The sequence below is a fragment of the Perissodus microlepis genome, chromosome 14, assembly GCF_051167445.1.
Source record: "Perissodus microlepis isolate ML-2025 ecotype Zambia chromosome 14, ASM5116744v1, whole genome shotgun sequence".
In the NCBI taxonomy this organism is placed as follows: domain Eukaryota; kingdom Metazoa; phylum Chordata; class Actinopteri; order Cichliformes; family Cichlidae; genus Perissodus; species Perissodus microlepis.
This window is the reverse complement of record NC_140474.1, coordinates 23,595,121-23,739,299: the sequence shown is the minus strand read 5'-3', so window position 1 is coordinate 23,739,299 and position 144,179 is coordinate 23,595,121. Positions and strand designations below refer to the sequence as shown.

The following is a 144,179-nucleotide window of genomic DNA, read 5'->3' as shown; positions in this document are numbered from 1 at the left end:
GACATCTGTTTTAGTCTGGAGGAGGCTGTGAAACCTCAGACAAGTTGATGAGTCAGTGAAACTCACTTCCACTGATGTTGCAGCATACAAGCTGCTCCGTCCGTCCACCCATCCAGGGCCTGAGACGCTGTTTGGTTTTTGAGTTATCACCTCCAGCTCCTTGAACATAACCAGGTAGATACTGGGCTGGGCCTCATCTCTGAGCACACTAACAATGACAAAAAGGGACCAGAGAGGAAAGGCTCATTTTAATTCAACCCAAAATATTTTACTCTTCATGGTAGAAAATGTTTATAATACAGTAAAAAAAAAATTGATGTAGCCAAAGTCAACGTTTTATATACAGTGTAAGTGAACAACATTGCCACACTGCTGGTGTTTTGGTTTTAAAGGCTTTATAAGAACTATGGTATAATTTCTTTTGGTGATTAACATTTTTTATATCATTTTTATATCATATATAGCTTTCAAGAAGCCAGGGATCACCGGACTAAATGACTACAGACCTGTGGTCATGACTTGTTTTGAGTGCCTGGTTCTCTACTATCTCAAGACCCTCACGGCCCGCCTCCTGGACCCCCTGCAGTTTGCATACAGAGCCAGGTCTGTAGACGATGCTATCAACATGGCTCTACACTTCATCCTGCAGCATCTGGACTCCCTGGGAATATACGCCAGGATCCTGTTTGTGGACTTCAGCTCTGCCTTAAACACCATCTTTCCAGACCTTCTCCAAAGCAAGCTTTCCCAGATGAATGTGCCTGAACCCATCGGCTGATGGATCACTGACTTCCTGACGGATGGAGTCAGGAAGTGTAAAGCTATTTTACCAATGCACTTCTCTATAAGCTAATATATTGTTAGTTAGTTTTATTTTGGAGCGACTGTCAGCTTCTCCGCTGAAACCCTTGTAAGTCAGTATGTGGAGCACTCCAAAATAACAAGGTTATTTTGGAGTGCTCCACATACTGACAAATGAACACAATATCTTGTGTTCATTTGTCCATTGATATTGCTGAGTTTTTAATCATTTGATTGTTTCATTGTAAGGTGTCCGATATCTAAACCCCACACCCTAAAATGCAGAGTACATGGGTCATAAGCTCCATTTGGATCCAAATGAGAAACTTGTTATGTTTGGAGTGACCTATGTTATGGCTTTTGATGGTTTTAGCAAGACCATTGTCAGTCATTCCACTATGCCAGTTAAAGACAACATCATTATTTATGAGGGAGTATACAGGTAAAATAACCTGACTCATGCTATTTGTATGAACTTATTTCCAGTCTGTTATTACCCAGTCTAGGTTTAACTAAATGTTTTATGGTTACTTTAGGGATGGCTTGGATGCTTCTTGTGTTTAAAGGTGCTGCTTTATGTTTGTCTGCGTTTTATCTTCTGTCTGTGGGATCAGGTAAGAATTGATTGTGGGAAGGAGTTTTACTTGGCACCGTTCATCCAGGAAAGGCTGGCAGAATACAGCTACAATTGGCAGAGGCAGCCCTCCATTCAGACACCTTCTACAAGGGTAACAATGTGGTGTTAAAATGTGTGTGTGGGTTTTTTGTTTTTTTAAATAAGCCCTCTTTCAATTGGAGTGTATTTCAAATTAGAACAAGCACAATAATGCTGTTTTAAAATGTGCACAGAACCATGTGATAGGGAGAATGTGGTCAGACAGTTTTGGTAAAGGTGATGGACAGATAGGAAGTTAACATGGCAGACAGCAAATCCAAGAACTGTGTCAAATTTGAAATGCCAGATAGCTAGGATAGATATCACAAATGTGATGGAGGTATGGAGTGCACACAGAATCCCAGGTGTGATTCATTTCATTTTACTGGCTCTGTTATAAACATGGGTTGGTAACTAAGCAATTTAAATTTAGTGTGGCGGTCTATTGTAGATTTCAGTATGAACATTTACATTTGTAACTGATTGCATATCTGCATGCCCAATACTTGCAGCAAATTGGGCAGCTTTAATTTCTAAAACACCTAACTAATTGGTTTGGCCTGAATTATTTGGAAATGTTGGATATGCAAATATTTGGATAGTTGTTGGATATCTGTTGTGTAGACATTTCCTTTTATTTTTGAGCTTTTACAACAAGGGCTAATCAATTGATACACAATTAGTAAAAAAGTAAATATATTTGCAAATTTGTCGCAGTTATGTCCACGTCATTATATCAAGTAAAGTTGTTTCAATTTAGAAAAGTTAAAATATTTTGTACTTGGAATCTTCTGATCTGATTTTTATTTTTTTTGCAATAAACTGAGAAAACTTGCAATTCTCTAGTTCTTGTCTAAAAGTCAGTCCTTTAACAAGTTCTTTGTAACAAATTCAGATTTTGTGTAAACAGCCAAGTTGATCAGATATGGGGCAAATGTGCAACTTTTTATTTGAATAATTCTATAATTAAGTGTTAAATTGCAGTTAGCAGCTACTGTAAACCAAACCTTGTAATAAAGATCAAAAGGGAATAAAACCTTAGGACAACCAAGTATACAAGATGATGTGATTAGAAGAAAACCACCCATCAAATAGAACGGGCAAATGCGTTCTTAAAAAGTTGCAGAGGTCGTGGGTTAGCATTTCAATGTAAGACTATCCAGCTGATTTCACTAAAAGTTCCTCTTCCTTTGTAGAATAACCCAGTCAATTAAATCAACTGCTGTGGAGCTGATATGAAATGCAGCCTCTGCTGCTTTCTAGTAACATTTTTTTAAGAGTGTCAGAGCAGCATGGAGATCCTTAACCTGGTGAACCTTAGAATCAAATTCTTCTGCTCTGCATGCCAGACAGTGATCTGCAGTTAACAGCCATTCTTCCACACATGCTCGAGCAGGAATCTTGTGCAATTGTGTCTGCGTGGGGTGGGGTGAGATTATGAAGCAGACCAGCTCTAACACTCTACAACTTCCTCTTAGTAGTGACAGAGCAAAACAAGCAGGGGCTAAACAATCGGTGAGTAATACTAAAGTCGCATTTTAAATTTTGATGAAAAAAAAGAAAATGTTTTAGATAAAAAAATCTGTTTTAAGATGCTAACGTATATCCTGTATTGTGCACTTGTAAGGAATTATGGTGATTATAATAACACATATTCTGATGATAATTACACATTTCCTGACATTATTGAGTCTGTGACTCCTGAGATTAAGCCGATCCAGATAGTGGCTCTGGTCATGTACAGCCTTGTGGTCCTGCTGGGTGTGCCTGGAAATGCTGTGGTGGTGTGGGTGACGGGGTTCTGCATGTCCCGCTCTGTCACCTCCCTCTGGTTCCTCAACCTCGCTCTAGCTGATCTTCTGTGCTGCCTCTCCATCCCCTTGCTTATGGTCCCTCTGGTTCACGACGATCACTGGCACTTCGGTCCGCTGGCCTGCATGCTCATCAGAGGCCTGTTTTACCTGGTGATGTACTGCAGCATCCTGCAGCTGGTTGTGATCAGCGTGGATCGTTTGTTGCTGGTCATCAGACCCATCTGGTGTCAGAACCACAGGCGACCCAAACAGGGTGCTTATGGATGTGTTGCTGTGTGGGTCCTGGCCCTGATAGGCAGTATCCCACAGTTTGTGTACGCCAAGGAGATTGAGGCAGGTGACGAGAAGAGAGAGTGTAGGATGCAGTACACTGTAGACAGTGCCTGGCCTGTCTCTGCTTTTCGCTTCCTGATTGGATTCATTATTCCTTTCATGGTTATTCTAGTTTGTCTCTTGGTGGTTTTCAGCAAGACACAGAGGACAATGACACGAGGTCAGACTGGATCCAAGAAAACCCTGAGGGTCGTCATCGCTGTGGTGCTGAGCTTCTTCTTGTGCTGGATACCTCTGCACATCGTGGATTTCCTCATACTGACCACCCCTCGGGTTTCCTCTGCGAGCCCCAAACTTCACCTGGCACACGTTATAGCGCTCTTCCTGGCTTACTTCAACAGCTGCCTCAACCCTCTGCTCTATGTGTGTCTGGGTCAAAGCTTCAAAGACAGCATGAACCGCTCCCTGCGTAACATCCTCCACTTTATCGGCGAGGATCCGACTACCAAGAAGAGTGTCACTAATGTGGACACCAAGAGCACCAGTAATGGCAACGAGATGACAACAATATGACTGTGCACTGACTGTAATACTTTTGCAATAGAATAATCATTTCGCAAAAGAATAAGTAATTTCTGCTGACCTTGGCTTGGATATGAGCCCTTATATTTGACAGTAAAATAAATCACTTGGTGTGTATAAGTAAAAAAGGTCTGTGGATGCAAATACTCTGCATTTACTTTTTGAGTCAATAAGATTTTTTTTTTCTGGTTAAGTTGGGTGGTAAGTAAATATGTTTTCAAGAATGTTTTAAGGTTTAAACTTATTTCAAATAATTACAAAACAATGCAGTAACGTCCAGTTGTGTAAGTGTTCTTTTCATTAACCACAAGAGGGCGAAACACTCTTCTGATGCTCAGTTGCTTAACTCTTTCCCCTTTCAAAGCCTACTTGGTTCCCTCTTGAGGATATTTTATATTTCAGGCCTGTTACCCTTGGAAAGATTTTCTGATGGTTGTATGTTGTGACAATGAGACTGGAGTAGAGGCAAGACTGAAATGGTCTGGACATGTGCAGAGGAGGGACAGTGGATACACTGGACAAAGGATGTGGAATATGGAGTGCCTGGCAGGAAGAGAAGAGGAAGGCCTAGCAGATTCATGGATATCATAAAGGAGGACAAGAGGGCTTGTGTGACAGAAGCAGATGCTTGGAATATGGTGAGATGGTGGTAGACCTCTGCTCCGGTGACCTCTAAAGCAAGCAGCTGAAAGAAGTTGTGGAAAAGACCTAAACAGTGTTGTCAAATGATCAGACAAAGAGTTCGCAGACTGTGCTAGAAAGACTTTTCTGGGGACCTGTCAGGCATTTAGCAATATGTGAAGTTAATATACACAGGTTTTTTTTCTTCATGGTATAATTTAATACACTTCCAGGTTAAATTTACTTTGTGGAACCACCTACTTTGACTTTTACGAGTAAAGCCACAAATGTAATTCACTCAAGTACATCCACAGGGTCTTGACAATTTAGGTGTCACAGTTTAGGTTTTCTTTTGTCGTTTTACAGCAGGGGTGTCATGATCAGGCTGTGTGCAGGCAGGAGAGGACCCAAACGCAAACTCACGGGAAAACAGGACTGAACTCAAAATACAGCTTTATTGCTGACAGAGGATAAAGGCGATACAAAATAACATGAAACTAAACTGGGAAGTACTAAGGAACTGACTCACGAGGAAACACACGGAGGGGCACACAGTCATGAGGGAGAACGCGACACCGAACTGAGGGAGACGCAGACATAAATACACAGAGGGTTAACTTTCTTGTTCACTCACGTTTTCCACTCGTTCCTAAATAGAGTATGCCAATAATCTGACTTCTTCAGCCACTGGTCTGTGTTCATTGGTACCTGAGCAAGGAATACGATCTGCATTCCTGCCAGTGATAGAAGGTGAGCACTATGTTGCCTCTATCAAGCATCACCTTCACAATTGCCGCCATGTATGGAGGTCCACACGTGCCACTCTGCTCCAAATCGAGGGACAGAATAAACGCCTTGGCGACTGTCACAGGATCTCAGCTACACCTTATCAAACAGGTCAGATTTATCAGCAGAAAATATCCCACTGCGAACTGAATCTAAGAAACGTGCATCTAATTATACTGGCTCTTTCACGATTCAATCAATGATTAACCCTTTGTTTGCTCATCTACTCTTGCTCTGTAATATGAAGATCCATAACCCTTTTCATTTCTCCCAGCTCAAGCATCTGTGGACAAGCCTGTTGTAGCAAGACTGTAGTTGTTGCACATTTTCATTGTAAATAAATTCCCTGTATTGGAGGAACCCTGCGCTTAAGTCCTGTTTTGCCTCCAAGTAAAACTGACAAAAACAGAAATTTCTCATACATTAAGTAATGCTATGGCTGTATTGACTCATTGACAGGATCTGAGAAAACGGCCATGAGACTATTGCATGGGGTACAGTTAAGCTTGAAATTTTCTTTAACTTGATGAATACTTTGATTCATTTATGACATTTGCAAAACATTCCCATCACCGTCATCCATTAACCTGCATGCTAACACTAAATTAAGAAGATCAACTGGGAAACCTTCAGCTATAGCAGACTGGATCATTGTTATAATGTTAAAATGCTGGCTTTATTTATTTATTAGAATAGTAATGTGTGAAAAGAGAATGTGAATAACAGGAAGCAGCTCAGTGATGCTGGGAGATCTCGGTCAGTGGCTCTAATAGGGTTTCAACTTTTTTGTCCTGAAGACTTAGTGTAGTCATAATGCAAGCACCCACAACCCCCTCAACCAAAATACTTCTACTTTTCTCTCTACTAGGGTCTTATTGTATTGCAAAAAGTATTTGGGCGTTTTTCAACGTATTGTTTTTCTGCTGACCTTTATTCAGTTGAGTTCAGAGATGACCTCCTTCACTTCCACCCAGCAGTGCTCCACCCTTCAAATGGCATTACTTCTGAGCACTCAGTGCTGTGAGAATGTTGAGCAAAAACACATTTTCACAAAGCCAGCTTCCTGATATTGCTATATTATGCAATGTGAGTCTTATTTTAACTTTTTTGGAATTTTTTGATGACTTTGTGTTTCATTTCCTGATTTTTATTTATTTATTTTTTAATCTTGGTGATGTCACCAGGCTAAACTGGGAAATCATGCCAAAGCTATTTTTCTCCTCCTTGTTTATGGACAACTGTTTTTCTCTTTTCTTCCACCATTGAGAAACTGATCTCTCAGTTGTGGAAGTGAAAGATGCTGACTAACTACGGGGTCTTAATGGCAGCAGTTACCACAAGGTTGCGGTTCACTTTTGAGAGGCACTGTGAAGCATGGCACAAAGGGAGGCAGCAATAGTGGCTTTTTATTACAAGAGCTAGATATCACTAAAAAACACTTTAACTGTGCTGTAGCTTCCGAGTAGGTTAATTTGTGAATAACATTCTAATATGAGAAACATGTTATGTTACTGTCAAATTATTGTTATGAGTTTAAGAATAAACTCTTTTGCCCTATAAATGCAGGACTGCATTCATTTTCAGGTGTTGAGGTATTTTGTTAAAATATTAACAAAGGCAGAAATAAGCCATTTTAGCTGGCCTGACACATCCTCATACACAAACTCCTGACATACACCCCAATAAAATAACAATTAAATAACAATTATTACTAAAATATCTTAAACCATTTAACTGAAATCAAAGGAAGTTTTATTTCTGGACTTAAGAGACACTGAATACAAAGAACTTGGCAATTTTAACTACAAAACTCCAAATTGACAGGACACACCAATCACAACAAAGAACAGATGAAAACTAGGGGCTTAAATACACACAGGAGGTAAACGGAGCACATACTTGGGAACACAGGCAAACTAATTCTGACGAATGAGCCAAGGAAGCAAAGCCAAACACAAAGCCCATGGCACAAGAGACCATCAAAATAAGATCAGAAACAAACAGAGACAGAGACTCAACTTTTACAAACTCGAAGAGTAAACAAACACAGACACGTGATCAGGGCCACAGACGAAGATAACTACATATTACAAACTAAGAAGAAAAATGAAAATATAAACAGATTACGAACTTGGAATGAAACCATAAACTAGACACAGACTAGGTAAACTAACACAAAGATCAAGACTGATTGACTACAGGAGACACTATAGGAAGGAGACAGAGACATGAGACCAAGACAGACTGGAAACGAAAGTGGAATTAACTAGACCAAGGAACTAAGAACTAGAAACATAAATAAATAAGCTTGGAAGCACATGGGAAAATACTGAACACCAAAGGACTAGGCAATGAAGAGCTAAAGCATAATCACATTATAAATCTAGAAACAAATCAAAAACCCACAAAACTGAAGAACTGGGTTCAAAGCCAGGGATCCTAATAGGTATATTTACAAAACTAGGAAAGGAAGTTTGCTTTATTAAGAAAGAGACACTTTTGTGCATGTGGAAGTGAAAGAGAGAAGCAAGTAAAATGATGACTGGTGCCTAAAACATCAGGTTTAACATAAAGTAACTTTATTGAACCTTATAATAAGTATACAAGACAAATTTTGAGCTACTGATCAATTAGGAATTGTTTCAATTTTACATTCTACGAATGCAGATAAGCCTGGTTAAACAAATCTATTACAAATAAGGTTCTAGGTATCAATTGGTATAATATATAAAGGACTGATCAACCTATTATCGACCTATAAAAGTGGTGGGGCATTGCAATTTTTACATGTGCTGCTCTCGGATTCAGTGAGTACATAATCTGAGTTTTTGGAATTTGATCTTGAGGTGTCCAAAACACTCTACATCACATTTTTTTGGTTACTATAGAACAAATCTAGCCATTAGTAAAGCGCTACTCTCTTTAATGACGCTTTTAATTAAACTGTAGCTCTCCGTATCTCTTTCAGAATGTTTAGAGTCCCACTAGACCCAATTCAAATGCCCAGAAATTTTTTTAAATCTAATTATTGCAAATGTTCTAAATAAATATACAGCTGCTTCCCTGTTGGACAGGAAATATTTCTCTTTTTTTGTTTCAAAGCTGATCATTTTTCCTACAGAAGTATTTTCAATAACCACTTTAAATTTTGGAAGGCCCTTATCTGGTTAGAAATCTGGCATAGAGTTTGCCTCAAGTATTGTCACATTGTTACATTTATGACAAGGTTAATATGTTTGGTTGCTTATTAAGCATTTTTAAATGTCTGGTAGACTCCTTGAAACTTTAAATATGTCTTATGAGCACTTCTCTGCAGCATTCTCTACTAACTCAGTGCCCAGACACTAACTTTTAGCTTTAAGCCAGTGATAGTATCAGATGTGCATAAATCCCTCAAATGTTTGGAAAATCAAGAGGCCAAGGCAACTTATAGTCTTTCCTTTTGATTTTTTAGTTACTTTAAAAACATTTTTCTTTTGATGCAAATCAAATTCCCACACTATGGACCTCTGCTTTTTGTTCTCCCTTTGTTTAAAGCTAGGGATCTGATGATTTCATTGTTTCAGTGGATAACAAGCAACACTATGTAGCCTTTTTTTTTTTTTATCAATCAAGCCAAGACATTTGATCATAAATGCCTAAGCCAAAGACTTGTCAATGCAGGGTTGTCTGAAAAAACAACAACAAAACAGTTGGAGCGATTAAAAATTATTTATTAGGCTGGTCTCAGTGTGTACAGGTAGAAGGAAACACTTCTAGCTTCCTTAATGAAACAAAGGAGTGCCCCTGGATTCTGTTCTAAGGCCACTGTTATTTATTTTATATATGAATAATCATAATATCACTACAGCAAAGTTTAATTTTTATGCTGATGACATGTTCATATACTCCCCTGCACCCACACTTAATCAGGTTCTCTGTCATCTCCAGCCAGCATTCAGTGCAGTACAGCATTAACTGTGATTTAAAACGTTGACAAAAATGTTGACAAAACTAAACAGATCACGATGTTCTCAAATTCAAAATCTAAACCACTGAACCTTTCAGGTATTACAACAGTTCAGGGCTTGTAACTCAGTCAGTACAAGTACGTAGGAATTAAAATTGATGACTCACTCTCTTTTATAACCCACATTAAGCAACCAGTGAAAAGAAATGAAATTGAAACTGTTCTTTTTTGTAACTTAGAACAAAGTTAAATCTGTTTGGTGAAAAACATCTACTATCAAACTCAATCAAATTTAATTCAATATTAATAACACGAGAACACAAAAGTTTATTATTGCAAACTAGTCTTTGCATTCAAATAAGTGGGAGGTTATCATGTTTGTGGGATTTGCACATTTCCCACATTAACTGAAATGGCAGCTAGAGTGCCGCCATGATCTTTTGACCACATCCTTCAAACACATCTGTTGATCTATATTTTAACCTCAGGCAGATTCATTTCAGGTCTCAGCTCAAAATAACTGAATTCCAATTTGTATATTTTTATATTCTTTTCTTACATTGTGCATACTTGCAGGTGCAAAACACACGAATAAAGTAAATATTACCAAATAGTCACATCACTTCTGTGACCTAGGTCATTAGGCCTGTGACCTAATTATTTCTTGTGAAATAGATTCACCAATTTTGTGACTGCAGTTTCACGCCTACAATGAGGACTCTCAACAGAGATCATGTGCAACTGTGTCTGTGTGGGGTGGGGTGAGAGTATAAAGCTGAGAAGCAAACCAGCTCAACAACTTCCTCTCAGTGGTGACAGAGCAACATAATGAGAGGCTGAACATCGGTGAGTTAATACTAAAGTCTAAAATTGATCATTGGTACTACTAAAATTAATTAAAAAGTCAATAAATATTTTTTCTTGATTGAATTGTATTAATTCAGTGAGTTATGAAAATGTTTCTTATACTTCACAGTTGTAAGGAATCATGGATTACGGTGACTATAATTACACACATCCTGACGGTTATTACACATTTCCTGACATTATTGAGTCTGTGACTCCTGAGATTCAGCCGATCCAGATAGTGGCTCTGGTCATGTACAGCCTTGTGGTCCTGCTGGGTGTGCCTGGAAATGCTGTGGTGGTGTGGGTGACGGGGTTCTGCATGTCCCGCTCTGTCACCTCCCTCTGGTTCCTCAACCTCGCTCTGGCTGATCTTCTGTGCTGCCTCTCCATCCCCTTGCTTATGGTCCCTCTGGTCCACGACGATCACTGGCACTTCGGTCCGCTGGCCTGCATGCTCATCAGAGGCCTGTTTTACCTGGTGATGTACTGCAGCATCCTGCAGCTGGTTGTGATCAGCGTGGATCGTTTGTTGCTGGTCATCAGACCCATCTGGTGTCAGAACCACAGGCGACCCAAACAGGGTGCTTATGGATGTGTTGCTGTGTGGGTCCTGGCCCTGATAGGCAGTATCCCACAGTTTGTGTACGCCAAGCAGATTGAGGCAGGTGACGAGAAGAGAGAGTGTAGGATGGAGTACACTGTAGACAGTGCCTGGCCTGTCTCTGCTTTTCGCTTCCTGATTGGATTCATTATTCCTTTCCTGGTTATTCTAGTTTGTCACTTGGTGGTTTTCAGCAACACACAGAGGAGAATGACACGTAGTCGGACTGGATCCAAGAAAACCCTGAGGGTCGTCATCTCTGTGGTGCTGAGCTTCTTCTTGTGCTGGATACCTCTGCACATCGTGGATTTCCTCATACTGACCACCCCTCGGGGTACTTATGTGAGTCCCAAACTTCACCTGGCACACGTTATAGCGCTCTGCCTGGCTTACTTCAACAGCTGCCTCAACCCTCTGCTCTATGTGTGTCTGGGTCAAAGCTTCAAAGACAGCATGAACCGCTCCCTGCGTAACATCTTCCACTTCATGGGCGAGGAACCGACCACCAAGAAGAGTGTCACTAATGTGGACACCAAGAGCACCAGCAGTGGCAAAGAAATGACAACAATATAACTCTCTTGCATATGGAGGACTGCTGTAACATAAACATTTCTGTCATGAAGTTTAGCAAAAGACTTTGGCTTGGATTTAAGTCTGTGAACACAAATACACAAAAGTGCATTCATTTTTACAAGTTATGAAGATTTTTTTCCAGTGAATTTGGGTGGTGTCAAGTCAAATTTCAAGATTTCAAAAGCAGAACTGATAGTTACACTGTAAGGTTTCTGTAAAAATCCATGTCTTACGCAACAAAACACATGAAAGTTCTATTTTTGGCTGTCACAGAAGAATTACTTCAGAGCATTATGTATATGATGCATTTTCTGACTTTTTGTCATGTTTTAGTCTAGTTAGGTAGCAGAAATAAAATACATAGAGATTTGATTACTTTTTCGCAGTGATTATAGAAAAATGCTGATTACATCTTCTTGTATACATGCTGTTTTCATAGACCACAAGAGGGAGACACACTCTAAATGGCTGACACTCAATTTGCTGTAGAACTCTTTGAAAATAAATCAAAACTATTAATACCAGTTATAACTGCTATTAACAGTTATGATTTTCAGTTATATATCTCTTTTAAGCCCCAGTATGTTTCAGAGCCATAGATCCTGCATAGGTGCTTAGATTCTATTAATAGCTGGTGGTTGGTCCTTTGCTACATTTTGCTAAATCTAAAATCAGGAATCTTGGAGTAGTTTTTGACTTTTGTTTACACTTTGAATGTTCATCTCAAATGTCTGCTTAAGAAACAAGTGAAGTCCCATTGTGTGACGCTCTGAACTAAATGTGTTTTTCATGCATTTATTTCATTATGTGTGGATTATTAAAATCCATTGTTCACTTCTGAACACTCCAGGTTGTTCTGAACACTGCTGCAAGGCTTCTGACTAAATCTTCCAGGTACTCTCATGTCCCACTGTTGCTGACCCAGCTGCACTGGGTCGTCATTAAATTCAGTCTCCACTTTAAGATTCAAATTCATAATTATAATAAAGGTCAATCAAATGGACCAATATGGCAAGGCCATGATGATCCACTTGGTAAAATAAATCCACTTGGCATCTTTCTTGGCCTTAAGACAACAATTCTGATGGCTAAAGATCCAAACGGGACACAAAAAAAAAAAAAAAAAAAAAGATTCAAATTTTGACCACGGACAAGCACGAGCATACATTAGTGAACTTTTACATCCATACGTCCCCAGCAGGTCGTGTGATCACCTCCTGATCACCTGGAGATACTGGTTGTGCATTACATGAGGCACTAAATGGAATGAGAGCTATTTCTAACAGTGGCCCCCAGACTCTATAACTCTGTAACTCTCTACCTCTTGGTCATCACAATGACTTGGTGGTCTCTTTCAAACAACAGCTGATAAAACATTATCTTTTTAAAGCTTGAGTTTGTGATGTTTATCTTGAAAGTTGATGTAAAAAAAAATGTACATATATGTACTTATATTTCTATCTATATGATGTTGGTATTTTGAGGCAAAGAGACTAGAAAGAGACAAGAGCTACGATAAATAGTAAAATCTGGGGTTTGACCATCATTACATAACTATTAATATTGTTTACCATTACATATAGTTTGCTATTACATATCAAGGCTCAATACACACTATTGCCTGTATAGATACTTTGATACTATACTCAACAGAGAGAGTTGGTCATGAGCTGCAAATCCATCCATCCATCCTCTCATCCTACAGTGGATTACCAGTCCTTCACAAGGTTAAAGCAGAGAGCTTAACATCACATGGGGGGGAATGTATTCTTGAAAGTTTTCAATGAGGATTTCTGCCTTTCTAACTTTTAACATATAAAACAGAACCTTAATTTTTGCATTATATGAAATATTAAGAATATATTAACCTTCATTTTGCTCGTTAACACATTGTCTTTTTTGATTTAAGAATAAACAAAAAAGTGCTAAAATATCAAAACTGAGTGAAATGCTTTCTTTATTTACAAACTACAGTTGTTCCAAACAAGGCCACATATTTATTTACAGTGTCTAGGTCCCAGTGTTTCAGGGAATCTGTGAGTTTAAACATGCATGCATGAATGTACACAGGCCCCTTAGTATGGCCTCTAATAAATCCATCCCTGACACATGGATGTCTGGTTCTTTATGCTCACTGGCTGCAGAGGAGAGGTAGTAAGAAGTTCACTGCAGTGAATCCAGGACATACTAAGAGGAGCTCAGTAACAGCTGGATATGCAGAGGTGTGCCCTGCTGAGAGACTCACAGTTGGTGCAGGATTTTTGAGTCTGCAGGAAACCAAATTTAAACATGGTTATTCAGTTAACTTTTAGCACTCATACCACATTCAGAAAAGTATCCTAACCCTTTTCTAAATCGTTCCCTTGACTTTCTTACAAAGGATTGTGAATTTGTAGGAATAGGGAGATATTCATTAGCACAATTCTAGTGGATTAACTCCAACATTTTAAGTGCATTACAAAGTTTAGTTGTAGATTTTCTGCTAATATGTCGATTTTTGCTTGCGTTTGAATGCAGTTTAGCACAAAGAATTAAAAGAAATTCCTGTTTACTTTATGACTTTCAGGAAAAAGCATAATCTTTAAAAAAGACCATCAGAGGTTATTATGAAATCTGAACACAGCAAATTTACCTAGTATGTTTTAAGGCCCGTATCACAAAGATTTGATATAGTTTTTAGACTAATAATGTGACTTGGTGAAAATATCAGTAATACATTAATTAACCACAATTGTCTGATGAGAGCAAATGAAACAGAGGAAAAACTGCCAGCATATTCAGTCACTCCGCTTCTAGGTGGTACATGTCATTTGGTATCAGTTGTCATCCATTAGAGCAGTATACTGCCCATTAGTCTTGTGTCTGATGGTTGTCAACTGGAAGATAAATTTAACCAGATAGTACAAATGAAAGATCTTTGAATAGATCATTATTCATGCCAATACATGTAAAGGAATCTCACTATGACATACTGTAGATTGAATATAAAGATGGGATGTGATATTTGACATAGGATTTGGTGCCAAGTATGTTACTGACGAGTATGTGTTTCAAACTAGTTTGATGATTTCCTCATACAGTAGTCATGACTTTAAGCGACCCTGAACGGAATCTGAGAATCTTCTTCTTCAGAGCGTGGGAAGCTTTTATCTTGACAAAGGCTTTTGGTTGAGATGGGGTATTGGCAGTGGCTTGTGGTGAAGGAGAGGATGAAGAAGAGGTAGAAGCGAGGCGGGGTGGCAGCTGCTGGGGCCACACCAGCCCCCCGCTCTCATCTGAGTCGCTGGATAGCGAGCTGGAGGCTGGAGAATATACCTCGCTCATGCTAGACTCGGACTCTGCGGGGGCAGCACCACCATAGCTCTCCTCCCCCTGACAGAGAGGTGCGCTTTCCTGAAAGTCCTGCTGCCAGTGCTTGGCGTGCTGCTGTTGGTGGTAGTTCTGGGGTTGGGAATGGGAACAAGAAGGGCCGTGGCGAACTTTTCGAGGAGGTCGTCTGTGTACCTGCCCTGCTTGGACTTCCCCCTCATCTTGGCTGAGCTCCAGGTTAGATCGCCAGCGTCGGCTCTCGTTGTGGCCGTTGTTGACCACCTGGTGTCCTACAACCTGGTTTTGATTCTGAGGCAGTGTATGAGGATCACCTCTGCCTTGGGGCCTCTCTGTGGTGCTGTACCTCCTCTCTGGAAGCACCCGCTGACCCAGGAGGCTGTTTTCAGACTGGGATCTATTGGTTTTACTGCTTGACTTCTTGGATCTCTGTCTCTCGCTGTGATTTTTCTTAGATGCTCTGTACTTGAGGTGATCAGGAGATGTGAAAACTTGGTTGGACTCTTGCTCTTGGTTGTAATGTCTTGGGGAGCACAGAGGGGCATGACAGGCTTGTCCAGGAATATACTGAGCACTTACTAAACTGTGCATGTGAAGAATAGGGGGCTGTGGATGTAGATAATGATGGGGGGATGGGGGTTCACAACAAAGGTCAAGAGCCCCAACTCCACAGTTATGGTCCAGTGAGGGCGGAGGGGATGGTAGCCTTCCAGCCAGGGAAATTAGATTGGGCTGGGGGTAGGGCAGCGCTAAATAACAGTCCTCCTCCAAAGATGGGGCCTCCCCACCACAGGCCTCTCGCTCCAGGTCACAACCCCATCCCTTGCCATTAGGATTTGTAGAAAGGTCACCATAGGGCTGAAGATGATGATCAGAAGGGCGGTGCTCTGTGGTTAAAGAAGGAGTTATCCTGTGTAGGGAGCTGTGTCCAGAGCCACTGCAGTATGGGGGGTCAGGGCTAAGAGTGGTGCGAGGCTGACAAGGTCTTGGTGTGAGGGTATGGCGTTGGATGAGACTCAGGATGTAACCCTCTACCTTCAAAGCCAGCTGATAGTCCTCTTCGGTGACCTGATCCTCTTCAGGTTGCTGCTCCCAGCTACCATTGTCTCCGCTGGGGTCCCACTGCCAGGAGTCCATGGCAGTGCCCTCCTCAGCAATACCCTCAAGAGGTGGGTAGGGGGCAGAGAAAGAGCGGGGTAGCGTGGTGCGTAGAAGTGGTGCATCAAATTCTCCATCCAGCATAAGGGGGTCTCCTGATTGCAGAGAGAAATATTGAGAAATAAGTGAAGTAGTAAGTAAAATCATCCTGAATGCATAACTACGAGGTAGTCAGTAAAAGTTCTAATAGTTAAACAGTAATAAATAATCTCAAAACTAAGAGTCTGCAGCCATGCCACTCTCAGTCTGTTCCCATACATTTGCAATATTAGCATTTAACAAAAAGACAAATAACAGAATTGCACTTGTTATTAGGCTGGGTCTGACGCATCCTCATCTTTGACCTAAAAAGATGGTAATCAGAACAGAGCCAAACTCCAGTCTACAGAAAACCCTAAAATAAAAAGGCAGACCTCTGTGTTTTTGACTAGGGTAGAATAAGTCTTCCAATGTTTATTAAGCCTCTTTCACATAAAGACAGTTGACTAAGAGTCTGCTGTTTTCTCATGCTAATATGCAAAGAGTATGTGCTAATATGTTAATCATTTTACTTCAACAAGAGCACATATGCAGGTTTCACAATATCTCAAATCTTCCACGTCTGATAGTCTTGCTTACCCACAGACTTTGGCCTGTCACTGGTGTAAGCCCAGGAGGAGACACTCTCTGTGGGCTCAGTGGTACAAGATTTTCCTTTTGGTGACTGACCTTCACTTGATTCATAGAAACCTAGGACACAGTGTAATTAGTGTAATTAATTCATCGCAATGTTAATGATTTCTTTGAACTGTTTTTTTTTTCCAGGGTGGAATGATTGCACAGCATCTTTAATGACTCGGTTTGGGATTTTCTTGAATGTACACAGGGTCAAAAGGATACATACAGGCTCATATATGCACAGTCACTTAAATCTTTTAATAAGTGATGCTGAAGGTTCTGCAATGTCTTTTAATTGAACAACAACAAAGCCTATTAACTTCTAATTAGTGAGAGGTTAACAGGCCTTATATTGTACATTTTACTCTGGAAAAAGAAGGGTTCAAAGAAATCTTTAAAATCCTCAAATTACCATAACATTCACACAGATTATGAGTCTATGTAAACTTCTGATCATAACTTAACAGAATTAACCACATCCCATGCATATCTTTGGACGGTGGGAGGAGAACCCACACACAAAGGCCTCAAACCCAGGACCTTCTTGCTGTGAGGCAAAGGCACCAATAAAAAAAGAAAGGCTAATCTCATCTCTTATAACTCATTCCACTCCTCAAAAAATATAAAGTTTCTCACTGCATTTCACAAATAGGCCACAGATTAAAATCACAAACAACTGGAGCATAAAGGAACAATAAGAGCAGAGACTCAAACATGAAATACAAAGAACCCAAGTTTCGTTCAGCTGAGCAACACTCTGGAAAAAAACAACTTCATTTACTGAAAAAAGGGAATTATATAGTGTGTTTGCACTTTGATTTAACTGCCTTGCAGAAATAAGTACCAGAACTCGGTCGACTGTTGCCAGTTTCTCCTTGGGCTCTGTCACAACAGTCATCAGCAGCGTCGATCCTCAGCTCTCCCACCTGCTGTTCCAGCGTTTGCATTAGACCCCACGGGGAGCTCTGAAGAGCACTCTGAAAAACAGACAAACATGCATTCAGACTATTTTCTTGTGGTCTGCAACTGGTTGAACTGATGGGAAAATAAATGTTAAGTAGACAGTACGAAGCAAAAATGATTGATTTTAGGAACAAAGCAAAAAAACAAAAAAAATTCCAGCAGTGTTTGTAGTTTAATGAGTGCTTTCTGGATATGCTAATGGCAGAAGCACAGCTGTGAATCGTTCGCAGCTTGTTTCTCCAGCTGCAACATTGCTCCTAATTTATAATGCCTGAAAATATTAAAACCAATAAATCAAAATAACAAAGCCAAAACTCTGATGCAGAAGTGTGTAAAATCGAAACGTGGCCATCACATGACCATCATTTATAAAAGCAGGCTTGCTGAAGAGGTTGAAACATGAATAATTCATAGCACTGTGAAGGAGGGGGAAGAGGGAGGGTGGGGTGTTATTTCATGTGGGTGGACACACACACACCCACACGTGCTTGCAGACACTCGCGAGCCAGATATACAAATAATTGCTCATTTAGCTCAAACCAGCAACAAATGAGACTGGGTATATGTTAAACATATGTTAAAGTCCCCCCAAAACAAATAAATAAATAACGCTGTCGTTCTTACACTTGTGTGTTTACCATTTGGAAGCCCACCCCGCTACCTCACACAGCCTTCCTCAAACCACTACAATCCCCACCCTCCCATTTACCCATCTGTTTGTGGTAAAACCGAGTAATTAAACATGCTGGTTCATCCAGCCTGATCATTTTTTGCTGGTGTCATGTTGACAGCATGTGACGCACACACTAAACATGGGCACGCATTTCCATGCCCGCCTACCTGAATGGGTTAACACAAATGCACAGACAGCTCTGTTTGCAAGACTTTAGAGGACATTAAATGGACTTTGATTCACTGCCTGCAGGCTATCTTTCATTATGACAGCTAGCTGTCACAACCTAACCCTTCCTTGTTGCACTTGTAAGGAAGACAAGTACCCAGAATCTGAGTCTATAAACAAACTGTCTCAGCAACGTGAGTAATACCTTCTCTGATACACGCAGACCTAATACAGGCATTTTAGATGGCTGGATTTAATATGGCTGACACGCAACGCTCGTTAAGAGACTTCATTACCAGACGATTGAGCGTGCCCTCATAACAAGGTGACACTTTTCACATTACACACTTCTCACGACAGACAACTCCTCCCTGAGCTCTGTCATTGTCGACACATGTAGCTGGATGACATGCAGAGAAGCTCGTTAGAAATCCTCTAAGAATGCACTTTATTATTAACAGACAACAGATAAAGATAATGCAGAATACTGAATAAATAAATACGTAAATAAATAAATACATAAATAAATAATATCAGAGAATCAACACAGCATCAAAGCAGGGATTTGTTTATTTGGGTGGTGCTGGAACAAAGTGGCTTTTAAGCTGTGCTGTGCACCACTTTGGGACTTGAAGCCTTCATCCATAAGGAAGAAGCGCACACTCACTATGCAAAGGTGTAAGTCATCAAGTACAACTGAACCAGCCAACCACTGTAAATGCCTGGCTATACAGGGATGGTAGGTTCAGCTGCTGCTCATCAATCAGCCACAGATGAATTGCTCTAAAAGACTTCTGATTAAAATGTAATGAATTGTAGCTGACGAAAAGTCACCCAACGTAATCGAACATAAGAACTTTAAAAGTGTTTAAGTATTGTGGCATTTTCTACTCCTCTATGTGGTCTATAAACAAACTGCATTAGGGTCAAATACATGCTCATTTAATCTTAAAATCTCAGGCCGCTTTTACAAATGTTTTCACCACAACTGATCTAACGGTAGTCATTCATTTGCAAAACATTCCCTGTAACATTTTGTGCAAGCGACATAGTGGCATGCTAACATCAAATTAAAAAGATCAACAAACAGACATGATAATTCTTTTTGTGTTACAGTGCTGTTATTATCTATTCAGAACAGTAATGTGTGAAAAGACAATGTTTATAACAGGAAGTGGCTCAATGTTTCTGAGAGATCTCTGTCAGTGCCTTTAGGCTCTAACTCCCCTGTCCTGCAGACTTAATGCAATCATAATGGAAGCACAGACAACCTCTTCACCCCAAATACTGTCACCTCTTTTGTCTCTGCTAGCGGCCTTATTGTCTTACTATAAACAAAGCGCTAGCATCACTATATCAATACTGTTTTGTATGGCAGAAACGTTGGGGGCTGGTTTGTGGCAAAGAAACGCTGAGAGGAGGGGAGGCTATTGGAAATCAATAAATCAATGATGCTATTTCAGAGTGGCAACTGACTGCCATCTAATTGTGGACATATGCACAAACACTGTAGAAGCCACAGGGCTGGATATTAATTTATAACAAAAAACAAACAAATCTCTGTGGATGAACAAACCATTTGGTTTATACTGTGACATTTTGCTTTGACTGCACTCTGTTATTACAGGTCTCACACTGGTTCCCAGACATGCTGCACACTGTATTATTGCTTTTTTTTTTTTTACTGCATCCTGCAGGCTGCTGGGGGATGGGGGAGATGAAGAACACTGTGCAGCCAGTCTCACTTATAGCCATTAAGCTGCTGTAGCTGTACAACACATCAGGACCACCTGTTCTCTCAGTGAAAAACACTGAGCAGCAGGTGAGGCCAGGTGAAACCAGGAACATGAACAGTGACTGGGCAAATTTTCCTGTCATTACCTACTGCGCTTTAGTGTGTATGCAGAACGTGATGCTGCAGAGTTTAATAAGAGTGGATTGTCTCTGTTGAGAAAGATACATTCAAATTCAGTCACACATTGGGTTTTGCTGCAAGACAACACAGAAGCAGGCAAAAGTGTCTCTGTATTTTTTTTTTAGAAAGGACCAATGACCAGTGAAGGCTGGTGGGTCTTTGAAACAATATTGCCAAGATAAAGAAATCTATTGAACAGAGAGCACAAAGCATGCAGCCTCACTGCTGGACTCTCTATAATTAAAGCTATGTTGTGACTGTATCCACAGTGGGAGGCCGGAAACACACACACACGCACAGCACATGCACAAACACAGGGCACCCTGCCCCCCCTGTTTGCTCAGCTACTGATCTCTTATTTCTTCAGAGCACGTGGACACATTTTAAATTATTTGGTTTAGTTTGGTAAAATATATTCAGTGATTTTGGGAGGAAGTTCTTCACACGCACACAAAGAGTTTATCCATTGCATTGTGAATAGTATTAATTAGTTTCCTCTGAATCTGTTCAGTGTGCGCAGTGGCTCGTAGGCACAGCAGCAGGGTGCATGGCCTGCAAAGGGAATCCTTAAAGAAAGACTTGAAACAGGCTGTGCTCATGTGACTGAAAATTGCATAACTAAATGAGAGTTGATCTCAAAGTGTGCTTGTATCATAATGTTTGCACGTGTGTATCGTCTGTGTGCATATAATTTGTATATTTTCTGAAGCTTGAACGGCTGCGTACACAAAGAAACCAAAGAGCACAAACAAAAACCGGTTGAGGTTTTTGTTTGTGTGCCAGAACAAAGCGCAGTAAACCATCATGCGAGTGATCAGTCACTGCTGAGCAGACTATACGTTCACTAATGATGCGCTGCTGTCTTAACACAAGGACACACACAGCCTGATTGACGATGAGCCAGCAGTTCAGCAAAGACACAAAACAATAGCAAAATCCACTGTAGATACAAACACACAATCCTGTAGAATGCAAAGATTTTTTTCTATGTGCCCAAACATGCAATAATTAAAAATTTGGTTTAAATCCCCTAGGCCAATTAATATTCTTCAGAGGAGATTAAATAACATTTCAGAGCACATTTTCTCCCCTAAAATCAAACACTTCTCCGCTGATGGATGTATGTTTGCCACATTCATACAAAATTCATATAATCCCTTCCACTCTCTCCAAAAACACACAGCAGGGAAGCTGAGAGGGAGGTCAGAGATTCGTGCTTTCCCAGCTGCTGTCTGGCGTCCCACAGCTGTCAACACCTTCAACACCACATACTGTATGAAGAAGGGGGAAAAGAAGAAAAAAAAATTGCATCTCTCAGCCTGTTTGGGGACACATTCATGTTTAAGGCGCACACGCTGTCAGTCTCATGGGTCAGTTGTTTCTATGTCACACCGTGAACTATACATTTTGCAGACTTTAACCTACACGCGAAATGAGATTGGGGATTTGGCTCCGACGCAGATGGTGACCTGATATCACGAAGACTCAATTTGAGGCTTCAATTAGAGTCCTGTCGGGTCCAAATATTCTCCCAGGACTTTCCCGTGTAATTACTCACACGCTTGGATGAGCGCAACAGTTAATAAACATCGATCCAAAGGCGGATTGTGCAGAAATGAAAACGGGGAAATTATGCGCCCTTGTGAGGAAACTCGTGTCACTCCTTCACTCGCCTTCACTCGTCACTCTCCAGCTGATGTGGAGACGGGATGAAACACGCTGGCAGCTCCTACAGCACCGGTGGATGTGAACGTAACTGCGCGTGGCACTCTCGAAAAACTCACTTTATTTTGATCGTTAATTTATTTTTATTTTTTTAACAGAAAATCATATCATGTCATATTTCTAAAGCCAGTGCGGAGAGCCACCTATATGCGCCTTTTCCTCTCACTGGGGCCTCGATCGCCATCATTAGTATTCTGCTCCATATGCGCCTATTGTTAGGGCCCCGGCGGAGGAGGAGGAGAAGAAGGAAGGGGGGAGAGGGAGGGAGGGAGGAGATGTGAAGAGGAGGAAGCTGATTTAATTTCTCCCTTTTTTCCACCCTCTTTAATAATGCCATGCTTTTGTAGTAATGTTGAGACAGCACCAGAAGTCAAAACAGAATTAAACCTCACCGAGACATAAAAACTTGGGCAAAAAAAGAGAGAAAGTGAAGAAGAACCGTTTTCAGCGCAGATAAGTGCTCAGTGGTGCGTGAAACTCCCCGTGTGAACCGCTGATGTAATGCTGTTAGTGAAACTTCTATTTGCCGTTATAGAACCAGTTTACCCCCCCCCCCCCTCTCCCCGCCCGTTTTACTCTGGCAACATATCGGTCTTATTTTGCTTGAGCGTCACGTAAATAAAAAAACAAAACAACATTCCATCAATTACACGGATGCTAATGTTCACATAAAAACGTTAGCTCCACCAGCAACAGAAAAGCAAGAGGAATAATTCATCCATTTATGATGTGCGGAGAGCACAAATGAGAGCTTGTTAAGTGGAATATAAAAGTCTAGGCGGAGGGAACAATGGGCCATTAAATAGTCGGTCTGTGGCACAAACGGCGGCTGCTCCACCCCCTGATTTCGTTCCCCAGGGGCATAAATCTCAGCCAAAAAGCAGAGTAACGCATTACACCCTTTCAAACAGAGACCCTATTAATCAAGTTGAGTAACTTTTTTTTCTTTGCAGCTAGATTTCACAGCAGCACAAAAGGCGCTGCCCAAACTAGAAGACCATCCAGCGGTCAAGCGGGTTTCAATGAGTCCACGCTGAAGGCTATTAGATATTCAAAAGTATGTAGAGTTGTGATACATGAGAGGGGTATAAGGTGGAGTTCTTTTTATCACAGGGTGGGGTAATGCGGGAGGGCTGGAATGCAAACATACAGTGCAGTAAAAGGCTCAACACAAACTTCTTACCAGCTGACGTCTCAGTGTCAAGTTTTCCTGGCCCCAGCTGCTGAAACATCTCAGCTCTCCTCTGGAGCTTTCCTGGGCAAGCGGGTCTCCCAGAGCCAGCGCCCCCAGAACCAGACACTCCTGCCGCTGTCTGCGGAGCTCCAGCTCGCATAGCCCGGCCAAACACGCCTCCAAGCGCTCTTTGGTTCGACTGCGTTCCACAGTTACGGGATACGAGAAGGCACGATGCATGCCTCTCAGATCCAGGAATTATGTGCAATGAAAGCTACTTATTTCCCTTGTATTGTAGTTTGCGCTCTCCAGTTGACCCAAATTTACGAGGGCAAGCGCAGGCTATAAAGGGCCATGCTGTATCCCATTCCTGGTGATAGTATGGTTGCCTTGGAGCTGCATGGTTCTCCAGACTGTCTATCCGCTATACATTTTCTATTTCGCAGCTGTCAAACGGCAGGAACAGAGCTCCGCCCTCTGCGACCAGCCACGGCGAAAAAGTGGGGCTCGAGCCTTCCGCCCCTTTGTAAATCCACTCTCAGCCTTCATTGGACACGAGGGGCTGGCGGGGTGATGCGCGTAAACGATGTCCCATCCCCCTTGATTCATGACAGCGAGGCGTCGACCTCACCCATCTTCCCATCATGGACCTACACTAATGTAATTCTTCAGGAGGCAGTAAAACGCATGAAGCAATTTAACGTCGCCAACGGAGAAATGAATTAAACAACGACAAGACAGAAAAAAAGGGCATCAAGTGAAGAGGATCCAATAATCTGATCGTCACATATCTTTTCACCAACATCTAGTTTGTATTGATCTGCCTCATCTCCATGTGTCTTCTATAGAAAATGATTAACTCATGATTTATTGAGGGAAACAAGTTTTCCTCCTTCTTCATTTCACCCCCCGCTGCTCGCGGTGCTGCATGTCTTCTGGATGCTGAGGAATGCAGAACACGTCTGAATGTTTTATAAAGTGCACGATTTTGTTTAGTCTGTGCAAGAAAGTAAAAAAAAAAGAAAAGAAAAGAAAAGAAAAAGAAAAGAAAGCGGAAGCCGAAAGACACCAAATATTGAACAATACACAGGATAAGCAATTCATTCACTACCATTATTTAGCATTTTTTTGAGGCTTTTACTTCGCACATGCACATTTCTGCGGTTTTTATGGCGTTATAATTAAATAATTAACAGGCAATTTATGAAACATAAAATGAGACAACAGGGAGCTGTAAGAATCACGTGAGCAGTCTCTTCTGACTGCGGAAGGTTATGACAGAGTTGTTCTGTAGGTACAAATCCTAAAAATAACAACACTTTTAAACATGACATCAATATTTAAAAGTCTTATGATTTTATTTTTTTGAGTGCAGTAACAGATGAATATTTCATCCATGCGTCACACACTATTTTCCTCAATACTACTCTCTCTGTTAAGTCTTCTGAGGTCAACCATATTGTGTCTGTAGCAACCGCAGACAAAAGAAAGTATATGCTCTTTAAATTCTAAGGTTTTAGATATCAGAATATAATAAAAATCATTCGGTCCTTAGCAAGTTATACAACAACAAGAAGACATGACATATTAAAACGCGTCATTATTTATTCAACAGACATTAAAGCATGATGCAGAAGCAGTGTGCAAAATATTAAGTACATGATTATTTCTTAACAGTATTAAGAGTGTGGGCTGGGTGCTGCCAATGAAATGCACTGAATTAGCTGAATTAGTGTGAACATCTCCATTAAAGCAGAAGTTTTGGCACTTTGTTTGTCTGGAGAATTCAGGTGTGTGTTAACGTGATGCCACAGAGGAAAGACATCAGCAACAATCTTAGAATCTTAGAAACCCAAAACAAGAAAATCCCAAGACTCTAAAGGTCTCAGTTAACATGCTAAATGTTAAAGTTCATCATAGTACAAATAAAAAACACTGATCAAATATGCCTTTTTTGTAACTGTTGCTGGTACAAAGCCCATTCTCTCTATAAGGAACAGGGCAGCTCCATTTAGGTTTCCAAAGTTGCATCTGAACAAATTCTTCTGGAACAATGTGCTTTGCACAGACAAAACTAAAGTGGAGATGCTTGGCAATAATGCACAGCACCATGTCTGGAGAACAAGACAGAAAATCAGCACAAGCACCTCATACCAACCAGCCACAGGGCCTGGGCAGCTGGCGAGTCGACTATGAGCTCCTGTGGATGCCAAAGTATTCTAGAGTCAAATATGAGGCCATCTGTTTGACAACTAAAGCTTCCTAAACTGGGTTATGCAGCAGTGACTTCAAGCACAGAAGCAAATCTACAAAACAATGGCCAAAAAAAAGGGATCAATCAAAGTGTTTCAGTGGCAACAAAGTTCAAACCTCAACCTGATTGAAATGCTGTGGTGGAAGATCTGTGCTTAAACTTAGAAGAATGAAACCTCACTGAACTGAGTCAACAAAAACTATAGAGAAGAATCGGAAACTACTGAATCATGAGGTGTACTTTGCTTTTTTTTTTATGTGCTGCTTCTGCACTTCTTAAAAGCAACATGGTGCTAGGTTCTTAGACTGTCAGAGTCACTGATTGATTTTTTTCCATTTATTTTTGGGTTTGTGAAGTAAATTCTAATTCTATGCTATTTACTCTTTCGAGTTTTGTGGGTTTTTTTTTCAGAGTTTTCTTATTTATATTAGTAGTCGTCAGTTCTTCTTTAAATAGTATCAGTTCCCTTTTCTGTCCACTCGCTCCTTGTTTCATCTCAGTGTGTTGTCAGCTTCCGCCTCCATGTTTGTTTACCTTTAATGTGTGTCTAGTTTATATGTTCATGTCAGGTTCACATTCCATAGTCCCTGACTCTCTATTTATGTTTCCTGTTTTAGTTTGCTAATCCTTAGCCTCGTGGGCATTGTGTTCAGTTTTCCTCCCTCTCATCAGTTACTTCCTGTCCACCTGTGTTTTGGTACTGTGTCCCAGGTGTTTCTTCTCTGCTCTAATCTCCCCGCTGTGTATTTATACACTTTCTTTCTGTTGTCAGAGCGTAGTTCAGTTCTCTAGCGTCATTCTGATCTCTGGTCCCTCGTGAATTGAAATAGTTTGCACTTGTTTTGCATAGTTTTGTGTTTGGCCTTATGTAGATTTCCATCAATCCAATAATGCCTTTTGTTAACCTCTCCATCTTGGGTCCTAACACAACATATCCTGACAGTAAGAGCTCACGTGTTGCTGTTTGTCTTAGAATGAGGTTGTATTTACCTCATTCTCAAATCTGCTAAGGATCCGTTTTTGTGATTCAATTCCAGATTTTCATGAATATTAATTTTCTTCTCACGCATTGCTGCATTTGTGAAACTCAAAAGTAACCACACCAAAAACAGCAGCAGCATTTGTTTTAGTATTTTTTCTTTATTCAAACTTCCAACCTCTACTTCACATGAACCAGAAAGCCACTTTTATCTCCCGTCTCTATGAGGCAAAAGTCATCAGCAAGTCAAAACCTACGCGCAGCGCAGGTCGGATTTTTTTGACAGTGTGTGTGTGTGCACACTGCAGATATACACAACATATACATACAGCATATTCATCTCATGTAGAAATTTCACTAAAAGTCTAGAGATCAAAACCTTTAAAAAAACATACAGCAGAATTCTCTTTGAACAGAACTACACAGTACATGTTTTATCAAGACACACTCGAAGAAGAGTTTTAATCAGTGGTCGTTTTCAGGAGGTTGCGTGTGATTCCTACTGTGTGTTAACCAAGGCTGTTAGTCAGCACTGTGTTGCAAGGGTAGCTCTGTTGCCTCTAGGCGAATGCCCAATGGATACAGTTAACAAAGCACGTACAGAAACTCCATCTGCTGTCAGTGACAAAATCTCCCAGATCACCTTGGTTCCACAGTTGTGCAGCGATAGCAACCATACAATCATTCGATTAACACAGATTAACTGCGTGAGTGCATGCTAGGAGAGAAAGAGTGAAAGCAAATGGACAGAAAAAAAAGAAGTGTTGATTGCTATAGAATGAAACTTAATTTGTTTAATTTGCTGGTAAAAATGAGAAACAGAGTTCTGAAGAAAAAGAAAAACAAGAAGCAAATTTGCATAACTGCTCAGATTTGCGAAATAAAACTTAAGTTTGCTGTCGCAACAGCTTCCTCAAAAGCCCGATCGAGCGTCTGACTTGGACTGAGGTGACATTAACTGCTTCACTCAGCCGCGACGGTGAAAACGTGTCAGTAAAACCATCTCAATCAAGCATTTACTACAGAAGCATCTGAAAACGAAGAAGAAAAAATCTACTCACTACACTTGAAAACAAACTCTTAAAGCATTTCAGTTACATTTCCATGTATTCGCACCGTCATACACACAAAGCATAACTTCACTATAATCTTTCAGTGCCTTCGGGATTGTGAAGGTGATTTCTATAAAACAGAAAACATCTCAAAACCACTCACATTCACGTCTTAAGGTTTCTGTGCGTTATCGTCACTGTGCCTTCTTCAAATGGAACGCGCTCAATATGTCGGTCGAGAACACGCCACAGTAAAGTTATCTGCTTGCCCTCATACTGATCGCTCGTCCCATCTTTGCTCCGGAAAACGGACGAGAAGGTGTGCCAGGCTAAGTTCGGGGCGAGGCCTCAGCAAACGTAACACTGCTTTTTATATAGCTGCTTTTAGCTGCTCCCTTATTCACAAGGGGTTGCCATAGCGGGCAGCTCCGTGTGTTTGATTCAGCAGATAAAATTATTATTATTATTTTTTTTTTACACCGGGTGCCGTTCCTGATGCAACCCCAAATAGGGATTTGTGCATCATTCTGGGATCAAACCTGGGGATGTTGTTAGGTGAATGAGTAAACCACCATACTAACACCTGTGTGTGTGTGTATATATATATATATATATATATATATATATATATATGTATATGACATACATGATAAATACTTAATTTAAAACAATACGTCCTCTGTGAAAGTACATTTCTACTTTCTTTTGGTTCAATTTAGTTGCATAAAGTTAATTCTCGTGCTTTCACTGCATCCAAGACAGACACTTGAAACGGGGAAAGGTAGAGTACATTTTGAGTTAACGCAGGTATTTTTAAAGGAAGAGGTTTCGATTTTGAGGAATGTGCTTATGCTCTCACTTTTTATTTTTTTTTTACTGAGAGTAAGATGAAAAGATCCTACCAAGATGCCAAATATGAAGGTAGATCTAAACTTACAAAGAATGAACAAAAACTGTCAGGCTTAGTTTCTTTTTGTTTCTTATTTACTTACTTAGTTTACACACGTGACAGTAGCATCCGATCATATCATCCAACCTTACAGCAAATGTGCAGATTTCCTAAAATGCCAAAACCTCTTCCTGTTTAGCAAACAGCGGCAGCTAATGTGGTGAAATGAACAGAAGAGTTGCTCACAGGGGGCACGAAGGGTTCATTTCCAAAATAGCATGTATCCATTTCATTTTTGCAATCTGCAAAAAATATATATTTGAAGTTTTTTTTCCTGCCCTTATTTAGAAAGGGTTGTCACAGCAGGTAACTCCGGTTATTTTTGATTTTAAGCGAGATGCTCTTACTGACACAACCTCAAAGGGGTTTGTGTTTCCTCCTGCGGTCGAGCCAGGCATCGTTTAGCTTCTTAGCCAAATGTGAATGTGACACTACCTAACCAATCGATCGCGGCTGTTTCCAGCTGTCTGATACATCATTTTGGAACAAAACTCTTCAAATGTGCAGCTGCACCCTGGTGGGACTAATGCAAGGCAGCATCCAAACACATCAGCATTAAAAAAAAGAAAAAAAGGCAGTCCAGCTGGAAGAGCCAGAAAAGAAACATAAACATGTGGAATGGTAAAAATTCCTGCACACATAATCACACACACACACACACACACGTACACATATACACGCTCACGTGCGCGAACATAATCGCGCGAATGAAGAATCATACTTGCACACTGGACATGTCACAGACATATCTGGCATGCATCTTTAGAAGAAAACACTTTTTGTTAGAAATTCTTTAACTGGTCTAGAGCTCTGATCATTTCTGTATGTACATAAATTAACAATAAATATAGGTAATGTTTTTTTATATATTTTGAAATATATATATATATATATATTATTAAATAATGAAATATTCTTATATATTTCAAATATATTCATGACCTCTTTCCAATCTGAAACATTTTTAAAGAGATATAATCACAGTTTAGTAATAAAACATGTAAGAACACAGGACTCCCTACTGGTCGGTCTAGCTGCAGCGTCCCCGTTTCAAAGTTTATCAAGTTGTGATCAAAGTCCAGCCTTTTTTTTTTCTTTTTTTCCCCAGACTAATACATTCGACTTCATCAGAAGGATGAGAAATAATGCGACATAAGGTAGGTAACACTGTGACGGGAGAAACAGAGCCTGCGAATCGCATCTTATCAATCTTACGCTCTACTCATCGGTATGTCAGGGAACCAGCCCGGACAGAAACCACACAGTCCAGGCTCAAACAAGGCAATAAGGGCTGATCAGTGAAGCTGATCTCCCAGCTACAATACGTCTTTTCTCGTGGAGTGAACCTGTCCTCTGATCACCTGGAGGTTTACTGAAGGGACGCTGCAGCGAGGACCTCTAGGGTACGATTGATTTGGAACAGTCGGAGAGTGTAGAAAGCCGTTAAGACTCAAAAGGATCCCCCTCCCCTTTTCTTTGACTCAATCTCTCCTCTTCTTCTGTTCTTTTTCAGACACACATAGACTGGAACTGGACCACATTAACACTGACTGAGGGGAGATAGGTTGTCTAAATGCATGCAGTAGTTTTCCTTCGCTCTCTCCGCCATGCTCCTGGCTCACATGGCTTACAGTAGGATGCACTTGGAAATAAAGAGAGTAGAAGGAAACGGTTATCCCCAAGGTGTTTAGAGGAAGCAAGTCTTGCACCTCCTCTTGTTGGGGATACCTCGATTCCTGTGTGTGATCGGGACCCTTTCTGTCCGTGGTTTCGTCCTCTGGGGGTGGTTTTAACTTCCATACGCTAGAGATGACTGTTCCTCTCTTTATGTCCATGGATCCGCTCACTATTGGTCCCACCACCCCCCTCTGTTCTCTCTCTGTCTTGCCACTGACGGCATACTGGTTCAAAAAGAAAACAGGTCCCGTATTGCACAGCATGCCCTCATGGCCTGATGGTAGTGTGTCAGTGATAGCGACTGCGCTTCTCCTCAGTCTCAGAGGGGTAGTCCCTTAAACCAATGCCTCTCTGGAGGTTCAATAAAGAGTCTTTCATCTGAAGAAGCAAAACAACAGGAACACATGTTAAATAGTATTTTCTCCATTTTAATAACAGGCGAAAAAGTTATTTAAAGTGAATTTAATCATTTTATCATTGGTGACATTTGAAAAATTGCATTGATGGTGATTGATGATTAGTGGAAATGTTACAACTTCACAATCAGTGTCTAGAAAATTCCTCAACTTAGAAAAGCTGCTATTAAATGTGGTATGAATGCATAGTAGAGAGGCCTTTTTTTCTTTTAATTAAGTATTTTCTGATTCTTGAATATCCATTATCCAAGTGGGCAGTGTGAAATCCAGTTTAAATATCAGGAGGAGGAGTTGGCACTGACTCTCGTGACAGCGCTCTAGGAGTTGAATTTGTGGAATTTGTAAGGTGGGGGCAATTCATTTCACTTTTTATACATTTTAATAAATCTACTGACATTCTTATTTAGTTCTAATATAGATAAACACCCTCCAGCCACTTCATTAGCTTCTCAAAGTTCTCACAAACATGGTCGCCAATAGCATAAATGAAAATCAAGCTAGTTAGCAAATGTAAGCTTTGGTCAGAGTTGAATGTATTTATGAGAACACGTACAATCTCTTCTGGCAGAAATAATATTAAAATTACACTAATATTAAAAATGAAACTTAAAAATATTGAAACACATAAATAAAATTAAAACTACATTTTCAGAATTATTATTCATCTTATTTAATTTAAATAATGTTAATTATATTATTATTTACTATCTGCTGTAAAAAAATAAACTTTTTCTATACCTGGTCCAGCAGCACTACGGATGACTTGATAATCTCCCTCCACTTTTGCAGCTCAGCATCGTGGTACCGCTGCTGTGCCTCCAGGAGTTGGGCCCACTCCATCTGTGTCTGAGGCAGTTTACTTGGAAAAACACACACACAGATAAACACACACAGCAACCTAAGGGTGCAGGCACTGAAGCATTATTTCCATTTTAAGGGACTGATAACAAGCAGTTTTTAAAAAAAACTTTTCAGTAAGCAAGCGCAGAGATTTCCTGTTCGAGGCCATATGGATGCAGTTTACTTTACAGATGTGTGTGCCTGTTTACGTCTGGAATTGTATTACAGTGTTTGGGTATCTTTAATGTGTTTAACAGAAAGGTCTGTGTAAAGAGTAATGAAAAAAACAGTGCAAAAAAACGTGTGTACACATGGATCTGTTGGGGTGTGTTTACCTTTCATGAAACCGCAGACCTTGCCAGGTTGTTAAGGACTGCGCAGAGTACTCCAGCATCCATAGTTTGTAGAAAAGCATCATGTTGAGGAACACAAGCAGGACCAGGCTGGAGGAGGGCAAAGAGACAGAAATGAAGAAAGAGTCAAAAACGAGGGCTCAGCTTCACTTTGAAATCATTCATAATGCCTCTAATGAGCTGGTATGAGCACTCTGATGTATACTGAAAGTACACTTTGACTGTGGGATGATTTTCAATAAATACTGAATACAGACGGATGACAAATGTAATGATTAAATGAATCTCTGTTATGCTTTGGGGGCATTTTGCTCACATAGTTTGGGTCTACTTGCAAACTTTATCCACCCTGACAGGATAAAGGACACAAGGGCGTCGCTAAATCGTTTGATATGTACACACATGTGGGAACAAAGCTTTTTTTTAGAGTAATGAGAGTTCAACATCACTGAACGCCTACAGGAAACTTTGGACTGTGCATCAGTCAGTCAGTCACTCTCCACCGACATTGAAACATTAAATAAAAGAGCAAACTTGCTAAGGAAGGCTAAAGCCAATTGGCCGACATAGAGTGGCCCAGTACCTTACTAAGACAGTTTGTTAGTTTTTCTATAATTTGTAATCTGTCTATATATCAGAGAACATATATGTGTACCTGAGACAGATCCTATGGATGGCAATGAAAGAAGAGGAGAAAGGAGTTACACTCAAAAGAACAATAATGACATATTTCTACGGAAATTAAAATAAGTCATGTCAGCATGTGTCAAATGTACATTTACATCCTGATGGACAACTGTGCAGCCATCCTCACAGGAATGACGTGTGCACGTGTGTGCTCTGATGAGCTGCTTACACAAAGCTGATGATGAGCAGCAGTTTGGAGACGCTGTACAGAGCGAAGCCTCCGGGCAGGTGTTCTGGACTCTGGTGTCTCGTTTGCGTGGAGCCGGCCACGTGTTTGATCCTCTGGATCACTTCCTCATCTGTCGGCGTGGTAACGGGGCTGAGGGCCTCATCCAGATGCTGGCTGCGCATGTGGGGAAGCGGCCTCTTCTTGCGCCTCACCGTGGAGTTCTTCACCACTTTTGCCTTTGGAGACAGCTGGTGAGTCTCCATGAGTATCTCCTCCAGCTTGGACAGCTCCAACTCTGAGAGAGAAAAAACACACCTGTTACATATAAATATATATAACACCCATGCACTTTCAGTTTGTTGAAAACATCCACGTGCTCTTGTTCTTTCTTTAAGCACTAAGCAATGATTAGATTAAGTCTATCTTTGCCATTATTTCTCCCCTTGAATGGGGGGGAGTATGTAATCGGTTCCATTTCTTTGTCTGTCTGTTTGTCTGTTTGCTGCAGTCCAGTGTCCAAAGATATCATTGTGAAAGTTTTGTGTGATGGTAGATACCAATAACAGCTTCAGCTGATTTAATTAAGGTATCACTAGGGTCAAGATCACATCAAATGTTAAAATCAGTAAAAAAAAAACTATATTACCCACAATTTTTATGGATCATCTTCACGAGTTCACAACAATATACCAGGCCTTGGAGGACGGGTACCATGTTGGCTGAGCATTTGAGTTTGACCTTCATTGTTAGCGCCCAAGATCATATCGAGCATAACACCCCCTTTTTTGAAAAAATACGATGCTCTACGAGCTCACAGTGACGCCATAACAGGCTGATGTCATCATATTCTAATAAAAACAAGCTGACGTCAGCATGTTGTAATAAAAGCATCATAAATAAAGGTTTTAGTTTAGCCCTTGCTCTTCGAGTTGCGCTCTCTGAGTCTTCTTGTTAAGAAAACCACATGACTGATGTGACCAATCGAAACAGCCAACCAAACAACCATGGAGTTTACCAAGATGGCGGAAGTTTTCTTCAAGCCCACTCCAGAAGTTCTTCTCTATGAAGCCTTTTACCAGCCCCCATGGCTGTTTCCTGTAACGCAGCTCTGTTGATATCCTAGGAGAAGAGGATGACTGTATTTATACACAGGCTTTGTCTTTGCAATAAAATGCTAAATCAATTGAGATAAACCATGAAAAGAAACACTTAAAAATAATTTAAACACGGGGAAAGATGGTCCAAAAAAATTAAATAATTATGTCACGAAGTCTTATGACTCACCGTAACCGACACTTGTTCTTGGCCACCCTCGTGAGCATGTAGCGGTTGAGAGTGTAGAAGTAGTCATGATAGGGGACGTCGTGTGTGATGACCTCAGCATCAATGATGTAACACTCACTCTCCTGACTGGCTTTGTATAGAGTCTGATAAAATCAACAAAATGTAGTTTAAGTGTCTCATAAAGCACAGCAGAGCTTAAATAATTAAACATGTTTCTACTTGATATGACTCTACCTGTGTCTCAGTGACTGTGGCTGTTTTGGGAGCCAGGGGGTTGGACAGAGAGATGGTGTACATGATTTCTCTGGTCTGGTTCCCATCTTCCTCCTTCTTCCATGGATGGTACACTATATCTGAAAAGCAAATGTTCGAATTGAATAAAGCCTGTCTTTTTAGCTTGCACTCTTTCCAAGGAGCTCAGACGTGACTCGACTGAATCACGTGCAGGAACATCAGGCGTACCGACCTGAGAATCGCCTCTGCTCCATGAAATCACTCATGAACTGAGACTCTGTGAAAAGGATGTCATACAGCTTGTCCACACTGAACTTGTAGATCTCATTGATATGCTGCCTGCCATTGAGATCCTCATGGAAGGCTTGTACCTCTCCTACACGGCAAAGAAACACACATAACAAATAAAGAAAATACATTTCTTATGTTCTGGTTTTAAATTATATGAATAGTCGTCCTGTTATAGCTTCTGAAATCTGTGCGAGCAAAGACCGTCCGCTCTCTGCAATTACCCTCGTCGTGTGTTTCTGAGGAATCACTGAGCTCAGTGGGGATGTCTTCATTGTCATTGAAGTCCAATGACGGTGATGGGACAGGACCAGCAGGCCCACTGGTCTCATTCTTTTCCTCCACCACCAGAGGGACAGCCAGCAGATCACCATCTGGCAGGCAGTCTGCATATTCCTCAGCTGGGAGGTCAAACTGCGGAAAAATAATATGGTGAAGTTATTCAGAGATTCTGAGGTTTGCATGTGATTTGATTTCAATTTTTGTGATTTTTTTTTTAAATACTGAAAAAAATTGCACAAAAATACTGAATGGAGCAATAATGATACCAATTAAAACTTATATGCAAACTAAAATGTTATTTCCTTTTTAAAAACATGAAAAAAATGTCAAAAGGTAGAATAAACACTGAAATAAAAAAAAAATAGAAGAGAATTGTCTGCCAATGAGTGGTTAAAAACAGAGTATAGAGCATAACTGCAACAACTTACTGTGATGGTATCGTGGTTGCCAGGGGTGGGGATGGTGCTGTTTGGGATGAGCTTCTTTTGTACAGGAGGAGGGCTCCCTTCAGGCTTGGCTTCGACGTTGTTCTTGGACAAGTTATCATTGTTGATCTCGTTCTCCTCATTGGGAATCTCCTCACTGAACCTGAAGGCAATGGAGAAACGTGACAGCCCAAGACTTTACTGCAGCTGTAGAGACGTCTGCGATAATAGAATAGCTAAGTAACAAATATATGAGTTTCTGCCTGTAGTCTGGATGTAAGCAGTAAATGTGAATTTCTCTGATTGTAGACAGCAATGGATTTACAACAGATGGCAAGAGATTTCTAATTTCTGCTTATCTGTCACAGGTAATTCCCGTGTTATCAGAGACTGCTGACTTGACCCTGTTCAATCACAAACTGATAGCAGAGTGAGTCCTTTTTATTGACATTTTATTGTCAACTTGACACACCCAGATGGCTACTGATTGCGAGCATGACCTTGTCACTGTCTACGAATCAACCACTGCAAAGGCAGCATGGTTCGTGGTTTTATGTAGGAATGTTTTTCACGCTGGCCAACCAAAGGAACTAGCTAACATTACCGCTCCATGAGGGGAGTGCTATTGTTTCTGTATGTTTATATTATGTCACACGTTTGTGTCATGTCACACCCTCACGGGTTCATGTGCTTCTATGTTGCAGAGGTAGGTCACGAGTTCTCGAATGAACGAGTTGTTCAAATACATTTTTTGGCTCTTCTGAGCACAGTGAGCCAAGTGCCATTTATTTACATTATGTCATAAGGAACACAGACACCTCCACAGCCAATTTCTCCAAAACTGATGAGCTCAACACAAAAAGGTCGAGATCGATAACTAGCACTAGGGGAGAAACATGTAAACTTGATTTTGAGGCAAACTGTCTCTTATGTGTATGTAGACATGTTCGTAACAAAGCCTTTAGCCTTCACTGTGAGTGCATTGTAGAATAAAAGCATTCAAACCGTGACTGTATTAATAGTACATCGGCACAGAAAATACTCAGTATTTACTAACTGGCTCTGGCTCATGTTGGCCGGAATAATTATTTTCTAATTTGGGAAATTAGGCAACCAAATGACAATATTTATAGTGGTAGCCATAGTAACTGATGCAGCACCATAACCAGACATACCCCATGGTGTTAAAGTCATCATCGGGAGGAACGTAGTCCTCGTCGTCACTGGTCAGGCCGAGCTCGTTGCCATAGCACTGATGAACAAAGTGCCAGAGCTCTTTGGGGCACAGAGGCTGCAGAAGATCAACAAACCAGTTATAAGGAACGAAGAGAGTGAGGAGGGAACCACGCAGCAATTTTTTGTTGTCATCCCATGTGTGGCAAAAGAAAAAAAAAAATAGACCAAAGCACAAAGTCACAAATTGGATTTGCTGACCTTGTCGAGCAGCGCATTCTGCCACAGTCTAAACATCATCATGTACGTCCTGTCCCTGGCTCCGAACGAGGTGAAGAAGTGCTGCAGAGAATAAAACGCGATCTCGTGTTAGCCGACATGGAACTAAAATAACACCATAAATAAAGGAATTTGCATCATGTACAAAGACATGCAAATAGAAAAAAAGGGAAGAGAGTCAGTTCTGGGAGATTAAATAAGTGGAAACTAAAAAGTAACAAAATACAAAATGAAATAGAGAAATGATTTTGTAAATTAGTTGAAATAAATGAAAATAAAAACTAAAGCACATATTTATGACACATTTACGGGTGCCCTCCATAATGTTTGAGGAAAAAGACGCAATTTTGTAGTTTTGCTTCTGCACACCACCACCCCACAGTGGGCTGTAAATCAAACATTTAATGTGTGATTCTAATGCAGACTTTCAGCTTTAATTCAGATTTTTTTTCCCAAGAAAGTACAGGGACTAGAAAGTTACTGAAACCTCTTTAATTTGCAGCTTCTTTGCTTGTGTCAGTTGCTTGCAGTTTTGCATTTAATAACTAAAAAAGCGCCTCTGTTTCACTGAGATCAGATGACTGACTGGGCCATAGAAGAATATCCTGTTGTTTGTCCTTAAGAAACTCTTGGTTTGCACTCCCGGGGTGCTTTATCTCATCATCCATTTGTAGCTGTCTGATCAGTTTGGCAGTATTTGGCTGAATCTGAGCAGAGAGCACAGCTCTGTAAACTTCACACTTCATCTTTGTGCTTCTATCAGCAGCCACATCATCAATAAACACTGACATGTACACACTGAAAACAAAGTCTTGCGTATCCCTTACCTTCTCAGTGTCCGTGCAGACCTGGATGGCATTGGGAATGAGCCGGGCGGTCTTCTCCTTTGTCATTGAGCAGATGTCCTTTAGCCGCACTGTCAGCTTTAAACAAACACACAAATGTACATCATTACTTACACACACACACACCCAATACTGCCAGTAAGAATGCATAGAAGTGCAGCAATACCAGCGTTTCCCAGCGGAAGATGTTGCTATAGAAACAGATCCAGTTCTCAGAGAGGTAGAGTCGTCCCTGGAGGAGGATGTCCCGCTGAAGAGCACAGGAGTAGTCTGCAACATGGATGAGTCATGAAATCAGATCATGATGGAAAATGAGAAAAAAGACGGCACAGGAACTGCACCATGTAGCACAGAAAAAACAACAACAAATAGGACACAAAACTGACCATTTCAGCAAGTTCGAGTCAAGTTCACATGCAGTTTGATTTAGTCGGAAGCATTTACAACAATGACTGTACTCATAGGAAGACTGAGAAACTCTCAACAACAAATGAGCGAAACTTGTGTTCACATTACGTGTTCACATGAGTGCCCGAAAAGGAAAAGGTCTCCTCAAACAATGACACTAAGGCCTCTGAAGACCGTGGGATTTATTTTACTCAGTGATAAAAATCGACACATATTTACAGTCATGCCATGATGTCAGCCGGTGGGAATATCCCGTACTTGTCTGCTCCGGAAGGATTAATCATTTTCTAATTACTACCAAGCTGGCTGCACCCTGCCAGTACTCAGATGGCCTCAGTGTGTACACTCACCCACAATGAGTCTCTCTGTGTCAGGGAGCTGCTTGAAGAGTTTCCTAAAGTCCTCATTGCGCTGCTTGTATGTCGGGCTCAGCACCTGCAGTGACAGGCAGAGTCAGAAACCACACACACACACACACACACAAACAAACACACACACTCGCATCCTCATGCTCTCTTCACAAGTGTTGCCTCTGTCACACAGCCTGGGTTACTTGTTTCCACGAGCATGTGAGATAACCTTGTTAAAACCACCCACAGGTTTGATCGGTATGTCCGCTTTACTTTAATCATGCCGTGACTTTCATCCTGTGGGGGATTTTCACAGTTACTGCAAATGGAAATACAGAGTACGGCAAGCAGAGGTACGTAGCCCGAGATATCTGAAAGGACGCATCATAACCGATTTAAAGCGCAATACAAGGAAAGAATCAGCCCAGTGCACATCATTCAAAACACATGCTGCCATGACTGGTATTTATGAGTCAGGATATCCTATTTGCATTACAGGGCGACATATTTCTGACAGTGAGGCTTTTGTTGGATCATCGATGAAATCTCAAGTGTAAACAAGCAGACAGTGTTGGCTTATTAGGATCAAACGGGAAGCATATTCTGTTTCATATGACCAGTATTTTTCTTTATGCTTGGCTTCAGCTGACTAGATTAGCCTGTGATATATCTCCAAATGTGTACCAGAGGGAAGGCTCTCGCTGTCCGTGCCAGATGCTTTCCTTCAACAGGAAAACTTCAGGAAAACATAACAGCAACAAGAGTTAAGCAGAAAGAAAAGAAAATACATATTCCTTTTGATCGAGATTCAAGGGAGAAGTCTAAAGCCAAAAAACTGAAAGTGTTCTTAAAAAAAAAAATCATGCTGTTCTCTGCAGACATCATCATGTTTCCATTTTTTAAAACAACCCTAGAAACAACCTCCGCTGTTGACAAATGAAGTCACTCACATAGTAACTGGACAATCATGCCAAACAACAGGCCTATGTGAGCTCAAGAAGATTTCAAATAGCAATGACTCACAGCCAAACCACTTGTTTGAATTATTGGTGGGGATTTACCACAGAACTACGCTTACAGCAGCATGCACAGCACACAAAGTTCCCTAAAAAACCCTCTGGGCGATCCTCTGTTTTGCCACTACAAGGTTACATTTTCATTTTTCATCGCTTCTCCCCGTGATGTTTTCGGCTTACGAGCTGGGGTCGACTTACAGCAGGAATCTCCTCACTGTCCCACTCGGGGTCTTGAAGGTCTGAGGCAGCCCAGCCCCACTCCCAACCCCATTCCCCTCTAGCTGGACCCTGCAGAACCCACAATGCCAACGCCTCATCCAGCTCCAGCATGGCCTCCCAGTCAGACAGCGTACAGTCCTCATCCAGTTCCATATTCAGGGCGCCAGATCCTTTTTGCTGCCTGGATGGAAACAAGTTTTCCAAAAATGCGCCCCAGTGGGCTTGTCTCACAGCCGACTTAACTTGTCAGTTCGAGAAAAGTTGGGAAAATAAGAGAAGCCAGACAATGTGTGCAGCAGTTTGAAGCTGTAGTATCCGCGCTCCCCTCCTCCTCTTGGGTGCTGCTCCCTTTCAACACTGAGCAGTGGACACAACGCACTCCAGCCACATGATTCCTGTCTCACTCTGTCTTTCTGTGCCTCTCTCTCGCTTCCTTTCACGCAGACAGGGAGAGGAGTTACGGCCGTTGCCCTCTAGTAACCCCAGCCAACAAGTCCTTTATTATCACGCCAGTAGCCTTTTCCTTTTTTCTGCTTACTCCTCCTCGTAAGTGTGCAAGCAGAGCATGAGTGTGTGTGTGTGTGTGTGTGTGTGTGTGTATTGCTGTCCAGGTCTGAGTGCCTGATAATTACTCTGTTTATGACCAGCAAAGAATGAGGCGAGTTTACTCTGCAGACTGGAGGATTAATATAAACAAAGATGTAGCTGGAGGGAAAAAAAGTAGGACTGAATAAAGGGAAAAAAAGCCAAAGTATGTGTTGAGTCCGTCTTACAGTCTGAGCGAGTGATTGAGTTATAGAGAACAGATGTGAGCATAACCTCCAGTTACCTCTGGCTGCAAAACAACACCATCAATCTTGAAAGGGACTGCACCGGGTCGCAAGCCAGGGTTTAAATAGCAGAGCGAGGAGAATGAATAAATACGCGCTCGATAATTCTTTGCTCTTGGGCTTTTAACGTTTATTTTATGAATGAAAGGCTGCTGGAATCCAAAGTATGAGTACTGAACTTGCTGAACGCCGGCGATTTCAAGGAACTGCAGGTATGGAGTGGTTCCTTCCTGCCTTGGTATTGAGGTCATTCATGCACTCCTGACACCTGATCCCCCTCTGCTACTTTCAGTGGGCGAGAAGGATGGAGAGCTTCTACTTCAGCAGCACTTAAAATCGATAGATTTTCTTAACAAAAAAAATGCTTCAGCGCTCAAAAACGTGGGCGCAGTTATGGAGGTCTGACTGGTGAGCAAAACAAAAAACAAACAGAGAGAAAAAAAACACAAAACAAGTGTAACTGTGGCTTGGATTTTCATTGCTCTAAGCAAATTTATAAGTCATATTTGGGCACTGGAATCCAGCCACGAGTCCCATCTTTGCATAAGTTGAGGAGGAAGCAGAAAGAAAAATATCACAGGCTTCTTGGAAAACATGCCTTTACATCATGAGCATGAAACTTAATGAAGGTTCATCCCGTACTTGTGGTATTTCCGTGTAGTCGTGTCGATTTTTTAGCTTTATAGCTTAAGGAAAGAAAGAGTTCATTGACTTGACTGTGACTTTGCATGCAGAGTTCAGGCGGCACAGTGACGCCTAGGACGAACGGGGTATAAAGTGGAACTACCAACACACAGCGTGTATCGATCTGGTTAACTATTAACATGCTGGACAAACAGTAGGGGATGGAGGAGACTGGTACTGCAAACCTGGGTGGGGTTTTATGCTGTGTACCGGAGGAGTGTGTTTATCCTATTAACAATAAACTCTCTATTTTACTACCGCTGTTGTTCATTTTATGGAAAGTTGGTCTCCATGCACTAAACTCATGCACTGTCTACTGTCCAGATATCTCTTATCTTGCTGTTTGTTGCTTGTTTTCTCTTTTCCTGCCAACTTCCTGGAGGCCACACATTTGTGTAGATGCAAAGCGAATAAGAAAACGCAATTATGCTGCTCCTAAGAAAGTGAGGTGACTGTGCCTACCTCGTACGGGCTCGCGTTAGGAAAGGTGGATGTTTAGTCACTGTAGTTTCGAAGTCGTGGCCGATCGCTACTGCCACGTAGACGTGCACACACACACATGCACACAGTGTCTGACAAGCAGGCGCATGAATGCTACAACACCTACGTGTCAGAACCAAGTGAATTGAAAAAGGATCTGTTAGACACACGTTTCTCCGGCTGATTGAGCTTTAGTAAAAACACATGTGTGTGAAGATTAGTGTACAAGATGTCAGGAAGGTAGCCCCGATGCTGAGCAGTTAATTCAATTCACCATTATGAATCAGCTGTGATGGTGAATTTCACCCCGATTCACATTGTCAGCGGGGTTTGAAGAGAACATTGTAATGCCAATTCTGAATATTCATATTAAGGGATTACTCCATAAATGTGATATCAACATTTCTTATTTTCAGGCTTTTCCTCCCTGTTTGTGGCTCGGAGACCTGAGGCCAGCTATCCTGTTGAAGTTGTCTCACATACACACTCTATGTAGTTTTAGTCTTGAGCCAACGCAACTTCAAAATAACAACAATGTGAACTTCTTACTCTTAAGAAGTTCACGAAGCTACAAAGACTGACTGGCTTGTTTGGGTGCAACTCTTAGCTTGGTGTGCTTAATGTGAGTTAATGCTGGAAAGCTTCATCCCTGCATCACATGTGCTGATTTAAATTTGATGGCTCAAGTCTTCTCTGTATGTCAAAACAAAATACTATTTTTAACTTGTAAGCCACAGTAGATTTGTCTTTTGTGTCCATAGCATTTACTCATCACCAAACGTTTCAGTCTTATTTAAAGACTAAATAATTCCTTTCAACATCTGGGTGCTGTAAGCTAATGCATATATGTATATGCAGTATATGTGTGGACTGTTTTCAGCTGCAGAACTGATACAGACGGCAGGCTTGTAGTACAAAGGGACTCGAAGGAGCATGCATCTAAACAGTTGTGACCGTGTTCAGGGTAAAAACACGGCACGCAGTGCTTCCGCTGACAAAAATGCAGATCTGCAAGACAAAGGAACAAGAAAACGTGGCAATTAATGAGCAGGGTGGCTTCACTGTTAAGTTTGGCCTTTTACAGAGATTTGTTGACAGCAACATAATCTGGAGGTAAGGGCAGATCATCCTGCCATCTTGTACACGACAAGTTCACTGTGCTGGTAGCCGGCAGTGTATCATCTGTAAGTATGACAGTGACATCTGTGAGAGATTATCAGTGCAGTCCAGTGGTTTGCAAACTATAATGTCTATTTTCTGGTAATTTTATTGAAATAAAACTAATAATAATAGCATCAGGAAACTCTCATGTGTCTGCCTCCTCTGCTTAAACTGTAATAATTTAAGTTAATGTGGCTCCTTCCCCTGTGGTGCCTCTATTCTCCACCAGGGGGCCCACCCCACAGTTTGAGAACCACAGGACGGCACTTACAGCAGTGATTATCACTTGTTACGGTCTGTTCCAGATAGTAGGTCAGTAGAGGAAATGAAATGGGTTTATTACAGCTGAGTGCATTAGCGAAGTATTGAAAAGCTTTCAGAATCCTTTTTCATGTTTCAGCTATGTTTAGTTAGGGTTTTGTGTTGTCTCCTTGATTTAATGCCAGACCAAGTGTCCGTGCTTATCAGGACACAGGAAAGAGAGCTGTGCAGGAGGAAAACGTGCCACAACCTAAAGCACCATGCTTCATTCCCATGGCGCATTCAGAAGCCCTTGTGATGGTTTACTGAGCTGCTTAGTACAGTGAGGAACTCAGTGTGCTACCACCTGTTGCACGCCAGAAATAGAAATTCACTTGTGCTCACAGGTCCACGTGTAAAATGCAAACCCTTTGAACACTGTTACCGCTACGAAAGAATAATTGTGCTGTACGATTCTTCTACACCGTGTTGAAAACACAATATGGGAGATCTTGTTTTGAGGTTTATCATGACAGCACAGTGCTTTCTATTTCAGCGTGTCACTTGCTGGCGGTAGCAACACTGAGTGCTGAGGGAAGGCAATGGAATGAGAAACAGGCAGGAGGGATATCAAAAAATCCCACCAGTCTGAGAGCAAGAGAGACAAGTCAAAGATAATCAGGGCTGGACAAAAATACAAGTCATGCTTACTCTCAGGATGTGTTGTCTTTCATGCTGGGGAGAGAGGGGAAGAGTGTACACACAGGGAATAAAAGAAAGGAAATAAACCAACAGAAGAAATAAAAAGAGCACAAAATGGGGGGAAAAATCCAATAAAGACCCTTCTGTAGAAACTGTGTTCTCACTTATTAGTGGTTAAATCCACTTAAACCCACACAGCTGGCAACCTTTTTGTTTAAAAAAAAAAAAAAGGTTTAAAATATTTGTTAAGTGGATGTTCAGTGGCTATCTACAAAGAGAACCATGGTTAGGAAAACAGTGTTAGCACACCACCTTGTGGTGAAAACACAAAACTGCAATAATCTGCGTCAATTCTATACTGTGTGATACCAGTGAAATATGTGGGCACATTAGTCAAATCTTGCACTGCAAGTTGTTGTCTTGCTTTGCTGCATCAAAGGCCCACTTGCTGCTATTTTAAGCCTCCTGCTAATCCCTTCCTGCAGGACCAGTAACGCACACTGGTGGTTCAGTGCTCCAGTAAACAAGGTCAAGGACAACAGACCTTTCAGCTCCTAAGCAGTGTTAGCAACTAAACCAACACTTTCAGGAGTCACAAACATGACATGAAGACACCCCAGCACACACACACACACACACACACACACACACACACACACACACACACACAGAAGGAGATAAAGAAGGCATGACTTACGTTGTACCAGCTTTGGCTCTTCTGTGGAAAGAGAAAAAGAGGAAAAGCATTTAACTCCGTGGAACTAGTGAACAGTGCAGCAGGCTTGAAGGCTTATGCAGATACACACGATCACCTTTTTAATAACCAGATCCATCAGATGTAAAACAATAATTTGTTAACAGCAGAATTCCCCACACTATTTAAATAATGTACTCTATCCTGAACATGGAAACAATGGAGGGTTAAATTATCTTCCAGTCCACTTACATATGCACCCAGACAGACATGTCTACTTATCAATCAAATATAGGACTTTTCCCCAAATCTTCCAAGGAAGACCTGCTTCCTGTGTTAGTGGATCTGAAAGTAATTTAATTCTAAAGCATGTTGCGTGCTGCATTCGCTGACTGGATATACTATGTTTGTATTTCAAAATACCTTTACAACAAGACGTACATCAATATGTCTTCAAAAATCATCACATTGCCTGCGTGGAGTTTATTTTTTAAAGAAAATGTGAAAATTAATTCACCTTAGTAGTTTAGTGAGAGCTGTGATGATATTTAAATGACCTGTAATGGGTGTGAAATGTGTCACTGGTGATTTTCTATAATTTGTTCATTTGAGGTCTCTTCTCAGACAAACAATCACGTCTGTTGCGGTTTTACAGCAGCAGAGGGCAGCAGAGGTGCGGCCTAATAAGATTCACAATTCCATTCACACAAACACACTTTCAACTCTAACAGTCTAAATGCAAAAAGTCCCACAGAGGGAACATGCAGGTGATCATTCAAAGGGGAGAACAAAGAAGAGGGAAGAAGACGGGGACTAAAGAGGAGAAAGTGCATCATACAGCATGTGTCTGGCAGCAGAGGGATGATTGACAAAGAAATATTATATTAATAAAAGAACAAAAAAAAACCCCAAACTGGCACAGTAAGTTAAATCTGATGTGAATAACAGACTTTGCGGATAATCCAGAATGAGTTTTGGCAAGAACACAGAAAAAAAAGTCAATGATGTTGATTGTGACAGTGTAGCTGAAGAGTGAGTCATATGTTTCGTATTACACTTTGACTTGGCAGCTTTAGAAATTGCCACAAAACACAAATCATGGACTGAATGAAGCCCTAAATATTGCAATACTGTAATTTTAAAACACAGAAATATTTAGTTTGTTTGTTTTCTGTTCAACAGGGTTTGCTGCTTTTCTGGTGTGCGCAGCGTCAGCTAGCATTTAGCTGCAGAAGCATGCTCAAGGCCTGGCTGTGATGATAGCTGGGCCAATGTGGGCTACTCTGATCTGAAGGTGACAGAGAGAAATGACTCAGAGTCCACTGTCTGGACAAGGCGTGCATGTATGCATGTGCCACTGTGTTTGACTTCCTGTGACTACATAAGAGGAGGGGCAGATTTCTTGGTTTAAATTTCAGGACATATTGTTTTAAAGAAATAGTTTTGTGTCGGGGCAAAAGAATTGGCTCGAATAATAATATTTTGTCATTTACAGTGCTGACAGTCACTACAGTGGAATCAGTCTTCTGATTAAGCCGGGCTGATTATTTAACATTTCAGAATGAAATCAGGATCCTTTCGCATTGAGTCAGAGGGTGGGGGCGCACTGGAAAGGACAAAAGGGACGGGAACTAGAAATCCATCTCTATATGATGGGTAAGTGGAGGCCTAAGGGACTCAATGGGAGGCAGCAGGGATTGTGAATGGGTCAAATGAAAACAAGAAGAAATGCTTACTTTAATCAGGTTTAGCCTGTCATACTGAAAGAAAATTAAAGAGAAAACAAAAATGTCAACTAAAGCAATGAGCAACGTAAACACTGACAGGAATGGAAACGCGACACACTGATATCGTAAGCGCCTGTGGCTCAACTACAACTCTGAAATAACACTGCCAATACCGATGTAACAGCGTCAGAGGGCTGACTGAGTGGTTAGGTTAGCCTCTCCATCTAGCTGGATATGTTACATTAGATGCCTGATTGATTATTATTACATCAGGACTGCCATTTATGCCGTTTTGCATAGAGGCACGGCGCATACGTTTCTTCTACCAAATGCATCTTTGATTTGTGCATCATTAGGGTTGGGGCGATCGAGCTCACGTTGCTTGGACCTAATGCCATTGCTGAGGTCATGTGACCACTGCAGGCCACAGAGGCTTATATATATATATATATATATATATATATATATATATATATTTACGTATATATGTATACATATGTATATATATATGTATATATATATATATATATATATATATATGTATACATATATAATTGCAAAAGAGTTAGGGTGGGGGTGGAGAGGGTTCGAACTGTGGCACATAAAAGGAGAGTCATATGATCAATTAGGATCTATGTGTGTGCACTAAACTGATTGTGTGACTGCGCAGCAGCAAACAGAGCATCAGGAGGGCTCTCTTCACACCGACCTCCAATTTACTGACTCACTCTACATTTTTGCGTCTTTCTATTCATTTATGGTAAAAAAAAAAAAGAAGCTTTTTAATCGCACCCTATAGCCTGAGTCACTGTATAGCCGAGCCATAAATTGAATGACTGACATGAAAAACACTGCGACAAGTAGCAAATTAGATGATGGGGCTACAGTATAGCTGATGCACCAAAACGTGACCGCAGTCTGGAGAATTTTGGGGCCTGTGGTGCAAGAATTTTTTTTTAAATTAAATATAAAAAAAAAAAGATAAGATGAATTTCTTTCATGTGATGACAGAGAGGCTGCTTAAATAAAGATCCGGTCCTGCTGCTCTGGACTAGGATGCTGGCAGTATTTTAAAGAGTTCATCCTTCTACAGCAAGGGAATTACAGTACACAGCATAACAGATATAAAGCACTCATTACCGCAGTGTAATAGCGAGATAAGTTTGTAAAGAGAGTTACAGGACGAAGGCCCAAGCAGGGAACAGGAAGAGGAGGTGAGGAAGGAATTTGGACAATTATTTGCAATATTTATTTATCTATTTAGTGAATTTCTCTACATCTGAATAGGAAAAAAAACAACAAATAATCCTGATGTGACATTTCTGTGGAAATTCATGTCATATAAAACCACCAGAAAGGGAAAGGAAGGAAAGAGGAAAAGGAAAGGAAGTGAGTGAGGTTGCGTAGGGTTATTGGTATTGCAAAAAACGTCCATCTGCTGTGATGAAGGGTGCAGATGGGGATCACAACGGCTGCAGTGTGCACAAGGGGGCAAGCCGGGTTTCAGGGGAAAGCATTCGAAAAACAGGAAAGTTGTTTTTTGGGGTTTTTTTTCACAGCGCAGCTCACAAGACAAGAGGTGTTGCAGAGGGGAAGTGGGCACGGAAATATTAGAAGAACAGAAAAAAAGAGTAATGCTTACTTTGGAAAGACGCTTGTGAGACTAGCATGCAATCAGGAGAAGAACAAAGAACAAAAAAATCAGATAGAAAAATGAAACCCCAAAAACGAAACAAACTGCAAGAAGAAACAGCTGACAGTACCAACAGAAGAGCTGAACAGTCTTTATCAGATGGTATGTATTATCATTATGGCATGTAGCAGCAGCAGCAGCAGCAGCAGCGAAGAGAGAGACGGCGTGCACAGTGTGACTTGGAGAAATGAAAACGATCTCAAAAACCCAACGGAGATCAGCGGAGATGGATGAGGCAAAGGCAAAAAAGGAGATGGAGTGTGATGGCTTGTATCTTCTGTGAGAATACCTGACTTTCAAAGATTTAAATTCGCTTGTGACGAGAAATGCTGATGAGAACTCAAATAGATCCAAAAAACACTTGAAAGCTACACAGAGAACATGCTCAGTGCAAGAAATCCTAATCTCTGATTTGAAACCATTGTTTACATTTTACATTTGTCAATGTAAGTCATTTCCTGGATTAATTTTGTTGTTTAGCAAGCTAAAACAGGTACAATATAAAACTTTACTGATTGGCTTCTTTAATCTTTTATTGTAAAATTAGTGAAAAAATGTGTGTTCAGGAGGAACAGAGAGAATAGTATTATCTGTTCAGATTGGTTTTGGAGGGGTGGAGTGATAGTTACAGATCATCAGTCACCTACCAAGTCAATAACCGATCCTAACACGTGCGTCACTACACTAGAGAATAACTAAAGCCGGGCCAACACTGACGTGTTAGTGCAGCCACAGTTACACAGCTGGATCACAAGAGTTAAAATATCATCACGACTGTCAGAGAGTCAGGAGGACTAATTTAGAAGATGAAAAAATGTAATGCAACATAGCAGGACTAAAATCACAGAGGAAATCCAAAGCATGGCAGGTAGTTGCTAACCTCATTTCAGTGCCCTCCTATTGATTTATGTCTGTTTCCTACACAATTATATTCTTGCTGAGTGTAAGCGTTCAAGTTATAAAACTAAATCTTCTCCAGAGTCCTGAAATTCGTCTCCACCATCTTACTGTATTTGAGCCAAAGTGGAAACAACAACGTAAAAATTACACTCAACTGTAATAATGTGTATGCTTAGGTTTGAGGTTAAAGACAACGTATGGTCAAAGCAGGTAACACTTTATACTAAAGATCATTGTTAAATGGTGAATAGACAGCTAATAAACAGCTTACTTATTTTGAACAAACAGTTTTTGACGTTATATTACATTATAATTAATAATGTTTAATAATTGGTTAAAATAAACAGCGTCCCTGATAATGATTGATGCCCAGTCAAATCAGTTAGTGTACAAACTAATAATAACTATAATTATCAAACATAATCAATGATAATTCCTTCACACTGAAATGATTTTTTACTACAGTTTAATTAATTCTCAATGAATAATTTATTACTGAGGATTATTACTAAGTGTTCCACTTAGGCCTTATCCTGCCCGTCTCACCTTTATCTTTGTCTGTGATATTGACACCTGGTGTCCCACTGTGAAGCAGCTCTGTGTGACGCAAAGTGTTGTCGAGGTGTATGGGGGCCTCTCTTTCTGCAGTTCTGAGTGTTTTGGGTGGAAAGGACACACAGCTCAAAAAGGGCTGAGAGATGCTGAGAGCTGGATCCTCTGTTTTTTCCGTTTAAAAAAAAAAAAAAAATGCCAGTGAAAGTGCACCGTGTTTCAGTCCGTATTGTATTTCCATCTGATCAGATTCCAGATGATGCATCGAGAGGATAAAAAGGCGAATCTCCCGTGTACTCACCTTTGAGTTCTTTCCCCCGCTTCGTGCCGACTGCACGGAGTACGTTCTCTGGACAACCTGCTCAGGCGTGGAGGGGGACTTGTCAGAGGAGTGGTCTGAACCCTTCTCCACCATGTTCTCACCCTCCTGGCTCTGTGGTGTGGGAGAGCGCGAGCGTTTACGCAGGACTGGTGAGCAGGCGGGCGTGCTCTTGTTTGAGTTACTGGCAGTGCTAAAAAAACAAACAAACAAACAAACAAACAAACAAACAAACAAACGAGAGAAAAGAGAGAAAAAGAAGAGAATTCATTCCAATGTGATTTACCCTCACAACAAATATTAAGACAAACTGCTCTGCATGACAGCGCTGACCTACAGGTCAGTGTGGACAGCAGCACAGCACATACACTGTTTGCTCAGCCTTACATCACTTGAGGCTTAATAGGCTTGAAGCACCATGTGCTAACCTGGCTAATAATGGCCAAGCTAATACGGGAACTCAAAAACAACAACAACAACAAAAGCAGCAATGACGAAACGAAATGGCGTAAGCTACATCCACATAGTTATTAAGAAATCTTTAGAAAAAATATCAAATTTGAATGATCCTCACTGTGATATTTCACTATTTCTGTTTTGCATGCAGTCCCTACCTTAACTGTGCACAAGGTTTCTATCTGCTAGGCTCTGTGATCCAGAACTAGACTATCTCAAACATCTCTGGCTGAGTAAGGAGCCTTCTTCTCCTAATGACAGAAGCTAACAAAAGGCCCTGTAAGTGATCTGTGTGACAGTGTGCCTGCCAGGCCTGGTTACTTGACATGGCGTTATGCAAGCCATTACGTCAGTCGATGGCTGCTGTTAGTGGTCATGAATTACTGATCTACCGTTACATTTGGGACTTCACTGCAGCTTGGAGCCTTGAATCATAGAGAGCGGTGATGACAGCTTCTGTCTGACTGTCAGATGCTGATGTACCAATGGCTGCTTGATTTTAAAAGACAAGGACATCACAGAGCCTTCACATCTGTTGACTCACTAAGATAAATAATGCACGCCTCTGACATCAATACATATGATTACCTAAAGTTCAGTTCTTTCAGTCGATGATCATTTTAAGTATAGTGTACATTGTGTATTCCTTAGTGACGCCATTAAGAATACATTTAAGGGAAAGCTCTCCTTAAAAGACATTAATTGTTAAACATTTAGAATTTTAAGTATAGATTAATTTCTGCCAACGGTAAAGGACCACCACATGAGATTTTAGTGCAGAGCTACAGTTTAGCTTTCTAATGAGTATTTTTATTGCCTCTCACGCTCCCTCTTGTGCTTTTTGGCGTTTCATATTAACTTCTGGCGTTGTACATGCCAAGATGCATGCTATTAAATTTTGCAGCTTGCTGATCTGATATGCACCGTGCAGTACGATCTCTGTCTCAGCCAGAAGATTTGTAGTTAAGCGCATATACGACACACCTGGAAGTTGGGGGACAATCAAGCAAATACTTTGATTTTAGCACAGGCAACACCCAACCCATAACCTGCTGAATTTCCAAATAAAGGATGACATACTAGATTAAAATCAGAACAGACAATGAAATTATGACATTGGTTATTCAGAACGACACCTGTGATGCTTTTCTTTAAAGGTGAATGGGTGGTTTTGTAAGGTTATACATTTTTTATGATGTAAGCAGATTCTTGTCTGGGCTACAAAACACTGTGGGAAACCCTGTGGGCAACTGCACATGATGATAGGAGGATGGAGAATGGCACAAACTGTGGCACATGCCCGTAAGTGGTGGGGGCGGCTGTTGTGTTCCGTGCTGCTGGTGGACGTGTAAACCAACATGAAGCACAAAGGTGTTCAATGAACGTCTTTTATGTTTGGTCAGATAGAACATTTGTGTTTTGGGGACTTTTGGGAAGACATGATGGGCAGATTTAAATTTTTTATTACTGGGTTGGACGCAAACCCTGTTACTCCAAGGCGATTGGGCCCTTAAAACTGTACTATGTGCTGGGTCTTCTTCAGTGCGTTTGAATTCCAGAACAAAAATATAGATATAATAAATACAAGACCCTATATACTAGTTCCTCACTAATGTATCATATTTGATCCATGACAAATTTAAGACAGATTACCATCATACTTTTTATTGTAATAGGCTGTGACACATGGTGAATTCCCAACCAGTTCACCCTATTCTAGTATTTTCTCAACAATTCATGTGAAAGCATAAATAAATCATGACTGAAACCACGTATGTAAGACCAAGTGATGCACAAAAATACAATTTAAGATGAGCATCCTGTGCACCACGTGCCCCTTGACTGGGACAGGTGACTTATAATCAGAACAGCTGTCACCAATTTCACAAATATTAACCAGAAAAGGTGCAAGTAGCGCACTGTACCAAACCTTAGAAGAGCACAGGTACATCAAATAGATATATTAACAATATATATCAAAATACAATAGCTACAGAACTGGAATCTCATGGCAAACCAAACCTGCACCAAGACAGTCCACACTCAGTCATGTGTCTGTGTTCTCAATGATCTCATAACTGCAGACACAAACACATTTTTGTGCAAATAATACAGATAAAACATACTGTTTTCGTGACTTTGCATCCAAACAGAGCATTTTACTGTAAGACATAAAATCTCAGTCTGCACATTTGTTTGTTTCTTCATCCGCCAACTCCAACACCTACATTGCCAGGAGCTGAGCGATAAAACTTGGCGCACGGGTGCATCTTAGGCTCCTTTAAGTTCTTTTCCATATCAGATATTATGATATCACCATGTTGCCTAGGAACCACCTAGCAATGGGCAACTTATATGAGCTGCTTTCAGTATTGATGCACCTGCATCCTTTTATTTCATTATAATGACATTTTATTTATGTCCACAAAACTTAATTTATACACCATCAGACACCTGATGGCTTCATTTAAAAATCTGCCAAATCCAACATTGGGAGCTACCCACTATGACGACCCCTTGTGAATAATTTGTATTACCCCATAAGGTTGCCTGGCAACCACCTAGCAATATGTAAAAATGACCCGTTTTTAGCATTTATGTGCCTGCGACATCTTATGCAAGCATCCTGTTGCCTTAATTAAACAATAAATAGCACAAATAGGCCAACAATACTATAGCATGGGCATGTACTGGGTTCATAAATGTGCCTGTCGTGTTATTTTGCATGTCACATCCTAGGCTGGTCACTCTCACTCTCACACTAGCAGGTCTGGACTAGAGCTGCAAGACTGGATGGAGTTCCCATCTGGTCCTATGAAGGTTAATTATACTAAAAGTCAAAATGCTTGGATACTACAATGTAGCTACAATGTAGCTTGGTAGCATCACCAAACAAAAATAGACAATACATAAAGATAATGGCTTCCATAAGGGTTACCTGAAGAGCATAATTCATGTGAATCCATGTTATGTTTGAGAGATGCGGTTGGGTAACCAAAACTAGCAAATAGAAGAGATAACAAAAAAAAGACACGGCTCATCTCTTATAATGTCCCCGCATGCAAAACATGTACAGCGACCCCCACTTGTTGTTTTCAGTAAAAGGAATGCACGGATCACCTCTCCCTTCCAGATACACGGCAGTAAACAATGGAAACACTGAATCCGTCATCAGCATATGAATGACTGAACCCAATCGGTCATTCACACAAGAGTTTGCTCTTTGAACCAGCGGGCTAAGTGTGGACAGAGTGAACATGCAGCCTTTGCTAGCCTGAAGAAGAGTGGACAAAAGCATCAGTCGCAACTGCTTTGTTCTTAACTCCCTCATGAAACACAACACTGAGACACAAAGCGAGGACCTGTCACAGCATTATCTCTGGACGCTAGTATGTGGGGAGATGTGATTAATGTCAAACACAGAGTTCGGCAGTAGATTAATAGACAAGGCTCTTACAGTTATCACGTCATATGAAAATGCCGTATGTAACAGACATGACAAACACTGCAAACGTATATGCACTATTGGTTGTATTGGAGCTAAAATAGGGCAAGAGTCCCTACTGGGTCATAGGGTGGCAATGATAAAGTGGCCTGAAGGCTGCTGTGTACACTTATATTCAGTGACATATATACAGTATACACACAGAGAGAACTTCAAGAAATTTATCAGTTTAAAAAAAACCCCAAAAACATATCACTTGGAGCATTGCCTACTACAAAGCTCAAACACAGCTCTACTTTGAATGAAGATCGCTATAGCAACAGTGGACAGGATGGCTTAAATATTCAATGTGTGTGGCTAAATATACTCAAGCTCTGCAGTCAGAGAAGCCGTCTGAGCCGAAAATACAGCAGGATGGTGATGTGACAGACAATACCACACGTGACAGACAATACCTCACAACCCATCTGGGCACCGTCATTGTACATTTCATGATTAAGCAAGTGTTTGTGTCTTCAAACAAACAGCTGTCATTTAAACATTGATTATTCACATTGCATCTGAGAAAACTTGAAGGTACAAACACAACTTGGCTCCGGAAATGTTTGGATTTCGCCTCTGTATCCCAGCAAATGGAGTTGAAATGAACTGAGATCCAAGGGAAGCGCAGAGGCTCGGCTTTAATTCAAGAGACCTGATAAACTGTTACATTAATTGTTGAATAATTGCAGACTTTTTTAATGCTCAGACTCTTTTAAATGCAAGTGAAAAACTCAAAACCTATTTTGTGGACACCTATGGGGCTATTTCTTTATTTCATTAAGCAGATAAGAGATCTGAAGATGTCTTATCTGCAGTTGCAGTTGTCAATGCAATGTTTCAATGCAATGTACATGAAGTAAATGAAGACTAGGATGACTTATTCCTGTGCTTTTGTTGGTTCTGAGCAGTAGCTTGGACTGAGTCGAGCTAAGACTTGATGATACAACGAGATGAGTAACAAGATTTTTGTTGTCCAGTTTTAAAGTTTTGCCTAGTTACATAAAAAACCCAGACAACTGACTTCAAGGTGTTAATCACACAGGATCTTGATGTGCCAGCCATTCACAATAGGTCAAGTTCTTGTGCTCATAGTGAAAGAAAAAAGAAAAGAAAAGAAAAGAAAGAGAAACAAGCTCGCTGTTTGCACCACTTTGTTACAGTCTTTTCTTTAAATAAGCTCTAAAGCCCTAAATCCAACCGGCTCAAGCTGTCCAAACGCTCAACTTCACAATAGAGCAGAGTTCCGGGCCTTTCCATGGGCCCCACTTGTTTTCACAGTTTTGCTGACCCTGGAAAATACCCATCTGGCATTGGTCCTTCAGCTCTGCTTGCTCCCAAAGGACCATGAGGAGCACCACGCTTGCTAGCAACCACTGCACATGCGCTCCCAGGAATGCGCGCATTGAGCACACAGGAGCAGAAGTAAACATGGGCATGCGCGTGGACGCACAGTATGTATGCCCACTAATCACACCAGGCACGTCACAGCTCGCTTTGTCTTGCCGAACTGATAAAAATAGTGACATCGCACACACAATCTACAAAATAATACAGAATAAACCACTTTGGTATTTAAATGCGCCTGTGAACCGCACAGATTACATAACCAAAACCATTCTACCCCACCCATCCCTTGTTTTCCCCTGCATATGCACAGTGGCACTAACGCATGCATCACAGAATCCACCATACCCCTGATGAAAGACACGGCCCCTCAGCACCTCCTCACAGCAGCCCTCAAGGCAGCGACAGCCCTCGCTGGCCACCGTCACACACTCAAACACCACCATGTCCTCGCAGGCAGCTCCCAGTGATGAGCTGTTCACCCAGTGGATCATCCCACAAACTGCACACTGCACTTCTTTTCTCTCTCCGTGCAAAAGAAAAGGTAGCTGGAGAAAAACATGGTGAGAGTGAGAGAGACAGAGAAAAAAAAATGGGAGAAGGAGGCTGGGTGATTTCCTTCAGCAGGCTTACAGCCACTGATCTTCCCCAGCCAGCTCTGATCTCCTAATAACCAGCTTACGTTGCCCTTAACACCACCTGCCAAAGAAGAAGCATTGGTGGTCTGAGGTGCAGCTCTCATCCTCCTAGGATTTTCCTTCTAAATAGAACGTGTTGATCCAAGCAGGGAAACTCATCATTATGCCGGCTCCGTGTCAGTCTGTCTGAATGCAGGCAGGTATGCAGGCAGTTGTTCCCAGAACTAACCTGCTTGTAGCCATGTAGGGAGCCACTCCGCAGCGCTCAGCCCCTTTCAATCAGCTTCATTCACGCAGCGGGAGCCTTAGATGAGGAACAGGAAGAAGGAGAGAGGAGGTGGATGAAGGGTGGGGGGGAGAGGAAAGAGGGATGAGGGATAAAGGGGAGGAGGGCGGACGAGTTCCGGAGCATGCCAGGAGGATGAGAGGTAAAGAAGGAGGAAGCAGACGCAGCAGAGCGAGCTAAAGGGAACATATTTTGTTCCCAGCAGATGGAGAGAAGCCACCGAAGCCAGGATATCAGACCTCGTTCTTCTCTTTCTATCATGCGCTCGCCTCTCCTTTGTCAGATACGGGCTGATAAGCTCCCGTTCTCTCTTAGCAACCTGCACTTTTCCGTTCCCCCTTTTTCTTCCTCTGCTCTCTCAGCCATTGGATCATCTGTCTGCTTATTGCCTCTCCTAGTATCCAAGCGAGGCTCTTCCTCTCGCGATCGCTGCTGCTGGGTCACAGAATTTCAGGGCTGCAGGCTGACAATAGATAGAAGAGACTGAAAGAGAATGTGCGAGCCAGGCTAGAGCGAGAGCGGGTGAGAGACAGAGACGGAGCTAATGAGGAAAGAGATGGCTTTCACTTTGCATTCCATCTCTGCCCAGCGCCGGTGCACTGAGCCTGCTTCTTCCTCAATTATTCATGTGTTTCATGAATCGGAGGGGCTGACATCACCGGCATTCAGGTCACTTTACACTGGAAGCTCCTTCGAAATCGCATAATGAGCCACCCATTTCTCAGTGGTAAACACATTTCATGTTTCACACCCACACACATGCACAAAGCCACAGTGTTTTTTTTCTAATAACTAGAAGAAACCCAAATTCATATATTTAAAAAAAAATCATAGCTGCTGATGCTCCCTGTATGTGTCCAACAAATATTTAGGATTAACCTGCGATTCATCTGTGGAACTGTCACTCCATAGCTCCTAAAGCATTCTGTGTTTCCACTTTGTCTCATGGTCAAATGAATAAATAAAGATTAAAATATGAAGCCGTATCATTGCTATCCATTTTAATGCAGATATACAAGCAGTTCACTTTGCATTGTAACACATGTGTGCGACGCCTGTCATTAGTCATTCCTGCTGTAGTGGAGAGTGCTTCCTGAACTTGATCTCACCTCTGATTGTTTAAAGCAAAGAGTGCAGCAATAATCAAACATGCCCCTGAATATAAAAGGCATCGCTGATTTAAACTTCACATGAACCTACAGTACTTTCCCCCGAAGCAGTGAAAACACATTATTTTTACAGACAGTTACATTATACTTTAATGATGTTTCATTAATGCATGCTCAAGCTCTAATTACAGAATATAAAGGTGCATAGTTTTACAAATTTGGTATTTTATACATGGATGTTTGAGTCATAAAGGTAAAAAAAGAGAAAACACAAGATTACAAAAACAGACTGGCCTCTTGTGGATTTCACATGGCACAGTAGGAGAAGTGGATGTGTAAATAACAAAATAAACCATCCCTAAATCCCATTAAACTGTTCACAGTGATGACTCATAATCACACTAGTTCCATTTTCATACGGCCATTTTGCTACAGGGTGCTGCAGCATTCCTGTTTATTTCATGTGTTCGTGTGTAGAAGGGCTCAGTCCCCTCCCTTCACCCAAGTCTGATGCTTCCAGGATCTCAGCTCACAAACTAGTCACAGGTTTCATAGACGTCACGACCTGCTCGAAATTTTAAAGCCTGTTTCTGTTATTTTTGTTGCATTTAGTTTTTATAGCAATGTTAAACTACTTTTGGTGCTTCCTACCTCTGCTTAGCATTAAATACTATCAATACTGGACTTTCTTTTCCAGTTTCTAGTTTTTTTCAATGTACATACAGTATAACTGTATTTACGCTGGTGGGTTTGAGATTAGCGAACCATATACCAATTAACCTAACCCCACTAACTGTGGGAGGAAGCCGGCCACGCAGCCAGGTGTCGGAATCGAATTCAGGACCTTCTTGGTGTGAGGCAACAGTGCGAACAATAATTACCTGGATTACATTATTTTAAATAAACTGAAAATGGAAAAAAATCTGAACACAAAATCACACAATCATTCACATGCCAGCTTTGTGAGCCATTAAAATTCTGTTGTTATCTATAACTTATCGAATTAGACATATTTACACCTTCATGTAAGTCAAACAGATGCAAGGTTTTGGCTATAGGACTGGAATGAAACCCCTAATGAGGTACAACTGGTTTCTAATTATTATGGGTGAACCTGTTCTATGTGAAACCTAAAATGTTTGTTTATATTTACTACTTTATTAATTATTACTATGATTTACTTCTAACTGCACATTGTTGTGAGACTATAATAAGCTTGCAACAGCGGAAACCTGTCACATGTACATGCCAGGAAAAGTCATTTTAAGGTAATGAATTCACATTCACAGCCATTTACACATGCAGGCTATCGCAGTCAGTAATCACCTCTGTGTCTGTAAAAAGAAGCAAACGGAACCTTTAGCTGTGCTGCTGGAAAGACTTGACCCTGGGGCTGCAGCATTGCTGGCTGCCTCTGTGGGAGCGCTCAGCGGAGCTGTGCTGTGGAACAAAGGGAGCTGGTCCACTGAGCTGGACTACTGTGTGCCGTGATAAGCCCGCCCAGACTCACACCAACAAGTGACCTACTTAGAGAACCTCTGTTCTCATTGTTGTTGAACCCGGGGGATACACAGATGGTCAAATTGACCACACACTCACAGACATGGTATGAAATGAACAGCCGTGTTTACGTAGCTGCTCCTTTGCAGCTACGTAATGATGATTGACAGGTTTAAAAAACAATTCATTTGATTTCATACAGTTCATTTTGCTGATGATGTACGCAAAACACACCACAAACATTAGAGGCGCCTATGATTTTTGAGAGGAAGGCGTGCTGTTTACAGAGTTGTCATGACGACACCAATGTGACGATGCCTCGCTGGGTCGGAAATGTCTGTCAGCCTGACTGTGTCGGCCGTGCAGCTACCATGGCAGCCTGTCAAGCCATTCATGTGCACCGCTACTTGAAATGTTCCCAAATCAAGGGAGAAGTAGAGAGCTGGAGGGTGGTGTGTTCGTGAGGGGGGGTGGGGGGGTGGGGGGGTGCTGATGCAGTATTTAAACACACTATTAGCAATCAAAAAAATCCCAAGAGTTCAAGCTGATGATCGGTGTTTCCATTTGTTTTGGGGTTTTTTTTTTTTTTTTAACCAAATAAAGGAGACTGAAAGACTGACATAACACTTTCTGCATCAATGTACAGTGTGTCCACACAGTAAAAAAACACAACATGCGGGGCATTATATAGGTTACCTTTCCTAAAACTATTTAAATCTATTCCCACAAGCATGACTTTAGTCCCAGGCTTAATTAAAATGCTTAATTATCCTCTCTGTGAGACAACCTAACATAGGCAGGCCTGTAACAATTTTTGGGTTCTTATTGAAGCTGTCACCTCTGGGTACAGGAAGCTGTTTTAAACGCTGATATAATTAAACATGCCGAATTAAATTCCAAACCACAGCTTGATGAGGTAATTTGAGAACTCAAGGTGTCAGAGAGGGACAGGAAGGGACGGGAAAGTGCCAACCGGATTAGGCCCCTGTAGGACACTTTGTCCCAGTGGGACGTGGCACAGCCGCTGCCATCTGCAAGGGATACACAGGCGGAAGCAGGCTGGGTGACAAAGCTCTGGGCAGGAGGTAGGGCGAGGGAAACAAAGTGAAGTATTTTTAAAGTTTGAAAGTCAAATAAGTAAGTAGTGTTACTACTAATGTTTGAAATATGTAATTAAATATTTTGACGAGAAACACAGGAACACCCTGGTGTTCTCATGCTGTTATGCTGCACTTCTATCCTAAAGTTAAGCCGATACGAGCAATTGATTCGTTTTACAGAAACAAAGATGATAATCAATGAATACCAGTTCTTCAAGCAACAGTTTCCAACACCCAGTAATCATATGATCTCGAATGTGATCTTTACATTGAAAAAAATAAAATGTTAATTCATACTGTCAGAACTTGATTTGTTAGACAAACGTCTTCTGTGTGTACATTTTCATCCTTTTCTGGGCTATAAGTGAACCACAAGTTCTTACTTACTGACAGTTAGTATTAAACAAAAGCTTTTTTACACTAGTTCCCTAAAACCTGTTTGAATTTAACCTTGTGCATATGGACGCATACATTCATAACTACTCCACCTGACTGAGGTAATGCTGTAAAATACAGCATCTCCATTGTATCAATGTTAACTTTACTTCACTGGTCAATCTGGATATTTCACCTCTCTAATATATGCCAAACCTTTCAAGTCCTTCATGGTTACAAAGTTCTGCCCATGTCAGAGACACAAATATGCATCATCTCCACATTACTGCGGATTATGCATCTATAGCTACCACTGTGTGTGCCCTGAAGACTTTCATGACCCAGTCTAATAAAATATATAGTCTCTTTGTTTAGAGGGGCTTTGTGAGAGATGCATATGTAAAGGTACTGTTTTTAGGCTGATGGCGAAAGAGGAAAGTATATGTTATATATGTGTATATGAACCAGTTTTCTGGTTCCTGAAATATTCATAGTCTACTGACTGTGAGGCCTTTAAGATCGCAGAAATATATATAAAAATATATAGAAATATATATAAAAAAGTCTTTTAAAATGTTATTCCTTATTTATTCACATATAACCAAACTTCCTAGTCTTCCTACTTAGGTAAGCTGAACCCTGAACTGCTAATGTATGGATTATTCCTATATCCCTAAGTGCTGTTATGTAACCATCTCTGTGTTTTTCATTGACTTTGTGAATCAATAATTCTGGCTTCGTCAATCATATCCGCTCACACTGCAGACGCAAAAAAAGCTTGCTGCATCGGATGCAGCCTGGGGAACAGTAGAGAGTATAATCGGTGATGACAAATGGCTTGTGGCAAGGATGCACTAATAAAATAAGTAAACAGGGGGATGGGGGGGACAAAAGAGAGAAAGGGAGATAATCAGCTGAGGCTGGACGGGAAAGCCTTCTGCAGTTTCTCTACACTGCGGAGCCCCCTGTAGTAAACCTGGGAGTCCACTGTGGCCTTGCCTGCTGGTGCAGTGGTCTATTTCTGACTCTGCAGCTGGGTCCAAGATGCTGCACCTATTCCTTACAAAATCTTGTCTCTTGACATTTCATGCTTTTGTTTTCAATGCATGGGGTTGATCACATCTGACACCTCTAATGGCTCTGGAGGACCAGCTGGACAATCAGCAGTTCACACAGAGGCACAGTCTTTTCCTTCTCTCTCTCTAACACCATACATATACTGTGCTAAATTAAACGTTCTCTGTACAGAGGCCTGGGAGCTACAATTTTCAAGTCAGCCTAAAATAGCCCAGAGAGCTCAGCACTGGATATTAACTGCCCGAAGCTTCGGATTCTATGTATGCACATGAGGATCTAAAGCAGCTATGCAAATTCTTTGCTAGGTGCGAGTATCTAAATATCCCTGCTGTTTTGACTCTGTGTATGACAGCAGTGTATACGGACACAGCACATACATGTAGATAGCTGAGGTAGTGACAGAGCTCTGTTCCACAGCCGCAGAGGGGAATACAAATCGTGGATGGAACGACTCCTCAATGCCACTTGCTCCACTTGCTGCCTTAGCATGACGCAAAGCAGGGGAAGGGCATGCATTCGCCATCTACGATCAGTAATGTCATTATAGACAGAGGAGCTAAACAACTAACTAGACATGTTTGGGGCGAAGCAAAACACACGTTTCTGTATGTGAGTCTGCACACTCACAGTCTGTCCACCTATCCTGCAGCAACAACTGGCTCGTGCCACGTGCAGTGAGTAAGCTCCAGCTCTAGCCTGCTGTCAGTGCCTTGTTGCTACAGCTGCTGTTGGCTGTATGTGCACATCTGCGTGCGAGTAAATGTGTGTGTGTGTGTGTTTGTGAGCAGATTTAAGTCAGGCCAAATGTCATACCAAGAGCAAACATCCATACACTGCGGACACCGTCAAATCCTGAGCAATCTCCCTCCTTCCCCCTTCCCTTTCTCACACACACAAACATGTGCGCACATATCCTGTCTCTCTTCTTCTTCCCTATTCCATGTCTTCTGATTAGTAAGTGATCAACAAACCCCACACTGGATTTCTTTAATACATTGATGAGCGCAGATATGTCCTCATCCCACTGAGATTAATAAGAACTGCATGTCCAATGTCAGCTCCTGATTTATAACCTTAATAACGAAATGAAGTGATAGAGGTATGGAATGACCTGCAGGTCGCACTGTTTTGCCTACAAAGCAGATTGCTCCTTGAAGGATGGAGAATAGTGTCATAAATACTGACAGTAGTGAGTTCATCTCAGTGATAAATGTGAAACAGGCAACAGATCATAAAGACATCAATAGCATGTGCATGCATTTCTGCCCCATAAGAGCAGGACATGCATGCTAGCCAGCCAAACAGGGTCCTCTAAGGGTCCTGTATGGATGCAAACAGGAGGACACATTGAGTGCATATATGTTTGTGTCAGCCAATATGATTCGTTTTATGAAGGCCTGAGAGGAAAAATTCAAAGCTGCTGTCTGCATCTCAAAATACCTGGGGGTTTATGTGATATATCTGAAATGCATAAACAAAAAGGAGAGCAGAAAAGAGATGAAAAAGAGAAGAGACGCAAGAAAACATAGAGATAATAAAAGAGAGACATTAGGAAAAATGAAGAAGACGTCCTGCAGGAAAGAGAAGAAGTCCTCATGAAAGTGAGAAGGAAGGAAGGAAGGAAGGAAGGAAGGAAGGAAGTGGGACGCACGTTGCCGAAACTGCTCCCCCTCCAGTTTTTTTTCTTCCTGCAGTGTGCCGTAATTCGTCTCTAAAAATATCAAGCAAGAGGAGGAGGAGGAGCATAAACAAACACAGGGGGAGGAGAGGATAAAAAGATGGACGATAGAAGAGTTCACGGGGAGCGCACAGAGCAGCAAGACAGGCTAGAAAAGAAAGTGAGACTAGAATCACTTGCTGGTGCTGAATCTGTGTGTCTATGTGTGATAAGGAAGGAGCAGGAAAACAGGCAGGGGGGAAGGCGAGAGCGAAAGCCGCGGAGAGACCGAGGGAGCATGTGCATGCTCTTTTCCAGGCAGCCACGTGAGTGTCTCTCCTCAGCTGCTCCTTTCACACTGAGCCAGCCAGAGGGGAGAAGAGCAGGGTCGCTATAGTCACAGCGGGAAAAGCATGCTACACCACACTGGCCCCACCGGATGCACACGCTCTGGTCACAGCTTACTGGTCCTGATCTAGCCCTCATTACATGCCAGTTTCTAGCGATTTACATAAGGGTGTAGAAATACACAGGTGTTAGACAGACGGATATGTGCTCGATTTAATAAGCACAGCTAAATAAACATCCATCAAGCCTCAGTAAGAGAATGTCATCTTAGGATGACATATGTTATTAAAGCCACAGAGGACAAAATACCAGAAAATAGCCCAGACATCTAGATGCTGGATTGGGTTGTGCTTTGCATTCATGACAGCCTCACGGCTATTTGGGGGAGGAAATAACGGTAACATTTCAAACACACACATTCGGAGTGCCACATCTCCTTGTCTTTTCTTACCAGGCGAGCTTGAAGCCTTTCATTAGTACAGCGAGGAGTGTCTGATATCCATAGCGTGTTGTGGGCACTGGGCTGCCCGTTCACACCGCCGCATGCTGACTGACAGCCTGCCAGTGCCTCACCTCCCATACACAGAGCAGGAGAGATGCACAGGGAGAAGAAGGGAAGAGAGACACGCACAGGCTGACGGATGGTCGGGAACCGAAGTCTGGATGGATGATCCTCTCGGCTTTCTCCAACCTCTCTGCTACATTCCTTCGCCCGGATCAAGATGCCGCAGTGCTGAGCACTTGTGCCAGAAATTCACACCTCCCTGGGGTTCCTCATTTTTCCCAAAAGAGAATGAGGTGACCTGCACTGCAACATTCGCAAAGCAAGCTGCAGCATGCAGCAGAACCACGAGGGCTAGTGATTGCAAATAAAAGGCAACATTTCTAGTTGCTGCTCCTTGCTTTCAATCAGGCTCGCACACTGTCGCTTCAAGCTTCTGTTCGCTCACTCTAACTCTGTCTGCCTCAGCCTCCGCTGCGGATGAAAGCTGCACTTGCTGTGCTCACTATGAGCAGGCGCAGGATCTCTACCCTCCCTCCCCCTCCCTCCTGTTCTCTCTGTCCTTTTCCCTAGATGGCTCTCTTTCTCTATTTCTCTCCAAGATAAGCATAACTAGCCCAGCAGAGAGGGCTAGAGCAGGGTGGTAGGCTCCTGTCATAACATCCTCTTTGCATTTACCCCTGTGCTCAACTCCGACTATACAAGAACAGCATTATTTGAGGGAACCTGCTGCAATTCTTTCCTCTCGTACTCGTTTCCACCCCTGATCTGTGTCAGCGGCTAACCCTGTTAATCTCTTAATGCATTGAGTGTAGTGGGGTACTTGTGTTTATAGCTATGTGGCCTGCACACATGATGAATCAGATGGCCTTCATGGTAACTCAGTTTGCTTAGTTGGCTAGCAAGTGTTTTATAACTGCAGTAACTTGACTTTAAATCAAACTGCCCTAATTGGTGGAGGGATAGTTCTGGGTGCTGGGTTCATAAGTCTGTCAGCAATAACTGCCCAGTCAACAAATAATGGGAACTATCCAACCTAGCCAGTGAGTGTATTATGCTGTTATTCTAGTTTTCCAAAAGATTTGTAGTTTTATTTTTAAATACACTGGAGAGAAGTGCAGTGTTTGACATTTATTATACCTACATGTGGCTTTTTTAGCAGCAGCTTCTGCTAAGCTAACGCAACAAACCACTCAAAAAACTAGAGTATATTTTAGTTATGGGAATTTATGATTATGATTCCATTTGCTCATTTTTCAGGCACTGGTGCATGGTAGTAGTAAAAGCAAAAACATTTAATTAAATTACCAACAAACGGCAGGGACATTTTGAGGATATTTGAGAAAAAGGGCGATTGGTCCCCTTCAGAATCATATGTTATTATTTCCGCCCCGTTAGGCTTAGCGCATGAACATCATAACACTGAGCTCAGTGAGGTCAGTCATTTTAATCTTAAACTATATCAGTGAGCAGCAGGTTGACGATCTATAAATGATAACTCAACTTTCTGAAGAAAATATCCAGAAATGTGGAGTGACAAATCTGTCTCGCTCATCTTTGAACTACAGTCTGTGCCTCGCAACCATTGAATGGCTGTAAAATATAGCAAAGGCCACTAATACAAAAAAAGACACATAAACGAATGGCTGAGTATTTCATGCTTTTAAGTCCACTGAACACAAAACTAGCTGCTTATCTCTTCCCTGGATCACTTGAGGCCACAGGGTTCAGAGAGCAGCTGATCATTCACTTTAACAGAAGCTGTCATCAAAAACTATGACTGACTTTAGCACCAACGCCGGGTGAAGGTGCAGCCCATTCTTCCTGTTTAATCTTCTCAAAGCACTGCACACGAATTACACCTCATTAGGGGTGACTAATACCATAACCGATGCAACACACACATGCTCTAAAGATCTAGAATAACTATTCTAATAATTTCCTCAATTATTAATAAAGTATTCTGATTCTGATTCGAATGTAGACCTCTTATTTTACTGAAACATGTTTGTTTTGGAGAGATGTCTTTTTCTGTTGTTGTTTGAATACATTTGTTTTATTATCACAACCTATGGTTAAACTGTGTAAGCAGTTTTATTAAAGCACAGTTTCGTTATAATAAGTTATTATTGAACTCAGCCTGAGCCACTGACCTTCAATCACTCACTTTGATTTCTAAAATGTAGATGTTGCCACGTGAGTGAGCACATGCCTGACCAATAAATAAAATGATAGCACGCAGATAATACAGATAAACCTGAGTACTTCTGTCTGCGAATAACATCAATATGCTCCAGTCACAGACAGTAGGCCAAAGTTAAAGACAGTTCTAAGCCAACACCTCACTACACACATAGAAAACTCCTGTGTTGCTATAATGCTGCATTAACGCCACCGAGATTTCTGATTAAAGTATGAGCCGTGGCAGCGGAGTATAACAACTCATCTATTTATGGCAATGCAATCATGCTCTGAACTGTAACAAATCAGAAGTTATATGTAGGAGAGAGGGAACAACATCATAATCTACTCAGATGTGAGTCTAGAACTAGTATCTCTATATCGAGTATTTGGGAACACATATTGTGTTAAATCAGTTAACCTTCACCGCTTCTAATATTTAACACGTTACTTAGCAGGTATCTGTGTCTACATCATGCACCCATACACCGTCTCTGGATGGAGCTTGCTAACTGGTGGATTACTGTGAGTGTATGTGGTTGCTAATGCACACATTAAGAAGTGCTGAATAACGTAAGCATGCAAGATTTTTGAAAATCTATATTTTTTGCGGTTTTGTGAATGATACTGAGCTGCTATATATTATTTTACAGTAGTCTGGCAAATAATTTCTAATGTCTATAATATGTCAGCAGCATAAATTCATCTTTGCACATTTGAGCATGTCTTATCTCAGAGGATTGCAAATTGTGCTCCATGACTAAAAGAGGGAATAGACAGCAGCTGCTCACTCTCAAAAGCCCCCCAGACCCCACTGTGATTACTTTTATCATGAAAAACTCTCACGGTGACAACGCTCAGTGAGTGCAACTTTCATCTCTTCACCAGGAGTGGGCAAGAGCAGACAGATGGACAGCCTCTTTCTCTACTGTTAGCCAGCATTCGCAGCTAATGTGGATGCAATAGGACTGTGGAGAAAGGGGCAAAAAGTGAGGAAAGGAAAAGAGGGAAGGAAGTGAGGTGAGAGCACTCTAATCGCTCTCCCAGGATAAAGCTGTGAGAGCTTGAACTTCATTCAAATAAAAAGACTCATCGCACACAGTGGCCATATGGTGCACACCTTATTTTAGACTGCTAAAAAACCCAGGGAACTAAATAAATAAATGAATAAAAATAATGATGTGAATATATTCCATCTAAGATTAGATTAGTGGCGGTCATGATTTCTGGAAAGTCTTTCACAGATTAGGGAGTGAGATGTCACCTGCCAAGGCTTTCAGTCTTTAATGAAAGCAGAACCCAGCTATTGTAAAACAACTGCAACACGGAGCATGCATTGTTCATTTCTGTCACTATCACCAGATGGGTCTCTGTGACATTTTACTAGTTCTGCTGCCTTTGTAAACTTCATTGATTTTTCTATATCACAGGTTTCTTCGTGTGTATCTGTAGTTTGAATCTTGACAGGGCTTGAGCTCAGACACAGGAGACACGGGGTGCTGAAAGGACAGCTCCTCTGGTGAAGAGTCAAACAGTCAGTGACTGTTTGACTCTCACCGACGCCACCTGCTGGTCACTGAGTAGCTGAGTCTTCTGCAGAAAAATATTTGTTATGTTCAGATAAAGTGTTATTATAAAAGTATTCAATATGGGATCAGGAAAAATGACTTATTGTCAGGATAAACTCTAAAATAAACTTTAAATGTTAAATAAATAATGTGTTCAACATTTCCTTTTTTCACCCAAAGACATAAAATTTTATGTTTATTTACACTAATACAGTATTTTATTGAATAGGCGTTACGGATAGTAGGTCCTTGTAAATCTGCAAAACACTGGTCATGTGATTTCTCAGCTTCTTTTTTAGCATTCCTTGAACCATAATCTGATCCAGAGATTTTTCATTTATATCTAAGAATAGCATTGGCAGATAATCTGCATTAATCCCTCTACACTGCCTTGTGGGATTGGATGGTGTGGTGAGTGTGACTCACTCATTCTGCCCGCAGGGCATTTCTTACTCTGAAGCTGAGAATGGATTACTCTCGCACTGGTTTCTGTCAATATGGATGACCCTCCCATGTTCATCTTTACTCTGTGACCACAGAGGGGGAATTGGTGGTCACGTGACCAGCTGACAGTTTTGTTTATTGATTAACTGACCATGTTGGATAATCTGAGTTCCCAAGGTCACAGCGTGAGGAGGGAGAGCATACTTTTACAGCCCGCAAACACAGGCGTACACCGTATATGCACGTGGGTACACATCGACAATAGTATTTCTTTGTAGTTTGCTGTTTGAAGGAAGAAGAAAAAAGACAAACAGATACAAACATTAGATTTGGAATAAGATGAAAATCAAATCAGTGAAAAATATCAGAGATTAAAAAAACGTCAGTATGTGAACTCAAACATTACTAAACGGTCCTGATTATAACGTGAAGAGGAATGAATAAAACCCTTAAAAGTCATATGAGCGATGTTAGATGAGATGATGACACAGCGATACAAGCTGACGTGCACGACTAACAGAAGCAACAGATAAGCCGGGGACACAGCCAACGTCTCACAGTAAGAAGAAGTCTGAACAGATGCAAACATCGGACAACAGCACACAACAAACATCAGCTCAGGATGGCTTAGTGAAATTTAATATTCTGTTGAAAACACACAAGCAGCAGGCATCGCACCGAGGACAAAAGAGACAATATGCAGACGGCCAACACTAACATAAAAATAAAAGTAGTGTAAGGAAAACCAGACTGATCCAATGGTAAAATATGTTTATGTTTAATGGCAAGAATCAAGCAACACTGCAAAGGGACAGTCGTCACGTTCAATATCAGGTTGACCCACAAAGTGATAAAGTAAAGTACAGATGGCCTTCTGCCTGCTTGGCACGTGTGCCATGAATAAAAGAACAAAGTACTGCACGTGCTGACATTAAAGCACTCTTTAAAAAAAAAACAAAAAAAACAAAACAAAAAACAGCCTTCCACTTCCTGTTTCTGCTGAAACAAGCAAGATGGAAATGGGTCGATGTTTCTTTTAAAACAAACCTGCAACGCACACATCCATAATTACTAAACAAAGAAGAGAAAAGGAGGAGAACGGGATTTTGGGATTAAAAACCTAAACAACAACGTGGGTGTAGGCTTGAGGATTAGTAAGTAGACAACACACTATAAACAGTAACATGGTAGCTGGAGTCTGGTAGAGTTCTTTTTCTTTTATGATCTAAATCTGGATTTTATCCATAATTTCATTTCAAATCATTTCACTGTTCTTCAGCAAAACACAGTAAAAAATAACACCAGTTTGAATATTTGATAAATAGCCCCAAACACATGGAAATAGCCTAGTTTGTAAGCTAACAGCTTTTAAATAATATGGGTAGACTAGTCCAATTTTTTAGCTTCAGTAAAGCTTAATCGTGGTTTTGAGATATTGGCCTTCATTTACAAACATGTGCATGGAAACATTCCTACCCTGCACAAAAAAGTGTGCACGCAAAATTACCGTTAGGTTTCTTACACGTGCACACCAGCCTACTTTGTTCTTACAACTGTGCACTTGTTAGTACATCAGATTTTCTGAACCAACACTGTTGTGCAAGCTACATATATGTGAAACAGACTAGCAGAACTAAAACTATTGTGTCCAAGGAGGAAGTCAGAGAAGACAAAGGTTACAAAAGTGGTTCCATGGGAGTAATGAGAGTAAAAACAAAACAAAACAAATAAAATAAAACAAACAAATGAAAAAGCATGGCTCAGGCTAAAATAACAGAGGATCTGAGTATCTTTTAAAATTAAACAGATACTGTGGTAGTACAAAAAAAGTGAGAAAACGAAAGGTAAGAAAAGACTAACAGACTACAAGTAAAAGAGGAAAACAGGTGGAGGACAAAAGAGTGCGTGATCTGTCAGTTGGAGATGAGAAACTCCCTGCAATAGGGGAAAAGGAAAATCCAGTTTCTCCAGCTTCCCTGGGATAGTGCCAAAAAATTAGACTATTAGACAATAGACAATTTAACATAGGGTGAGATCAGACAAGGAATACTGGAATAATTTTAAATTAAAAGATAAAAGTCTACACGTTTCCTTTTAGTGTTTGGTTTTCTGATATTCTGTCTTTTTTTTTTTTTTTTTTTTTTGCTTTATTTAGTTGCAATTCTAAGCACTTTGTGGTTTATGGTTTTTAGGCAGCATTGAAAAAATGACCAAAAGGCAACAACAACAACAACAATAACAAGAAAATACTAGTAGCAGAATTCCTGTTGAACACTTAATACTTTACATGTCTTAAGCCTGCCAGGCCTTCACTGGTCAGAGGGACATTTTTTGGGGAAAATATGAACAAATTTTGGTCTGAAAAAAGTATTGATAAATCATTGATTTGTGTGCGAAAAACTTTAAGCGTGATTTGTGCACAGATCTGGGCCCATTGTACTTCTTGATTAACTTTTCATAAAATTGATCGATGGCAGCTCCACTCCCACTAACAGTGTGAATGGAGGACATCTGATGGTGTCACTCAGTCATTCCCATCAGTAAAAATTATATATTTCCTCAGGTCATTACTGAGTGTGTTTCAAACATCTTCAAATTGCAAACTGACACCTTGTAATATATTTATGTAATATATTTACTACTAACTAAACTACTTTATTTGGTCTTCAATCTCCTTCCCGCCGTAAGCTGCTAATGATGCTTAAAATGATTTTAGCAGCCACTGTGTGAGCTCTGCTCGTCTCCCATCCTGAGTACTTTAAGAAGATGCTTATGATAAACCTCAATGCTGCTTCATTTATTGGCAGCCTCACTCATAAAATTGTGGAACGTGATACTGATATTCAATCTTTTTGAAAAACCCCTGACTTACACTTTCTTTTTTCTTGTGTAGTTTATAAAAAAAATATATATCTTATATCTCTTATGGATCTCTATATGTGTTTAGAACGGAGAAGTGCCTCCAACCTAAATTTTTCTTTTTAGGGATTATCTATCCATCCATCCATCCATCCATGGTACAGCTGACTAATGGATGGAGCAGAAAAAGCATTTTAGCTTGGAAACTTATGCTAACACATGATGTTAAAATACACCTCTTTTGGCTGAAATGCAGCTACCTGGCAACTTTTAAGAGGCTTTTAATGAAGTGCATTGACCTTTGAAGGAATAAATTGCGTGAGAGGTCTGAAACGCTTGACTTCACGAATCGTGACACCTTGAGGTTCAAACAATTGAATTCACTAATCATGATGTCATTTCGTTACCAGCAGAAAAAAAACAGAAAAGTGTAACGTCTACTCTCTAATGCACCACATCAGTGACTCATCACTTCCATGACCCTGAGCTCCTCAAATACACAGATGCGCCATTCAGAAAAATGATGTCATGACACAGATCGGGTTTCGCTGATCTCTCCAGATCTAGTCCACATCCAGTAGTGTACGGTATAGGTTTTAGCTGCTGCTGTAACACTGCATTGCTGACACTTTTGTCTAAGGACAGAAATGTCAAAGAGTCGTCTGGGGAAGCCGTGCTTTCCATTTACTGGAAAGTAATATTTCATTATATATACCCAAGATTAAAGTAGCTCTGTTCCTTTTTTTATTATCAGTACTTGATTTGTTTTGGTATGAATATCAAAAACCTTCTCACTGTCACCAACATCTTTCTTTGTGTCTGTGTATGAAAAAGGTCCAGATGACCTTGTCTTTAAGAAGTGAGAAATGCCGTGGTGTGGACGCCAGCACAATCAGATGAGGTTTTGTCAGAGAGCTCATTCAACATTGGAAACACTCAGAGGCCCCAATGAGTGAAAGAATAACCCATCTGTGTCTTCATGCTCTTGCTCATGTCCTTGCTTGGGTTTAACTTAACTTGAAGTCTAGTGTCCACCCTATGATGGCGTTCGGTCTACATTAGCGCGTTTATCAGTGGTATTTAAGTGCCAATGACGTGCAAACACTCGTCCGCTCTGAAGCAAAAGCTTGAAGGCTGAGTGAGGGATGCTATTTTTATATTTATATTATATTATATATTTATATTATATTTATATAGAGCAGTGGCGAGATAAGGTATTGGGTGAAGAGATATTGACTGACCCCTCCCCGACAACCCTCATTTCTAGTCAGTCAGGGCTGTTGCCAGAGACGACCCTGCTACCATCAGAAGCAGCCCAAACTGCTGCTTCAGGGCCACATGTGGACCTTGGGTGCTTTCTTCACATAAACATGCAGATGTAGTCCGTGAAACAAAATGCTAAGGCCCACCTGAGAGCGCACACACACACACACACACACACACACACACACACACACACACACACACACACTACTCGTTGCTATGCCACTTTCGTCAATAAGGCATTCAACAACTACGTTTGAGCTATTTTGAGCCACACAACTGATCTGTGTCACTCATGGTGACAAAGCAACAACAAGGTCTCAATTTTGCATTGATGCACTCCTCTCAATTCTTTTTTCATCTTTCTTTTATTTACGCAACAAGCCTATTTTGTGGGTGAAAACTGGAAACAGTGGATTACATCAATACGGTCAAATTCAAGGGAGAGGGACAGAGTCCTCTAATGACTTAGTGTTATGAGGAATTTCTTCGCAAATGCTCCGACTAACTTTCATAAAAATCAGCTTGGTTGTTAGAAACAAAAAACATACGGTGTTATTCACAACATAATCTCCTCCTAATAATCATGTGCAGGGAATTGATTCTGATGTACATGCTTTAAGCACTCGTGAAATTTTATTATAAACTGGATAAGAATGGGATACGGCGGTGCCAGGAAAGGACTCTCGAGAGAAAGTTAATCAAGAAGCAGAACTGGAACAAAGATATTCTGACATTTAGTCCTGAGTGAGTGACTCCCAAAACACTAGGAAATAAGATAGAAGATACTGCGCAATTATAGACAGGCTGAGTAAAACCTCGCTTCACTAATAAACTGATATTGCATAATCAGTGGCGTTTAACTTCTTTTTTAATCTTTCCAGTTTGCCTACAGCCATGTCCTTTCAGCGAGGCTTTTGGGTAGTTAGATTCTGGATGCAAGAACAAGTACAGTTTCACATAACTGGGTTGCGCTCCTGAAATGATGATCAGGATCAGGATGATTGTTAAATGATGCAACAGCAGTTTTGCTCCTGGATCTTCCTCACTGTGAAATCTGAGGACCATAAGAGGCTGATGGAAGGCAGAAATGCATCTTGGGATTTAAGACATGTCAAAACAGTGCCCTCTCTTGGTGGACCTGAGCATGGCATTTTCAGAGGTAATAACTTGCAGGTCTTTATGTTAAGAAAGTATTTTTTTTTATTAAAAACATGATATTATAGGCAAGTACATTTAGAGAATGAAGGACTGTATGATGTGCTAGAAAGTACTGTTTGTCCTTAAAGACATGACTCACACCCACACTGCCACACAATATCACTGCTGTGTGTGTCTTTTGAGATACATCCTACCTTTGAGGTTTCCATATCAGTTTCTTCCACTTCTTTTGCTTGGCCTATCAGTAAAGGTAGAGAAGAATAAATGAGAAGAATATTTATAATATGATCCTCTGGATGGTTGAACTAAATGCAACCTTTTATGTGTTGTGGTTTCTGTAGATGGGCAAGATGACCTTTTCACGAGTAACAAAGCAGATCTTGGTCTCAAGACGGCCAAGAAACTCACTCTCAGCTATTTCACTGTGGTTACTTGTGAGCACTTGGACTCAAATTTCAAGGCCTAAGGGACTTAATATGTCCTGATATCAGCTGCTAAACATCCAATTTAGGGAATTTAAAATAACTTCAGGGAAAGTGGGGGATATAATTATTTGATCTCCTGCTGAATTTCTAATTTTTCTAATTTTTATGGGTTTTCATTTTATTGGAGACAGAACATCAACCAACCAGTCAAAAGAAGAACACCATTACATAAAAGTTAGGCATTAATTTTCATGTCATTGAGTGAAATAAGTATTTGATGTCCTACAAGAAAGCTGGAATTCTGGCTTCCATTACAATCAATCAGTCAATTACTCAACAACAGATGCTTCTGATCTCATCTACTGCAGCGGTCCCCAACCTTTTTTGTGCCACGGAACATTTTAATGACCAAGACAAAAACTGTGGTATCTTGCAAATATAATAATAAACGTGAATTCACTGTGTAATTGTGTAACTTTATTAGCAGCGTGCTCCTGAAAATGCGCCAACAACATTGAGAGTAACATCCTCCTCTCTGCTCTTTAATGCTCTCTGGTCGCTATGGTAACGCGTAAATATTTCTTTCAAAATAAGACACAACTACAACACGGGAAAAGACCCAGGGAAACTGAGTTAACGATAAAAACCCTGAAAACCATAAATTTCACATCCAAGGCTCAACGACTCACGGACTGGCCCGGGGGTTGGGGACCGCTGATCTACTGTATTTATGCACACCTGCTCATAAAATCAGCTTCTTCCATTCTCAGATTTTTCTGTCAAAGGACGTCAGGGACAAGACTTTAGACCTGCAAAAGAAGGTAGAATGGGCTACAAGACCATCAGCAAGAAGTGCTGTTTGGGAGATTATTTGGAAATGAAAAGAAATTGAATCTGGAGCTTCATGGAAGATCGTGCCTCGTAGGCTGAGTACAACCATGAGAAAAGTGGTGGATTAGCCCAAAACCACACAAGAAGAGCTTGTTAATAATCTAAAGGGAGTTGGGACTACAGTCACCAAGAACACTGGTAACACACAACGTAATGGACTGAAATCTTGCAGGTCCCCCTGCTTAAGAAGGCACATGTACAGCCCAGTCTTCAGTTTGACTGTAAACATCTAAATGATTCAGAGAAGGCTCGAAAGAAAGCACACAAATACTTATGTCACACAATGACACGCAAATTAATTCATAACTTTCATGTGATGTATTTTTTTCTGGATTTTTGGTTAATATTCTGTCCATTTCCAATAAAATGAGCATATAATAAAAATTAGTGAATGCTCATTTATTTACATATACATTTTTATCTGCATTTAATAAATAAACCAATATATTACTGGGTAGTTTGCTAACTCAACTGCTGCCAGTGACTCAAGACAGTGTATGCATGAATTATGGTGATCAGAGGATCTTAATCACTCCTCCATCTATGTAGCAAATACATAATACAAATGTATTACGCTGCAATACATTTGCCTCCTGAGTCAGGGCTATGGCTTCCCACTCTTTTTGCCCGTGACTGAGCTTCCCAGCAGCTTCCTTCAGCTGTGCAACACTTTGTACAGACCCAATGCCCGTCAGTGAGGTAATCAAATGTGATACTTTTTCACCAAGAGAAATTGATTAACTGGAGTAATACCGGCAGATACAGAATAGAGGTTATTTAGCTAATGCTTCGGTATAATGCTGCTTACCTTGAGTCAAATAAATGCACAGTGTCAAATTCCTTCAGCAGGTTTTTTGGTACTTTTTCAGAGGTGCGGGGCACAGGAAAAAGGAACCCCTTAGCAAGAATAATCAAGACTGACTTTGGAACAGCTAGAGGAAAAATCAATCACGCCTCTGATGGAGGAAGGCAATTTATTGAAGACAGATTACACCACTTGATTTATAAAACCTGAAAAGCAGGCTTCCAGTAAAAGCGGCTATGTAAGAAAAGCAAACTTCTGCAGAGAATTTAATCTGAGGTCTTTGGAGTTTACATCTCAGCTAAACCCCTGGAGCTTGAGTTTGAGATACTCAACAGAGCTGCTAAAACTATCTGTTTTGTCAGTTGAATGATCATTTTAGTGTTTTTGAATGAAAACTGTAAACATTTAAATAGACAAAGCTTCAAAATGTCACCCACCCTGGGCTCAATGAAGCCATTTTTTTTTGAAAGTGTCAACAAATAACTGGATAGATTATAGAATGTTATCAATAGACTACTCACGAATTATGTAATTGTTACTTTTATAATGATTTGAAACAACTGTGCTTCTGGCTCTCCATCTACAACATATACAGCATATCTGCAGAAAAAAATGAATGCAATGTTGGTGTGCAGGGGCAGTGATATATTCATCAGTGGGACTGATTTGCTGATGAGTATAACTGAATCACACAGTGAGTCAAAAGAGGCTCTGTGATTAGTCAGCACCAAGGTCCCACTGAATGCAAACACATGGCCCACTCAAACAGATACACTATGTTCTGTAAGTTGATGTGAAAACCTCAAACCTGGATGTACAGGGGTGACTGCAGTCTGTGCTGCCTGTCTGCTTATCCTTACCCACATACAATACTTTGAGTGCCCCAGTTTACTATATTGAGATGTAATAAACCATAGATCCAATTCTCCTGCAAACCAATGCCTCAGTAATTAGACTGTATAGGTGGACTTAAAGAAATCATAACTGGATTGCGGTCAATAAAAGATCCAACTGTAGTCAGACCAGTCTTGAAAGTGATTCATGAAAGACAAAGACAGGTCTATACTTAGTTTTCATGCCATTAGGCGGCATATGTGCATGGCATATCTCCTTGTGTAACTCTACAGTGAGGCAGATGTCCACCCAGCATGAAAACAAGACCTTTTACGAAAGCAGTAAGCGGGTTTGCCAGTGACAGTTAGATTGTCTTTAGACAGGACTTAATGAATCACCTTCAGTGTGACAACTGGCTCAAAATACAGGTTGGAGGGAAAAAAAACCCTTACTTATAAAGGTTTAGAGATGTTTTTAAAGAAGCTTTAAAAGAGCTCTAGAATTTCTTTTTAGGTCCGTTTTGCATGTCACTATCTTCAGCAGCTAAAAATGATATTTGAGCCTTACAGTCATTGCTAAAAGATTTGAATTTTCCTATACAGTGCATCAAACTGTATATCTAACCAAGGCCGAGATATCCAAACATATTAACTCATAGAACTCACATTTTAGGAGGAAAATATGAAAAGCCACACATTTTAACTCTATTTCCAACGTATGAGTGGTTAGGAACAACAGTATCTCATTAAGCTTTAGCGTTTTAATTTACAACTACATGTAATTGAAATTAATTATAATTTTGGTAGAACTTTGATCTTCGACAAGTTAATGTGATTCAATGTTTATTTATATATCATATATATAAGTAAAAAAACGTTCATGCCAAAGTATATGACAGGGAAGAAAAATGAAATGCATGTGCAACTGGTATGCAATTTAGTTTTCATAAAAATTCCTGAAATGTGATTTAAAAAAAAAAAAGCTATTTGTGAATGTATATTAGTGGAGACACTTAAATACTTACAGTGTGCATATTGCAAGCTTTCAACTATCCCAGCATATTAACGTAGCTTAGTTCATATCATAATATTTAACTGTTAACAAATTGCTTTTTAAAATTTGAATATTCTTAAAATGCCATTTTGATACATATCATGTGACATGAAATGTGACTGAAAATATTTAACTGCAACAATGAATGAATCCAAAATAATGCTTAAAAAAGACCTCTTTTTTCCCACTTCACTTGATGTTTAATGTTTATCTATTGGTGATTCATTTAGTAGCTAAGGGACAGTTATGTAAAGGTAGTGCAGTAATACCTGCCAGGAGTATTTATCACAGGGTGGTAACCTAAAACAGCCCTAGGACTGTCCTGCATCCCTGTCGACAGGCGAATTATAGCTAACCAAATTGCCCTTAATGGATCTGGGCAGCAAAGATCACAGCCGAGATTTAGAAGCCGGCTGGAAAATCCTCTCTGCTGTGCGTGTGCGTGAGAGGCAGACTGTACAGGCACATTGTGATTTATTCTGCAAAACCCCTGTAGCCATTCATCAGTGTTAGGGAAAATGAAATGTGTTTATTAATCACTCTGACACTTTCTCCCAATTAAATATAAAGGATAAAGCTGACCAAAAGTTGTCGTTTAATGGTGATTTTAACCCAAGCCCCACCCTACAAAAAACATGGAAAACAGTGTAGTCACTGCAGCAGCACATTACGAAATCATATGAACTAAACTTATATTTATGAATCTACATGTATAACAATGTTTCATAATGTACGATGTCTAAAAATGCATAACCTTATATTAGTGTACAGCTGCAAGACATTCATAAAAATATTTAAATAATAAAGCAACTTAGAAGAACAAAAAAAGCTAAAGCAATTGACATTTAAAAACCTGCTTTGGACAGTTTTTCAGCAAAGGTCAAACAGAAAAGGGTACAGCAGGGAAATAATGCCAGGGCCATCTTGGTCATGTGAATTGGTCAGTGAGGCTACATTAGCATACATTATTACTTAATTCTGTAGACAAATAGCTAAATGAGCACATCTGGATTAAGGAGAACATACGTAGGTAGCTATCCATGTATTTTATACACACATATACATACATCTGTATAATAGATACAGTTAGTCAGCCCGTTTGACACTTCATAACACCTTTTTATGTTAACACATTTTATACTTTATACTAATGCTATAAACTATTTTACGGTTTAGGATTAAGAATAGAGGTTGTTGCACTTTAACTCCAGGGCTGAAAACATTCTGCAACTGCACACTGGTAACAGAAATGAGAGCTGACCTTATGTTTGTGCATGGTGAACAGGCAGACACCATCCTGGCCTCTCTCCTGGCTCTCATGGCCTCTCTTCCCTTGTTCCGTTGTCAAAGTGTCACTTATCCAACATGTTTTGTCATCATCACCAAATGTCGAAATCCCCGTCGTCCTTATCTTTCAAGCAGCACATCCAGTGTCAGTCAAATGAGACATAATGTCTCTGATGCAAGCAAACCAAAGTGATACAGACACTTGTAAAGCTAAAATGCTGGTTCGGAAGCCGCAGGATGTCCAGGCTGACTAAATGCTTATATCTTGACAGAAACTGAACCAGCTGCTCATTATTCCAGCTATTGTCAAATCACTGCCTTCCTTCCTATACATAACAATAACAATAATAATAATAAAAAAAGAAAACACACACTGAGCTTGTATTTTCAGTCTAAGTGGCTCTCACAGTCGCTTTCTACTGTATCACCTCACATCTGCTTGCAGAGCCATGGATGAGCAGTTGTACGCGGGAGGATGGATCAAGGATGTGAGCGCACTGATTGGCTGCCTGGTCATGGTGTGTGTGTGTGGGTAGGTCCCTTTGGTAGGCTCCCTGCGAACGGTTATGCTCGACGAGGGTGGTCCTTCACCTCTTTTCCTCTTGTCGTTGCTTTATCAGCCCCCCATCCTGTTCTGCTTCCCTCTGTCTCCGTGTCTGCACTAAAAGCTGCAGTTACGCTTTCCTGTTCCTCAGCCACCGCATCACAGCATGCTTGTGAGGACGCCACATCAGTGCTTCAGTGAATGCATGCGCACAGATACTGAATGAATATGGAGAAGAAACAGCAGCTGCGTCATGCATTCATTTCCTCTTTCCAGACGTAATGGCTCTAGCAAGTGCTCACTGAAAATTTATTATATAAATAAATAAATAAATAAATAATTAAAAAACAACAAAAAAGTCTCCTCTGAGGTCACAGCCTGAGCTAGACGTGGAGTAAGGCAGGAATTAGCTGTAGGTGGTTCAACACTGGATGTTATAAACAAATATATATTTTTTGGTCAATAAAAAATTTAATGGTCATGAAATACCTGGTAAAAATTGCATCCATAGTTTTAGCTCATTTTTATTTATGTATTTATTGTTTTTAAATTAAAAATCTCATCATATGTTACGTGAATTCTTGCCTGTATAGTGAAAGTCACCCACAGCCAGACTAGTGTGTTTTCAAATATGTTGAATCTTTGCTTTTCTGGGCCTGTCTCACAAAGTAAAGGGCAAGATCAGATTATGCTGACCTCCATCACTGGAAGCTAATGTCTCTAACCACAGACATTGATCGATAATCCAGCATTTGAGAAGGCAGAAAAGCAATGCAGGCATTAGAGCAAAGGCAGAGAGGATAAGGCAGGACTGTTTGGAAGAATCTCAGAAGCATAAATATCACAGCTAATATAAGGGGTGTCCATTATTAGCCAACCAAATCTTAGTTGATGAGGAGCCTCTTTATGGACCACGTTTTGATTGGTAGTTGGCTGCAGTATAAAAACAACAACAACACAACAAAGAAACACAACTAAAGTTGGTCAGTCATTCAGAGGCAAATGTTTTCATTTATATGGCTGGTGTCTGTGATTATTAGATTAGTTATTACCCAATGAGCTTGGCAGAACTCAAACAATGCTAATAATGTTTATGTATGTAGCATAAACCTAGCCAGCATGTATGGCAATGTGCTTTAACACAGGATAACGCAGACATTATCACATTTATAATAATTATAGGTTGTGCTCATTATTAGGCTTTTGTATTTCTTTCTCACTTTGCCATCAAAGGAAAATCAATGGAACTTATGAACCATTTTTCCGAATTTCCTGGAAAATGTATATGTAGATAATTGCTGAGTAACCCCATTATATTTTCCATGCAAAGAATGCATCGGAGCTTCTTTCTCCTCATCAAAACTGAAAGGTTTCTAATTACACTTGCATTACATTTTACCTAACCGAAGGGCTTTTTGCATGCATTATTTACAGGTGCTCCTATAAATAAGTATTGATCTTAAGCAGTCTGTCTCACTACTTAGGAAATACTGGAAGCCCTGTTACAAGGTCTACGGAGATAGATTTAGGTCCTGTTGGCTGTGGGATGGGCCTCACGGATTGGTCTTTTCACACTGTACCCCACATAGGGATGGGTATTGTTTAGGTTTTATCCGATACCAGTACCAAACCGGTACTTTTGAAACAGTGCCGGTGCTTAAACGGTGCTCGAACCGGTGCTTAAAGAATGGAGAACACAAAATTGGTCCAAAAACCTCTCATGTTCAGCTGTTTTTTGTAAAAAGATAACAATCTTAGCCTTTTCTGCAGCTATAGGGGATTTATGGTATCACTCTTGGCTGGAAGCAGTGCTTAATCAATGGAAAACACAAACTTTATCCAAAAACCTCTCATGTTTAGCTGTTTTCCACTTTTTCTTTGGTCATTTTAGCCTTTTTGGCTAGGGTGAAGGGAGTATCTGCCATTAAACAAGAAGACAGCCGCATGTAACTATGACTGTGTTTGCTAGTTCACCTTACATGCATTAATGTAATAACGTGGTTAGCCTACTCAATGTAAATTACACACGAACAACATTAAGCTACTCACGCAGAGAAGAACGGCTGCTGCTGCTGCCATCATCATCCGTCATCATTTCTGCTACACTGGCAGGGCTAGGGGCCAAGACTCTCCTCTTCGGGTTTTTGGGGGATGTTGCAAACTCCGGGTCCGATAACAGGCAACCCACCGCAGTAGATGTGCACGGTGTGAGGTCTCGCAGCAAGCTATCAAATACGGCGCATTTCTCAGCTTTTAAAAAAAACGCTATGCGTCGCCAGGTGTTTCATTGGATTTGAGGTGTTACCTCCTTTGACAGTATCACAGTATCAGCTTAAAGCACTTGTTGCAGGCTGCTGAGTTTGCATCTTTTGCTGTGAAGTACAGCCAGACTTTTGACCGCTTCGCCTTGGACATTTTTAATCTGTAGCTCTGCTCTAAAAGAACGTACGTACCTGGGCCCGCCTACTATCCTCGGAAACGTAAAATGATTGGCTGGAATCCAAAGTGCATGACATCTCAGGGAAAAAAAAGCACCGAAATAAAGCACCGAAATGTGCGCTGCTTTTCGGTCTGGTTACTACCGTTTATGACAGAACCGGTGCCAGATACCAGTACCCATCCCTAACCCCACACATGCTTGATTGGATTTAGGGGGTTTGGCGACTGGGTCAACACCTTGAGCTCTTTGCTCAGAGTAGTTTCTGCTGTGTGGGGAAACACATTTTGCGGAGGGACGTCAGCTTCAGCAACATTAATAAAAATGCAAGGATTTAAGACTTTTCATCAAAACACTGCACTGTAATAGTACGATCAGCATTTTTTAATTCCCCCTCCTCCCTTATTTTTTTGTTAACTGTATGACTGGTTTTAGTACATCTTGTTTTTTAACAACTAATCTAACTAATCATTAAAAATTTTACTGCTATTGTTTAATTATATTCTATCATATGCACTCATAACCATTCAGTTCTGTGTTTTCCTCTCAATAGGCAGTTATCCACCTCTGTTGTTCTGCCATCCTACCCGAAGCAGAATGTATGAATCATTCTAAAAATGCAGAGGTGTTTAAGTGAAGATGGCAATCAAACAAAACGCAACAAAAGCAGCATCTCTTGGACTAATAGTTAACACTCACTATTACAAAATACACCCACTGTCATTCAGAAGGTTTGCCCACCATATACAACATGCAGCTGAGCCACCTGTGTATCCAAAACAAATTTCAGACATTCTCAGAGTCCCTTGTCCTCACAAATTCAACAAGCATTAACTAGGAAGAAAAGGAAAATCAACATCTAATTACCATCAATTTTCCCACAAAAGGCACGGCTCCTGGCTTGAAAGGCATTGCACTAAATGCCGGAGTACAGAGACTCCTAGTGGTTTAAACCTGGACTGGCCTGCTTGTCACCAAACTCGCATGACTGACCACTCAAAGCATACCAAAGCAGACACACGCATACCAGATTGCACACACACAAACACAGAATAATAACAGTGTTCATTCAGCTCAGAAAATGTGCTGCACAAACATCATTTCTCCTGAATGATCGCTGTGAGCATCAAACACAGGCACACATCAAAAAGCAAAGCGCTTACATGGTTATGGCCTGATAACAAACTGCTAGTATCACTTTCTACATAAAATAAAACATGCTCAACACCATGTCTGAAAGATAGTACAGTATATCTATTACTGGGTTGACTACACTCTGACTCAACATTGGAGAGCAGTCCTAAAGTCAGAAACGTAGAAACAGCAACTTATATAATTTCCTGTCATGCTGCCGGTCAAAGACTTGCTTGTAGCTAATCACACTCACCTTTCCAGTGTACGCCTTGGACCTTTTTGCTTCAGGTCCAGCACAGTCTCTCTTGCACAGCCTTCACACCCCAAAGAGCAAAGTGTCTGTGCCCACAGTGTGAGTGCACAGTGCTGACCTGCCACCGGCTGGGTAGCTAAAGGACTACAATCTCCACAACAGTGCCCAACCTACAAAGCCCTGTTTGTGTCTAATGTTGTTTGTCCAATAAAAGATAACAATGGCATTCCATGGCTTGCAACTGTATTCACTGCTGGCCTCTCCAAATGTAAAGCGTATTCAGACACCTTGGTTGGTGGACAAAGGCGTGAATCTGTGTCACATGAGGGGTGGGTGGCGCCAGGGCAGATGGGGTGACAGTAAGGCTGGTCACGGTGCATAAGCTCACCAGCATACGATGCATGCCACCACCTCTACGGGGAAGTAGACTCACCTGATTTTGTCCGCTGCACTGTCAGACCTGCACGGAGGAAAAAAGAACATTCAGTCATAGCATACTGCAGACACGGCTTTTATCTAACAGCTGAAACACTCTGCATCATATTATGTGGTTGTGACATCAAAAAGACACTTTCTTTTTCTTCTAAATAACTATAACTCCTTACTTTAGAACAACTCATGTAAAGAATCTATTGCATTCATTATATATTCATATAGTTTTACAAACTCACTAACTATAATTTACCTGAGACGCATGAGGTGAGGCGCATGTCCACAACTGCTTGTTAACAGAATGGTCTAATCAGCCAATCACTTGGAAGCAATTATATTTAGGGATGTAGGCACTGGTCAGATGACGTGCCAACGTTCAAACTGAGCATCAGGATGGGAAGAAATAGGATTTGTGACTTTGAGTGTGACATGGTGATTGATGCCAAACAGAGTGGTCTCAGTATTTCAGAAACTGCGTCCCTACTGGGATTTCCCCGGAAAAACGATTGGTCAGACTACTTTGAACTATCAGGAAAGCAACAGTAGCTCAAATAACCACCCAAACAAGAAAGGAATTAGAAGCAGGAATCACCAGACACTGAGGAGCCTTCCTGTTCTACAGTAATAAAACCAGAATACAACCTGCTTGAAACCAAGTTGTCCCATTAAGTTGAGCTCATTGACAAAGACTCATTCAGACTGATGGCAGCATGTTGGCAATCTGTCTGCATTTACAAATTAAGTGCAATTATTTACAAACCTTCAACAATCAGAGGGTGACTGCAGTCAGTCCAAATCAGACTGCAACTGTTTGCAGAAAGGTTGCCTCCTATCAGGCGACCCGTGGAACCACCTTGCATTCAAAAATGGTATTGACTGTGCCAGACCCACAATCTCTGGGCAGCCACTGGCTGTGAATGTGAAAAAACTTATTCAGGATAATGATTTACTAATGTGTACAATTTGATATCATTATGTAAGAATGAAAACACACAGTGCATATTAATTCAATATTTGAGCATTTATAATCTAGTTATAGACATCTGGAGGAGGTGAGCTTCCCCAGTGTATGATTAAATAAAGTCTATCTCTGTCTGCTTGCTGCATTGTAGTGCTTCATATGGTGGTGGAAATATAGCTGCGGATATATTACTTAAACCTTCTGAGAAGGGAGGGGGTTTAAAGCTAAGTGTCACATGACAGCCTGGCAATTTCACTGGAGTTACATAAACGTATTCTCTATTCTGCAAATTGATCCAGTGATGGCATGTCTCACAAGGCACAAATTTTCATTCACAACTCACAATCATGTGCTGCATCATCTTCACCGATGAGTCATATTACACTCACTTAGCAAAGTCACATTGTGATATTACATAACACTATCTGCAGTTAAAGTGGAGGAGTTGAGCAGAAGCGTCAGAGGCAACGATACCAAAAACATGACAATGACAGGGAATGAGCAAACTTGTCTTCACGTCCTTCCCAAAAACCTCCACAGATGCCCTGATAATCTGGCTGAGGCAGCTAAACGTTCACATACTGTGTTAGCCTGCTGCCACTTCACCAGAAAATGCAGCTGCGCACATCATACACCGAGCAAAAACTGCAGCACACCAGGCAGACAGACAAACGCAGAGAGAGCAAAAAACACAAGTGTGACTGGCATGGAGATGACGACACGGGCGAAGTTTGCGAGAAGGCAGTCGCCGGGCAGAAATCCAGCTGTTTTTACCTGCAGAGGAGACATGACATTCCGTGCCCTCTAAAGCCGGCTACAGAACGCTGCTCTCCCTGCAGCTGCTGCAGACAAACCTCACTAGCTATCACCAGTGCAGCAAAGAAAAGAGCGGCAAAAAATCCCATAGGTTTCACAGGTGCTGCTCCTGATTTGAGTAAGAGGAGACACTGAGCGAGGAGAGTGCGCGGGAGGGAGAGCAGGACAGAAAGAAACAGTGGAGGTGTAGTGCACAGCTCTGGTAGACTGAGCTAAAAGCAAAGACAACTAAGTGGGTGGTTATTCAGAGGCTAGACGGAGGGGATTCTTGCAAATTTTCTCTTCAGGATGTCCTACTTTTGCATCATGCTTGACTGAATCTTAGCTCTGCACGTGAACAATATGAGCAGCAGTTCATTTGCTCTAAAGCAACAAACTATTTATTTTAACCAGATTCTACTCTGTTTTTGGCACACCACATAAAATTATGAGCATGAAATTAGCCAGTTTAGAAGAATAATTATTGACACAGTCTTGTGTTTTTTTTACCTGCAGGCTGTCATTATCTGGTGTGATTTTAAGCACCACCCTTAGATGGAAAGACTTATAAAATTTGGTATGCAGGTTTTCTTATGCAAAAATCTGTGTAATTTTTGCAGTGATCTAACAAAGTTCCTCTTCCTCATGTTTTTAAAAATTATTATTTTAATATTTATAGCAGATGAAGAGCTAAAGTTTGCTGTGCAGGGACAGAGACCACACTAGAGACTCTGCTTTTGCTTCCGGTACTCAGCCTGAAAACTACATGTATTATCAAGGCTTCTCTACAGCTTTACTATCTGATTGTAACAATTGCCATAAAAACTGGATATCACATCACAGGCCGACACATGTATGACAAATAAAGACATGCACACGCTTAAGCACCAGATTCAGTTACTGATTTTACTTTTCAGTAGTGATGCTGTGACAACTGCAGCAAAGAGTGACAAAGAGCTAATCTCTCAACTCGAGCTGAGCTCTGGGACGCAGAGCCTCTAATTGCTGTGGGAGAAGTTACATATGACCGCTTTCAGATGACTGCGGCGTAGGCACCAGTAAAAGAACCTTCTCTGTCAGTTTGTAATTCTCATGAATGTCACATCAGAAGGAAAATCAAAGCGTGGCATTTACAAGTTTATGGATAGTTCAAAAGCTTCATTTGAATCCATTTTCACAGAACGAGGCCCCTCAAAGAAAAAAAGAATGGTTTTTTGAATGAGGCTTCAATTAGCATTTTTATGAAACTGATGAAATATCTAAATGTAAAGCCACAACCAATCCTTTTGCCTCACCGTCAGTACTAGCAAAAAAATAGACCTTGGACTGCCCTCTACTGGAGAATATATGCAATAACCAGAGCCTGCATATGAAATGACCAAAAACACTGACTTCATTGTTCTTTCACTTTGAAGGACTGTATCAGATAGACAAACAAAACACAGTGTATGTGCCCTCACTGATGCTCACAGCATCATAATTCCTCTAATAATAAATTAAATTCTTACAGAGTGACCCTTGCAGTGTAGTACATAACTTCCTGGGTTTGACCTTCAAATCCCAGCTTCGACTTGGTTTGCTAACACATGTTAAAAGTCCTCTTGCTCTACCACATAAAAAGTGTCTCATGCAAAGGCAAATGCGTGCAGCAGTTACACACTTGCTTACCTCTCCTCTCGGATCAATGGAGTCAAGAAGCGATTGCTTTCGTCTTCATGGCTACTCTGCAGGCTGCTTTGCTGACTGCTTTGCTGGCTGCTGCAAGAAAATCAGGGTGACAGTCAGTGTCACACAATTCCAGCAAAAATGAAAAGATACAGAAGTTGCATCTAAAATGTATTTATTGTTGGCCTATTTCTCCCTAAAATAAATAAAAAAAGAAAAACACAACAAAAGCAAACATACATACAAATAAACCCTATGCGTGAACTTATATAAAAATAAATTTCATCTATTAGCTTCAACTCTCACACTGTCAGCATGTAAAGTATGTGTCAGCTACAGTTTTTGCATGCACATATCCCATGGTAACACTAGAGGGCGATATATGACATGGGCTATGCAAAGAAAAAAAAAAAAAAAAAAAAAAAAAAAAAAAGAGTTATGCAGTTTTTTGGAGGGTTACAGATGTTTAAATTATATATATAGAGAAAATATTCAGGAGCCAGAGATCTTTTGAAGAGATTTAGGATCGTTTCTGCTACACCACAAATAATGTACAAGCTGCAGTTTATTTATCAGTTACTTTTTTATTTAGTGTGACTAAACGTTCTATATAGTATATGACTAATACACTAGTAATAGAGAGCGTTTTTTCCCGAGCATTTATTTCCCTATTTTAAAATTCTGCAGTTATTCTCATCCACGCTTTGACATTTAAGAATAAAGCCAGTCTGTTGGGAAAAAAGGTCTTCATTAATTCACTCTCTTAAGTCTGCAGGATGCCTTGACCTATTTCCTAAAGCAGCTATGAGCTGTCCAAGCCTGGAGGAGATGCTGGAATGTATGAAAAATGCAGATTTTGGGAGCCTGAGATTATTTTGGGAAATTGTTGACGCACTTTGAAAATACTTGTCCGAGTTAATCAGTTATTTTAGTAATCTGTAATGTTCTTTTCAAACGTTTAAGTTCTTACTATTAATAATACACATGTATACACTACTACTAATATAAATGAAAAGTAGTTAATAACATGTATCATGTAACAAAATGTAACAAAAAAAAAAAAAAAAAAACCCCAGCAAAAACAATAAACAAGCTAAAATTAGCTTTATCTGATCATCTGCTGCTTTTCTGGTACAAAAACTTGACTCCTGACAGCAGATGTCACTCAAAAGATAAATTTTTGCAATTTCATATCATTTTACCGGGTTCCTATCTTCCCTCCTGCTTCCTTCACTGCAACTACAGAGTGTCTGCAAGCTGTTCACTCAAGGCTAAGACATACTGTATGCACTCTAATCAGATGTGTTTATTCTGGTGTATGTATCTCTGTCCTTCAGAGCATGCTCATTCTAAATGACCAGAACAGAATGTAGACATGGAGTCAATCCAGACTGAATTATTCATTGCTCGTACACAACTAGTACAATACCCGCGACACTATTCATTATACTTTCTTAATTTTTCCTTTTTAAACCAACATATTAAAAGGTACAACGAAATCAAGGACAACAAAGCTACATAATCCAAACTTCGATCACGTATGATCCATGTTTATAATTTATATTGTATCTCCTCATCTTTAAATATTAAGCAGTGACTGGTTTACAGTTCGCAGGATACATATTTTCTTTATTTATTTAGTAAATAACAGTTTAACAAAAAACGAAAGGGACAATGAACTTTGCAAATGTGCGGCTTTGATGGTTAGTACTTAATAACAGCCCATCAGTTTATAAACACTTTTTATAGCCGCTACATTCTTTCAGTTCTGTCTGGTGGGATTTTAACCTACACCTCCAGAATAAAGCTTCTAGTTCTGTGACTTCCTTCAGCTTTTATTTTTCCGATGCTAAGCTTGGGAACTCTGACAAAACCTTGGCTTGCACCTCTCGCGTTGTCCAATTTTGAAACCCTCCTCTTTTTCAGCTTCTAGCACTGTTGCTCATTCAGGCCAAAAAGTTCACTTTAATTTCATCAGTGCCCAGGACTTAACTCCAAAGACTCCAGGCTTTTCTTTCCTTTTCTTTTAAATTAATTTGCAAATATTTCACTTGGCAGTAAGCAGATTTTTCAGGTCATATTTGTGTAGGTGTCACTGCACAGACCAGAATGTGCATTACTATTCCAGTCTAATGCAGTCAAACACTTAGAGAGGATTTGCCTTTCTATCAATCCTGCTTGACATGTACAAAGAGTGCTCTCTCAAAGTATATCTTTACCTTCCAGAAGTCAACTTGTCCTCCGGTGTTCTTGTTAACTATGATTTTAAGTCACTGTGAATTGTGGAACTGTCTACCTGACAAAACTTTGCCATCTTCTTCCCGCTGCTTAACGAGAAGCAATTATTTAAATTTCCAGACCTTGTTAAGTCACCAGCTCCCCTGTGCTCCAGATGGACACACAGTGCCTTCACACTGGAAGCAGCAGGGGAAATAAAGATGGACGATTCTCAACAATGAAACTTCTCTGTTCACAATCCAAGCATGTGACTATAGATGCTATGCAGTTATTTAGATGTTCCCCAAGTCAGAGGGTTTGTATAGCTTTGAAATGTGCATCACCCGGACTTCCCTGTGAACAAGTCATAACCCTAATAAAGACTTTGCAAACATTATATGAGAGCTCAGACCACTTAGGCTGCTCAAAGTTTTACAAACTACGTGATGATTTTTTTCTTTTTCTACTCTAAAACCATGAAAAAAAAAATCTTCTCTTGCTTAAAACGTTACATTTTATGTCTTTTGAAGACAATTTTAAATTGTTTAAATTGTTCTGCTCTTATCAAGCAGCAGCTTCCACTGTGTCTGTAAGCTCCCTCTGTTCTTTGAAACACTATCTTAGACACGCAGAGATACACATAGGTCCACATGCACACACAGTGTGCACACCGAATGTGTCAGACCACAAGACGAGAAAAACATCAGAATGACAAGATTAAGATGAAACAGGATAACATGTCAATACTGCGACAAGGGATAAGTAAAAACACTCAGGCTGGACAAAGAATGAGGCTTTACTTAGAGAGGATTAAAATCAATAACACTTAAATGATTTCATGATTTCGCATTCATCACTAAAGATTTAAACATTTAAAGCAGTTTGATGAGAGGAAAACTGATTGGCCTTCCATGTCAGTGATGAAAAGCTAAAGTTGTATAACAAAGAATTAATTATTTAAAGAATTTTAAAACTGCAGTCAGAGTCAAATAAATCAATTGTATTCTACACCCGTTAATTCTTTAGAAATGTAAAAGGCATCATGGCAGAGCTGATTTACTACAGGAAGCGTAAAACGTCTTAATTTCATCCTAGTGAAATACTTCTGAGTGTTTCCATGAGGAGAAAACCGAGTTAACTTTCACACTGCAACACATCTGACTATCTGTAAAGGATCTGCCAGAGTTGTATATTAACTGAGGATTAGAAGCAGGTTTCACGTCACAAAGCTTTTGCACACATTGTTGAGTGCACAACATTTCTACTGCTGATTTTATGTCACATTTACACACAGGTAACATTTTCTAAAACGACACCCTATATGTAAATGAAACATAAGAGTGCTTATGTAAAATTTCTCCTTACATCTCAAAAAATTTTTCTAAATACCTGCTATTATATATAATATAATGTGATATAATATTTCTAAAGCCTTTCAGAAGAGAAGACCAAGGTAACCAAGGTAACAGCACCAGATCCCTTTATAAATCTACAAAGATGTGGTTAAATATAAAAAGCTCTGCTACGTTTGTATATTAACTGGGAAATTAAAGCAGGCTTCAAGTCACAAAACCAATGTAGGCATTTTAAAAAGCACAAGATTAATAGGTTTTACTTCGGCTGCTGCTTTTGTGCCGTGCCCATGTCACTCAAAAAACAACTACTAAGCTAAAAACCTTTTAAAAAGAAACAATGATGTGGTGTGTTATACCCTTCATATTTCATATCTAAATTAACTTCTGGTGGTAATTTATCTTAATTTATCATAATTTATTTCAGTCGAAAAGCTACTGATATAAGAACCAGTTCATTTACCGATTAGTAGTAGTGAGTGATTATTTGCAGACAAACATGAAAAACTACAGGCAACCACAGGAATCTGCTAGCAACCAAAGCAACTAAACTCACTGGGAGGTTTTTGGTGCATCAACTTCTTTGCAACCCTTTTCACCCAGCAACGGCCAGAAACTACTGGGAACTGCTGTCAACCAGTCGTGATATACACATTTGTATCTAGCAACCATGTGGTTGATTTACATCCAACATGGCGGACAGCTGTAAAGCAATGCGCATGTGACGTCATGTGAGACCACTCAGTAGAAGAATGTGGGAAAACAGCTTTCAGTCGTAACAAAGGTTTCGATACAGCGGATGTTGTATTAAATATCAACTCTGCGAGAGAACACTGTGAAACAGAACAAACTGTCTCGGGCGTTTACGCACTTCTTGTTCTGCTTCAGCAATAATTAAGTAACGACAAACATTAACATCTGAATTATTTATGTCACTCTCACACAGTTTTAAACCATGGTATTTTTTTTTCTTTTACATAATAGATTCAGTTGTACCAGGCAGCACACTGAGAAGCTATGTCAGCTTTATGCCACAGTACATTATTAAGCTGAGGAACGCTTCTTACATTACACCTTCAGGAAGAAGTAGAGATTTTCTCAAGAACTGCTCGATAATGACCGTATTTCACACTCAAGGATGCTGCGGCAGTTATGCACCTCTGGAGAGTGCCTTCAATTCAGAGAAAGATAGCACATTTATGGAGGGAAGAATGAAACTATTCCTATCTATTGTTAGCAGTGATAAGTGGCCTCCAAAAAAATACAGTAAAGACAGAAAAAAAAACACAACGAGAAGAGAAATTATCAGAGCTTTTCCTTCTAGCTTGTCTTGGTTTGGGAGGAGAAAATATTATTTTTCAACTAGACTAACCAAAATGCATTTGTATTCCTAGGCCAACCAGACAGGTTGCAGTTTAGATTCAGGTCAGACGTATATGAGCAGTGAAGACAATAAAGATGTCTAACTGATAACTAAAGGTAAATGCCACCAGGTCTGTGTCTCATTAAAACACAGTCACAATCTCGCCTTCTTTTTTTCTGAGTTATAGCTGTGAATACCAGTGAAAAAAAGTAAAACATTAACATGCCAAAGTAAATATGTCTGTGAAGCTTCTCAGTCATCCAGGTCATCGTACTCTAAGGAGCTTGGAAAGAAAAGCATCTGGACTTCTTTAAGTTTCCTTGAAGATGTTTCACCTCTCATCCGAAAGCTTCAGAGCGACAGGTGGAGCCCTATCACTAACCCCCTATTGATATTGATACTCTACCTAATTACACGAGCCAAGGTGTGAAAACGGGTGTAGGTCACAATCAGCCACGGTTTCGGGTGAACCCATTGTGAAAGGTTAATCTTTGACCTTTTGGTTATTAAATGTCATCACATTACCAAATTATTCTATTGCATATAGTTCTGTGGAATTTGAGAAGAAGATGAGAAGTAACAAAGTACAAATACTGTTACTGTACTTTGCTAGAATTTTTAGGTATCTCTACTTTACTTGAGTATTTATTTTTCTTACTTTAACTTTTAACTTTCGCTCTCTACATTTTAATACAACTATCTGTATTTTCTACTCTTTAAATTTTCAAAACAGCGGTGTTACTTTAGGTTTAACACATTTTGGGGATATTTTTATTTAACAACAACACCTGAAAGACTACAAGAGATCTTATTTGTGTAGCCATTGCCAGGACTTATCATACACAGAAAAATTAAAAGCATAATTTATACATCACTTATAGGCCTATACTTAGGGGTTAAAGTGGACTGGGACAATCAGAACAGAGTGTTTGGTGTAGATGCCCATTAATTGTGGCTGCGGTACTTCAGCATCTAGCTAGTGTTATGGAAGAGGAGCGAGCATAAAGGGAGTAAGGTGCTTTAAGTGGCGGGTCATTTCAAATGCAACATTTCTATGAGCTCAACCAATATCAGCAAACGCAAACTGCTTGTGTGCAGTTTGTCACACTGTGTCTGCAAGCTGTGTTTCTCAGGGAGAGCAATGATGGCACTCACAGATGGAAGGGGAACCTACAGAGGTATATATCTAAAAAGTAAGAACTGCTCAGTGGCATTTGATAAATTGGAAATTTAAAGCTGCATTAAAGGTGCATTTTTTGCTTTTATTTGATAGTGGAACAATGAAGGCAGACAGGAAAGTGAAGAGAGAGAGAAGGGGAAGTTATGATGCAAAGGGCCATGGGTCAGACTCAAACCCAGCCTGCTGCACTCCAGCCATGTGGCATATGGTCACCTGCTCACCCACTGAGCAAATCTGGCACAATGTCCTCATTTTTTAAAATCAGGTATTGGATCTGTATATGATGTGAAGCTATGTTTTTTCACAGACTCCGTTATTATTAAAATACTGCTGTTTAGTGCAGGATAAACAGGTTAGTTTGTGATGGATTTTAAAGTAAAGAACAATGTTGGGTGGTGTTCAGCAGCTGAAGTTGATCTGTAACACTGAACAACACTTTATAAGGAATTCTATGAAGTCATTACTGTTCCCACTTCAGGAACACTGAGGCATTTAACGCTTACCATAAATCATAAATGTTGAGGTTTCCTGTTTAACTATTAGCAATTATCTTATAGCCACATTAGCCATCTGTTATTATTAAGCTAGTGCCTATGGAGAACAATAAAGCAGTAACATTAATGTGGAAGCAAATATTATCAGCCCTGTTCATCTGTAACATTAATAGACAACGTTAAATTAACAGGATAAAACAATTGTTTGTGTCTAAAAAAGGGATATTAAAAAGGAAAAGTCTACCAGCCACACACTACACAGGAACAGTGACAGAGTGGCAGCAACAAAAACATCTCAGACAAGATTAAAAGAAATTGGCTTTATTTTTTCGTCAATACCTAAGAGAAATACATACTTAGTTAAGTTGTTTGTAATAGTAGTAGTATAATAGTAGTATTATAATTTTCTTTTTTAAAGAGTATCAGAATTTTGTCATTATTTCCTCTGTGACACCAAAGTGTATTTAACTAGTCTCTTTTGCTAAGTCATTTGTTTATCTTTGCAAAATTAGATTATCTGCTACAAATAACATTCAGAGGCCTGACTGAACAATTGAGTGCATTTGCAACATTATTTGTATTTGCAACTTAGAATACTATGACTTTTCCTCATGCTGCACGCTTAATTACTTTATCTGAGATACCAGACTTTGCACGCACATACTTTCAAAGGAGGAAACCTTTTGATTATCTAAACCTTTTGATCTGTCTTCAATAGTGTAATCAGATCAACCTTTTAAGCTATGAGTAAATGACTGAAAACATTTACTGTGTATGCCTCTTGCATGCAAGAAGATGTAACTTGTTAATGTGGGTAACCTGTGGACAGGGGTCAACACACTGGTGACTCCATTAATGTGGTGCAACAATCTGTGCAATTTATTTTGTATTTTTTAATGGCTATTATGGCCCTTGATGTTCTTTTTTAGTTTAGTCTTTCTGCATACAGCCCTTTGTGACTGTTTGCCTGTGAAAAACACTTAACAAATAAACTATCTGACTTACTTATTAACTATTAACTAACAAAATATGGACAAAAGACAAGCACAATCAGTACATAAGACTCAGCTAAACAGAGACCTAAAGGTTCAGTCATTGAAAAATACCATGCCAACAACTGAACTCTCAAGTTAGATACATCATTAGTGCAGATAGCAGGAATTATGAAGCATCATGGAGGTATTAGGGAAGAAGAGGGGTTTAGGTGAATAGAAAGGGCCCATACAAACCTGCTCTCACTGCCTTGCTCCTTCTTTTCTCTGACCTTCAGCCACTTCCTCAACAGGAAACGCTTACGGCGAGGAGATGCACTTGGTGTGGAGCACCTCGACCAGGAAGCAGCATCTTCGTCGCTTGATGGTGTGATTTCGATGGAAGGCAACTGAAGGTACTCCTTGGAGCTGGAACGAGATCTGGCTGTAAGGTGGCAGTTGGTCGGCCGCCCTCTTTCGATCTCCCTTTCACTGGGCACATTCCTCATGCGGCGCATTTTGAAGCGTTTGCGACGGAGGGTTGGTGTTGACGAGCTGGATCGCACAGAGCCATCTGACACAGCATTGTTTCCTCCATCGGAGTATGCTGGAGCATCTTTTGGCACACTCACCTGGAGTGAAGGAGGTCTAAGAGTGTCAGTCATGATTTTTGCCTAGCTCTCTAAATACTCCCCTAAAGCACTTCTTTTAAGATACACTACTTAAGATTATTACAGGTCTTGCAATTCTGTGCCTTGAAGAATTGCAGAAAAGCTCAGGGCTGAACAAGTGAGGCACAGTTGAGATCCTTGACAATCTTTGGTAGACCTCCCATAGCCCCTTCAGGTCTTGTTTATGTTAAAGCCCTTTCTGCATGCTAGCCTACGGATTATAAGACTGGCATAGAGATCCTGGTAGTAGATATCTAAGGCTTAACCAAGTCCTTTTGCTGCTCCTCAGCTGTTGGTGTTTGTGTAGCTCAGTGGCCAGCTGACTGATTTAGAAGAGCAGTCTTGTGGCGGTGAACTCAGGCTGGAGAGAAGAGGGCTAGATTAGATAACAAAGGGGGCTTCTGTTCTGAGGCTAGCAGATGAAACATGTATAAGGTCTGTCAGGGAGTGTAACACAACTCCTTTGCTGGTTCTCCCTAGGGACTGGGAGGCCAAGTTACACACATACACACACACACCCAACTACACATTTACTATGCCACTGTCTGAGAGCTGTTATTTTAGCTACCGCTAATGCTAAAGGGAAGGCAACCACTGTCAGCTCTTGATTGCCGATTCCGATGTATGAGGTTGGGAGGCTGTTTGCCGTCACTTTGTGCTCATTTTGGCGATGCTGCAGGAAGACACTGTTGCTTCAGGCTGAAGTCCGTCTTGTGCCCCAGTGTGCCGTGCTCTCCACACAGTTAATGCCTACAGGTTAAAGGGAAGTGATAGGACTGCAAGGTAAAGGCAAGGCTGAGGATGATAATGGCCAAGTTAAGCAGTCACACACGCACACACAACCACACAGGCAGATAATCAAAAGAGGCAGGGCTTAATGTACAAGAACCCACACAGACAAAGGAAGACACCATGGACACCAATCACAGGAGACAGGCAGCACACTGTTCTACTCAACATACGCTACCTACCCACCACCATGCACCAGCCTAAGTCTGTCAAACCACAAGGCCTTTGTTAAATGTATACAAGACTATAAACCTTCTGCCAATGTCCACAAAAAAAGGAAAAAAAAAGTCACATGTAATGGATGGCCTCTGTGGATCACTATCATTGTAAACAGAGGATATTTGAGTGGTTGCAAACTGTTTTATGTGGTATATGTACTCAATACAGAAGCTTTCTTTACAATTCTGAAGATGATAATTCTTTCAGCAAGTGATTTTGAAACTGCAACATTACTGACAGGTCCTTGATGTCTTGTTTTTTTTGAATGAGAGCAAAACCACATGTGTCACTATTGTATGTCTAACTGTGAAGCAAAAAGCAAAAAAAACAAAAAAAAAACAAAACAAAAAAAAAAACACAAGACAAAAAGTGAAATGGGGGCATGTTAGAAATCAACACAGAGCAAATTGCCAGTACTGTGTGAGAAAATGAGATACAAGTATCAACACATGCTCATTCCCAAATCACCAAAATATTAAGAAATGCTTTTGCTGTCACATTTAAGTATATTTGTTTAAATGGGAAGGACAATGCTAGCTTACAGCAGTGTTGGGTAAGTTACTTTAAAAAAGCAATTAATTACTAATTACTTAGTCAATATTGTATTTAAAATACTTATCTAATTACTGTGTCAGAAAAGTAACTTAATTACTAAATAAGTAATTTAACTAAATACTTCTTAAAATCCCTATAAACCTTGAGTGGGCAAACAATAGAAATTAAACTCTTTAATAAATACATTTTTTTTAAAAAGACGGAGACTCTACAGTACGCAGCGGTAGCATCTCTTCCACAATATAGGCTGCAATTATTTTTTTAAGCTCACCTTCAGACGCTTTCTGTGCTGCTGAAGTAAAATCAGGTTTTGCCTGCTTAGCAGGAGTTGCCGCGGTGTTATCTATGGATGATGAACAAGGATCACTCAGAAGTGTTCGTCTATGCTCTCGTGTCAAGCGCTTCAGTAGATTACTCGTGCTATTAACAGCAGCTGATAGTTTACATATTACTGTAATGTTCTTGTCTGCTTGTTTCAGAAAGGTGAAGAGACGGGAATATGTCCATTTCATAAAACAGCCACTCGCTTCAGCCGAGTCCGACATCTTCCGCTTTAGAATACAACTATGCAGCAAACTGGCGCGAAATGACGTGCAGCTGCACTACAGCGATGTTAAAGCGGCAGAGTTTACTTCTACCTTTAGAAGACAAATTATTGAAATTAAATAATGATACTCAGCGAGTTTAGGTATTTTACAATGTAACGCAAGTACATTGTAAATAACTGTAATTAAAATACCTAAAAATGAACAGTAATTAGTTACTTTTCCACTGAAAAAGTAGAGTAATTTAATTACAGTAACGCGTTACTTAGTAACGCATTACACCCAACACTGCTTACTAGTTTACTTTATAGAATTTTACTTATTTTACTAATTTTATTCAGAGTGGAAGATAAAAAACAAACAAACAAACAAACAAACAAACAAACAAATGAAATACATGAACTGAAAAACCATACTAGTTTAAGAAAATATTAGCTCAGACTAAATTTGATGGCAGCAACACATCTCGAAAAAGTTGGGACAAGGCTATTTTTACCAGTCTATAAGCGTCCCCTCCTCTTAACAGTTTGTAACTGAGGAGACCAGTTTCTGGACTTTTGGTGGAGGAATGCTGTCCTTTCCTTTTGTTCTATTTCGAATAAAATAATGGTTTATGAAATTTGCAACTCACTGCGTTTTCTTTACTTTTTGCGCATGGTCCCAACTTTTTGCCGAATTTGATTTGTAGACTTTCTAACATTAGAAGGCAAACTTTTTTTGGGTATCACAGTGATAAGCCTGCTGGAGATTGGAAAGGTTTCCCATTCTGTGACGTGACAATGTGACAGAAGGTGTGACAGAATGTGTGACAATGGCATAAACAGAAAATGCTCAGTTACAATCTCAAGGCTCAAGGTTTAATTAGGCTCAAGCAGAAACCAGTGCTTTAAAATGTGATGCCATGGCATCCTTACCATGTGCTGTATTTGATGAGTTGTGAGCGAGACTGCTACTGACAAGATAGCAGAGTGAATAGTGGATAGTGAAAATAACCATCTGTGCTTTCTCATAACCCACACCATTAACAATACTAGCATGGTTGTTGTGCACATATGGCTTTCTCAGTTGGGATCTATGAGGTGAGAAACAAACAGAGACTGGTAGTTTATATGCCTGCTATGGTAAAGACAGTGCACATCATGTTTGCAGAAAGAGACTGAATAACATTACTACTGCTGTTTCTAATATTCCTACGAATACTAATCATGTAATAATTAAACAGTTAAAGCCAGTCAATAATAAAGCACTTTAAAAATGTATAAACTTCATAAGGTGTCAAGATTAAATATCGAAGACAGGATCATCCAGAGTCAACGATCTCATTGACTAGAAGCCCTGTTTTCTGTAGAAGCTCTTACAGATTTAGAAGTATAAGAGAGGAATATAACCATGCAATAAGTTTGCCCAGAGAAAATGAGAACATGAAAATCTCACTCTTAAGTCAGAAAAGGCCTGATCTTAAAGATGATCCAGGAGTCATAATAGAAGTGGGATTTGCCGGCTGCACTCCAGCATTACAAAACATACTGTAAAGTCAAGAGAAAAAAAATCCTCCAAGGTTTCTTGCAGAGTGTTAAAGCGGCAGCCAAACGGATAAAATGAATTCATACCTTGTATCCTAAAATTGAACCTTTAACAGCAGATCTCCAGGGTATCGTAAGTAGGACAAAGTTGGCTTTTATCCATGTGTGTTTGTGAGAAATCAACTGTGCTATGATAGTATGACTACACATAACACGTCAACTGTGTGGTTAGAACCTCATTGGCAATGCAGAAAATAGGCCAGGTCTAATAATGGGTTGGTTTTTTGACAGGATGCAAATATAAGCTTGTTCACAACTACGTTCAGCGGTATTTAAAAAAAACAAAAAAACAAAAAAAACAGGAAGTAAACCACTCACACCTTTTTTTTTAAGCTGCCTACACTTCCAACCCACTGCATCAACTGGCTCATCTGCATGACTAAATCAAAAGAAAATAAAGGAACCACTGATGCCAACAAGCACCACCACTGAAGATTCACCATCATTGGTAACCATCAAAACATTGCTGAAGACATGGTACACTACAGAACCAACGATGTGGAGCTGAAAGAAGCATGGGAGCATGTAGGGCTGTGTGATATGCCCAAAATCTCATCTATCGTCCCGATAACGATATAAATCACAAAAATGTAACATTTTCTGTAAATTCTGTGAATCTTGGGCAGCTCGACTTGCGGGAAGTGTTTCCAGGTGGGCGTCGTGAACCTAGAGTCGAGTGTTTTAACCGATGCATGAAACTATACATTTTTAGACATAAGTTGTAACGGCCACCGTTTTCTTTGTGAGTATTTATTACACGGCGTGCTGCGGGGAAGAGCCTGTTCTAACATTTGAGTCTAAGGTTTATTTTTTAGCACCTTTTTTGCTTCTCATCCGTAAATACCCTGCATCTTTCACGTGATTGTTTATTTTGAAAAGTCTCAACAGGATCTTGAGCTTTAATTGTGAAAGGTTTATGTGAAAGATAAACAAGCGGACATGCGATGGTGTTACCGTCGTTGTTGCTAACGACAACGCATAAAAAGAGGCGCTTGTCCGTCTGTAGTGTTGTTATATTAAATATAAGAGAAAGAAAGAACTTTAAGAAATTAATATAGCCACTACAGTGACCATCAAAATTATGAAAAAATATTGCCGTAAACAGTTTATTTTGCGACACCACAAAACAAACGATAGCGTAAAATGAAACGATAGACGTTTTTATACTGTCATCCGATATATATCGTTATATCGAACAGCCCTAGGAGCATGAGATCTACTTAGTTTACTTTACCGAACTGATTTTATGTGGTACACGGCGCTCAAAAATCTGTCAAAAAATGTTTTAGTATGACTTTGCTATGCTACGAAGCCGCACCGCTAGATGGATTGTGGGAGCATTACGGCTACCGTAGTCAGGAGCCTCGCGGAGTAATACGTACTGTACTTCAACATAATATTACGGTATTGTGTGTGTATAATCTCTTTTTAAGTTTTGTGGATATTATATGGTTATGCTCAGGATATGTCGGCCAATTTCCACTGGAAATGCCTTGGTTAAACTGTCAGCAAAGAATTTGGATTTGCACTGTTAAATTTTTATATAACTTTAATGCACATAAAAAAAACAGCTGCTTGTTTAAGTGAAAATACATTGAATGGGTTTTTTGCACTAATAAAGTTGTGGAGTTGTAAAGTATTTTGTCCTACGTCAATTATATCGTCAGTTATATCGTTATCGCAAATTTTCAAATATATATTGTGATAAATATTTTTGGCCATATTGCCCTGCCCTAGTAGTAAGACCTGCTATGATGACAGTTTAGAGATGGTGGCAAAAACACAGGAGGCACAGCTGGAGGTGACAGAGTTAACATTTTCATTGGTAGTGACCAAGATGGACAGAGTTAGAAATGAGAACATCAGAGGGACAGCTCAGGCTGAGAGGTCTGGAAACAATGTGAGAAAAGTGAGGCTGAGATGGTTTGGACATGTGCAGAGAAAGGATAGTGGATATATCGGACAATATGTTGCCAGGCAGAAGGAAAAGAGGAAGACCACAAAGACGATTCATGGATGTAGTGAAGGAAGACACGCAGAGGGTTGGGGTGAGAGAGGAGGATGCTGGGGACAGGATGAGAGGCATGAGGCACTGTGGCAACCCCTAAAGGCAGTAGCTCAAAGAAGAAGACGAAGAATATGCAGATAAAAGCTGCAAATTCAACATGCTACCAGTAACCCACTGCAGGCTTCCTTGCAATTTGTCATGTAAGATTATATCAAATATTTGGCTTAAAGCCACTTTATTGTTCAAAGATCAGTGCAGAATGGCAGCGCCGTTTTGTAGTTGAGTGAAATAAAGCCTTTTAGGAAATTCTTACAGTATGAAAGCTACCCTATTGTTTACTCTTACTTGACGCACATGTGCACAGTCATGAAGATGATCTTTTGCAGGAACCCTGTGTAAAAAATCCTTTGCTCACCATTTAAAGTTAAAGGTGCTGCTACTCTTTACTATACATTCACACACATACACACAATGACCTAGAGGCTGAGCATGGAAGTGGGGAAACATCATGCATTAATCATGGCAAGACAACGTGTCTCATTACAGTTTCACACATTCTAGCAAACTCGGGTTGTACTCTGACACTGCTCGACTCACACATGTGAGCAGGTGATGTCATTTTTAGCATGACTGAGCGCTTAGCTTTGGTTGTTCTGTAGTTAAATTAACAGATTAATAGTTTTCATTATAGTGATGCATGTGAGAAACACTGCTCTCTAGCTGGAGAGCATGTTGACACACCTGTCTAATATAATATTAAAATCCAGAGTGCACAGCAGGAAGGACCCGAATGGTCTAACCATCTTGTGTCTCAGTGCCTTGTGCACTTTGCCATGTGGACATTAGCGGAGTCAACAGATGGGCCTACCACAGAGCGGCTTTGCTGTTACAGCTGAGAAGGCGATCGCAGTTTTCCATCACTGTAATGACTACAGAAGACAGGACAACCACGTGATTGCTTGCCTTTCACGCGTCATTACTGACCATCAAAGTTCAACTCTATTGTTCTCTGCATCTCTATTCTTAGCACTCTGTCCCTGTTAGCACAATGTCCAAGACCGTGGGCAGATTACAGAGGCATGCTAATGCCGATTAACAAACACTCATGAAAATACATGCAGCATAAAGTGTTCTGATTAGTCAAATGAATTCTTTACAAGAGCATAAAATATGCAGCATACAGGACTGGGACATCCATGGTGTTTTGGTAAGTAATGCTACGTGTAATAACCATGGTATGGATGGTGGATTACAGCTTTTAAAGTGGATATTTCAGTGTGGGTGGTAGGAGCATATGGCAATAACAGATTTTCTTTTCTATTTTTTTTTCAATAACAAGTGTGGGAATCAAGCTCTAAAAGTTTCTCCATACGTGTATCTACAAACTCAAGTTTCAAAATTAAACTACCTACCAGAAAAGTTTTGGAATACTGTTGTGCTCCTCCAACCAAATTATTAGTCATCATGTTAAGTACATATTATGGTGCATTTTAAGGTATTTATGGTCTTTTGACACATTAGAAAAATTAATTTAAAAAGAAAACACGCTGAAAAAAAGAAGAAGAAGAAACTGAGTTAAGTTTGACTGGTGGAATCGTAGCAACAACAACAACAACAACAACAAAATGTCAAAGACACTGAACAAAAAAGGGGAAAAAATATTTTCACATAAAATATTTATCCACTGGCTCTGCCAATGTCTTTCTGCAGGCATGATGTCTTTTCCCTACTAAACAACCTATTGCTCATACCAAACTGTATCTTTGAGCAGCTACATGCCTTTGGGAAACTCAGTAGTGTTGCAGAACTTTATAACACTGGATCTAGTTGGGTGACAGGCAAGTGTTACAGTACATCTTCAGTGGAGCTAATAGGATTAGAAAACAGTTTATGTAATAGAAAATTAACCTCATCTTACCTTTTCCTTTTGCTGCACTAAACTACTGTACAAATCTCAGAAGTGCTCCAGTACAGCACGCCGACTTTAAAGAAGGAACACATTGTACTGCAAACGACATGTTCAGTGGTCTCTCTCGCTCCGTCTCTCTTTATCGGTTCACCAGATTTATTTTAGAAACACGTTAAAAATGAATGCATTTTTTTTCAGGAATAAAAAAAAGGTACATGTACAAGTGCTAAGCTAAAGGTCTTGTTAAAAGACCACCCTGAGACATGTACAAGCTTTACCATGCAGCTTCCCAAAGTGCATCCTTCTTAATCTGAGCTAGCAAGCAATCCCATGTCCCATATTTTACTTCATGAAAAGGGCTGACTCCTTCTCTTGGAAGACTTGCTGTACTGATCAAAACACCAGCTTTCATCACTTACTTAGATACTGTGCCATCTAAAAATAACCTCATTAGACTATGGAAACAAGCACAGCTGTTTTGTGGAGCTGATTGTGAGTCAAACCTACGTTTAAAGGAAATTAAGAGAGATTCAGGTGAACAACCAGACATATTTTATTCTAACCTAGATATGCTGTGACTCACATTTGTAACTATAAAATAAAATATACACTCCATGGACCTGTTCTTTTTCCTGTTCGCCTTGCTGGTATTAGGTTTGACTCCCTTTTCCCTTCAGAACTGGCTTAATTCTTCAAGGCATCGATTCAACCAGGACCCGGAAGCTCTCATTAGAGATTTTGGTACATATTGCCATGACAGCATCACACACAGATGGCGCAGATTTGATGGACTCACATCCATGATGCAAATTTCCCTTGCAAATTGCGATCTGGTGATTGTGGAGGTCATCTGAGTACAGTGAAGTCATTGTCATGTACAAGAAACCAGTTTGAAATCTGCTGACTTGCTACATGGCATCCTGCTGGAAGAAGCCATCAGAAGACGTGGTTATAAAGCGATAGGTATGGTCAGGTAGACTGTGGCATCTAAAGAATAATCAGTTTGTACTATGGGGCCCATGACAGAAAGAATGGTTCAAAAACATGGATACTTTCATGTGGTTCATGCCAAACTTTACTTTTAACTGAACAATTTGAATGTTGCAGCAGAAAGAATTGAGAATCATTAGCTTTAGCAACATTTTTCAAATCTCCTATTGCCCAGGTCACCAACAGACAGGCCACAGTCCAGCTCAAGATCCAGAGGCTGTTCTGGAGCAGCGGTGGACTTTTAAGAAAAATATTCTAGCTAACCAATACGCTGTATCCGTCGCAGATGACAGATTATGACTCATTTTCAAAGACCAGTGAAAAGTTTAGGTTTTTATCTTTAATTGTTTTAGAGAGAGATGGGCAGCACAGTGGCACAGTGGTTAGCACTGTTGCCACACAGCAAGAAGGTCCTGAGTTCAATTCCACCATCAGGGCGGGGTCTTTCTGTGTGGAGTTTGCATTTTCTCCCCGTGTTTGCGTGGTTTTACTCCGGCTTCCTCCCACCGTCCAAAGACATCTAGTTTGTGGGGATAGGTTAACTGATTAACCCAAATTGCCCATAGGTGTGAATGTGAGAGCAAATGGTTGTCTGTCTCTGTGTGTTGGCCCTGTGACAGACTGGCGACCTGTCCAGGGTGTACCCCGCCTCTCGCCCTATGACAGCTGGGATAGGCTCCAGCGCCCCCCGTGACCCTGAAAAGGATAAGCGGAAGCGAATGGATGGATGGATAGTTTTCGAGATATTCATGTTCAAACATTGCTTCAGATTTCAATTTGTGAAAAAAACATGGTGCCAAAGTGGGATGATGGTTCATTTTTCAAAAGAATATATCGAAAAGTATTTGATATATGAAGCTAAAATTTCACAGCGCTCATTATGTTAAAACCTTGTACCATATAATTTGCTGGTGAACCCTGCATCTTATAGTAAAAAATATATAATACGCATTGTTGGAAAACTAATGAACAGAACGTTCTTTCTTTAACTGCATGCAGCCACTGATACAACTATTAGGCTTTAAGATATGTCACCTAATGATATTTCAGGCTTTTACGTGAGGACATTTTCTCTAAATGGATTGTAATTGAATAGCCATGTTCTATAGTCCAATTTTGGTGAGCCCATGCAACCCATGTAGGCTCACTTTTCTGTTCTTAGGAGTGGTACCTAGCGTGACCCCCTGCTGGCATAGTCATCCGTTTCAAAAATTGACATGTTGTGCATTCAGAGAGGCTCTTGCATACCTTGGTTTTACGTTATTTGGTTGCCTCCCTATCAGCTTAATCCAGTTTGGCCATTCTCCATGTCTTTAAGCATCAACCAGGAATGTGATGATAGCAAATATTTAGTAGTCGGTACCAATAGAATAACATGATTCTCTATACCCTAGAGATTCTATACCTTGGTGGAGTCAGACTGTTTAAAATGTTATTATATTTGGTTGATGGTTGCCGAGCAAGAAATTTCCTAGTTATCTCAAACACAGGTAAATGCTATCATTTACTTCTTCTGGTCAGATACATCACCTTATAATCACGAGCTTTCAAACAAAGTAAGAACACTACAATTTTTGGGGGGGCATTTTGTTGTTCACGAGAAGAAAAACGTTATGTCAGTACCACAGAAGGTCATGCCACAACCACATGCAGTGTGCAACAGGAAAAGGCAAGTGCAAGAAACTTAGATATTTTCCACAACGGAAACCCCCCATAACCTCTAGCGCTGTCAGTTCAACACCTAACACAATGCACACTTAAAACGCCCTAACCATTAAAACAACATGAAATAAAAAAAATGTAGGCCAAACTTTCTTTATGCACATCCATAGGACTATATATAATATACTCCGTGGAAGCTACTTAAATGGCAAGAATGCAGAAAAAAACTCAATGAGGTAAAGAAAACTGTGACTGAGAGTCATTTCCTGTGGAGTAGGAGGCATTTTCCCAGGCCTGACAACCACAGACAGTGAAGAGAACTAGGGCTGTCGGAAACCAGTACACATGAGACGTTGAGATGCATTCAAATTGGCCTCACTAAGAACAAACTGGGTATAGAACTGTTCAGGGCTGTTAAGCCAGGTTTAAAAACAAGAATATGCCTGAAATATATTTGCAAAGCAAAGATAAGAATGATTAGAATCTGATCATGCTTATATGTATCGTGTGTTTGTGACAAAGGCTGATCGGAGACCTACAGAAAACTTCAACAGAAGACATGAAAGAGGAGTCTGGAGGTCGTCCCTTTGTTCAGCATCACACTAAATTACACTTAGTTTGCATAATCTAGTGACATGTTAATAATCAAGCCTTTATTTCTGTACACATTCGGTCTTTTTGTGCATCTGTTGTTTAGGAAAGTAACCTGATTATATGTGAATGTGTCACCTAATGACGCTAATTCATTTGAAGGAATTTTTAAGGCCCTGGATATTAATAGCTCAGGTGTTCTCCAACACACACATATTTTGGGATTTTTTTAGGATTAATTTTCATCCCAAGCAAGTCACTGAAACCATTAGATCAGTTAGGAAACTAATAACAATTTTAAACTTGACCAACATCAAAAGGGTTTAAGTGTAAATCAAATCATTAATAAAATTTTAGAATGCAAAGGAAAAATAAGAACACCACGATGATCTGCTTTAGGTGTAATACTCATTTAGTACATAATGAAGTAGCAAGACTAGGATCCAGTCCTGAGTTGAAAATGACCAATTAAAACAAAGCGAGCACAGAGCAACACCGTGCATCAGAGAGCTGCTAGCTGAAAGGTCAACGATGTACTGCAACCTGTATGAACACAGACTAAAAATACACAAACTGAGCAAGATTTCAAACTTGTACCAGCAGGAGCGCTACAAGCTGATCACACTGCTGGAAGCAGAAAGGGTTCGGGTATCCACCAAAGGATCAGCTGAAGCGGAGGGGCAGTGAAATTGTAAAGCTCGACGAGGAGAAAGAAAGTCTTTCTGCAAGGCTCAGCAAAATCTTGTGACAGACAAGCCCTGGCTGCCAAAACAGTCCTCTGGGGGAGAGCCAGAGAACAGATGCAGAAGACTGAAATAAATTTTAGAAGAAGGCTGTAGAGAAACAAAACTTTTAAAAAGTGCTGTTGGAAAAAAGAAGATGCCAAAGGAAGTAAAGCAAAAAGGGAAGGAGACATGAAAATGGACGCTCATGCTGAACCACCTCTCTACACCCGTTCTCCATCTCCTTCAAATTACCTCTCCAGCCTCCCTTCCTTATACCTGTGTCTTTCCTCTTTCCTTTATCTTCCCTTTGCTCCAATCACATCCACCCTGACCCCACTCTCCAAAACCACTTTACCTCTACTTTACTCCCTTGATTCCGCAAACCTCCATACATTTTATATATATTACCCTTTTCCTCATATTTCTATATCCAACCTCACAATGGTGGCTCAGTATGCACCTCTTCCACCTTCCATTGCAACCTATGCAGCCAGGTTCTTCTGAAAATCATTAGAGTTACTATAATCATCAATATAAATTAAATATTATAATTATTAAAGCAAACCAATCATACTTCTGCATCTATCTACAAATTTAAGTAAACAGAATAGAGTCCAACTGCACTAGATTGTGGCTGTTTATTAAGATGATTAAAGGTCTGAAGCACATTTGTAAAGGTTTATAAAGAAAAATTAAGTGCTTAACGTCACTGACAGAACTGAAAAGTGCTGTGGAGTTTAATTTACGAACTCTGACAAACCACAGTGAAAAACAAAGTTCATTGCCTCCATCAGGTAGAAATTATTGCTGCAGAAAAATGCTCCCCATCAGTGTTATATGAATTAACATTACTGCTGTGAATGTTTAAGGTGGGGTTCAGTTTGAATGCCTTATATTTTGTTGACCATACAGTAATGCATCATACTCTATAAAATGACATGTTTGTAGTGTGGCTGTTGTGGATGACCACATCTCTCAAAACAGCTTTTAATGCACTGAGAAAAACAGCCCTACACACCTACACATTTTTAAAAAAGGCTATTGAAAGTGTCTCCATAGGTGCAGCGGTTTATGTTTGCCTACCAAACCAAACATGTAGAGATACCTGCAATGGTGACCTCTTGTGAATTAGAGAGCAGCCAAAACTAGCTCATCTACAGGTGGTTCAAAAAATGAAATGTGTCTGGTTGAGTTTAGTACATTCAATCAATTGTGCCTGCTTCATTAAACCAGAAATCAACCTTGCCTGTCCATAAGCCGGGCTTTCCTTTCCAATGTGTTAAGGCCCAAAAAGTTGATTATGTTCATCTGGACGTAGCATTTTCAGGCCATGTCCACATTAATACGTTTTCGTTTGAAAACGCATCTTTTTCTCTCCGGTTTGGCCTTCCGTCCACACTGAGACAGCGTTTTCGGGCAAGGAAAACGTAGCGTTTTGAAAACGCTCTCCAAAGTGGTTACATTTGAAAACGCCGTTTTTGCGTCGAAGTGTGGACAGCGAACCTGGAGCCTTTTCAAAAACGATGACACGTTTTAGTCATGTGATGCAGTCACATGACTGCATCACTGTTAAGATGCCCTTCGCTATCTTAACAGTAAGATAGCGGAGGGCATTATACAGCAACAGCCCTATTAAAGATTAATATCAGTCTGTACATGCTCCAGATAGCTTTTCTTCAAATTCTTTAACTCTCACTCGCTTTTGCAACTTTGTGCTTTTGTGTTACTCGCAGCAACAACTCCACCTCATTGTTAGTCCCTTTAAAAACACTCTCTGTTTTTCCGCAACATTTTGCCGCAACATTGCAAAGAGCCGGAAAGTAAATAAGCAGCAGACAGAAATGAGGCAGGTCAAATCGTCTTGCGTTTCACGCATGCGCAGTACTGGAACGTAAGCGTTTTCAGACGTTTCAATGTGGGCGCACATCTCTGTGAAAATGACTGAAATAGTGTGGACGCGGAGCGTTTGCAGACGAAAACGCCGGTTTCAAATTTATCCGGGCTAGTGTGGACGTAGCCTTAGTGGGAGAAACGTTTCGTCACTCATTCAAGTGACTTCTTCAGTCTCAGTAATGTGTTAAGGGTTCTCAAGATTACACTGTAGTCAGTTGATAACCTCAATCAGCCACCTCAATGCAATCTTGAGCTCACACCTTTACTCATGCAACCTCAATGGTTCACATGCTGGCACAATGGGACGATGTGTCACAAAGGATTCACATCTTCGTTCGGGAATGACCCACATCTTGTTTCACACCTTGGCTCATGGGACAACAGATGCTGACAAGTGGGTTAATGACCCACAGGATCACCACCAAGAGGACAACCCCACTAGGGTTAAATACCTCTGACTCTCCATTAGGCAGTTTTGGAATTTAAAAAAAGCCCCTTGGATAAAAAGTGAACACACACACACACACACACACACACACACACACGCACACACACACGCACACACACGCGCACACACACACACACACACGCGCACACACAGGCATGTGAGGAGCAGTGAAAGCAGAGGTAGAGACAGTCCCATCAAAGACCTGAGGTTTATCCAGACGATCAAAAACAACAAGATGTTCAAAGAAGGTGAAAACACATTCATCCACAAAAACGAAAGAAACCATAGATTCCAATGGATTCATATCAAGCTAGTTTCCAGCGATAGCCAAGCGGGGCCACAAGATGGACGTAATATACAAGATGGAAACAAACAATGAATTAGACGAAGGCTGTTTGAGATCTACAGGGAGTGCAGAATTATTAGGCAAATGAGTATTTTGTCCACATCATCCTCTTCATGCATGTTGTCTTACTCCAAGCTGTATAGGCTCGAAAGCCTACTACCAATTAAGCATATTAGGTGATGTGCATCCCTGTAATGAGAAGGGGTGTGGTCTAATGACATCAACACCCTATATCAGGTGTGCATAATTATTAGGCAACTTCCTTTCCTTTGGCAAAATGGGTCAAAAGAAGGACTTGACAGGCTCAGAAAAGTCAAAAATAGTGAGATATCTTCCAGAGGGATGCAGCAGTCTCAAAATTGCAAAGCTTCTGAAGCGTGATCATCGAACAATCAAGCGTTTCATTCAAAATAGTCAACAGGGTCGCAAGAAGCGTGTGGAAAAACCAAGGCGCAAAATAACTGCCCATGAACTGAGAAAAGTCAAGCGTGCAGCTGCCAAGATGCCACTTGCCACCAGTTTGGCCATATTTCAGAGCTGCAACATCACTGGAGTGCCCAAAAGCACAAGGTGTGCAATACTCAGAGACATGGCCAAGGTAAGAAAGGCTGAAAGACGACCACCACTGAACAAGACACACACGCTGAAACGTCAAGACTGGGCCAAGAAATATCTCAAGACTGGTTTTTCTAAGGTTTTATGGACTGATGAAATGAGAGTGAGTCTTGATGGGCCAGATGGATGGGCCCGTGGCTGGATTGGTAAAGGGCAGAGAGCTCCAGTCCGACTCAGACGCCAGCAAGGTGGAGGTGGAGTACTGGTTTGGGCTGGTATCATCAAAGATGAGCTTGTGGGGCCTTTTCGGGTTGAGGATGGAGTCAAGCTCAACTCCCAGTCCAACTGCCAGTTTCTGGAAGACACCTTCTTCAAGCAGTGGTACAGGAAGAAGTCTGCATCCTTCAAGAAAAACATGATTTTCATGCAGGACAATGCTCCATCACACGCGTCCAAGTACTCCACAGCGTGGCTGGCAAGAAAGGGTATAAAAGAAGAAAAACTAATGACATGGCCTCCTTGTTCACCTGATCTGAACCCCATTGAGAACCTGTGGTCCATCATCAAATGTGAGATTTACAAGGAGGGAAAACAGTACACCTCTCTGAACAGTGTCTGGGAGGCTGTGGTTGCTGCTGCACGCAATGTTGATGGTGAACAGATCAAAACACTGACAGAATCCATGGATGGCAGGCTTTTGAGTGTCCTTGCAAAGAAAGGTGGCTATATTGGTCGCTGATTTGTTTTTGTTTTGTTTTTGAATGTCAGAAATGTATATTTGTGAATGTGGAGATGTTATATTGGTTTCACTGGTGAAAATAAATAATTGAAATGGGTATATATTTGTTTTTTGTTAAGTTGCCTAATAATTATGCACAGTAATAGTCACCTGCACACACAGATATCCCCCTAAAATAGCTAAAACTAAAAACAAACTAAAAACTACTTCCACAAACATTCAGCTTTGATATTAATGAGTTTTTTGGGTTCATTGAGAACATGGTTGTTGTTCAATAATAAAATTATTCCTCAAAAATACAACTTGCCTAATAATTCTGCACTCCCTGTAAGAAGAGAGATCACTTTCACTTTGGTATGTTTTAACTGATGTCTATTTGCTTGACTTGCTTGCCCTAAGAGAACACCAGTGATTCAAGGTAGAGACAGCCACTAAGCATATCACTTGCAGGCATTTAGCAGTATTACAGCAACAATTTACAGCCAAATGACAACTAACTTAGTTCAGTAAGTTCCCTAAAACAAAGTCTGTCATGTCACACTTCCTGCAGTCTTTATTTCTGCTGCTTCCTTGCCTAAACCACACAGTAGTATCATAAACCCATCTTACGCAGATTATTTCCTGCTGTGCGCTAAACGTAAGAAAGGACAGCTGTGGATAGCAACATGACTCTCCCAAAGCTGACCAAAATTCATGTTTTGAGTGACAAAGGAACAAAATCCATTATTAACAGTCTCTCTGAGGTAATTTTGAGAAAATTGTAACAGTTTCTAAAAAAACTAAATGTTTTAGCGGTTTTACTTCACAAGTGCTATATATGCAGTGCACTACAAATAAGTAGGGTTTTTGGAAGGATACCAATTTTTGTGCTAAACTTTGATACCTGACTCCCACAGCTAGGAGCTGAAGGTTTAAAGTGACCAGAAACAATCGTTTTATTAGAGTTTGTTTAAGAAATCAATCTGAACTGTTCCTTTGGGAGACTTAGTTTTACAGATTTATTCCAGCTCCAGATGTCAAATGTCTGTACTGTATGAGTGCCTCCTAAAGTGATTTGTACACACACACACACACACACACACACACACACACACACACACTCTGAGTGAAAAAGATTCTGCTGTGCACACTGAGCTTTAGGCCCCCTGAAGACTAAACACATGCTGTGGTGATGCGCACATGCCGCACAGCAGACATGTCCTCTCAAACAGCTGGACAATCATGGTCACATTATAAAACATACCAAATAAGGATCTATATCCTTTAAGTCACCACCACATGATATTCAATGCTCACACAAGAATTGTTTTCCTCTCCAAGACCTCAATGTAGCACTAACCACTCACTGTTGTAGTATTAATGTTATATGCAACTTCTACGTGAACACTGGACTTCACACGATCCCTCTCAAAGGGTAGCCGCAGATCACCAAAAGAATGAAGAAACAGTATTAATTACTTCACTCAGACCAACTTACTTTATATAAAATAAATGACTAACACCATAGCACTCCGTGTCAAATGATTGTAACCAAAATAAGCACACAAACTACATTTCCAGCTACTGGCTAAGATGCTTTAGTTTAAAAAAAAAAAAACGATTGCAAGGACACAAAAAGGTGAACTAGGAAGACACCTGGTCTTTACTGAACCTTACAAAATCCAACTTTGGACAGCTCTAGAAAAGATTATGTGGTCAGTGGAAAAGGTGAAAGAACAAATAGGGTAGTCTGTCCTTACTGATGAGCAAATCAGTGAGAACTGAAAAATGGAAATGAAGGGAGAGTGTACAAAGGTTCCTTATAGCTTCTTGTTTCCTATACACATATAAATAAGGTCAGTTAAGTGATTTGTGGGTTTAATGCACGCGTCAAGACATTGCTGTAAGTACACAGTAAGACCAAGGTGAGAGTTGAGGTTTATAATTGAAGTGTGAGGAGAACCTAATAACAAGGCAAGTAATCTCTTTATGAAACACGATAAAAATGGCTAAAAACGTAAGTATGGTCATATTTTACTTCTATACATCTGGCAACAAAAAGTTTACAAATTGGATGGCAAGATGGAGTCTGAGGTGATGCGAGCCGGGGATCGAACCCGCATCCCTGCTCTGTGGCTACATCTAATATTATTACAGTTAAAAAGTACTGCGTGGCCTATTTCTCTTCACTGGATTCGTTGGATGTGACAACATCCAGTTTTATAACTTTCTCACAAACAGCCTCTGTCTCCGGGAGCGAGTGGCAAACTGGACAGGAACAGCAAGTGCATTATTGTGATGATCATGATTAGACTCGTTGTCTTCTCACAGCCATGTGGGAAATATAGTCTGCATTCATTCCGAATTACGGCGCGTCGTTCCTGCGGAGTAATCAGCGATCTGAGTACTCGGTTTATTCAATAAAAACTCGACAGAAGTTGTAAATTATTGACGCGCGTTGTTTCTTCTTCCGCTTGTTAGACCTCTCAATGATCCCCGAAGCAGGTAACGATACAGCCAACCTCGATAATCCACCGACAACAGAAAGTGTGACATGTTTCATCAAGGTCTGACTTTACCTTTTGTGATTCTCCGTCGCCGACTTCCACAAACTTATCCGTGCACTCGGCTGTCAGACACACACACAGCCAGGCTGAGAGGATAACTTCACAGACGATCCTCCATGCTTACAGGTAAAACAAATCCGGTGACGTCTCCTGCTTTGCTGGCACAGCCGAACAACAAACTCAAATCAGTGCATCTCGGAGGCGGAGATCCGTTACTTCACGGATGAGAGCCGCAGAGAGCACACCACTGAGCGGTGACCTATCAGTGTCTGGCCAAACACCATTAATGACCTCCCTCCTTTTAACCTGTTAGTGGCCATCTACGTTTCTCCGTCTACATCTGCATGCTTCTATGCAACGTTATTTTGGGCTGTAACGTTCATGCATATGGAGAATATTCAGGAGATCCTCTAAATAACCAAAGCAGGTTATTATTTCTGTTATTCAGTCAGGACAAATCGTTTCATCTGCAATGTGCACATGTAAAACTGCTGAAAACAGCTGTAGCCCAACAAAGTTTTAGTCTTTTATTAATTTAGAGGTTTTAATTGGCTTATGAGACACAACAATGCTGAAAAAATAATGCAAATGTGGATCCATCGTCTTTAATATGACACAGATCATCACTGGCACAAATGACCAGTTTTTGGTTGTCACATAACTTCAAAACAATTAACATGTTTTATTAAGTAGTATTTATATCCTACCTAAAAGTTCTAACCTTTGTTGTGTCATCACAGGCCATTCATCCTATAAAGTAATCCAACAGGTATCCTGTTACTCAAAAAGCATTCAGAAGCAGAACATCGAGCAACATCCAAAGTCCATGTTCGCTTTACCTGTTCATTTTCACGCGAAACAGAAGCACAATAGAAGAAGATTACAGCCAACAGAGACTCGTTATGTCTCGTATCATGAGGTCTGACCTTCTCTGCCTCCTTGGGAACAAAAGATTAAAGGTTACGGACAAACAATGTGGGCAGTCCGTCTGCCGGCGTCTGCTCAAACGGTGTGTGTTTACTGTATGCATTTGTGCGTTTCCACACATTCCACAGAAAGAGTGTGACTTTTTTCTGTGGCTTCGTGCATGCAAAAGACTATTTGTTTCTGTCTGGCAGAAACAATTTGCTTCTTGGATTCTGTGGACAGCCGGAACAATGTTTCTATTGATTAGAGAGTGACAGAGGAAGAAAGAGAGAGAGAAAAAGACAGGCAGTCCAACAGATGAGACAGAGGCAAATTTACTGTAACTATCTGATTACAGTCGACACCATTCACTGTCAAAAGGGCAAAAAGCTTCTGGGAAAGCTGACTGGAGACACTCAGATCTGTCAGTTTGCTAAGTGGGCTGCAAATGGCCTTTCTATCACGGTGATACTGTGTACAGATTTATAATATATTTGCACTAATATTTTTGTATTTTCCAAAGACTTATTCAAATTTCTGTAGATTCTACCTTTTTGTTTTTTAATTTTCATTTCTCTGCAATTTCTTTCCATGGAAAAACACAGATCTTTTAATCCCATCTTGCCTAGAAAAATAAGGGGAGTAAAATCAGCCATGCGTGATGTTATGTATGCAACATCTACTTGCATGAAGCTCAGTCTAATGCCTAGAGCCAGAGAAGTATGGTACATATAGGAAATTAGTCTCACAGGTGAAAATCACCTAATGAAATTAAGACAGCAAAGTAAATCAAATACTTGACTTAAGGGTGATTTATTAACTGCAGCAAATTTACACTAAACTGGAAAAAAATTGAATGTTTATTGAAGCGTCTGACAATAAAAAACAAACAAACTAGATATTAATTTGCATATATGAATTTTAATTTGTATCATATCTGCTACATCTGGCATTTTCACTGGAAAAAAATCAATCACACTGATGATGTTGAAGTTTAATAAACTCACAAAAACAGTTTGTATCAATATGATACAATAGGCATTAACGGGTTAAAAGAGGGCATTACATTTAGTCCACTGTGCATTGCAGTCACTCACTTAGACACAGTGTTTGTGTCTAAGTGACTGAACCCATGATAGAAAGGTGCACTACTGTGTTTGTTACATTGAGGCCTAAAATAGCTACAGTTTGATAAGACTCCAATTACACTGTGAAAGTGTGCTGCTACATTCAGGCACAGCCCGGTAGGAAATCACTGTCGGTGCTGTTGTACTGTGCAATCACTGAGATTAATTCATGTCGCACACTCTGACCGCCATTCATTCATACATAAAATTCTGCCCTAGTTATCCATTAATACACCTGTATTGAGTGGCTGCGGTGCCTTTTGCATACAAATACTGGACAAATAAGTCCATTTTAGTGTAAAAATAATTCCTGAATTAATTTACAAATTTACAATTTTATCCGATTAGCCGTCTGTGTTTTGAAATAGATGCATTACACGACACTTTCAAAATCTCCCCAAATTATACACATTATCCATAGTATCCATAGTATTATCCATATGATGTAGAGTGCACTACTCCCTTCTCACAATTATGAATTATGAATGCAAAGTGTCACAGACTGTTGCTACATATAGTGATACCGATCATGATTTTATTCCCATTTTAGAGGAAAAGGATGGTCGAGGGAGCTGTAGCACCTGCCTCACTGATGTATCGCAAGGTATGGCTTCAAAACTTGAACACTGTTATTTTGTCCTCTGTCCATGTATGTGCTAATGAGTCTATTCAAGATAACCTGATGACTTTGACATACCCTTTAATGTCACAACTCACTGCTTTGCTGGGTAGAAATTTGTCACTTCCTTTCAACTTTATCTCTTCATCTCTTCTCCTCCTGCTATACCCGCTTATCTGATTAATGTTTTATCATTTTTGTTGCCTTGGATGTCAGCTAGTTTAACTAAATTTCTAGTGTGGTGAGCAGTGTGATTTTATATATACATTAGATGTAGTAAATTAATGTGTATAATGATACTGGACCACCATGCGGCACTGCATAATTCTGTTTGTTTATGTGTGAAAAGAAAGACTGCAAAAGAAAAACCCTGAGCAGGAGAAGTAAGAAAAACTCTGGCACAGTGGTATTAAGTCTGCAGACCTTACAATCATGGTATAGTAAGTACACTGTAAAACAACTAGCAATTGTTGATCTCAGTAAACATTTTCAGATTTATTCAGAAATAAAAACTTCATCTTATAGTTGAACTAATAGGTTTTTTCAAAGCTGTATAGCAAAGATTTCTGAGTTACACAGAAGACTACTACAAAAGCAGACTGCCAAAGCCACAGATAACACTTCAATTGTTGGGGCACAGTTCAAACAAAAAAACCAAAAGGTTTTAATGACAGGCCTGATCATTGGATCATGGTTGCATCATGAATTGCATGATACGATGATCGCAATCTTCTTATGAATAATCTGTAAAGATCATAACATTCATTTGGATGCTTTTACTCAATAACAGCTCCAGGTATGCATCTAGTTAAGAGAAGATGAACTGTGACGTGATGTTGCAATCATTTCAGCAAGCTAACAGCCGCTGTGAACTGACAAGTTCAATCTTTAAAACTTTAGGCTTTTAAGTGACACTTTAAGTGACAATTACATATATTTTAATTAAATTTCAAAATAGGAAATTTAGTAGGAGTTGAAATATACTCAAAATTTCATTCAAGAGTATAATATAACACACCTATGTTTAAATAGCATTCCTTAAACGCAACTATAGCAACATGAATAACCTAGTTTTGCCCAGGTAAAGTGATAGAGCTTTCATTATACAGTGGTTAATTATAAGTGCTTTTCTACTCTACTTGAGCCCTCAGAGTGCTTTGTACAACTTGCCTCATTCACCTGTCACACACATTGATACAAGCACATTATTTCCATACATGCTCTCCATCAAGCATTCACACACACATTCAAACTCTGATGGATGCACTGGGGAGCAACTTGATGTTCAGTATCTTGCTTGAAGATACTTTGACATGAAGACTGGAACAGCAGCTAGGAACTGAACCATCATCATCAGCTATTTTTGAGTTTTCTGGGCTCCCCTTTGTTCATGCAGTATACAGTATGCTCTAGAATGATATCTTTCACTCACTATTTGGCAGATCCAGAAGAATGTTATTTTTTCCACCCGCCCCTCAAAAAAAAAGAAAACAAAAAACAGCTGATTCATGAAAAGACTCCCCTGCATTTGTTTGTACAAGATATGAGGTAATGAACATACAGAACAAGTGTGGGGTAGAGACAATTTGGCTTAGTTTCCATGGCAACAATGGGAAGATGAATGACTGATCACTGCTATAATTAATAACGTTAACATGAGATTATTAAAGTTTGCTCACTAATTTGATTTCCTTGACAAATAGTTTTAAATGATCTGTATTTCAATAAATAACTTTAGCAGGATGTTTTTGACATCCTTAATGTACTGTTTACTTCTTCATGTCAGAGGAGGTTTTGCTTTCCCTCTTGAGTACAAGTACATACACACACAAAACTACACATACGCACAAATGAATGATAATCAAATTCCAGAAAGTAATTATGACTGGTATGATTTTGCAGTCAGGAAATCATATGCTTGCTGCCACTTCAGAGTGTGTGTGAATTACACCCAGAGCTTCTAAAGATGAACGTGAAAATCTGCCAAACCTTGCATACCTCTTTAATGTCAGTCTGTGGTTTAAGGTTTATCAATAATCCATGTCATTCATATCTATGGACATTCATTTGCAAATAAAGACAGATAAGTGAAAATTTTGGCTATTAAAACAAGTGCAAAAGAATCAGCTTTCAATTTTTAGGTTTTACACATCAGGACACACACACACACAAAAACAGTCTGCTCCAACAACACATGATATATTACACCATAATATTTTTATTCAACAACAATTAATCTAAAATGCAACCCAAACAGCTTGCCATGAACTTTCTGACAAAAAGTCTAAATGCAGTGTTTCCATAATTTGCATCTCGTCACTAAGTCTTTATGGAGCACGAGTGAATATGTGAGTTTCTAACGCACACAAATAGCTTCAACTAATCAAACTCATCCGACCGGCCATCCTGTTGTGGTGTCACAACATAGCCAAAGAAAAGAGATAAGTATTGCCTAAAAAAACCCAGATCCTCATCTCTTTCTGTTTTTTCATTTCCTTACACAGCACATTGCAGACCATAAATCCACAAGATTACAGCAAAATGTCATTTGGATGTTATGGCATGCCACGGTTATATATGAACAAGCTGTGACTCTCTGGGTAACAGAATAAATTAGATTACTAAGTTTTTTTGGTTTGGTTTTCCTGACAGAGCCAATGTGTCTTCATGCTGGTTTCACTGTGCCTCTATAACAGTAGACTTTAGCATGCTGGACTTTAAATCAGTTTAAGTACGACAACACAATGAAGCACCTCAGAGAGCGACGCTGCTTATTGTTCTGTGGTGCTGACACTCGATTGGCTTTTTCAAAATTTCAGCTCTTCAGTCTCTTTTGAAGAGCTTTTGGCAGATTGGCTCCAGTTCTTTTCAGTGACTGAATATGCTAAAACCATTTTGATTTTTTTTTTGATTTTTAGTGACAGAATGTTTGGCTGAGCTGTTGCTTCTACAACAATCTAAAAATATTCATCGATAGGAGCGCAGATCTCACATGTGAATGCTCAATATGTCCCTTTGGCTGTGTAGTTGTGCATTTTGTGGTTTTAGAGCAAAATGCAGAATTTATATGTAGACTCTATTTAAAAATGAGTTGTAAATGTAGCAGTGTTTACCTTTACCTTTAACAATAACGCTGAAGACACTCATTCTGAGAAATCTTTGAACCTAATGCATTTTAGATGGGAAAGAATCAAAGAACAACTCACTGAATAAAACCGTTCAGTGTAAGTTAGGGATGCTATAAAGAGTCTCTGCTTAATTAAAGTCAGCTGGTAGGCAGAAGTTAGAGCTATTTCTGTTATCAGACAGATTGACTTTCTCCACAAGGCTGTGTACTGAGTCCCCTACTGTACACTCTGTACACACATGACTGTGGTAGTACCCACCCAGACAACTCAGTCATCAAGTTTGCAGATGATACCACCGTGGTGGGGCTCATCTCTGGGGGAGATGAGACGGCGTACAGAGCTGAAGTTCAGAGGCTGTCAGATTGGTGTGTAGATAACAACCTGGACCTCAATACCACCAAGACAAAAGAACTGGTAGTTGACTTCAGAAGAAGGAAGTCCGAGCTGCAGCCTGTCAGCATCAACGGGGAGTGTGTGGAAAGGGTCTCCAGTTTCAAGTTTCTGGGTGTGCACATAGACACAGGCCTCCAATGGAGCTCTAACATCTCTGCGGTTTTAAAGAAGGCCCAACAGCGTCTCCACTTTCTGAGAATCCTCAGAAAAATGGACCCGAAGAAGGAGCTGCTGACCGTCTTCTACCGCTGCTCCATTGAAGGTGTGCTGACATATTGCATCGGTGTGTGGTTCTCCAGCTTCACCACAGCACAGAGAAAGGCACTCCAGAGGGTCATCAATATGGCCCAAAAAATCATTGGACATCCTCTTCCCTCCCTGAAGGACCTGTACAGCACTCGCTGTCTCAAGAGGGAACGCAGCATCCTATGGGACGGTACACACCCAGGACACCGGGTGTTTAAGCTGCTGCCGTCTGGCAGGAGGTTCAGGCTGCTGAGGTCCCGGACAAACAGACTCAAGGACAGCTTTTAGAACAGGGCAATAGCCCCGATCAATGCAAACAGCTGACCTGACTGGCTACCTCCCTGGACTTTTTTGGGGGGGAGGTAACAACGGTAAAAACAGTAACAATAATAATATTTATATTTATAACAAGGTGCAATAGCAATTAATGTGCAATAATAACAGTGTGCAATTCAAATACACTTATTCTTCTTTTTTATTACTAAGTTAATATACTGTGTTGTGTTGTTTGTGTTGTTTGTGTTGCGTTGTGATGTGTCGTATCGTGTCGTGTTGTGTTATATGTAGCGCCGACGTACACTAAAAAAAAAGGGACTGGCCATCTCTTGGATTTATGTAAGCATCTTGCATGTATTTAACACAATTGCCTCATGTTTTAAAGTTAAATGTAACTATATAGTGTAAAAACTACATGATATGCAGAAAGGGTGTATTAAATTGTTCATATCATGTTCAGGTGAAGTAAGTCAATAATATAGCAACGTTAAATCTCGTAAAACCACGCGTGATTTCATCTCGCGGGCTTTGGATCGTGGTTTAAAAAAGGCATCCATTTCAGTCAAGTCGAGCAGCCAACTCTACGTTTTTTGGTATGTCTTGATTTTTTTGAATTAATATTTACCATATTTCAGCCAAATGTAGTTAAACATCTAGAGTGTCTCCATCTAACATGCTAAAAAAGAGCCGTTAGCTTATTTGCTGTTTTATCTGTTGTCAAAGAATTGGCGCTTTTTCATCTGAATTTGTCTTTGGCACAAGAGCCGTAATATCACATTAAACCTAATTACGAGGCACTCGTAACATAATTTGGTTTTCTGTGTGAATAGATTTGCCAATTGACTCTTCAGTTACATTGTGTATTTACTGCACCGTGGTGTTAGTGAGATTTTGGACATTGAACAGCTTTAGCTAATATCATCAGCGGCATTATGCTAGCTTACATCCCTACCCCTCCTGCCCTAACCTACTGTCCTTTTGTTTTTGTTTGTTTTTGGTTTTTTTTGCTGCAGATTTAGAGACGACCTCTATTCTGCATTTCACCAGGAGTCAGCTGATGGATTGTGGGTTCAAGGTGTTATGGTGAGAAAGTATATTTTATTTTCGCTTAAGGTTTCTGTAACTTGATTATCATAGATTTATTTTTAATTATTAGGTGCGTGCATACTCAAACAGAACACCCTATTAATACAACTGAGAAATTCAAAATCTACCATAGGTTTAACTTATACCTGCATGTATTGTCAGAAAGGTGATTACTGGACTCACATTAATGCACACTTGAACTAAAATGAGGTTGTGACTTTTGGGTTGTTGGGTTGCAAATCAGAAACAAACATCTTTGGATTTTTTTAATCCCATAAGATCTGGAAACACAGTTTTTATTCAACAAAACATTACTGATTAACCAAGCACAGTGCCTGCTGTTATTTCAAAATAATTTTATGTCATTTCAGATAAAATGCAGCATTCCAGTGCATCCCAACCATGCCTTTACAGTCAAGGTTTCTGACGGAGCTGAGTTTCTCTCTGACAGTCTGCTGAAAGTGTTTGCAAAGTGATCGGGGGAACAGGGCACAAAGCTAAAGGATGTAGCTGCCATGATGACATATATATATATATATATATATATATATATATATATATATATATATATATATATATATAATTAAGTATTTAATACTTAAGTATTTAATACTTAAGTATTTAATAATCCAAAGATCAGTCTGACACATTGAATAACGGACAAAAAGACTCCATGTTGCTTTAGACTTGCCCATCAATGTTGCGGATATATTTAAAAACATGACAGATATGAAAATGTCATCACTGCAGCATTAACATTTTGTAGTAGGTTTGAGAGGAGGAAACTGGACTCCTCAGTCCAGTAGATATGCAAAAAAAGCTCCTCAGATGAGAAGCGAAACATCTTCAAGGAACTAAAGAAGTCTAGTTTCCTTCACTCAGACTACTAGGATCACCGTGAATTGGATGACTGAAACCCTTCACCAGCTATTAAGGAAACATTAAGTAACTTTTTGTATCATGTTGTGTATCACTGCTGGACATCCCCCACTTATTCCAAAAGAACTTATCCAGCGGAAAAACTAAAGCTATGAAGTATATCAGAGAACAGCATTTACTTCAAATTGCTTAAAATTTGGGATCTCAGTGTTCAAATTCGTAGTTTCAGATTTCATGTGAAAACAGACTTTTTGTGTCCATGTCTTAAAATATGTGGAATAAAAGTAAGCTTACTCTAGTTCCTTATGTCTACAGGAGGATGCTGATGATGTCTGTGTTGAGGCTTTGGCTGAGGAGGTGATGAAGATTTACGTGCTGGAGAACCAAGATGGGTCACTCAAACCTTGTGATGTAGGGATCGTTATTGAGGGCATAACTGTTCTCGGTAATCTCGGGGATCTCAGCAGAGCCTGTTGCTATCTGTTGGGACTATGTTGTGGATCTGAAATAAACCAACAATCTCAACTATTGCTTCGAGGTACTTCAAAAAGTATTCCTGGACCTGGATCCCGCAAACCTTTCAGCCAAGGTTCAGAGACTGAAGAATCACCTTGTGCATTGTAGATGACTACATTTCAGAAAATGGGACTTTTTGAATGGATATCCATCAAAAGGTTAATGCATTGCCTTGATGTGATGTCATTTCCATTATAGAGAAAGCATTTTTGGAATAACAAAATCTCAAATATGTCAAAAAAGCAAAGGGAATTGTTCTAAAAAATAACCATAACCTGAAAGATGTTTTTCATACAGGCCAGTAGCCTGAGGGAGGGTCTAAGCTTGTTCTTGTGTTATCACAGTTCTTGTGTAATTTACTAGGAGATGGAACATAAACCATGAGCCTTTTTCATTATTTTGTTCATTTTGTTTTTTAAATAATCTGAGCTTTTGTGTTTGCTCTCCTTCAAGTATGTAAGGCTTTGAGCTAAAAGGGAAAAGGCTCTTGTCTTTTTAGTGCTTGTTTATTTCGAGTTATTGCCATGTTTATGAAAATCAATTTTTCATTTGGAAAAATGTTAACATGTGGTTATTTTTCATACATGTATTATGAAACACACAACTACATATTTATGCGTTTGGTTTTTTAGACTTAGACTACCAGTGAAATACAATAACAATCATATTTGAATGTTAGGGGGCGATCGCTGCTCAAGAGTTGGCAGTTCGTCTTGTAATCGTAAGGTTGCCGGTTCGAGCCCCGGCTCCGACAGTCTCGGTCGTTGTGTCCTTGGGCAAGACACTTCACCCGTTGCCTACTGGTGGTGGTCAGAGGGCCCGGTGGCACCAGTGTCAGGCAGCCTCGCCTCTGTCAGGGCGCCCCAGGGCAGCTGTGGCTACAATGCAGCTTGCCATCACCAGTGTGTGAATGGGTGGATGACTGGATGTAGTGTAAAGCGCTTTGGGGTCCATAGGGAATAAGTAAAGCGCTATACAAATACAAGCCATCTACCATATTTAATTTTAAGTACAATTTTGATTAAGTTCAGTTTACAAAATTAAGTAAATGAAAAAAAATTTTGGATTAACTGACCATCTATTTTTCAGTTACATTGACCAAGCATGTCAGTGTTATTTACTCAGTTTTTTGGTGTGGTTTTCACTTAACTTTACATTTGTTTTTAACTCATGATTTCTGTTATATTTACTCAATTTTTTCATGTTTGTGTAACAACTACAATTATTCATTTCAACTTAATTTCTTTAAGCTTTAGTTATTCAATTGATCAAGTATATTGAACAGATTTGACTGGTTTCCAATCTACTCAATATTTTTATGTGTAAAAGTGTTGCCTCAAGAATTTTAAGTAAATGTCAGTTTTAGTTTTTAGAGTGTGGTCACTAGAAGTCTAACATGGCACATCATGGCAAAGAATTCTCTGAGGATCTGAAAAACACCTAGGCTATAAGAATATTGCCAACACCCTGAAACTGAGCTGCAGCAGTGTGGCCAAGACCGTACAGCAGTTAAACAGGACAGGTTCCACTCAGAACAAAACTCGCCATGGTCCACCAAAGAAGTTAAGTGCATGTACTCAGCGTCATGTCCAGAGGTTGTCTTTTGAAAATAGATGTATGAGTGCTGCCAGCATTGCTGCAGAGGTTGGAGGCGTGGAGGGTCAGCCTGTCAGTGCTCAGACCACACGCCACACACTACATCAAATGGCTATCGTCCCAGAAGAACTTCTCTGAAGATAATGCACAAGAAAGCCCACAAACAGTTTGCTGTAGACAAGCAGACTAAGGCCCTGGATTACCTGTGGTCTGATGAGACCAAGACAAACCTATTTGGGGGTTGTGGCGGCATCCAAGTGAGGAGTACAAGTGTGTCTTGCCTACAGTCAAGCATGGTGGTGGGATGTCATTGTTTTGGGCTGCATGACTGCTGCTGGTACCTGAGAGCTACAGTTAAAGGAGGTAACCATGAATGCCAACAAGTACTGTGACATACTCAAGCAGAGCATGGTCCCAACCCTTCAGAAACTGGGTCATAGGACAGTATTCCAACATGATAACAACCCCAAACACACCTCCAAAAAGGCCAGTGCCTTGCTAAATAAACTGAGTGTAAAAGTACTTGACTGCCCAAGCATGTCTCCAGACTTCAACCATATTGAGCATCTGTGGGGCATCCTCAAATGGAAGGTGGAGGAGCACAAGGTGTTTAACATCCACCAGCTCCACGATGTCATCATGGAGGAGTGGAAGAGGATTCCAGTGGCATCCCGTGAAGCTTTACTGAACTCAATTGAGTTATTTTGAGGTGACGGCAAATTTACACTGTTATACAAGCTGTACACTGACTACTTTACATTGTATCAAAGTGTCATATCTTCAGTGTTGTCCCATGAAAAGATATAACAAAATATTTATGTAGTCCCTTTTGTGAGATACTGTAAATGCAGGACTCGAAGGTAAATGAAAACTAACCTTTAACTAGTTTAAAAGCTCATGAACAAAAGTTGCAACATCCATACTCTTAACCAGAAGCATGAAGCACATGAGCGAATGAACACAGGAATGACAAACAGACACTCTGCCAAGGTCTGAACAGCAATCAAGGCTAAATATATACTTGAGGTAATTAGAGGGAGTGGAAACACCTGGGTTTCCTTTGAGTGTCGATACTACGAAAAGAAGAACCTGTCAAAATGAGTGGGCGCGGAAAGACCGGAGGAGTAGTTGGTTATTAGTTATGTAATCATGCCCCCGTATGCCCCATTATCGTTTGCTTCAAATTTCAGCAATCTATGGGTGAGACTTAAGTACATCGGAAACGGGGATCCCCCGACCCGTGATTATGTTGCTGAAGAGCTGTTATTGCAAACATCATGGCTGAATGTGCAGGACATATACTCTTTCATCGCTCTGCCCAGTAAACGGGATTTTGAGCTGTGTTTCACCCAAGAGGCGCCTTTACGTCGCTTCTTAGAGATCTCTTTTTCCAACGCATCGCATCCGAAATGGAAAGACTGGCAAGTGGAGTCTTCTGTCCAGGTAGAGGTAGTGACTCTTGTTGTTAAATTCTGGACTGGAAGGATTCCAGACCAAGATATCGAGCTATATCTTAAAAGGTACTGCGAGATTCTTCAACCCCCAGTCAAACCAGTGGACAAATTCGGATTCTGGTATGGAGTCCGAAAATACAGAGTTCGGATGCGTAGAGATGAAGCTGGACATATAATCTCCATCCCTAATTCCATCTCGTTGGGCCCCTATAATGGCAGGATTATATATCCTGGCCAAACGGTGAGGTGCTTCATCTGCCAAGGTCCAGACCATCAGGCGAGAGAATGCCCCACTGTTAAATGTTGGAAATGTGGTGAGTTGGGCCACAAGGCTAAAATTTGCCAAAACGAAAGTGAGTGCTCCCTCTGTGGCGCAAAAGGACACACTTTCTTTAAATGTCCCAAGTCCTTCGTGAATATACTTAAATCTTCCCAACAACCTCGATTTTCTGACACCATGGAGTTCCCTTCCTTGGAGGATCCTTCTCAAGCTACGGATCCCCCCGTGAATGACCAGGTGAGAGAGCCCCCTCCCTCTCCTCCCCCTCCCTCTCCTCCCCCTCCCCCTCCTCCGACGGCTGCCTCACTGTCATTCCCAGTTTCGCTTGGATTAGATAATCCACAAGTGGATGACCAGGATAATCAGTCTAGCCCTGTTCAAAATGAGTTACCATCTCCACTGTCTCAGTCAAGTAAAAAAAGTGACGAGAGTAATGAAGAGCTGGATGGTAACCTAATTATAGAGACATCGGATGGTGAGAATAAAAGCGATAGTGACGACGACGAAATAGACAGCGAGCAGACACCTGATGACGACGGAGATAGCGAGGACCATGGATCCTTTCCTCTCACAGAGGCGGCTTCCCTGGCTCTTGCTTCGCTGCCTGAGGAAACGAAAGTAAAACGGAAGACCTTCTTTAGTGGAAGTCATCCGGCCCTAGACGAGCTCGTCAACGAGGATACGAGAGGAAGCAGAAAAAGGAACGTTTCTGCTTCTAGCTCTGGAAGAGATAAGCGGAAGGATAATAAACCAAGTCCTCCGTGAGTAAGATTTCTGAGATGGTCTCTCCTTTAGTGAACCTATGAGTAACATCAAAATAATAACATTTAATGTCAGAGGTCTTCAATCAGATAAGAGCAGGAAAAGGAAGGTTGATTTCTTAAAAAGACTGGATTATGATATTTTGTGCCTTCAAGAGATGAGATTAAAAACACATGTAGATGTATGTGAATTAAATAAAATGTGGAACACTGCCCATTCAATAATATCGATAGGGGAAGACAGCTCTGACGGAGTGGGCATTTTCTTTAAAAAAGATACGGTGAATATAATCAAAAGAAGAGACATAATACCGGGACGACTCCTCCTTGTTGATTGCTGTTATTACGGGCAAAGGTTGCGTATTATTAATGTTTATAATGCACCCAAACGAACGAAAAAGATACAATTATTGAAAAAACTGAAGTATTTATTAGAGGTTGGTTTTAATATAATTCTGTGTGGAGATTTTAACATTGTTACTGAAGCAACTGACAGAATATCCAAGGTTGAATTTAGAGAATTGCGAGAAAGCAAATTGTTGGTTAAAGTTTGTAAAGAAGCAGCACTTCGTGATTTATACAGGCACTTGCATCCACATACCGTCCATTACACTAGATTTGATTCATTAACTAAAACAAGGATTGATAGATTCTACATATCACATAATGTTCAAGGTCTGAAATATGACACTCTCTTAACAGACTTTTCTGATCATATGGTGGTTATGGCAACAGTATCGTGCTGCCCCCATGAATTTTTGAACTATTGGAAATTGAATACATCCTTGTTAGCAAACGAATCGCTTGTGTCCGAAGTTAAATCTGAAATTAAGAAAATATTACATCTTAAGATTTTCACTACTTCTTTCTCGGAACTTTGGGAGCTCCTTAAACGGCGTATGTGTCACTTTTTTAAATTTAAAGCGAGAGAATTAAATCATGCAAAGAATGTAAAATATAATGAAGATGTGAGTAGATATATATATTTAAGAAATAAGAAGGAGAAGGAAGAGGAGGAGGAAAGCCAAATGATGTCTCTTAAAAAGGACATTGATCGAGTCAATAGTGAAGTTTTATTTAATATGTTGAGACGTTCTGACTTTCATGGGAACAGCGATTATATGATTCTTAATAATCAAAAGAAATGTCGAAATGATTTTATTGTCTCAATTAAGGATAAACATGGAAAGTCAGTTTTTAAAGAAGAGGGGAAAAGACAAGTAATTAGAGACTATTGTTCGGAGATGTTTTCATCCATAGCTACAAACAGCGATGCTATTAACAATTTTTTGAGTGAGGTTGAACCATTAGATTCTGTTATTTATGAAACTTTGATTGGAAAAATTAAAAGAGAGGAAGTGGAGTCAGTAATTAACCAACTTAGTACCGATAAAACACCTGGTCTGGATGGACTCCCCTCTGAATTTTACAAACTTGTATGTAAAGAACTGTCTGAATCATTAACTCAGTATTTTAATGAAGGAATAGAAAGAGAAACAATGGGTAAATCGTTTTATGAAGGAGTTATGTGTTTATTATATAAGAAAGGTGATCGAGAAGACATTAACAATTATAGGCAACTGACAATAATGAATGTAGATTATAAAATTTTTACTAAAATAATCATGTCCAGACTAGAGGATGTATTAGATATTATTATTGAAAAAGAACAGACATGCGCAATTAAGGGACGACTTATGTGGGATAATTTAAGTATGTTAAGAGAAATTATTTATAATGGAAAGGATTCAGAACTTTGCATTTTAGGCTTAGATCAAAGGAGGGCTTTTGATTCTGTTTCCCACTCCTATTTATGGAAAGTAATGAAAGCTTATAATTTCCCGGACCAATTTATTTCCATTATTCAACTGATTTATAAAAAGTCCCTAGTGCGAGTTAAAGTAAATGGAAAGCTCTCATCCCCTTTTAGTGCTGAGTGCGGGGTTAAACAAGGATGCCCTTTGAGTGCTGCGTTATATGTCCTTGCAATTAACCCCTTATTGAAAAGGATAAATGATGATAAACAGATTAAGGGATACGTCTTTGACAAATCCCATAAAATCGCAGCTATGGCGTATGCAGATGACGTGACGGTGATAATTAGAAACCAAAACGAGCTGTCTTCAGTGATGGAGATATTACACCACTACGAACATGCATCAGGTGCCAAGCTGAACCAAGATAAAACTGAAGGGGTGTGGCTTGGACATCAGACCAGACAACCTAAAATGATGATCTCTTTATGTAAGGAGATTAAAATTTTGGGTATATGGATTGATAATACTGACTTTAGTTTACTAAATTGGAATAAGAAAGAAAATGAAATCAAAATGGAAATTATGAAATGGGAAAATAAAGATACAAATTATAAAACACGTATTAACATTGTAAAAACACACATAATTTCTAAACTTCTTTTCCTCGCCGCAATACTTCCTCCTCCGAGAACAACTGTTATGAAAATAAGTAAGATGTGCATTAAATTTATCTGGGGATCCAATCGAGAAGTGACTAAGAGAAAATTTATGTACAAGAGTAGGAAGCACGGGGGTTTGGGAGCCCCAGACTTAGAGATTGTCTTGCGAATCCCATTTATTAAAATTACTCAAAGTGCAATTTCTCGGGGTGCCCCGTGGGTTCGAGGGAAAGAGGAATTGTGGCAAAAGAAAAGAGGCAGGGCCAGAGCGGGCGTTCCATACCACAGACTTATGTTTGGTGATTTATCAAGTCAATGGGAACATTATAGTTTAAATATTCTCCAAGATAACACGAAAAATATCTATAAAAAAATTAATGAAATTAAAAATGAAGGTGTAATTCAATATAAGTATGCAAATAAAGAGGAAAATCCTTCAATAGTTAAAAATATACAAGACAAATTACTATCCGAAAGCATGAGAGACGTGGTATGGCTCATCTCGCTCGGGCGCCTCCCTGTGAGAGCGGTGGTACAGTGGAGTTGTTTTGTCACCACCATGAAATGTCCTATGACAGACTGTGATGAAGATGAGACCCTAGAACATCTTCTATTGGATTGTTATAGGACAACTGAGATCAGGCAGAAGATGACAGAGATTGGCTATGATGTGGATGTTAATATTAAAGCAGTTAAATATGGTTTGTTTAAAGAAAAAATGTGTGATGACAAAAGGAGACTCTTTTGGTTGGTAATGTGTGTAATAAACACACATATTTGGAAAACCCGTACCAAAGGAGTGTTTGAACAAAAGATGATAAGTAGTGATGTGGTGAGTAAACATATCATTACAGATCTGCGGAGAAGACGAACAATGGACCTAAAACTTGGGAAAGTTTTCCCCTGGAACGTATTGAAACTGTAAGTTTTAAAGGTGGTTTGTGGACTCAGATGCTCGATTTTCCTCCTTGTTTTCCTTTTTCTTTAATGGGTGGTGTGTGATCATGGTTTTGTATATGTAATTGTATGTGTATGTTTATTTTATATGTAATTTTGTATACTTTAAATAAAGTGTTAAAAAAAAAAAAAAAGAAACACCTGGGGAACTAGACACAGCAGAAACCAGTCAAGATGATGAGACAGGGGAAGAAAAACTTTAGGTAAGTGAAATGAGACTGAGGGAAATAACTACATGGGGAAACACATGACAAAGATTGCAAGAAGGCACTGAGGAGGCAAGGAAAATCTGAAAACACAACACAAACATTTAACACTAATGAACCTCCAAGTCTACAAAACATAACACGCCCTACCAAAGAAAAGAAAACTCTAAACAGAAGCTAAACCAGTAAATATTAACTAAAACACTAAAACTCAAAATGATAAAATCAAAGGCGGTGACATCGTCTTTTTGCTTCTATCAGCTTACAGGCCCATGCAATGACGTTGCCTCCACCATGTCTGGCAGATAATGCGACATGCTTCAGATCACGAGCTGTTTTCTTTTCCTGTTATTTTATACAAGTTAATCCTGGTTTCATCTGTCCACAGACCTTTTTCATAACTCTGCAGGCTTTTTTAAATGGCTGCAGTTCCTGAACAAAAATGCTTGTAAACCCCTTTAAATTAACACTATGTGTCTGCATTTAAATCACCTGAAGTGCAGATTCTCTACTGTTTGATTTAAAAGCCATTGTGGTGTTGGCTTATTAAAAAATGCCAAAGAAACAACACAATATTTAAAATAAAGAAAAATCTTCAGAAATATAAAGGCCAAGAAAACAAAGCCTGAAATTACACCTATTTTTTTTATACTTGATATAAAAATTAAATTATATAGTCTTATTTCTTGGAGCTAGACGGATTAAGAACTCACCTTTCAGTCTTCAACACTCTGACTTATGCTCCACTTAGAGTGGGCTAATATTATGTGCTGCTGAACTGAAATGTGGGTTGGTTTCTTTGCTTCATTTCTGTCGAGTTAAAAAAACATTTAACTATTCAAGCTGTTGTTACTCACCCTGTTTATTCAAATGTTTTTGAGCATGCACTAGCCAATCAAATCATATTAGGCATATATATTAACTATCAAATGTGATGTTGCATCTAAGTTTTTTTAGATACAAGGTGCACAGTGTGAAATGCAATAAACTTATAAGACTTTGAAAATATTACAGTCTGTCGGTGCCTTAAGGCTTGGAGAGTTGTTGGTAATTTAGCTTTGGATATGTAGATGCAAACTGAGGATATAAGGTTGCTGTGCATATACTGTTAATAATATACAGAAAGGGAGTGATGCATAGGTTTTACAAGGCAATAAACTCAGCAACATGAAAGTACTAAGAACCTTTGATTACTTTGTGAGAACTTCATCAAAAAGGTCTCAAAGTGATGTTGCCCAGCTTGACATTTTCTAATATAAACGCATTTTCTACATCTGACATTTTTTCCATAATGTCCTTCGTAAACGTAAATCTCTCGCTGTGCAGGTCCAGATGAAACATCTAATTATGCGATGTGTCATCTCAGCTTTATTCAGCATTAACCAAGTCATGGTTACTTGCTTCAAATGAGACCTTTGATAATAATAATATAAAAGAGGAATGTGTTTTCTGGATTTTTGGTTGATATTTTGTCTCTTGATGAAGATGAAATTAGCATAAAATTAAGAAAAGATGCTTATTTTCCTTTTAAGTGAGCAAGCTTACAAATTATGTTAGAAACTACAAGAGAAGAAGCTGGTATAAATTACAAAACTTATATAAAAAGCTAATTTTTAAATACATTTTGACATTAGACGGTGAAACTTTTTGTCTTTGTTGGCACACACTTCCTAAACTAAACTCGAGAAAACAAAAGTTGAATTGCTATATTTAATCACACTGGGGTCTGACATCTATCCAGAGGCTATTATTCATGAGCAAGCGCGTGCCGTCTACCTTGATTTTTAAGTGCAGAGAAAAAGCTGTGACATGTGATTAAGGAGCAACTGCCAGGCGAGAATAGCCATCTGGAAACAGCTACAAGTAGGTAATTAGTCCTGAAAAAACACACACCCTTCCAGCTGCAGAAGAAGAAAATACATTGAATATATTTAGCTCCTCTGAGGACCACAGAGATGCTGCTCATTAGCAGTTAATGGAAAAATGTTTTACTTTTCGACAGCAGTCAGGTTTCTTTGAATCAATATGCCCAATGCAACCCTTCTGTGGCCACTAAAATTACCTACACATGATATTGAATTGTAAGACAACACACAGTGAATCAGTTCGTTGTATTCTCTTTCTGTTTCTATTACAATATAGATAGAAAACAATGGGATGAAGTTTAAAAGCATCTTTTAACATAAGACAACAGATGGCATGGTTTCTTATTCCAGCAACTTGGGAATTCATGCAATTTGTTATGCAGATTTCACTACTCAGAGAAGCTTTGTGCCCTTAATGTATATCTGCAAGTCGGTGCCTATTCATGTAAAATGATTACCTTCCAAATATCCATTGAGACCAGCTGCAATCTTTTCACAATGTGATTCCAATAGCTTGGAAAATCAGTACTGTGCTGGCAGTCTATGATCTATAGCGCACATTAAAAAGAGAAGAGTGATCTTAAGAGAAAAGAGAAGTTTAATAAAAAGCGCAGCAACAGCTGCCAATTCATGCTAACTATCCCCTAAAAACTGTTAAAATCAAACGACATCATTAAACACAGACCCACAGTTTAAATGCTGAGCTCTATTTTTTGGTCTTTTAAAGTGGCACAAAAATCTGTGTTTTCAATACAAATCACTCATCCCATATAGGCGGAAAAGGCAACTGTGAAGCTTATTGTTTGCTGCTTAATGGAGAGCCAAGGCTCTAGCCTGTGTAGAATAATAGGGGTTATAATGGATTCAAAAAGTGCAAAGCTTATCAGTGACAAGTTTTAAAATGCCTACAGAAACCAGTCTTGCAGCTTAATCCACAACACAGCACACCATTCAAAGTTTCCTTTGTATTGCATCAAAAAGCCCTCGCTCTCATTCATATACAAAAATTTCAAGCTTACTCCATGTTAAGTTTGTCTTTCATCTTTCTGATCTGTCACACTTAAAGTAATACATGAAAAAATATTGTTAAATGGATAGCTATGTTGGATCACTTTCAGTCTCTGTGACTAATATGATGGAGTATCAGTTTTTAAAGAAGTCAGAGTCAAAAATTATAAAGAGGCATTCTTTAAATCTAAAGGAAAAGAAAACCTCCCTAGTGAGGTTTCTACACAAAGCCTTCTACTACATGGGCACGTCAAATAAAAGCCTGCTGAACTGACTTAATTTGTTCACACACATCTGTCAGCAAAATAAGTGCCCCATGAGACAGAATGAAAATGAAGTGATTGCTTCCCTTTGATCTCATATGGTTACGCATATGAGCACACAGTATCTAAACCTATCCAAAGGCCATATGGAAGTAGCCTACCATCTCCAGACAAATGCACAAGTATGAATTAGGGTGGAGTTCAGTTTTGATTTTCAAGTGGCATTACCAACGCGTGCACAACACCGTGCCTCTGTAATCAGTGTGTGACACAGCACTGAGCGATGGGAAAGAACACGGACTACAACGTGCAGTAATGTCAGTCATCTCGGTGGACTCCAGAGATAAGTGGAGAAACAGTTGTGACTGACCTGTCACTTGCAAGGGCGGCTAGAAGTCTGCCTCAATGAGAGGAGGGACGAGGCTCATTATGCTAGAACAAATGAAGCATGAGCTATCAGAATCTGTCTGACTGCCAGGCTAATACGGACCATAGCAAACCAAAATTCCTGCCTACAGCGAAAGACATTTCATAAGTTTACTGTGATTATCTTTTTCTTTTGAAATAATATTTATATGTAATATGGAATAGTGTCTCCCTTTGCTTTGGATGCATTTGACAGCTGCCATTCTGCATCAGTTTTACAGAAATCTGTCTCTGCAAGCACCCCAGTGTCACAGCTTTAAGCTACTATAGTAGTATAACAGTGCTGAAGCATGAAAAACATGACATTTAATCCTGAAATATAAAAGCATGTAGTGATATGAAGTGCAATACATGGTAAAAGGTTATAGAATTTGTTACTGTTTTGATACAACATATAAAATCTCTGATAAACTACGTGAAATACTGGTTCTGTTGTTTTCAGCACTGTTTCTGGAAATCCTTACCCTCTGTTGTATTTCCCAGCTATCAACTATATGTTCTGGTGACTGTTACCGACAGAAACAAATTCTCCCATTTCATAGCTCATACGAAATGAATTAATAAATCACAAAGCCTCCTATGGCTCAAAATATCCAAATCTGAGGTCTAATCTTTGACTCCAAGCTTTATTTTGACACATGAGTTGCCATGGCGTGCTTTTTCCAGCTTAAGAAAAAGTATCATTTATGATTATTATTTTCTCTCTACTCAGGTATCCTCCAAAACTCCAACACCTACATTTAGTCTCAGATGAGAGACGACCACATCACTTCCTTTCTTGCTACATTACACCAAATATCTGTTAGCTATAGAACTGATTCTAAACTTTTTATAAGCACTTTTAAAACTTTGAATAGCTTTCCACTTACCTACATCACAGATTTACTTTACTTGTGAACTGGGCTGCTGCCTACATTCCTCAATTACCTTTCTAATTGCACCCTTAGTCCACCCCATTCCCTGCAGCCGTGGGACTCTTTAGTGCTAACTTAGTTTAGCAAACTCAAATCACTCCTCATAACTTTCTTTCACAGGAAGACTCTTTCTTTCTTTCTTTCTTTCTTTCTTTCTTTCTTTCTTTCTTTCTTTCTATGTACAGTAAAGTGATTGCTCATCTTTTATATTCCTCCTTACATCTGTTTTTAATTTTACTGGTTATTATTTTATTCACACAGTTGTTTTTTTCTTTAGGTTTCAAGCACTAGTTTTATCATTTTATTGTTTTTTTTTTTGCTCTAACAGTGTTGAACTCTATTTTATGCTCTATTTTTATGGTTTTACTGTGTGTTATACAAATATTGTTGCAAATACAAAAACAGTCACTGAAAGGCCACCTTCATTTGATATCCAAATGCTCACATTTCACTGAACTTGCATTGAAATACATGAAATAGTCAAAAACTGAGAAATGTAAGTACACAGATATGCAATCCCCGGTAAGTTCCAGACTCTCGTTACATGTCCTTTTCATTTAAGGGTTTATTAATGGAGTCATATGAAAGTAAAAATGCAATAAAGATCAATAAGACAGAGACTTTGTGACAGATATTACATTTTTAAAAATAGCGTAAAATGAAAAAGAGCTTAGGTTTTATTATATTGCTCATGGATATGTGAAGCATGCTGTAGGAGTTTTAGACACACTCATTACATTTGCTCAGCAGCCAAGTGGACCACAGTAGTTTGAGCTGTGTCACAGTGTTGGAGCCAAGACTGTCATTACTGAGGACCATCTCGTTAAAATGGACAGCTGTGTGTATGAGGCCTGCTTGTAATCTTGTAGATACCTGGTGGGCTCTACATATAAGCTCCTATAAGTCCCATCTGACATGTTTGAGCTGCATACTGAATATTCTCCGTGTGTTTTCGTTTCTGCTGTCAAAGATCCTACACACAGATCCTCTCACTTGCATCTTTAAATACTTACTAAAGCCTGGCTGTGGAATAATGCAACGCTGATGTAAAGTCTATTATGTTAATTGAGGAGAATTTCTTGATAACAGTTGCCCTCTCCTTGCTTTGTTTTATTGGTCACGAAAAACACGTTTCTCTATAATCAAATGAAAAATGGTTTAGACGACGGAAAGCAATAAAAAACAGGTATAGTGAAAAGTAATAAACAGTATATATGGTATAAAGTTTCAGTTCAATTATTCTTACAAAGCTTCCTCGGAGGACACAGTTCAGTGAAATAGCCAAATGAGCAGGATACAACCATAGACACAAGGACTAAGGGTCATTAAAGATCACCCAAGACAAGGAACACAGTGACAGACTGACATCAAACAAAAAGAAGCAGAAAATAGGAGACAATTTTTAAGACAAGCTGTAACAGGAAAGGTTGCTGTCAGTGGCAATCTTGAGGGACTGGATACAGATGAAGCACAGAAAAGAGGAAAACTGCAGTGCAGGGCCTACACAAGGCACTGAGTGCACAATGCTCACAATATTTAGGATGATTAGTGAGCAACTTTTTTTAATGGCTTAATATATTCCAAATCTGATTTACCAAAGCCACTCTAGCAATTTTAATGATCCCCCAACACAAACTAAATATTAAACACTGTTAAAGCTTCTAAAAGAGTGTCATCCAACAGTGTTGGGGGCTGGTCTAACTGGAAAACAGAGGATAGCAGGGGTTAGGCGCTCAAGGGGAGAACACACTTAAAAGCTAATGTTTTATGATGTTTCCAACCAGTTTCCCCTTTGTCAGTTTTTTTTACATTTATCTTTAAAAATGCTGAGGTCGCTAATTGATTCATTTTGTTTCCAGATTAAGTAATTGCAATGATATTTTTTTCAGCTTTTTCAAGGGCAAACCCTTAAATGCTTCTACAAAATTTACACTCATCCCTTCAGTAGTTATTTTATGCAGACGCATGAATATTGCCCTCATGGTGGTACTGGAGGTCAAATCAGGGAACGAATAAAATCATTAGGATTAATTATCTCTTTCTCCTGAGTCTCTAGACCTAATCTCCTTCCTCCTCTTTTCACATCACCATTCTCATCATCGAGTGTTGAAATTTGGCACATCCCACAGATTTTGTGTAACAACAGGCCTGCCATTAATTATGCTAATTCTGCTTTTGGGGCTGTAAAGCTAAATCTGTCTGGGTAGCTTTTAGCACAATAAATATCCACTCCATTATAGCTGACATGCTATGGTTTAGACCGCTCTATTGTGTGTGCAATAAATGTCTACAGATTATCTACTAAGCAGGAAAGGATGTCATTTAGTATTACAGCAAATAGTTCAATGCACAAAAAACACAGACAGACAAGGTCATTTGTGAAAGGTGATTGTGACGCTGATGTGCAATCTAACTGTTTAAAGAAACGTGCAAATTTCTGTAGTTAAATGGTCTCCAGGACAGGACAGGAAATAACTGCTGCTTGCAGCATACAAAAATAAAAATGTTTTCCTCATGTAAGCGTCATGATGACAGTTGCTAATTATTGCATGTGCTGTGCCCACCCCCTGGTTTTTGTTTTTGTCTCATCTTCCCTCTGGTGTGACATACAAACAGTTAGTTTTTCTTGCAAGTTGCCTGCTAATTTCCCTGAGGTAAAGCAAGTTGCTTCCTTGCATTAGCTAAACACTTATTCAGTTTTATCATTTCAGCTTTGGTGGATAAAAAACAATGAGATTAGACAGTGAGAACTGAACTAATATGGAGCGTAATAATATCCGGGACGCTCATAACCAAAAGTGAACTGTAATTGTGGGAAAATGAAAACAGGAACAAGACAATCATTTAGCATTCATTTCACATATTAATGTTTAAATGTGACGCATAAGTACAGCTTAATATTGCAGTAAAGATTCTTCAGTATCAACTGATCTGATCTGTCCTCTCTCACTAGGAAAAAGGAAAGTTCTGTCGTTGCTCTGATCTAGCTCAAAGGAACAAAATCTATAGTTTGATTTCCACTGAACTCATTTCACTCTATTATGTTGCCACAAGAAAAAAAACTAATGTCACCTGCACAGAAAAAAGCAGGTGACATTCTGTCAACAAACAGGAACCACATATACATATAACTGATGCTACACTTGTAATGAATCAAAAATGTGAACTGAACGATTTCTGCAAATCAGAATTGATTCACTATGTGAAAGTAACTAGGAAAAAACATGTCTTGATGAATTGTGAAACAGAAGCAGCATGTGTGAAATAAATCTTCATCAAAGGAAGTCAATAAGTAATTCAATATGTTGAAGGAGTAGGTACTAATTAAACACCGGACGATATAAACTCAGTGTGTCTCCCGAGATGTTAAGTCCGTCAGGCTTACAATAACACCTGCTAATACCAGTAAAACATGCCAACTATGCAAGCGCTCTGAGTCAGAGCAGGTGATTAGTTGAAGAATGCAAACCAAGAGTTCAGACGTTACAGTTTGAAACAAGACCAACAAAGAATGCTGGATTTGATCATTTTTATGTGCCAGGTGCCTTTAAAGACTTTAAAGTTGAGCACCAGTACGTATGTAAATTGTTACCACAAAGAGCCAAACCACAGAATTCAATTTAGACTTATAAACAATCGTGCTGGAAAGCATCATGCAAAATTAAGAACGTGGATGCTGTCCAGATGGCACAGGGAGTCAAAACAATGAAATGCTGCTGCTCACAGAACGGTGGCAGGGAGTAAGGACTAAAAGAGATAACAAGCAGAAACCAGGATAAAGATGTGGTTATTTCTTCCACAGAACACATAAAAACCACTCAGACTCAAAACAAGACCTGACTACAGCTCGTAGTGCTGCTGTATTATGACAAAATAAAGTGCAATACAGTAGTTACAGTAATAACTGCAGTTGCTTATAGTTAGCACTGCTGTCTCAAAGCAAGAGGGGTCTTGGGTTCAAACCCAGGTTTGGTCCGTTTGAGTAGCGTCTGCAGGTTTTTCTCCTGCCGGTAGAAAAAGAAGCCCAGGTAATAATACCTTGTCAGCCCTGGACACACTTAATTTCCAGTGTTTTAGAAAACAAATACACCTTCTAGTGTTTATTGTTAATGACTAAATATAATTAAAATATAACACCTGCATTGGCACATGTATTATTATAGCATTATGGGCTCAGCAGGACAGTAGTCTGCATGACAAAAAACACTCAATCCAGAGCAAAAGGTCAAATTCAAAGCGTAACCGTGAACCTCTGCTTTTCATCTGACCACATACTGTGCTTTCATAAAGTAACTGGTTTTCATTGCAGTGACTGCAGTTCCCCTGCTTTGTGATGTTTGTCGGACAGACGGGAAGCCGATGTGTTTTTAATCTAGAGCTAATAGTGTGAGTTTCAGTATGGGCACTAGAGAGCACGAGAGTGACTCTGGGAATCCAATGGGAAGCAATCCAACATCAATCTTCATTCTGAGACAGTCAGTGAATGCTAAAAATAAACACATTAAGCTGACACAAAATGCCACAGTTTGAACTATGAACCTGGAGGTGCCTCCTATACAAAGAGGAAAGCACATAATGTTGAAACCAAGCACAGAAATCTGATGGTCAACTGTTTGGGTGACAGAGCGATAATATACTGTGGCAACTAAAGAGATGAGAGGGGAGGATAAGCAAAATCACAGAAGTTCCAAGTTACAGCTTTATACAGTCTTACAGGTGAGGTAATTAAATGGAATCTAACATCTGGTTTGCCATGTCTGCTAAATATTTAATTAGCTGAAAGTATAGTATTTCAAGTGGGTAAGCATGCAGAGGGTCTTGGCGCTGTTTGACTTTGCTGGGGCTATTCTTATCTGTGTATATCAGTGAACACAACTATGATAAAGGCTAGCACCGGGTGCAGTACTTGTGAACAGTCTATATTGGTGGTAAAATTCTGCTCACTAAAAATGGATGAAAATTGATTAAGTTGATACTTTAATTTGTTTTGTTTTTTTACGGTCAAGATTTGGTCCTCAATTTAATTTTTGTCGAATCAGCTGTGATTACAAATACATAAAGTGTGAGTTTCTTTCTCATTTCTACCTCTTCATATATTTTTGTGGACTGTCTTCACATTCCAGCAAATACTTATGCGGTGTGCAAGTTTATCCTGCTATTAATTACTATCAGCAATTTATCAGCATCTGCTCTGAACACTAACACTGTGATGACATCAGGTACAAGACAGGAGACAGTGTTTGCGTGCATGTACAGTCTGTCTGGTTGTGTTTGTGCATTTGTGACAGCAAGGACAGCTGAAAGTGAACGTGAATGAGTTATTACACAGACCAAGCTCGCGTATTCAGCCATTGTTTCTGATGCAAACTTCCCCACATTGAAAAATCGCAGATTTTCAATAGATATTACAAGACTGTCATCTATTTTTCTAAGGAAATTAAACAATACATTCCCAACGGTGTTAGCTGCTTGAGAGAAGCTAGCACATTGTGTAGAGAGTATTGGTTTATAAGAAAGGCTGGCAACTGGCCAGCAACTAAGTAAGTGAGTTTGGTGTTAATCCTGAGTCGCAGGGATTTCTAATTACAGGAGAAAAATGTGAATAAGTACAATTTTCAAATGTACTATAGAAACTGCTCTTTGGTGCGTGGCACAGAATGCATATGGACATTTATTGCATGGCTGAATATCTTTTTTTGCAGTGAATAAATGAATACACTCTGTATTTGTATAGCTTTTGTTGTACTCTACGACACATTTATCAGGTGTGTTTTGTTGTCCCTACAATCAAAAGCACACAGATAACGAAACTCTCTCAGGTTCGTATCACAGTTAGTGCTAAACCTTGCAAATAATAGTGTCTATAATCTGAAACACAACACCTGCTTCTGTTGCAGTGTGTGCCATCATGATTTATAAGTCTGCACAGAAGAACAGCAGCATCAGTTTAATCTATGAAGGGTAGCTGGTTGAATGGTTGAAAAAGTCCAGGTGGTTGCAGAGTCAGGAGAAAAGGTGCTGGCACCAGGTCACAGCCTGTCTGCCGTCAACAAACTCGCTCTGGACCTTAATCTTAATCTAATATATACAAGTCAGCTAGAGAGAAAGGAAAAAAAACTAATTAAAAGCTCCACTATTTGAACCTTGTGAAATAACTTCACTCTGATAAGGTGCTGATGTGGTGGTGATTGAGCCACAGTACTTCCTGTCCTCTCATTCCCTTTGGCACTGCCTGTGAACTAACATTTCAGGCACACTTGCATGCACATTGAGCTGTCATTTTCATTTTGCACATTCATTCAAACACATTCAAAGCAAACAGTGCAGCTGAACACAAGTACGAGCATGCAGCTTTAGCAAAAAGAAAAAGAAAAAGAAAGAAAAAAAGAGCTGACATACGTTGCCTCAGTGAGTGATGTGAGGACTCATTCCTGGGTGAGAGTCAGAGATCAGTCTGCCAGAGCCATCTGTCAAGCAGGCTGGGTACAAAGGAAGTAGGAGCAAGTGTCCCTCTCCCTCCTTCCTGTGCATCTCTCTTGCTTCACAACAAAGTCCCGTGTTGCATTGGAGAAGAGAGCAGCACTCCACGAGCCGGGGAATCCTCTGTCAGACTAAAGCCAATTTAAAGCAGTTTAAATCCCAGATGAGAAGATGGAGCGATGCACCTCCCTCTTCTTCAGGAAACACGACTTGCTACTGCACAGCTCAAAACCCCCTCTCTCGGTTTCTTCGGTCTCCGCTCTCTTTCTCTCCCCTTCCTGATCCTGCTCCACTTGTACGTTCGCTCGCTCTCTCTCACTCTGGCATGCATTTTTATCCACTGTGGCTCAAGCCCCCACAGGCACGCACACACACACACACACTGCACTCTCCACACAAACATATGCAAATAACAGAGATAAACAAACACACCAAGAAAAGAAAAAAAAAGAAAAACTCCTGTCAGCTTCTTTAGAGTATTTGTCTTCAATGTAACTGGTTACTTCCTGCTGTTATGCAATTGAACGCGTGCTCCTGTGTTTTATTCGTGCTATCGACATGTTCCGAAACATAGCACAATATGAAGATAAACAGGGGCTCCTTGGACTATGAAAAATACAAGGTTGGCGTGTTTGCTGAATTAAATGGGATTATACTCAGGCTTCGATTTGTGGGTGAGAAAAGCTCACATGTTCAACTACGGGCAACGTGTGTGAAGGGATCTAGACTGAACCGAGCATGTTTTTTCCTAATTTAAAAAACTAATATGAAGTGAATGTGGACGAATGAACTTGGAAAAGCTGTTTTCCCACCATCACATAAAAAAGAGCTAAACTGTATGCGTGTCCCTGTTCACATAAACCTACCGTAAGCCTGATCTGATGCTCTCTAGAGATGGTCTATTTTGAGCGTTCAGTCGTAATGCACAACAGAAGAAAGAGGACAGCAAAGCGCTATTATGAGAATCTCCCCTAAAACTACCCTTCCCCCAACACCACCACCACTTCTGCCACCACCTCCCCATCTCCCTCCCTCTATGCTGAAAATCTCCATGGTTTAAGGGGATAGCAGCAGGGGGGAAGGAGGAACATAGTTTTCGGAGAGATATAAATAGTGCTGGAGTGACCTGATCCATTAGCGCTTTGGTGGAGAAAGGTCCAGGCGGCTAAACACAGTGGCAGCTTGTAATAACAAGCGGGCTTGGAAACTGATCAGATCAATTTAAAAGGATATTTTAACACATGCTGTAAAAAATGTCTTTGAGTAAACTGATTTATTGTGAGTGAATACACAGACGAGACATAAGCGTGAGCGAAGGCTTGATGAGCACATATTTTGATGGGGTGTCAGTCAAGTCCAAGAGCATTTACAGATTATTCTAGTAAATACTGAATTTGAACCTTCCCTAGCACACAAACAGAACGATTTGAATCGAGTCTTTAGATGTTTCTCTGTTTCACCTTTTCTTACTGAGGCTTGAACCCAGTGTTTGTGTTGGCAGATAAGAAAAGAGCAACTGTGTCAACCAGTATGTTAAAGGTGGCCGACAGATATTCCTGTTTGATTTTATGAATGTAATGAAGCAAATGTTCCCTCTGTGAAGGGCACGTGTTTTATCTACAAAGAAACACACAACATTTGCATTCGTGTCCACGTTTGCTCGCATACACTGTCTGCAAACGAATACACAAATATCTGCCCTTGACCAGGTGACTCGAGAATATACCGAGGCTATCTTGAAAATAAAATGTAGATTGAGAGAATTCAGCTATTTTAACAAAAAAAGAGAAATCAAACAAACCCCAAAACCCAATAAACCTACTTTATATGCAGATGAGACTCAAAATAAGTATAACAAATTTGAATATATTAAAAACAGCCTAATAAAGTTAATCAAAAAAAGCCCTGTGTGTTTGTTCCAATAGATGAAAAAGCAAAAGGAATTAAGCATGACAGCTCTAATCAACTCAAGGTTTAAAAAGTATGCACAGTGATGGAAATCGCCAGCCTGCGGTCTTTCTGCCAAAAGTGAGTCGGAGCCATGTAAGGATCAAAAGCCAAACTTAACGTTCTTAAGTTTGGAGGATATTTTAACTGCGTTTAACACTATCCCTGCAAAAGGTACATTTTTTTCCAGTAATTTGTGTTTTCATTTCAAGCAATAGTGTTAAAAATCTAACTTTAATAGATATATGTAAATATATTCACAGAACAAAAATGTTGTGGGAGGTCTTGAATGATTGGGGATTGATGAGTCACTGCTAAGTTAGAAAAACACTGTTATCTGATCAGAAACCACACAGAAAAGCAGGTTTCAGATCGTACTGCAGTACGGTGCATTATCTGAACAATTTACTGGGGATTATATGAATTCTTTGACTCTGTAAGCTAATTTTGCTGGTAAATGTTTGCCATAGTATCCTAATAATCAGTGGATTACATTTTTTAAATGTGTACTACACTGATCATTACTTAAATACTTGATACTCTTTGTTTTGGTGTGCAATGTAATTTAAATCATGGATAAAAATGACAATAATAATTTTAGATGTTTCAGTTAAATTCAGTTCAAAGCACTGTACTCATAAATGTGAAACAAATACAGTGATATGTCCATAGTAAAGAAACAAAAAAACCATTAATTTTTCATTCTACTTTTTGGCATACCAGTGAAATGAAAAGCTGTAAAATGTCCTTGCTTTGATGAGTGCAATCACTGAGCGTGCTCAAAAAACTAGAATCAGTATCAGATGTCAGTATAAGATCAGTAACTTTTCTTACACTGACAACTCTAACATTAACATTAAATTGCTACAAATTGCTTCCCCTGCAATGTTAGAATAAATCAATGCAAACTTGTGTTGCGTTGTGTTGAAGGTCACACTGACAGGCACAATACCTGTTAATCTTTTCCTTACACAGGAACAACAATCTGCTGCTTTACCCTGATTATGTACCAATAATCAGGGGTTGCCTAAAACCCTTCTCTAGAGATCTCACATTGGTTTAGAAGTAACTACATCTGACAGCACTGTGCCATTGTGACCATGAAACAAATGTCATTTTGACCTAGAACATTTATGTGATGTGATGATAGACATGCTCTGTGATAGCAAAGGACACCTACATCTTAACTGAAATTTTTCATTTCTGTCAGTTCATTAAAAAAACAAACATTTTTCTCCTCTGTGTGATTGGAATAATAGAGCACATTAAAACTTGTTTTCTAATATTTTAAAGATTGGTTTCTACATGACATTTTATTTTTGTTAGTATCATCAACATCCTCAGTTACTGTTGTAATGTAGCTGCTTTAAGATGTCTGTTAATTTCTTGGAGCCTGGTGTTGTTCATTTGCAAATACAAACTTTTTTTTTTTAAAGTTTGTTCACTGCATAACACTGTAAAAGCTGTTTGTTCTCCATGCATTTTAATGTATAATCTCAGCAATTACCATAGTCAATTTTTTTATTTTTAGAAAATGCATAAAAAATCTTTTCATTTTGCAACATAAATTAGATCCAATCCAATGATATTGTGTGTTTATCTTTTTGTATATTTCTCAGTACAGGATATAGTGCCATTAAAAGGTCCCCATAAACTGAACCCATGTGAACCCATAAACTGTTATTGTGACTTTCCATTAAACTTCCCACAGTTTAATCTCTGTAAAGGAAATTTACAGAAAACAAACAAAAAATCATTCTACATTCTAAAAATGTAGAAAGAC

General features: G+C 40.0%; 4 protein-coding genes across 20 annotated transcripts; 2 read left to right on the top strand and 2 right to left on the bottom strand.

Moving 5' to 3' along the window:
* Nucleotides 1-3,041: 3,041 nt before the first annotated feature.
* On the top strand, nt 3,042-8,702 carry LOC146373969 (C5a anaphylatoxin chemotactic receptor 1-like). The gene has a single exon (XM_084951018.1). The coding sequence runs from the start codon at nt 3,049-3,051 to the stop codon at nt 4,114-4,116; it is 1,068 nt and encodes a 355-aa protein (XP_084807144.1). The 5' UTR covers nt 3,042-3,048; the 3' UTR covers nt 4,117-8,702.
* Nucleotides 8,703-10,222: 1,520 nt separating this feature from the next.
* Nucleotides 10,223-13,406, top strand: LOC146373968 (C5a anaphylatoxin chemotactic receptor 1-like). Its single transcript, XM_084951019.1, has 2 exons — nt 10,223-10,327; nt 10,458-13,406. Exon 2 carries the CDS (start codon nt 10,470-10,472, stop codon nt 11,502-11,504), a length of 1,035 nt encoding a protein of 344 aa, XP_084807145.1. The 5' UTR covers nt 10,223-10,327; nt 10,458-10,469; the 3' UTR covers nt 11,505-13,406.
* Nucleotides 13,407-13,444: 38 nt separating this feature from the next.
* dact3b (dishevelled-binding antagonist of beta-catenin 3b) lies at nt 13,445-24,152 on the bottom strand. Its single transcript, XM_084951017.1, has 4 exons — nt 23,274-24,152; nt 17,491-17,623; nt 16,608-16,718; nt 13,445-16,084 (listed from the first exon to the last, which is right to left on the bottom strand). Exons 1-4 carry the CDS (start codon nt 23,502-23,504, stop codon nt 14,577-14,579), a joined length of 1,983 nt encoding a protein of 660 aa, XP_084807143.1. The 5' UTR covers nt 23,505-24,152; the 3' UTR covers nt 13,445-14,576.
* Nucleotides 24,153-26,638: 2,486 nt separating this feature from the next.
* Nucleotides 26,639-140,772, bottom strand: gramd1bb (GRAM domain containing 1Bb). Of its 17 annotated transcripts, none has more exons than XM_084950980.1 (24): nt 140,369-140,772; nt 94,132-95,294; nt 86,300-86,389; nt 82,877-82,903; nt 49,408-49,618; nt 47,604-47,624; nt 45,971-45,994; nt 44,238-44,258; nt 43,550-43,573; nt 38,209-38,293; nt 37,617-37,720; nt 37,433-37,528; nt 36,588-36,668; nt 36,329-36,444; nt 35,157-35,316; nt 34,671-34,860; nt 34,391-34,534; nt 34,159-34,277; nt 33,925-34,067; nt 33,656-33,759; nt 32,641-32,935; nt 31,767-31,874; nt 31,330-31,450; nt 26,639-30,553 (listed from the first exon to the last, which is right to left on the bottom strand). In XM_084950980.1, the coding sequence occupies exons 2-24, from the start codon at nt 94,536-94,538 to the stop codon at nt 30,464-30,466; spliced, it is 2,781 nt and encodes a 926-aa protein (XP_084807106.1). In that variant the 5' UTR covers nt 94,539-95,294; nt 140,369-140,772; the 3' UTR covers nt 26,639-30,463. The 17 variants fall into 17 exon arrangements, with proteins under 17 accessions (XP_084807106.1, XP_084807115.1, XP_084807110.1 ...); XM_084950989.1 differs by having other exon boundaries at nt 94,132-94,505; nt 140,369-140,767; XM_084950984.1 differs by lacking the exon at nt 45,971-45,994.
* Nucleotides 140,773-144,179: the final 3,407 nt, after the last annotated feature.

Coding starts and splice junctions, on each gene's coding strand:
- LOC146373969 (XM_084951018.1), top strand. CDS start 3,049: ATGCTAACGTATATCCTGTATTGTGCACTTGTAAGGAATTATGGTGAT.
- LOC146373968 (XM_084951019.1), top strand. CDS start 10,470: ATGGATTACGGTGACTATAATTACACACATCCTGACGGTTATTACACA.
- dact3b (XM_084951017.1), bottom strand. CDS start 23,504: ATGCATCGTGCCTTCTCGTATCCCGTAACTGTGGAACGCAGTCGAACC. Junction 16,719..17,490: donor CAACAGTCGACCGAGTTCTG/GTACTTATTTCT, acceptor ACTGTGTCCTAG/GTTTCTATGAATCAAGTGAA. Junction 16,085..16,607: donor TGACAGGCCAAAGTCTGTGG/GTAAGCAAGACT, acceptor CTCTGCAATCAG/GAGACCCCCTTATGCTGGAT.
- gramd1bb (XM_084950980.1), bottom strand. CDS start 94,538: ATGACTGACACTCTTAGACCTCCTTCACTCCAGGTGAGTGTGCCAAAA. Junction 45,995..47,603: donor CTCACAAGCGTCTTTCCAAA/GTAAGCATTACT, acceptor ATTTTCTTTCAG/TATGACAGGCTAAACCTGAT. Junction 33,760..33,924: donor AAGAACAAGTGTCGGTTACG/GTGAGTCATAAG, acceptor CTCTTCTCCTAG/GATATCAACAGAGCTGCGTT.